General features: G+C 39.1%; 2 protein-coding genes across 6 annotated transcripts; both read right to left on the minus strand.

Moving 5' to 3' along the window:
- Nucleotides 1–29,946: 29,946 nt before the first annotated feature.
- On the minus strand, nt 29,947–98,064 carry svild (supervillin d). Of its 3 annotated transcripts, XM_041815391.1 has the most exons (30): nt 97,675–98,064; nt 91,240–91,269; nt 76,526–77,003; nt 68,361–68,395; nt 61,842–61,897; nt 57,706–57,800; nt 54,218–54,308; nt 51,437–51,936; nt 49,981–50,113; nt 43,718–43,865; nt 41,283–41,366; nt 40,986–41,072; nt 40,344–40,527; nt 40,069–40,241; nt 38,775–38,936; nt 38,418–38,554; nt 38,175–38,322; nt 37,827–37,972; nt 37,377–37,552; nt 37,024–37,159; nt 36,582–36,882; nt 36,269–36,423; nt 35,706–35,808; nt 35,392–35,599; nt 33,497–33,630; nt 33,256–33,411; nt 32,910–33,053; nt 32,350–32,462; nt 31,313–31,468; nt 29,947–31,192 (listed from the first exon to the last, which is right to left on the minus strand). In XM_041815391.1, the coding sequence occupies exons 3-30, from the start codon at nt 76,891–76,893 to the stop codon at nt 31,106–31,108; spliced, it is 4,416 nt and encodes a 1,471-aa protein (XP_041671325.1). In that variant the 5' UTR covers nt 76,894–77,003; nt 91,240–91,269; nt 97,675–98,064; the 3' UTR covers nt 29,947–31,105. The 3 variants fall into 3 exon arrangements, with proteins under 3 accessions (XP_041671325.1, XP_041671326.1, XP_041671324.1); XM_041815392.1 differs by lacking the exon at nt 91,240–91,269 and having other exon boundaries at nt 54,218–54,305; XM_041815390.1 differs by lacking the exon at nt 91,240–91,269.
- Nucleotides 98,065–100,882: 2,818 nt separating this feature from the next.
- LOC121527987 (glycylpeptide N-tetradecanoyltransferase 1-like) lies at nt 100,883–115,210 on the minus strand. Of its 3 annotated transcripts, none has more exons than XM_041815049.1 (12): nt 115,126–115,210; nt 114,914–115,022; nt 111,775–111,919; nt 111,311–111,429; nt 111,091–111,182; nt 106,806–106,922; nt 106,492–106,662; nt 104,669–104,750; nt 104,362–104,532; nt 104,086–104,253; nt 101,554–101,691; nt 100,883–101,177 (listed from the first exon to the last, which is right to left on the minus strand). In XM_041815049.1, the coding sequence occupies exons 1-12, from the start codon at nt 115,143–115,145 to the stop codon at nt 101,154–101,156; spliced, it is 1,356 nt and encodes a 451-aa protein (XP_041670983.1). In that variant the 5' UTR covers nt 115,146–115,210; the 3' UTR covers nt 100,883–101,153. The 3 variants fall into 3 exon arrangements, 2 of the variants coding, with proteins under 2 accessions (XP_041670983.1, XP_041670982.1); XM_041815048.1 differs by having other exon boundaries at nt 104,669–104,777; XR_005993463.1 differs by lacking the exon at nt 100,883–101,177 and having other exon boundaries at nt 102,054–104,253; nt 104,669–104,777.
- Between the last annotated feature and the right edge of the window lie 28,969 nt (nt 115,211–144,179).

Genomic DNA, 144,179 nt, shown 5'->3' on the forward strand with positions numbered 1-144,179 from the left:
ATTATATTGTGCTATTACAAAACTAAAAAACATAATGCTACTAGTGAAACAAGCCTGCGATGCTATACTCAACTTATCTCTGAGCATAGACTTGCAGAGAAATTCTTTTTATAAGTCTCTCTTTGTAACCACACCTTTAGTTTTAAGTTTCATTTCTCTCCTGCTGAGGTGTGTCAAGCTACTACTGACAATACCACATTTGGCGATGTGGACCATCACAAAAACAAAACCCACCCAAGCCAAGCCAAAAAACAACTCTGGACTTTTATTGTGAAGGACTTTTTGGAACTAGTATGTTTATCGTTGTTTTAACTTAGCTGCTTCTCTGATCTCGCCTAATGCCATAGCCTGCTTCTTTAAATCATCATGGGCTTAAAACAAGTGAATTATGACTTAAAACACACCTCTGAAGAGCTGTTTAAACCGTAATACAAATTTCTGTAGTGCTGGGCTCAAGATGAATCATGACAAAAGCCCAGTTCAGACCAAAGATTCACAAAACTCGCAACTGCTTATCAGCATTCTGAAAGCCAGCCAATTCACACCACTGGAACTGGAGGAGATGATGCATCGTTTTATATTGAAATACTCAAAAAAAAAAATCTATCTGTTCAATCTTGACCAGTCCCTACTGATAAAAAACATCCCCACAGCATGATGCTGCCACCCCCATGCTTCACTGTTGGGATGATATTGGAACATTTAGAATTAAGGCCAGATATTTCAATCTTGGTTCCATCAGACCAGAGAGTCTTGTTTCTCACAGTCTGAGAGTTCTTCAGGTTCTTTTTTGCAGACTCCTAGTGGGCTTTAATATGCTTTACACTGAGTAAAGGCTTCTGTCTAGCCACTCTGCCATAAAGACCACAACGTTGGCTGGTTGCTCCACTGGAACTGTCCCATCTCCACAGAGGATCTCTGGAGGTCAGTCAGAGTGACCACCAAGTTCTTGTTCATCTCTCTTACTAAGGCCGTTCTCCCTCAGTTGCTCAGTTTGGCTGGGTGGCCGGCTCTTGGAAGGGTCCTGGTTGTACCAAACTTCTTCTATTTGAGAATTATGGAAGCCTCTGTGCTCTTGGGAACCTTCAGTGCAGCAGAAACTTTTTCTGTAGCCTTCCCCAGGTTGTTGCCTTGCTTCCTGTCTCTGAACTCTGCAGGCAGGTCCCTAGACTTGTGGCTTGGTTTTTTCCCTGATATGCATTGTCAACTGTGTGGCCTTCTCCAGGGGCGTATGTGGCTTTCCAAATTAAGTCCACTCAGTTTAGTTTATCACAGGTGGACTCGAATCATCTCAGCAACGAACAAGTAAAAAGGGAGGAACCTGAGCTAAATTTTAAGTGGTTTTGCAAAGGGTCTGAATACTTATATAAAAAGGTTTCTCAGTTTTTTCTTTTTAATAAATTTGCAAAACATCTCTAAATTCTGTTTTCACTTTGTCATTATGGGGCACTGAGTGTAGGTTAATGAGAGAAAAGTTTAATATAAACAAAAATAACATTAGGCTGCAACATTACAAAACAGAAAAAAGTGAAGGGATCTTACTATCTGAATGCAGTGTATGATGGCACTGAAAATCTAGAAAATCAGTGATGGGTGTGAAATTATCAAGATGAGATATACATTATCAAAAGTAGGACATGTTTCATGTGCATGCAGTGCAGTGATCATCTGACAGATGTAGTTTGAGTTAACCACCTGTGAGTCCATCTGTGCTCTGTGTAAACCAGTGTTGTTTTGTAGAGATAGAAATGTCTGGTGCTGCAGCTCCACATAGTGGTCAATGCTAGCCTAAATTAGGGCTGAACCACGTTGAAAAAAAATTGTAATTGTTTTGAGTCATACTGCAAATTCAGTATGAATTGTTGTATTGACTGGAATGATCATTGTTTATTTAATTCTCATTTCTAAAAAGAAAAACATACAAAAATAAGGAAAGTTGGAATTTATGCAAACTATTCTAGAAATCCATGAAAACACTCAAACAGAGCTAACGGAGCTAAGGCTGAAGGTAACCTTGGCTACGTAAGTTACATAGAAAACATAGCTACATAGCTTAATATAAACCTATCAAAGCTACCTTAGCTATGTAAGCTACATAGATAACATAGCTACATAGCTAGCATGGAAAACATGCTAATATGACATATTAAATTAAATAAATATTAAATTAAATAAATATAAGGCTAACAAAGCTATGTAAGCTATGTAAGCTTTAAAGCTATGTAAGCTTTATAAGTAAAGTAGCAAAAGCTAAAACAAACAAAGCTATGTCAGCTATGTCAGATTATGCTATGTTTGCTACAGTTGGTCCATTTTAAAGGTTGCAATGGGAACAGTGGCTCGCTTTAACTTTCTTTGCTTTAGCTACAGGTAGCATAACTGCATTGGCCTACGTAGTAACTTACTATGTAGCTGGCAAAGCTATGTTAGCTTTAGCTGAAACTAATGAGGCTCATAAAAAGGGTCTATACATAATTTCATTTCAGATGAGACGTCTGACCTTTTTCAGTTCAGTGTATGAAATGTTGTTGGTCTGTAATAGTTTGCAGTGTTGTTACATCATGACTGTAACTACCAGACTTTGCTTATGAATAAAATAATAATAAAAAACAACTTCTTGAGCGTTGTACTGGCAAATTATGGCCCTTCCATTCCGACAAAGGCAGCGTCTCTCAGTAGTGGTCTGAGATCTGTGGTCTGCAGCCAGAACCACACTTGAAAAAGTACACATTTGAGTGTTTGCATGATATGTGGAGCATAAAATCTTACATAAAAACATAAAAGTAGTATACTGGTATTTTAAACACACATTGCACAAAATATTGCACTTTCTGTGATTTGAAAATTGCAGTATATGGCATATTTCAGTTTAATCTATATTTCAATTAATTGCTCAGCCTAAGCCTAAACTATTTTTGCCCTCCAGGCCTTTGGGCTAGTCCTGTGAAAACAATGGCAGAGAATACTAAACAACTCTGACTCCAAATGGCATCCCCAGTGAAATATATCAGCATCCATTGCAGGGGTGTTTTGGCTTCACTTTTTATACAAAGTAGGAGTTGCAGACACATAGTCCATAATAATATACACTCAGTAGTTCCATCCCTTTAGAGCCTAAACTTTTTTTTTTTTTTTTTTTTTTTTTACACAATTTCACTATGATCCATTTGGTGCTTGTTCAGGAGTATGATTCTGAGTCTCTGCCCACTCCCTCACTGTAAGCTGAAAAATCTGGGCCAATCACTAAAAAACTTGGTATATTTCTTTAAAACTCCAAACATCCCCTGTACTGTAGTGTACCTGATCCCTGAAGTGTAGAGTGAACGTGCATGAATTTTTAAACAGCTTACAGTGCGTGTGCTGTGTGATGTGGGAGATTTTCTCTTTTCAAGGGCAGTAACTGATGTGTGAGTGTGTTGTAGGTACAGTGTGTGTCCAGTAAAGCATGCTTTCCTGCCTGTGTGTGTTTTTGTGTTTGGAGCCCAGCATGGAGAGGATAGAAGGCGCCTGAGTGGAGAGCCACGCAGGAGGTGAAATGTTCAGTCATGGGTGACATGTATGCGTTTGGGTGTGCTGTGGGGGAACTGAATCTCCCATGGCTGGATCAGTGGCTAACCACGAGGGATGAGGTGTCCATGAGAGCTGTCAGTTAAATCCAGCATGAGTGACCACATTTCACGCATGAGCTGAACATTTAGTGGATCGGCTCCGTATACAGTATACAGATGGAAAATAAGACCTATCTGAAAGAGTAACACTGTATAAAGGAAGAAAATCAGGAGATTAAAAAAAAACAAACAAATGGATGGGTTTTTCTTACACTTGAAAGTGGACTACAACAAAGTGGAATTAAAAAAAGATTAAGTCAAGCAGGTCCTTGAAGTCTAAGGAATGTTTCACAGTGAAAGAAGGCAGTGACAGGTGTTTCCTTTTATGTTTCACCTAAATGGAGAAGAAAGTCAGGTTGTGAACTGTTAAGTTTAAGATTTAAACCCCACTGGGTAAAAGAGACTTTACTCGAAGGTCTGTTTTTTGAAGGATTTCAGAGATTTAAAAAAATCTAAAAAATCTAAAAAATCTAAAGCTTATTTCCAAGTAGAAAAAACAGTTTTCACATGCCCTGGAAGTTTTCAAAGAAAATTCAGGACAGCCAGTGCTGGAAAGCTCCATGAGTTGCTTATGGACACACGCCACTTACATTGGGGGATTTAAATGTTGAACAGAGGTTGGGGTAGGGCTGATCAATGTCTTCTTTCTCCGAAGAAAACTCAATTCAGCTGCTTGTATCTGATCTTATTCTTTCAGTCATCACCCAGAGGTCATGACCATAGGTGAGGGTTAGAACATACATTGACTAGTGAACTGAAAGCTTTGACTTTTGGCTCAGCTCCCTCTTTGCCACAACAGTCCTGCACAATGCCCACAGTACTGCTGACGCTGCACAAACCCACCAGTCAATCTCACGCTCCCTTTTACCCTCACTTTTGAACAAGACCCCGAGATACTTGAACTCCTTCACCTGGGGCAGAGGCTCATGCCCCACCTGGAGGGAAAAATCCACCATGTCCTGGCAGAGAACTATAGCCTCAGACTTAAAGGTGCTGATCCTCATCCAAACTGCTCAGTTGCAAACCACCCCAAAGCCTGCTGGAGATCCCCAGCTGTAGAAGTCAACAGAGCCACATCTTCAGCAGAAAGCAGAGATGGAATTCTGAGGTCCCTGAACTGGAAACCCTCTCCTCCCGTCCATGACAATCACAAACAGAATCTGTGATAATGGACAGCCCTGGTGGAGGCCAATACATACCGGGGACGTGTTTGACTTTGTGCTGAGGATGTGGACACAACTCTCACTTCTGCTGTACAGGGACCTGATGACTTGGTGCAACTGCCCTAGGGCCCCATTTTCCCACAGTACCCCCCCACATGACCCCTCAGGGACATGATTATAAGCCTTCTCCAAGTCCACAAAACACATGCTGACTGGGTAGGCAAACTCCCATCCTCCCTCAAGAAGTTCTGCTGGAGTAAAGACCTGGTCCACTGTCCCATGGCCAGATAGATAGAGAGACAGATACTTTAGATAACCTGAGGGATATTCAAGGCCAGGACTGAAACCACATTGCTCCTACTGTATCCGAGGTTTGACAGTTTGACAGAGCCTCCTTTCCAGCACCCTAGAGTAAACTTTCTGCGAAAGACCAAGTAGTGTGATACCCCAATACTTCAAGCGCACCTTATGGTTCCCTTTTTTTAAAAATGGGAAGCATCATCCTGGTCTGCCTATATCCTGTGGCCCTAACTCTAAGTTAATAATTCCACAGCTGTTGCTGCCTATCACACAAACATACTGATTTATTCCATGATTTGAAATTCACACACAAATGCAAATGTAAAATCACTTCATCATCGTGTTGAATAATCATGATCTCAATATCAATCAAAATAATCATGACTTTGATTTTTACCATTATGGACAGCTCACTTGATAGGTACAATTTGGTTTGGCAGTTGGAAAGCTGAAGCTCACCTTTGAGTTTCAGGTTTGTTATTCCATATGCAATGTCATGCAAATTAAGGTATAACAGAGCATATGAATTTCAGTCGGACTAGTTTGCAGTTTAACCTGAGAGACAGGTCTTTGTGTTTTTGTATAATGTAAGATTTTACACCCTGGACAGCCTTTATATGGATATAAAATGTGCATATAAAGGCAATATCTTGTGATAGTGTAAAATCACACACTATGGTTTTCCCTCTTCACAAAACTGACAGCTTATTTTTCAACCTTGAATCCCATCCATCAAGATTACAAGTGATCTCAACAAACACACTCTTCCAGCTTCTTTTTGTAGCGTGAAAACGCTGCTGCGCCGTAAAAAGCAGACCGTGGGGTCACACTAAGACTGAGTTGGGGGGAGGGGGTACAGCAAATACGCTCAGCCAGCAGGATCAGAAACCATGAGGGAGGCTGTAGAACAGCAGGAAAATGGTTTTATTCACAACCCCTTGTCAGTAGGGGTCACAGTGCAGATTGTTTTACAAACATGTCAAATTGGATGGAAGCCATTATGGGAAACGCACACTAGCTGCTAGAAATGGAGGATCACTATGCTGTTTTTTTGCCTATAATAAACTCCCTTGACAGTGAAAGCATGTAATGGACTGCACTGAGGTGAGACATGAAAAAAATAAAATAAATAAATAATGCAGCTATAGTGTGCACCACAGAGAATCCCTTCTCCTGCAGCTGAAATTGAGTTTCTCTCTGAGAATCACTGATATTGTTTCACATTTATTACATCACAGCAATATATAAAACAACAGAGGCTTCTGTCAGAACTCATCCCCCTCTGCATTTGTAGATATTAAATATAAAAGCAAATAATGAAAAATCTAACTCATCTTTTGGATGTTTCACCTTCACATTTGTGGCTCACAAACGCACATACTGGCTTTACAAACAACATTAGTGCAGACATGAAAGGCGAGGCATCAGAAAACTAGCGTCTCGAGGAAAATTGGAGTTCAGCAGAGGAAATAAACAGAAGGTTTGGGACTAAGAGGATGAGACAACTCTTTGATGTTGGGAAATTAAAGTTGTGTGGCCAAGAAAACACTTGACTGTTTCTCTGTTCTGCAGAAATGTGAAATGCCTGGTCCTCATATTTTTCCTTGAGAAGAGTTTATCAGGGTCTCTGCACATATCAGGGGAGACAGCGTGAGCTCATACATGTTGTCAGGCTGCACATCGATGCATCCACATGTATGTACTATACATTAATCCTTTGTGGCATGGCTTCCTATGTGTGTGCGCACTGACACATGCTGGGGGAATCGAGTCAACTGTTCGAGCTCATTACCTCCTCAGGGTGCTGGGCGAGTGGGGGTCGCGGGTGGGGGTCTAGCCGGACTGATAGCACCGATAGGGGCCAGTGTTTCCATCAGGGCTGACACTCAACATTCATCACAATTACACAACCACCATCATTTTTAATAGACCCGCACTTCTTGTGTTCTGCAAAGCAATTGAATAAGGTCTGCAATTGAATTGTGATGCCTTTTCATTTCATAGCCTATGACACTGCGAATACATTTTACAAAAGCGGGGAAAGCCTGTTAGGGGAAAACATCTGAGACAATTAGAGAGCAATTTTAACTCTCAATGAGATAAATCAAGCTTGGCAACAAAGAACAACAAATGCTGCAAGCAGCTACAGTCCAGCATTGTCCAGGAATCAGGAAAAAATGTGTCAACAGGGAAATAACAATACATCACTGTACAATTCAAATCAATACAAATATGGACAATATACATCATTTGACAAAATATGTATGCAGTGTTCTTTTTGAACCAGCAGAGGGTGCTCTTGTTGCCACTTGTTTGAAGAGAGTAGTCAAGGAAGAGTTGCATTGTTTCTCAAAGCCGAGGAAGGATCCTCGAATGGCCATTTTTGAAGGACACATCATTGACTGCCGTTGGAAGACTGTTCTAATGTCAAGGATCTTCGAATTTTTTCAAGGACTGAGACCTTCAAACTGAGAATTTCTAAGGATTCACATGTATTTGACTTTGCAAAAAACCATCTCAAAGACTCCAAGACTGTGAGAAATAAGCTGGTCTGATGAAACCAAGATTAAGCTATTTGGCCTCAGTTCTGAACATTATGTCTAGAGCCCGACACTCATGCCAGAACTGACATTTTGTGTATAAGAGACTGCTTCTTTGACTATACTGCAAAAGAAGTGTGCACGCAGAGTTTGCATCTTTCCTGAGGGAGATTATCCGGAGAATGGGGCGCTATGAGACTGAAAGGAAGCGGGGCAAATGAGCTGGGCTGCAGGCTAGGCTGAGAGCAGCCCACATAAACCTGCCGTACCGAGCATCTTTCTCACAAATGCCCACTCCCTCGCCAACAAGATGGCTGTGGATTTCTATCCACCACTATGACGACTATCTTGATAATAACAAAGACCTGACTGTATGGAACAGTCCGGGCCTAGCTGTGGACCTAGTAGGTTGCACCATATACAGAGCGGACCGGACACCTGACTCCAGTAATGCTAGAGGGGGTTGTTGGCTCTCCCTTTAAAGACAACTACCAGAGTTGTCTACACAAGCAGGCTTCCAGGATTCTGATGGACCCATTGCACCCTGGACACTGTCTGGTCAGCATCACCCACACAAACCTGCTGTACTGAACATCTCCCTTGCATGCAACGAGATGGACAACATGGGGCTGCAGATTTCTAACCACCGATTTGACGACTGTGTTTGCTGCTACAGAGGAGACTGCCAAACGAAATTTTGTTGTATTGTACTATGCAGTGACAATAAACTGTCTATCTATCTAGAGGAAACCATGCCCTGTTCATCACCTGCCCAGTACCATCCCAACAATGAAGCATGGTGGTGGCAGCATCATCCCGTGGGGGTGTTGTAAGCAGCAGGATTGAGGGAAAGCTGAATGGAGCAAAGAATAGAGGTATCCTCAATGAAAACCTGTTCCTCAGTGCTCAGGACCTCAAACTGGGCTGAAGGTTCCCCTTACATGACAAGACCCTAAGCCAACAGCCAAGAAAACACAGCAGTGGCTTAGGGACTTCTCTGAATGTCCTAGAGTGGCCCAGCCAGAACTCTGACTTGAACCCTGTCAAATATCTCTGTAGAGACCTGAAAATGGCTGTCCATCTACGGTCTCCATCATATCTGACTGAATTTGAGAGGATCTGCAAAGTAGAATGGCAGAAAATCCCCCGATCCAGGTGTCCAATATCATGCATTCCCATAACTTGATCATTTACCAGACAATGTAAGGTAAAAAAGACTGTATCTTGAGAGCAAAGGTTGTTTTTAGCATGTCTGCAGTCTTTAACACTGCAGCTATGTCACTGGACAGTTCCGTCCCCATCCCTATCATGACCCATTTTGTGTTGAGTTGAGTATCATTACACCATTGTGACTGAGAAGCTTTCACCTATAGCCTCCTCCTTGTATTTTAGAAAATAAATAAATCCTACAGTCAATTTTAAGGCAAAAATCCCCTGAAGCTGCATTACTCACACTTATTTGATCAGCTTGTTGACTGAAGAATTGTAAATCATCATATTGGAGGCCAGGCTGCAGACATGTACTTTCACAGGAAAAACAGCCTTTTCAGTGCTGCAAAGTGCTGAAAGCAAAAGGTAAAGAAGTGAGCGCAGGATTGTTGCAAAGGGAGGGAGAGACATATTGAGAGATAACTGATGAAAAACAGTTTACATGGAGAGAAAATGAGAAAGAGGGAGAAGGGACAGTGAAAAACAATTTTATAATGATACATATCCAGAGCTGCTGGCGTGACAAACACCTGCAGTGACACTGAACCCCAGCTGAGACTATAGTGATTGATAAATATTCAGAATATTTTACCGTAATATGTTCAGGTGCTTGTACAACATGTATGTAAAAGTGTGTGCATGTAGGTGTGTATGCAGCAAATGTTACAGGCAAAGGTAAACACACCTCGGAAAGCAATTTCACAGCATCTGCGTAGGAGAATGAGTTTGTATGAAACCACAGGAGGCATGTATATGGTGGAATAAATGATTTTCAAAACTGTGGTAGCAATGATAAAAAATAAAAACTCGTCAGATACTCCTGGGGAAATAACTTATGTAGCAGAAAAATATCAAAGCTTTGGGGCTATAAAACACATGACTGCAGCCTCAACCCCCTGCACTGACCTCACAAACACATACATATATAACTTGATACCCTCCTGTGTCACGCATGAACTGACCTTACAGTGCCCTTGATGAAATCTTGGTTGGGAATCACGTCCACTCATAAACCCTTGGCTGATGATTGCTTTTTCGAGAGGTTTACAGAGGTTATATCCAGGAGGAATCAAATTAAATATGATTTGCAATATGTACTGTATGTATTCTTATTCTGTGCATCAAAATGTATCGAAAATGTGGTTGAGATGAACACGACCTCTTGTTGCTTAGCTGCTTCCTCACCTGGTTCGAATCCTGTTTGAAGTTGGCCCTTTTTGTGTGGAGTTTTCATCTTCACATGCATGCTAGGATTCTCTGAGTACTTCATCCCAAAGACCAAAAGCATGCTTGTTAGGTTTATTGATAACTCTACATTGCCTGTAAAGGTGAGCATGCCTGGTTGTCTGTGTTTGTCTGCCCTGTTATGGACTGATGGCCAGGCAACCCCGAATGGGATAAGCAGTGTAGATAATGGATGGATTCTTCTGAAGGGAATGTAGTTTTTCTTGAGACAAATTAGAAAAAATACTGTCACAACATGTTTAATTTTTTGTACAACTGACTTCCAGCTGTTAACATTTGTTATGATTTAGTTAGCTTGTGTTTGCCGGTGATGCTTTGTGTACATTTGAAAAAGCACTTTTTATCTAAGTTGTGCATATGAGACAACTAAAATACATGTCTTTATTTAAAACAAACACCCTGCGCACATAATCTGTGCAGTTGTATGGTGGGCTTTAGTCGCACTTGGCAAACCTGCAGAGTGCAAAGTGCTGCACATTTCATTAACATTAAAGTAGCTCTTAGTTTTGTTATTGAAGCATGTGATAACAAGTTTTCAATAGGAAGGCCCAAATGCAGCCTGTTTAGCATTTAGCAATGTTAAAAAAAAAGCTAAGTTGGACAGTTTTCAGAGAAGTCAGTAACAGGCTGAATCCATTGCTCTATGGAGAGGGAAATTAGTTGCTTAGGAACATCCTCTTTTAGCTATGTAACTTACAGAATGTAGGTTAAGAAGTAAAGAAAACAACTACTCATATTCATCTAGAGCCACAAGCATGTTAGCTTAGCTTAGCATAACAACAGGGAAATGTCTAGTCTGGCTTTTCTTTCTTATTGCATCATTCTCTGAAAATAATTAAGTCTCAATGGATCAAATTCACCCAAGGCTTCTTCTTAACCTAATTAAACTCTCTCTCTCTCTCTCTCTATATATATATATCCAAAAGCAAGAAATCAACAAGACTTAACACTCCTGCAACAGTGAAGTAAGAAAACAGAGAAAAGGCATGGGAGGAAAGGCAATAAGGATAACAGTCCAACTTGAAAAGGATATAATTTTTCCAAAATTGCTGCCATCTAGTCATTTTTAGACAATAACTTCTTCCCTTCTGCTCAGTTTTCTCAGATTCTTTCTGTCAGGGAGGACTGGGTCACACTGACAACGGAGGAGCAATTTTGGAGCAAATGTGTCTCATGAAAGCAGGAGGGGAGATATTACAAAAAGACCGAAGGTGAGAGGGAGTCAATGATGGCAGGATAGAGAGCCTGCCCTAGCAGAAATAATTCAGTTTGTTCTGTCACAGAGAAGGTCGCTTCATATCAAACACCATTTAGCTGTGCCAAAGACCCTGATGGGCTTAGCATGGATTAAACAGCAAGCACAAAAAAACCTTACTGTCTGAAATAAGAAGACAGAACGAGGTTAGCTGAGTCCAATCACCAGAAATTATGGGTCAATTACAAAGCCTTCTCCTCCAACTTAAATCCCTGAGACATATATAGCAAAAAGCCTGCTTTAAGAGATCTGCACCGCTCGTAGACTCAGGGTGTGACTAATTTGTTTCTAATGACAAAAAGCAGACCCACAATACTGCAAGAGAAGCTCCTTTTTCTCATCCTAAAATTTACTTTTGTAGTATTAAAAATGAGAAGGCTGTCTGCCAAGAAAGTGAGCCATCATTCAATAAAGGTCCATCACTGACCTTCATTATTTCATCTCTTTCTGAAGATAGAAATACATTTTGTGTTGTTAATAAAGTGGGAAAAGGCTCAATACGATTGTGTGTCCATTAACCATGGCCAGTTTCACCGGCGGAAGTTACCAAAATTACCAAATAATGGTGAATAATGACAGCTGTGTTGCCTAGAAAGGACAAGAATCCTTTAATATAATCTAATATTCATATAGACTGCAGGGAAAGCTCACAGTTTCCATTATACAATGCTGTGAAAAAGTATTTGCCCCCTTTGTGATTCCTGAGTTTTTTGCATATTTATCACACTTAAATGTTTCTGATCATCAAAACAATTTCAATATTTCACAAAGACAACCCAAGTAAATAGAAAATGCAGTGTGTGAATGATTACTGGGGGGAAAAAAAACCCAAACCTTTCTGGCCCTGTGAAAAAGTAATTGTTCCCTGGACCTAATAACTGGTTGTTCCACCCTTGGCAGCAATAACTGAAATCAAGCGTTTGTGATAACTGGTGAGGAGTCTTTCTCATTACTGTGGAGGAAATTTGGCCCACTCTTCTTAAAAGAATTGTTTTACCTCAGCCATATTGGAGGTTTTTCCAGCATTAACTGCCCGTTTAAGATCACACCAAAGCATCTCAATTTCATTTAAGTCTGGACATTGACTTGGCCACTCTAAAACCTTAATTTTGTTTTTTCTTGCTTGTATATTTCTGGTTGTTGTCCTGCTGCATATCCCAAGAGCACTTGAGCTTGAGGGCATGAACTGAAATGTCGTTCGCCTTCAGGATTTTCTAGTAGACAGCAGAATTCATTGTTCCATCAATCACAGCAAGTGGTCCAGGTCCTGAAGCAGCAAAGCAGCCTCAGACCATCACACTGCCATCACCATGTTTGACTGTTGGCATGATGTTCTTTTTATCTAATACTATGTTATTTTCACGCCAGATGTAACGGGCCACACACCTTCCAAAAAGTTTAACTTGAGGATCATCAGGATGTTTGTTGGCAAATGTGAGATGAGCCTTTGTATTCTTTTTGTCAGCAGTGGTTTTGGCCTTGGACCTCTCCCATGATGCCATTTTTGCCCAGTGTCTTTCTTATGGTTAAGTCATGAACTCTGACCTTAACTGAGGCCAGTGAGGCCTGCAGTTATGTGGATGTTGTTCTGGGTTCTTTTGTGACCTCCTGGATGAGTCGTCGTTGCACTTTTGGAGTCATTTTGGTTGGCTGACCACTTCTGGGACAGTTCACGACTGTTCCCAGTTTTCTCCATTTGTGGATAATGGCTCTGACTGTGGTTCGCTGGAGTCCCAAATCCTTGAAAGTGGCTTTGTAACCTTTTCCAGACTGATAGATTTCAATCACTTTGTTTCTCATTTGTTCTTGAATTTTTTTTGGATCGTGGCATGATGCGTTTCCTTTTTGAGATCTTGTAGCCTACTTCACTTTGTCTGACAGCTTCTATTTAAGTGATTTCGAAAAAGAAAAGTCTGATAGATCAGTGGAAAGGTGCTGGAGAGTTTTTTTTCCCAAATAAATGCAATTATATTTTTATTTGTCTGCCTGCACTGCAGATTTGGATTTTCTATTCATAATGAAAAATACTTGTGAACTATGAGTACTCACAACAGCTTGCTGACATGCTCTCAAGGCCAACGTTAGGATGAAGTTGTTGAGTATAGTCGACTTTTTCGGTGGTGTGTCTTTTGGTTTATTGTGTCAGCATGCTGACAGTTTGTGTTAAACATGAAGCACAACAGACACTAAAGTAAGGTTAAGGTAATGGACCTCTGCAGAAGTTCAAGCTAGAAGACTGTTTCTTACTCTCTCGTCACCACTCTACTCATCTCTCCCTTCGTCCATTCTTTCTCTCTCCCTGCTCTGGTGACCACCTGATTATGGGCGTTCACTCTCTCAGATGCTGCCACAACCTTGTTTGACCAATCATCATATTTCAAATTTGTCATCCTCTGTTCCACAGTCAGCCTAACGTTTCAGCGTGCTATAGCCCTCCTCCACCCCAGCTACCTCTATTCTACTCCTCATCTGATCCTGCACCACTACCATGGTCTAGACTCTATAGGGGGTATCTTATTCCTCCCGCCAGCATCACTACCCCTTCAAGTACATGAAGTCATCACAATGGAGTCTAACTGCTAAAGGCACTGGGGCAAAGCACCAAAAGCAAAGAGGGCAATCAAATGGCAAAAATGTGATTGGTTGCTGAGCCTTGGAGATAGGAGCTCAGATACCTGGAGGGAGGTTTGAATAGAGCGACTATTTCTTCACATCAGAAGGAGCCAGGTGTGGTGGTTTAGGCACCTGATGCATTCTGGGAGTCTCCCTTTGGAGATTTTCCTGCTGAGTGGATACCCTGGGGTAGACCCACAGCTTACTGGAAGGGTTATAATCCCATATGGCCTGGGAACGCCTCAGAATCCCTGAAGAGGAACTGGAAAATATTGCAGAGAAAAAGGATGTCTGGGATAACTTACTTTAGTCTGCTTTTACTGCGGTAAGAAGAGGAAAATGGATGGGCACCACTTACATTTAAAACTATTTTTGAGATACTTTATCTTAAGTTGTCAGAACAGTTACACTTCTAAAAGTGTACGAAAAATGTGAGTTCATTTTAGAAAAGATTTATTACTCACTGTTTTTGAGATGAAGTCTCATCTGTTCTCTCTACTTAATCCTCTGTTAAGAAAAATTGTAGCTCTGCAGAGACAGAAGGTAATTAAGAGCTGCCCACACAGGAGTCAGAAACAATTCGCATCTTTCACTGACTTTATATAACTCAAGGTACCTCATCTCCACTTTTGTCTGCAAGTAAACAACAAAGAACCCTGAACAAAGTTTTTATAAGCGAACAAACAGAACAAAGCAAAGCTTTTAAGAGGACAAAAGTGGAAAAGGCAGTAAGATGTGAGTCATCTGAAGTACAATGGGAAAACTGTGGCAATCAAAACAGCCATTGATTAGACCATACAGTCTGAAGGTTACTTTGGCAAGGCCTGATTTGATCCCTGTTAGGGTAAAATTTTGTTTTTACCAGGTAGTTTCATCAAACAGTTGTAAATATCAGAGTTTTAACTTGTCAGTAAGGTGGGTATAACAAACAAAGGATGCTGAAATGAGTAATTCTTTGCTTTTGTTCCACCGTTTCTCGACAATATAGCTATGAAGAAGCCTTTCTTTTTAGTAATATTTTGGACCAGAAAGACTGGGATGAAGACATGTAGCAAAGGGCCAAAGTCTGGAGTCAAACTGTGATACGGACTGTAGTCTCTGTATGGGGTACACACTTGAACAGCTCAGGTGCCCCATGATGATGAATCTTAAAATAAGGCTCCGGTTTTTAAACCTTTTTTAAACCTCAAAGTATGAAGCATTAGCCTCTTTAATCTTATCAAACACTACTGAGGCAATCTGCAGTTTATCTGAGTCAAGGCTTTGTAATCATCAAGTGCTTCATTTCTTTAGAAATCTACATGAAAAGCTTTATTGTGTTACTTTTGTGAATTTCTCACCAGCACGTGTGTAGTGAAGGTTGAGATGTTTACATCTGTTGGCGGCTTTGACCCTGGTGTTCCTCTCTAATTGGTGACTGGGTTGTTGTCCTTGCACTGTAGTGCTTGAAGATAGTCTCTGAGTAAGTGCCATTCACATCTGAAAATGTTCAGCCCACTGTGCAGACATTCAGGGACTCAGACTGGCCTTATTCAAACACTTTAAAACTCATCTAAGTTTGTCAAGGATGGCAACGAATTAGAGACAACAGCGATGATTGTGACTGTAACAAAGCGACAAAATGCATTTCGCTGCTACAGTTTCACTGATATCTGTCATTTATCATGATATTATTACACAAAACAAAACAAAACAGTCCCTCCAGGAAGTTGCAATAGCACAGTTGCAACTATCATATAAGCATTCATTAATTTAATTCTGATTTTGGGCTTCCATGCAAACACAGTAGGACAGTACTTAGAGTCAGAAACCTGGGAACCTGAACCCAGGCTGCCTGCACCGAGAACGACAGCCCTGCATATGGGCACGTGTACACAACAACCAGGACACTGGTACTCCTGATTGCAGCTATTAAAGCAAATTCCTTATAATTACAGCTAATTTCCTTCAAATGTGACCAATCACTGCCTTTTTTGGTGAGGCTTATGAGCACAAGAAACAGTTGCATCATTTTTTACTAATTCACTTAATCCTGCAATGTTGATAAAATGATAAAACATCAAAATATTGCAACTTTTGCTACCTGCTATGCCTATAAAAATATTCACCCCTTAGATTTTTTACCATTTTATTAATTTCATAAATTAATCTGGGTCAGTATAATTTGGCAAAGACAAACACAAAAGCAAACTTTTTAATGTTAAAGTGAAAACATTCCTACAAGGTAGTGCCAGTTTAATGAAATATGTAATGCGAAATGAGTGATTGCATAAATATCCCCCCTGTAAAGTGACTGACCTATTCCTGTATTGCTGTAGTACACCATGGAGACAAAAGAACACTCCAAGCAACTCAGAGAAATGGTTGGTGAAAAGTGTAAGTCAGGGGGAAAAAAATCCAAGGCACAAAACATCCCCCAGACTTCAGGTAAATCCATCATCAAGAAATGGAAGGAATATGGCACATGTGTAAATCTGCCTAGATCAGGCTGTCCTCACAAACTGAGTGACCGTGCAAGAAGGAGACTAGTGAGAGGCCACCAAGGCACCTATGACTTCTCTGAAGGAGCTACAAGCTTTAGCAGCTGAGATTGGAGAGACTCTGCATACAACAGCTGTTTCCTGTATTCTTCGCCAGTCAAAGCTTTATTGGAGAGTAGTTTCCAAAAGGCAGTTGGCCAAGTGGAAGAAAGTTGAAAAAAAAAAAAAAAAAAAGCCCGGTGGTAGCAGCATCATGCTGTGGGGGTGCTTCTTGGCTGCCAGCCCTGGAAGGCTTGTAAAAATTGAGGGTGAAATGAATACGGCATATATAGGAAAATCAACAGAGGACAATGTATTTCAGTCTGCAAGAGAACCACGGCTTTGAAGAAGATTTGTTTTTCAGGAAGACAATGACCTGAAGCACGGAGCGAAAGCTACACAGAAATGGTTTAAAGACAACACAGTCAATTTTCTGGAGTGGCCGAGTCAAAGCCCAGACTTCTATCCAATCGAACATTTTTGCATAAAATCGCCTGATATCGATCCTGGGCCCCATATTGAACCGAATCGAAATCATATTGTGGCAGATTTTGTGATGTCAGAAAATACCGTATTGTTTTCCAAAATATCGATATTGTATCATATTGGGATGACGCTGGTGATTTACACCCCTAGTTCACGCCTGATCCATGTACAACATGACAGAACTTTAGCAGTTTTGCAAAGAATGGAATAAAATTGCAGTGTCCAGATGTGCAACTCTGATTGATACCTATCCACATAGACTCAGTGCTGTGATTGCAGCCAAAGGTGACTCTACTAAATGCTGAATTGACAGGGCTGAATATTTATACAGTAAATTATTTTAGATTACATTTTTTATGTAACTGACATGTTTTCACTTTGACATTAAAGAGGTTTTTGTGATTTTCTTTGTCAAAAAAAGGGCAATTATTTTGACCATGATTGATTTATAAATTCAATTAAAGGGTGAAACATCCAAGGGAGTGAATTCTTTACTTTTTTAAAGTGACCTTGGGTGTCACGAAAGAGGATATAAATTCTAAAGCTATTTTAAAAAATGCCATAATTGTTAATTGGCTCATTCATATTGCTCATCCAGTGTTTGTGCCCTTAGCTTCTTTTGTTTTGATAAATAGAGAGCTGCTTTCACTGGCTATGACAAATAGAATCTGTTAAAAACACAGAACAAGGTCATACTCCAGCCAAAATAATAGCAACAGTTATAAACTTTTAACACCTCAGTCACTTCTCAGGTCCAAGGTCAAACTTAGATCTTTAAGGTCTGCAGCAGATATTAGTATGCCAAACTCAAGTCTTGATTGATGCCATCACAGATGCTGCATGCATTTAGATGCAGCTCAGATCTACTTTAGTGGAGCTAAAAGACATCCCTCCTTGTTTTTTTTCTGATGTCACTCAAGTAGAGAACTTCTTTCATTAGATTATAAAGCAGCCCAGCTGCCACAATGACAAATGACAGTGAGGTGTACCTGGAAAACGTCTCTTTGTTTTAATTGAGGCCAAATAATAGTTTGTCCTCTTGCTTTCAGTGAGGGCACTCAGAGCCGAGCCCCAGCTGTTTGCCGCCTCAAACCCCTGTGGGTGACTCGATGGTCAGGGCTGACTTAAATGGTTTTCTCCTTCTTTCTCCGGCAGATGGATACAACAAAACGAAGATGATGAACAGGCTGAAATGATGGATGAGAGAGGGAGGAAGATCCTTCAATCAATCTGTCATCCGCAGTTCCTCTCATCTGCAGGAAAGAGGACTGATGTCGTGGTCGATGCAGGCAGGCTTTTATCACGGGGAGCTGTGTGTTTATAAAGAGGCGTTTCTGTATGCAAAAAGTGTACAGCTTCTGCTTTTGTTAAAAAAGGAAACTGGAAGGGTTTGAATATGTTTGTTTTCTCCCTGTGTGGGAAAGTTTTTATTGTGTGATTGTGAGTGTGCGTTCCAGTGTGTTGTGCTCAAGTTAAGTAGGCAAACTGTCACCATCTGCTGCCTAGAATTACCCGCTGACATTACACATCAGACAATATAAATGCTCACTTCGGCAGCTGGCTCAGAGGGAGCAGCTCTCCTAATCCGAAACATGTGTGCTGTGGAAGTGCTTCATATCCACTGTGTTCATTTAAATTCCCATACAAGAAGATCAACTCTCCAAGACTATCAAACAAGTCTTTTACTAATAAGCTGTTGTTATGGAGGATTTGGGTTTCAAGGTATGAAAAGCTCAGGTGTTAGTGATAAAATGGTTTCATTTTGTTCAGCTGTTTCAGCCTCAGAGCCCATGTAGTTTACATGCTCGCTCTAACATTTTTTTTGGGACTAATTTGGTTATTGCATATGACAGGCCAAAACACCTATTTAAGAGGCACTTAATTACATCTTTGATTATGAGGAAATTAAATGTAAACAGTTATGTATGCTCTAAAATTGCTTTTAAAAATTTAATCATATCTGTACAGTTCTGACATTTATCTTATTTAAATCACTTAACAGATCCATTTCTTAACCTTTGTCTTTACTGGACTCACATATCTATTCATATTTGTTAATTTCAGCCAGGACTGAACAATAATTAAAATTGTATTGCAATCTTAAAAGTGCTAGCTGCAATTTTCAAATTGCAGTAAGTGATATATGTCTTTAAAGATCCTGTAAATGAAAAAATAAATCTGTATTTAGGTTTTTTGTATGACAGGTTACTGTGTTATGAACCCTTAAATCAAATTTCAGTCAGATAAAACATCTCTAAGGTTATAAAATTAAGCTTTAAAATCATGACAAATGAGGCAGTAAAATCTGCTCCAGGATGGTGTGGGCTTGTCTCTTGAATGAGCTGAAGCCACGCCCACTCTGGAGAAATCAGATCCTCTCAGATTAAAAAAATGTTGAATCTGTGCCAGAGGAGAGAAAAAAGTCCTTTTTCTGGCTCAAATCTCTGTTATGGTGCTTTGAATCATTTATAGGCCACTGTGGCTGATAGATTTGGCAAAATTACCTCACAATTAACAACAAAAAATCCCACATATTAGCCCCACCCAAATTAAACCAAGCCAGGAAAGAGGTGAAAAACTTTCTAACAGCCTAAATCCAGACTTCAGTCACATGTAGATCTCAGTGTTTTCACATGTTTACAGCAACCACATTCCGACATGTCTAGTGTGTTAAGACAAAAACTTTGGATTTCACTTTACAGGGTCTTTAAGGTGAAATGTGAGAAGTGGCATTTTACTCCATCTTTCCTTTTTTTCATCCTTAATTTTAACTGGAAAAGAAAAATTTCCCTGCTAAATTTGAAAAGTGAGACTCAAAAGACAGATCCTGATCTAACTATTGAACATGTTCAGCGTTACCATAACATGGTCAACACAGCATTAGTGCACTCAATGCTCTGTCCAGATATAGTGGATAAAGTTGAAATCAGTCTGTAGCTGTGAAAGGGCTTGACTGTTGGAGGATGCAGAGTATAAAATTGCATTGTCTGCATAGAGATAAATCTTACAATTCCATATTTGTCCTGAGATGTCATTTTTACAGAGTCAAGAGAAGTGGCCTAGGAATGGAACTATGAGAAGAAGGGGCAACGTAACATTATCCATAACTATTACTTGTATTTTGTTTGATAAATAGTTGTGGCACCAGTTGCATGCAGTCTCATCAAAATAAAGAGAAAATGGTGTAATTAATAGGATGAAGTTTATGATGTTATTCAATACCGGAGTTGCTGAGGATGTTGTGCTATGGCCTGGTCTGAATCCAGCTGAAATATTTTGAAGCAGAAACACCATGAACCGATATAAGAATGAATTCTCTTTGTTTTGTGCAGGCATTGCAAAAAAAAAAAAAAAAAAAAAAAAAAAAAAATTGTACTCCTCAGTCAATTTGATAACCTTTTGATGATCATTTTAGCATATAGTTTTCAGATAAGAATTCAATTTACCTTAATGGAATAAATCATATTGCAACTGCAATTTAAGACAAATTGCAGCTTGATATCTCTTAAAATCATTCAGCACGACTCAAAGCTAGATTTCTTATCTACAATTTTAACAGAACCGGACTACATTTCTTTATTAAAACAAGAGTAAAGAGCTGGACTGAAGCCTTTAATGATGGAAAAGATGTTTACGCTCTTCTCCCCACCTGTTTCGGCATGGGTTTGTGATTCTTGGAGTATAAAATAGCTGCTATCACTGAAATGATTTGCTCTGATGAAGCAGTTTACCAGAATTGCACATTGCCTTATTCTTTTTACAAAACACAGAGCCACACTGTAAGCTTCTCTTGGCATTGGCATAAGGTTTTACCACATCATGGTCAACTGTAAATGTACTATAGCAGTGTTTATTCAAAGGAGCTGCATGTGCATACAACTTCATTTTGTCTTGCTGCTCTGATTGGTTTGTAATGAATGTGACAGAACATTTGCCCAGTTATACTGAGAATTTTTGTTTTGAAAAGTCCTGCCCTTCCCATATGTTTTCCCAGATTAATCCTTTTACTCCTAGCGCGTGGTCGACAACGCGCCGTTGAAGCACACTTTACATGACCATAATGGCATGACCGTTTGTGCTATCGGAAAAATTCAAACAGTTTCTGAAAGCTAAGAAACTGTGCTTTACAGCCAGCATGCGATTATTTCTGTAATTTCCCCTTTTCCCACTAAGATTCTAGCACAAAGTTCCCCCCTTTTTTGTGTTTCTTCATTTTAAACTGTTAAAACACTTAACATGCAGTAATATGTAAATAACTGCCATATATTACAAGTTCTAAGTATTGTGGGAAAATGGGCAAAAGCACGTACTCACAGGACATTTTCTGGGCCTTTTATGGTTAAAATAAGAAAAGAGCCCAGAAACTCAGTTATAATTTAAACAGTTAAAACAAAAACACTTTTTAAACATGCAGTACATTGTACACAACTGCCAGATATTAAAGTACTCTTGAATAATGGGCAAAAGCACTCACAAGACACTTTCTGTGCCATTTACAGTTAAAATAAGAACGTGTCCAGAGGCTCAGGAGTTAAAGGGTTAATGTGAAATCTAGCCATGCAATGGCAATATGAAACCACAATTAATTTTGTTATTGAATCAGAATAACTGTTAGAAAATAGAAATTTAACAAGCTATTGTTTTTGGCAGTGTGCTTTAAACTGTCTGCTTAGCCTTAGGCTTGTCGTCTAGTCTGAATCTGAATTTAAGTTTAATCAACAGTGAAATTAAAGTCAGGGTCATTCTTGTTCGCAAGGCCCACCTGTTAGTTTAGTAAGAGCTTTCAACCGCATCCTTAGGTTAATTATCATCATTGTATAGAGCTTTCTGTTATTATGTGACCACATCTGAGTCACCCAAAACCAGGACACCTGAGGTGGTGTGAGCCAGTCATGCTCCTTGTCCTATATCATCAATACATATAAATGCTTTAATACCTATTGCAATAATAAAAAACAATCTTTGAGGATACAGTGGATTTTCACCTGAAAGCCAAAAAATTAGTAATACTTGAAGTAGACTGGATTTTTATGCATGCTCTTTCTCCCACATTGCAATAAACAAATGGGGGAGGTAATAAATTGTGGGAGGCCGGAAACAGCTCCAGAAAATCTTGGAAAGCAGAACATTACATATTTCATCTTAGGACAGACATTAGTTCAGCTGGCAGTGTGGTGTCTGAATCTTATTTTGATTGACATTGAACAATGTGATCAAGAAAATGTCATTTTATTAAAATAGTCTGAAATTTTTTTCAGCATAGACATAATTAATGCGCCGTGTTTTACAGGAGACACACATATGAGGATGTGTTAAATAAGAGAGCTCTAAATAAAGTTTTAAAACCCGTGCGTGGCTTTTCATAAACTCTCAGAGAATAGACCCCGAGAATAAGACCACTTCCTCCTGATGAGAAACTTACCTAATGGATGAGAACATATTGCACAGCGCAGAGTTAATCCTGCTGTAAGCAGTCTGGGAGAACTCAGTCAGTTTATTTCAACAGCAGGGACACAGAGCGCTGCAGAGGGAAGACAAAGAAACCATTGATTAGCAACATTAACACCTTTATTCCTGCTGATTCTCCTCAGCGCACACACAGACACGCACCAGCACACAGGAATCCAAGGTTATTGCATGTTCAATATTGCCTACTGCATTCAGGGGGAGCCATGAAACTTTCAAGGCTGTGGGTTTCCCACAGAAAAAAAGAGTCTTATTTATTTTTTCTTTCCAAGGTAATATTGCTTTGTGAGTTCAGAGAATTTCAAAGAACTCTCTTGTCCTCCTCAAAGAGTTCATTTCTGCTAATAAACATGTTCTCTTACAGTGAGACAAGGCATCTATAAAAGCAGCAGAATTGATTGAGTCCCTCTGAGGCAATCAATTCTCCTACCATGATTCATTTGGAGGTTTATTAAATCTTTTCTCAGTCAGCCTTCTTTTTCTACTCTGCAATTATGACCCCATCACTTGTCAGCATAAATAAACACAGAAACCAAAACAAAGAACAAATTTTGATGCTCCTTTTTTCATCTTTTTTTTAATGTTTTGAAATGGGCACTAAAACCTTCTGCTTAAATATGTTTATTGAAGACATTTAATGCAATTTGCAACAAAAAACTCTGGCTAAGTGCTGCCTGGGTCTACATAAAATAAACACATACTACAACTTTGTAATAGTTGTTTCCAGTATATCACTCTAGCAACAATTAAACATCCTTTTCACCATTATTTTTTATTTGTTTTAACGAAAATCTTAACGGAATAGCTCTTCTCTTTAAAGAGTAAAGTTACATGTTTTTCCAGTGTTAGACAGATAGATTGATACCACACAAGCCTATGTTTGTAAGGTAAAAATATAGCTACACCTAGCAGTCAGCTAGCTTAGCTTAGCATAGTCTCCAAGCTGAGAATCCATTGTCACTGCAAAAGATGGTGTGTCAAGTAAACTTTTAAATGTCTGGATTAAATAGATTGAACATCAATGAAAAATTGGTTTGGAATATGTAGTTTCTTCTTGTTTTTTTTTTTGTTGTGTTAAGATAGCTGTTTCAAGACTACAGGCTAAAGTTAAGTGTACGTCATGTGGAAGTGACACTATTCTTTTTTATCTAAAGCAGACTTTTTGCATTGGGGGCCACATACAGAAATACATAAGAAGGGTGGGGCCACTTTTATATATCTCACCCTGATATTAAAATTACTAAAACCAATCTAATGTTGGTTAAGATATGCTCAGTGATTGGATTAAAGGGCTAGTTGATGGCTGACAAGGTGAATGGTCAATCAGTTTAAGGATTTTGGGGAGGCCAATCAAATTTCAGGGGGCCGTAGTCAGCTCTGACTACCACTGGCCCCGCCCCCGGAACATCATTGGTGTGGCTTTTTTGCTGCTGTAGTCCTTTAGGGTGTTGTAAATCAAGATATATTCAATATTTTGGTTGCCAATATTTGTACTATTTATCATGTCGTCTCATTTTAGTCCTGAAAAAAACAGCTATAAACCCTTGTCAAAATGTTTGTTTACAGTATTAGCATGGTAGCACTGCCCTGTGCTGAAACTAAGAAGATTACTAGTAGTACAAGCTTCATGCTCTATTGAGGGCCTCATTTAATAAAAAAATTTTTTGGGGGGGGGGCAATCAAAAATGGACCGTGGGCCACATTTGGCCTCAGGGCCATAGTTTGGACACCCCTGAGCTGACGTTAGAAAGTAAAGATATCTCCAGACAATGCTTTGAGCCATCTATTAGTAAAAGTAGTAGCTGAAGTTAAACTAGCAAAGCCTTTACTCTGTCCCATAATCTGTTGGATTTAGACTTGGAGTGTCAGTGCTGTAAACCAATTCCTCATGAAAACAGTTTTACATGTTGTGAGCCTTTTGACATAGTGACTCAAGGGCCGAGCCAGAAGTGTTAGAAAGCCTGGTAAATTTTGAATTCACATTTAGATATAAAAAGGAAAACAAATGTTTAATCAACTGGGCTAAAAAAATGCAGTTCCACCTATCTAAAGGATCCTTTAGAACCAGCCAAAATCCTTTTTTTAATGATTTATTTCTCAAAGTACCTTCATCGCTCTGATATCATAACACAGGTTAAAAATCAAAAGTTGTCCCTTCTGCCTCCTTAAAAAGGGCAGAAACTGTCTGATGTTTAATATTCGTGGAGCATTTATGAATTGAGTCTAAAACTTTAAACTTGGAGCTATTCATACAAGAATAATAATTAAAAGAAAAATGTGGCTTTCCAGAAATAGAGTTATTTATGGAATTCAGCATTTTTTTTGTTCAGTTAAGCTTTTATTTGCATCAACTGATATCTTTAGCCAACCTGCTTGTCCTCAGATTGTCATTAAGACTATCATCTATTTTTTTTCACATTAAGCAATAATTATACTCAACATTAATAACTTTTCACCAACCAGAAAGATCTGGGGTTTTAGGGGAAAGCATAGCCAATGGAAGGCAAACATGCGCATTATCTTCCACATTAAAACAAAGGCTAAGATAATTGAACCAAGCAACATCTTGAACTCATACCCACTTAAGCCTTAGTTTCTTTTTATTAGCTGACAGGAGTGAAACCTTTAGTTGTCTTTGTCCTCTGTGAATCTGTGAATGTATTTAATGTGTTAAAGTGTTTTGCATTAACAGGAAGCTCATCTGCATTTTTGGTTGAGCTGAGTCTTTATGTACAGAGGTTTCTGTAGGCTTTCAGTCAGCTAGGGGTAAAAAGTCAGGGTCAGGTGGTTTTGTCTTGACCAAACCTGCCCTCTGAAAGCATGTCTAGAGCGCTGTGCAATGTAGCACAGCCCTGAGCAGCATGAGACGAGAGGACAGAGATCACAGAGGGACTGTTCGCTCATGAATAGCATGTCAATGGTGGATTATTTGGCCTTTTCTGGGATGATTTGCCATTACTTTCAAAATGATTCCATGATTTTATTGCCTTTGCCATGGTAAATTATGACGTTAAAGGGTCAATGTTTGATACAAAAAAATCTGTGGTTTCATGTAGAAAGTTAACTTTTCCTTATCAGTGGGGCCATTGTAGATGTATGACCCACTGACCTCCCCATGACCTTTTGCTCATGCTGCAGGATGAGACTTAATGTTGATATAAAGATGATTTATGATTAGGATTCTGTACATTGTGTTGTATCTTGAAGTTGATGAGATACTTTGCACATTTTTCTGTTTGGATCGATCTGCTCCATGTGGACTGATGCAGTTTGACAGTGGCTGTCGCCAAAAATAGACCTGCAGCATATATCCAATGAAGCTGAGTGGCACTTCAGTGCTGGAGCCAGACCGGAGCACACAGTGGAACTGCTTCGATTGACTATTGAGGGAGCGATCTGCTCTGCAGCTGTTGTATGTGGAAATAGGAGCTAAAGAAGACAGACTGTGCACCCACTGAAGCCAACGGGAGCTAGAAACTTTGTACAAGGACATCAGAGATCAGTCCTTTCCATTTTTCACCAATAAACAAAAAATAACAGTATGAACAATGAACAAAAATGTCCATATCTGCTGGGTGAAAACAGCGTTTGTGAGCTATTGTGACCAAAAAGAGGACCTCAAACACCACACCACCACCATGAACAGGACTGTCTGCGCATACACTATATTGCCAAAAGTATTCACTCACTGATCCAGATAATCGAAATCAGGTGTTCCAATCACTTTCATGGCCACAGGTGTATAAAATCAAGCACCTAGGCATGCAGACTGTTTCTACAAACATTTGTGAAAGAATGGGTCACTCTCAGGAGCTCAGTGAATTCCAGCGTGGAACTGTGTTAGGATGCCACCTGTGCAACAAGTCCAGTCGTGAAATTTCCTTGCTCCTAAATATTCCACAGTCAACTGTCAGTGGTATTATAACAAAGTGGAAGCGATTGGAACCGACAGAACCCCAGCCATGAAATGGTAAGCCACATAAAATGACAGAGTGGGGTCAGCGGATGCTGAGGATGCATAGTGTGCAGAGGTCGCCAACTACAGACCTCCAAACTTCATGTGGCCTTCAGATTAGCTCAAGAACAGTGCGCAGAGAGCTTCATGGAATGGGTGTCCATGGCTGAGCAGCTGCATCCAAGCCATACATCACCAAGTGCAATGCAAAGTGTTGTAAAGCACGCCACCACTGGACTCTAGAGCAGTGGAGACGCGTTCTCTGGAGTGACGAATTGTGCCTCTCCATCTGGCAATCTGATGGAGGAGTCTGGGTTTGGTGGTTGCCAGGAGAACGGTACTTGTCTGACTGCATTGTGCCAAGTGTAAAGTTTGGTGGAGGGGGGGTTATGGTATGGGCTTGTTTTTCAGGAGCTGGGCTTGGCCCTTTAGTTCCAGTGAAAGGAACCCTGAATGCTTCAGCATACCACAGAGATTTTGGACAATTTCATGCTCCCAACTTTGTGGAAACAGTTTGGGGATGGCTCCTTCCTGTTCCAACATGACTGTGCACCAGTGCACAAAGCAAGGCCCATAAAGACATGGATGAAAGAGTTTGGTGTGGATGAACTTGACTGACCTGCACAGAGTCCTGACCTGTACCTGATAACACCTTTAGGATGAATTAGAGCGGAGACTGAGAGCCAGGCCTTCTCGTCCAACATCAGTGTGTGACCTCACAAATGTGCTTCAGGAAGAATGGTCAAGAATTCCCATAAACATGCTCCTAAACCCTGTGGAAAGCCTTCCCAGAAGAGTTGAAGCTGTTATAGCTGCAAAGGGTGGACCGACATCATATTAAACCCTATAGATTAAGAAAGGGACGTCACTTAAGTTCATATGCGAGTCAAGGCAGGTGAATGAATACTTTTAGCAATATAGTGTATTTGAATGATGATAATTGAAAAATAATTTCTACATGTTTTAACCAATATTTTAAAGTTAAACCCAGATTTGTTTTATCAATTATTACACCTCTTCTGTTATTATCAAATATTATTATATTCGTACACTGCTTTGGCAATAACAAATTAAGTTTAAGTTTTCTATGCCCAATAAAGCTTATTGAACTGATCTCTTTGTTTCAAAGAGACCGTTGCCAATTTATTTGTACAAATCAAAAAGTGTCTGCTGGAGTTTGTGTGCAATTTTTGTTAATAATAACCAAAAAGTTTTCCAATCAGGGGCCTTTCACTCCTGTATTTTTGAGGTTTAGATACTGTTTGACTTTCACAAGAATTGTAACAAAATTTTAAACCTTGTCATTGTGACAATCCTAGCTGGATGAAGTCTTTTCATGAGTGCCACTGAAAAGGTACTTTATCAAGAAAACTGCTGTTTTTTCACTCTGCATGAAAATGCAGTCTTATTTCTTCTAATTAATTAGTGTTGACAGTAGAGAGAGAAAAAGAGTCTACAGCTCTCTGCATACAGCTTAAACACTTCTGAATCACTTTTATAGATTGACAAATAAGATGTCTTTTACTGGGCTCACTTCATCAAATATTGCTTAAGAACAAGTTCACACTGAGTTTAGGACGCCCCCAGGCTCATGATCTGAGAATTTGGAGCCTGATCAAACATCTAGGCTGCTCTCCACTCCAGAGCTGTCCAACCTGCTCCATCATCTCATATCCAGCCTGATATTACTCAGGCTAATCTTGTATTAGCAGCCTCATTGTTTGTCTGCATGTCAGACGCATTGTGGGATGCTGGGGCACCTGAGCCGGGAGGCAGAGAGATGCAGGTGATTAATGCTCGCAGGACAGAGATGATCATAAATAAACAGACCAGCCGCTCTTTTGCTGTTGGAGGACGCAGCGGCTGCCTCCTGCCATCTGTTGTGGAAATAACGCTGCTGCTGTGTGTTTGACTGGAGGATCTATAGAAATGGGACATGCAGCTGGGCTATGATTTAATAGGTACGGCCTTTAAGCGATGCACACCAATCTTTGTATTTTTGCACATTTACAGTTTGTCATTGACTCTGGGTGTGTCGACAGATGTGTTCCCTTCCCGTAAAGCAGGTGTTGTTTAAAACCCACACAGTACTGCATGAGTCAGACTGAACAAAATGGATATTCATGAACCATTTTGACACATTGTTCTACAAAATGCTCAAGACCTGCTGCCCACAAACAAAAACAAACTCAATCCAAGTTTGTTTTTGTTTGCTTTAAATGTTTTATTCTCTTCCCATCACTTATTGATTGCGTATGGCCTAAAAAGCTGCACATACTTAACAGGAATGCTTTGCAGCATGCTAGGCTGGACAGATAGCACCACCTGGTGGTTGAATATTAACACAAGCATCTATTTGGCAGTTCTGGCATTTCCATAAGTAGACACAGGACACTAAAGGGAAAAAAAAGTCTTCTCTTATCACACTGTAGTTCAGAAATACAAAAACTGCATATGTAGCTATTAAATTCTCTGAGGTCATTTTTATTATGATAAATATTTTTGTTTTGAGCTCAGGCCATCATGACTGCTTTGTAGGTGCACTGAATAAAGATAAACCTATCCCTGTAATGAGTTTCCATGTCAAATGTTCAATACTAAGAATATTAAAACGTAACATGTTATTTGCTTTAGATTTTAAGAGGATAAAAAATTAAAATGAGCAACAATACCATACTTATTTTTGACTGAAAAATGCAATAAAATGCAAAATTTTCAAACACAATACCATTGTTTTGAATCTTTATGAAAAACAGACATAAAAAAGAATGAAAACTAACCGATCCTTGGAAAGTAACAGTCCTATGCCCCCAGAAAATTATTTTTTGTAAGCATTTCCCAAGTTTTGTTAAAAAGGGCAATAAACTTTTTAAACACAGCTTTCCCAAACATCCCAGTTTTATTCTGGATGCTCACATTGTTATAATTTGCACACAGAAACAAAATTATTTCATAAAAACCAAAACCTACCAGGGTCAAAATTATTTACACTTAACACTTATTATTACTTTAGAACTGACTTGTTTTTTGATTGAGCCATAGCACAAACCACTGTTGGCAATGGTGTGCTGCTTTAAATTTGTAAAGCTCCAAGCTTGTAAAATCAAATTAAGACTGAGGGTTATCTTCCAATTCACACACTTCAGGAAGGGTTTGAGCTGGGACTTGAGAAAGCAACATGGCAATAACAAAAGAAATCAGTTTAGACTCAAGAAAAAAACTAGGGTGTTGGGAAAAACTGTGATGAAAATTCATTTCTCTGTTTAACAGCACTTGGGAAGAACTGAAATTTTCACAGGGGGGCAAATAATTTTATACTTAACTGTACATTTGTAGAGTTTCCTTCGTGGTTACAAAAGTTTTATCTTTGAAGATTCTCTGCTGAAAGTTTAAACACTGCCATGAACGTGTTGAGCCAAAAAGCAGTTGTAGTTGTTCTGAGGCTTTAGAGACTTTCCTAGGCTAAATATTTTATTGTGCAGTTATGTGACATGCCACATTAAGTTAAAAGAAAGTAGCTCTTTATGTGTATAGTTGTGACAATACAACATATTTGAATAAAGGTCGGAAGCAAACATTCTTAGAAATACTTTATTCAAAGGGAAATCTGGAGCATTAATATCTCAGTTCCCTAACACCAATGTTTACCAAAGGTATGTGCCATGAAATAAGACTGACTGGGAAGCAGTCTCCACATGTAACACAGTCTCAATGTATCACAAAAAAATGCAGATGTTGAAAAGAACTAATGCAAAATTGTTGGCGAATGACTTGTAGTGAAATCATGCAGAGAACTTTCTAATTCAGACATCACAGGCAGTCATTTTAACAGTTTGTTTCACACGTCATATATGATGACAAGTTTACATTTCTGGTGCCAGCTACAGAGGCAGTTTATACAGCACAGTTACTCTCTCGCTGTCTCTCACACACACATGCTTAATACTTTTAAAGGTGAACAAACACACACACTCACACAGAAAACATTTATAAGAAGACGTCGCATTTGGTCCCAGCAACCAATTATTTATAGTGCTGCAATCAAAGGCGCACAGGCAGCTTTACATATAAACCAGGAAGTATTCAGTACCATTTAAAAATTAAAATAAAATAAAATGAGTCAGTCCAGGGAAGATGGTGAAGTCTGAAAAGTCAGAGTTTCCTCAATCACACGTCTGTTACATTGAAATATGAAACGCAAAAATTATTTTCTCCCCATAAAAACAAGTCAGAGGACCAGAACACAATCATGATGGTTTAGAACAAACTGTGTCTTTAAATCAATCACAAAGTAGAGGCAGATTTTTTCAGCTTAGAATTGTTCTGCTTCTTTTCTTTGTAAACTTCTGAGTGAAGACGTTTTTCTGAACAACCTACTCTCATTCCATGTTTTCATGAAAAAAGAAAAATCAATAAAACTCCCACAGTTTGCAAACCAAAAACACATGAAAACAGTTGACACTGTAATACACATAGACATTCATTAATAGTATTTTACATATTTATAATGGAAGGTTATTTTTTTACCTTACAAGTAAAAGAAATTGTCATTCATAATGTTAAAGTTACTTAAAAGATTAAAATTGCACATAATGGTTGGCTAAAATACCTAAGTGACACATTAAAAAAGGGGTTCTTTTCAACATAGACCAAAATATGAACAAAATAGTACATTTGCTTTTTTTCTCCTTTAAAAATAAGGAAAGAGAAGCTGCTTCTGACATAAAAAAACAGGCAGATACGTGTTTAAAACAGGCCTTTGCTTTTCTTCAGATTCTTTTGTTTCCAGTTTGGCAGAGCGTTGAACTCGACTCGACTCATCTCCAGAAGTGTCTGAAATGAAAAGAAAACATAAACATATGTGGCAGCTGTTTGGACAGGCAAGAATAAAGACACAATGTTGATTTTGTGAGTTTTAAAGGAATCTTTTTGTCCATTTGAGTGCAGCCCTACCTTGAAGTCCTGATCGGACAGGTAGTCCTCCAGGCGTAAGGGGTCCACTCCCTCTGGTAGAGGTTTCCTGGTCAGCTCCTCGATGGAGTACTGCTGTTTACTGAGCTTAGACAGAGCTTCTTTCACCAGGGTCACCTTGTTCTTGGAGCTCTGAGTCTATACATAGAGCATTTAAATATATAAGCATACAAGCAAACAAACACTGGGAGCATTCTCTGTTTTTGTGTTTAAGCATACAGTAAGATGCAAAAGACTAAAACTTCAGGCTGAGCTAATGCAAGCTGTAACTTACGATGGTGATAATTTTTCCTAGATGCCTTTCTTTAATTCAATTAATCACTGATGAGCTGTTCTCTGTATAATAAGTTTGAATTCCCACCTGTGACTTTGAGTGTCCCTGAAGGACACACAGTGCGTAATCTTCATCAGTATGCTTTGCCTTATGATGAGGTGGACTCTCTGCTTTGTTCTTGACAGGGGAGACCCAGCTAGCCACATATCTTCAAAAGTTACTGCAGCTCAGTCATGCTGCATAATATCTAACACTTTCAAAAGTGCAGTTTCACTATATGTATTGTGGGGCAATATAGAAACTTTTCAAGTGTTAAATCTAACTCTAGAAAGTCAGTAAATTTTGCTGTATGTTTTTCTTTATTTTAGAGGTGTGACCTTACCTGAACAACCTGGCTGGAGATCTATTCTCTTGTGTTCTTGCCAAAAAAGAAAGATAATATTTGTCTGTACAACTCCTCAGTAGCTTCTCAGTACTTAAAGTAAACTTTAAGTTAAATAGTTTTTACTTTTACTTGAGTATGATAGTGATGTACTTTTTCCAACCCTGGCTTAAACACAAATGTATTTGGGCAGCTTTATCTAACATAGTCTTGTAGAGTGAGACAATTTGGATTCCTACTACCAACAACACTGGGACCTTGTTTCTCTTTACCTCTAACACACATTTATTTAGAAACCTCAAAGACATCACATTTTATATATTTGTTTTTATTAAGACCAATCAGAAAAAAACAGTATCCCACCTTTGAAGCGACACTGGCATCTTTCTCCCAGTATGGGAAGATGTTGGTGAAGGTTAGAGGTTCACAGCCTGCAAGAACCAGATAGGCCAGAGGGGGGCGCCGAGGGTTCTTCTCTGCAGGTCACAACAGTGGAGACAGGGTGAGAATTTTTATAAGAAGTTGAGGCTTAAAAGAGATTTACAAATTTTCTCGGAGCAATGCCAAGTGTCAACGATTATCTTAGTGTTGAGGCAAAGTTGACTACCTTTTATTAGGTGTGGGACTATTCTTCAGAAGCTGTGTTTGGTTGATAAAAAAAAGGACTTAAAAAACCTCTTAGTGAGTGAAGGAATAGGACAGTTAAATCCATCATCTTAATCATATAATCTAGTCAGAAGTTGTGCAATTATGAAAAATGTTTTACAAAATTAAAATCTGCATTAAATAAGTTGTAAGCAATATTTAGTACCATACAAAGCCTTCTTGATAAATAACTCCTAATGTTTTAATCTGTATGTGGCCATCTCTTTGCCACCATAGATGGTCACTTCTGATCAGTTTTTGTCTTCGTTGCCTCTGACCTTTGCAGTACTGCAGCACAGTCTCCATGGCACACTTCCTCTCGTTGTTCCAGCGGATCTTTGCAGAGCCTGCGAACTGTGTGTCGTCAGGCTGCTTGCCCTGCCACAGGTACACCTCCATACGGTTATCCAGCATGAACAGGGCTGAAAACACAACAGCATATCAGCAGCATAGGCAGTTAGTGGTCATACAGTCCGGTTAATATTGTCGTTTGCACTTACAAAGCCCTTAAAGAGTGCATTAACAGGCAGAGTCCTTTATATCCCCTCACTGCATGGCATACATCATCTTTACTATGTGAAATATATTCTGTAGAAATAAAGGAGAACATTTGGCTTCACAAACCAGGCTGTTGTGCCGAGTAGAGGTTCTCCTGCAAGAAGGGCATCGCCATAACTCCCTCAGTCACTCTGGCTGCATACAGCCTCTCCTCTCCTTCAAAAAGCCCAGAGCTTGCACTCACTTGGAACAGCCGGGGCGTGAAGTTGTACTTCCCTGGATCTGGAGACCACAAACACATTTATCATGTTGTGTACTTAGAAAAAGTAGCAGTAATTTGTGATATTTCTCTCTCTTGAGGACGCACCTTGCAGCATACAGTCATAGGCCTTCTTGTCCTGCGAGCCCAGAGCCTTAGTGAACTCTGCTGGTTCTGATCCTTCCTCCACCTCCTCCACCTTTATGCTGCTCCCTCTGCTCAGACCTAACTCTGGCGGACACCTTGATAACAAACAAAAAACTGTCACTCCTTAGATCTGAACTTACAGGACATCATGCAGGGATTTTCCCCCAATATTTAAACAAGGAGTTATAACATCGATATTTAAATCTGGTGAAACTGACAAAACCTGAAACTACAGGCTGATATCAATCCTTCCTGTGATCTCAAAAACTCTTGAAAAGTTAGTGGCAGAGCAACCGATCAGTTTTCTTGGAAGTAACCAGCTTCTTCACCCAAAATAATTTGGCTTTGATCTGGTTATTCAACAGAAATGGCAATCTGCTATCTCACCCACACTATTAAAACATCTTTAGATGACGGTAAATTTGTAGAAGCAGAATTCTTGGACCTGAAAATAGGATTTGACACTGTGAACCACAACTTACTTTTGATAAACTTATAAAGCTAAATTTCTCAAAACAAGCTCTCAGCTGGTTCTGGAAACCGGAATGCAGTGTGTTAAGATAAATAATTCAATATCATCCTTTCAGAACTGTAGTGTGGGCGTCCCACAAGGTTCTATTCTGGGACCTCTGCTCTTTTGCCTGACAGCTGTGAAGATGTACATTGCCAAATGTATGCCAATGATTCTGTCGTCCATGTTTCATCCTCAAAGCAAGCTGAAGAGTTGCTGAATAGATAGTCGTTAAGTATGTCACAGTGGCTAAGAAACATTTTCTTTTTTAACTTTGAACTGTGCAAAAAACTGTTTCCATGTGCTTCTCTTTGAGACAAAAGAAATGTAATGATTTTTTTGGTAAATGCTGATCAGAAGAAAATACAGAAGGTAAATGAATTTAAACATCTAGGAGTTGTCCTGGACTCACAACTAAAATTTGAGGAATATATCAGAAAAGTGTCAAAAACCATCAGGACTAACTTGAACTGCTTTCAACTTTTAAGATCTTGTTTCCCAATAAAGACTGCCCAGCTTTACATGCATGCAATGAGTTCATCACATTTTCCATACTGTGTTACTGTCTGGGGTCAGGCCACCCAATCAGCAATAAAACAGATGTTATCTTTGTACAAACAGACCCTAAAAATACTGGATCAGAAGTAGATGAACTTTACCATTGTAAAGTTCAACAAAAGTATAATTCATTGAGCTTTGAAAACTTTGAAAATATACATTTCTCATTCATTAAACTGACATTTAAGTGTCTGAACGATCTTGTCCCACAACTGGTCAGTGAAACGATTGAAAAATACTCCAGTAAAGGAGCCACCATGAGAGGAGACTGTAAACCAACGAAATGCAAAACAACATCCGGCCAGTGCTCTCTCTCAGTTAAAGGCCCACAGATCTGGAATACCATAAATAGTAAAATCACTGACTGACTTTGATAACACAGTAAAACAATGGCTCAAACAAAGGCAAATCTGTGAAAACTAAGCTACATGTTTTATGTTTTTTTTTTAATTCAATATTTATGTCAACCCTTACTGTTAGCTTTTATGTATGTGGCTGCATGTCTATGTCTGCCTTGCTGTTGCTATTTTCATGCATCTGTGTGGTTTCCCATTTATATCTGCTGCAACTGTTAGTCTTTTATGTCCATTTTATTCTGTTGTATCACGTTTCATTCTTTAAAAGCCTAACCAGGGACAAGGACTGCAAATTAGCCATGGCTAGAAGTCTTTCATACATTGTATTGGTTAAACTGTAATTAAATGCAACAATGCCTTTGTATTGCCCCTGACAAATAAACTGATAAATAAATAAACAAATCTATGAAAACACGTTCCTAAAGCCTCACCTTTGGGTCACTTTGTCAGCTGCTCTTTTAGCCACCTGCCGGGCACCTACATGAGCTTTACAACCGTGCCACAAGTAGAGGCAGCTTTTCTGAGCATTAAGAAGCACCAGGCTGCCACGAGAGCGCAGACTGGCACGCTGACAGTCTACCTCCACTAGAGAAGCCTCCATCTCCGCCTCACCACGGACACAGAACAACCTCCAGCCATCTGGATAAGTGTGACAGATACGGGTAGAAGTGTTAAAGCTACGATGATTCAGGGAGTTTTCGTGACATGAAATACAACTGAATCAGAGTCTTTTTTTTGTTTTTACCTCTGTTGTTGGTACTGTCCTCTCTGCTGTCCCTGTGGATAACCAAACCTCCCTGGAAGAGCTGGAGGAAGCATGGAGGCTCTTCTCCTTGAGTCACCAACATCTAAACACACACGCAAAGAAACAAGCGAAGAATAACAACATAACACTTTAATCTCTGCACTCATCCAACAGTGCCTACAAATATTTTCCAGATTTCATATGTGATTTCTTTGCACTAAAAAGACAAGCAAGTTAAAAGAAAAAGGTTTCTTGTGATGACAAATCAATTTTGGTCTTTTTCTCAAAATTTCAACTAATTTATCTCTTTTTCCACAGATGACAAAGCTGGTTTCCCAAGATAATATGGAAATTACCAAGTTTCCATCCAGTCTTGATGAAGCCGAGTAAAATAAAATTTATGCATGCATGTCCTGTAAAATTAATCTTAGAAATTCTGTAGTTGATTGAGATGAATCTTTCCATTGTGAAAAACCACTGATGACTGGCTGATAACAAGCATAAGGTAATTCAGATTTTTAAAACAATAATTTCAATCGTTTCTGTGATGAATGATCACTTACTTGTGCTCCCCTGTGGCTGCCCAGCTCCACTGTCATCAGGGCTGAGGTCCCTTTCTCGCTGACGCTGGAGTGACGACCCTGCCAGAAGAAACAGGCTGTCCTCTCTCTCCCAGGAGCCCCAGCACTCAGCTCGCCAGGTTTCTGCCGCTTCCCCACTGACAAATTAATCCCACACAGAGACAGAAATCTGTACTTAATCTCAGAGGAACCCCAAAATATTCCTCTACTATTAATTTTAAATACTGTGGTTTTTAAATCTTCATCTCCACTTGTTTACTCTCCAGGTCTTCCCTGTGCCGAACACTCAACTCACCAAGTGTGGTGATGGAGTACTTCCATCGGATGATGTAGGCGTCTCCCTGGTGCAGTTGTCCAAGGCTCTCCTCTGGCAGCTCCTCCTCGCCATGCTCCTTGATGTGCCAGGCGTCTACGGACACCGTTGCCAGCTCTGCCTGTCTGCCATCATCTGCCCTCACGATTCCATGGCCTCGCTGGACATTCACGCCCTCTAAGACCGTCTTCACTGGCTCTGGCTCATTGTCTAGCAAAGCTTTGGCATCACATGGCTGCAGGTCCAAGTCAAAGGAGGCACGATCAGTGGAGTGGATGGGGCTCTGGAGACAGAGAAAAATAAAAAAATCTCTTAATTTTCTAAAACAGATACAATGAAACAAAAAGAACTTCCATTAACCCTGCATGCCAAACAAGAGGGCAAAAAAGGCAAATTAAAACACACTTAGCCTAAACCTGTTTACCTTGACTTCCTCTACTTGTGCTGCCTCCTCCTTCTTCCTCTCGGCCCAGTCCAGGAACTTCTCTCTGAACAGTGACGTCTCATTGTGCTCTGACAGACGGCCAAAAAGAGTCCAGCTCGGACGACCCTCTCCCTTACTGGAAATGATACAAACACAGGAGAGGGAGTTACTAAAAAATGTCAACTTTAACCAGCTGTACTAGCATGATTTAACCACTAGGAGCTGCAATAACACAAGCAATAATCTCACCATCTTTGCAGCCAATGTTTTTCCTTGTAAAACTTCATGTATTAAGTGTAAAATGCCTCAAACTCATTCCATAAAATACCACATAGGATGTAGAGTTAACTTACAGAGGGATGTCTTTATCTGTGCAGGAGGCAGCTAAAGGGTTCACTCTGCAGTTGCTGTAGTCGTAGCTGCCACTATACAGCTGTTTACCCAATTTAACAGCCACTTTTCTGTCACTCAAAGGCACGTCTTTTCCATGCCAGACATACACTTCACTGCCAAAATCAAACACCAACACCTAAAGGGAAGAATTATTGAGAGGGAAAAGAAGAAACAGACAGTTTAGTGTGCAAAAGCAATGCAAAACTTTTGGGGAATGTATCTTAAAATGTCAGTCTGGATAATGTACGTCTCTAACTTTTACACCACTCTCTCTCAGACGTGCTCTACCTCCTGTACTTTTCGTTCCCAGGCTTTTCCAGCCAGGTGTAAAAAGGATCAAATTTGTTTTCCACACTTGTCAAAGCCTCACAGAAACATGAGGTCATTCCTCTGGTGCGCAGCAGTGTTACCTCTTTAGAGTTGAGCAAGGAGACACTGGGGATGGAAGCCCAGGCATCCTCATGAGGCACCAGTTTATCTCCCAGGAGTCTGTACACCCCATTGGAGTCACACACTCCACTCTCATACAGCTCATCCTCCTCTGGTTCCCCGGCCCCTGGCACGCACAAAACACACACGAGGCACAAAAATATGTTAGCATATGTGCAGTGTTACACAGAAACCCATTCAAATCTTTGTATCATGAGTGTATGTTAAAGGAAACCTGTCTGTGATGATGTTTACAGTAAACAGAGTTGCATTTAAGGCAGATGATAATATTGGGTTGTGAATCTAAGATGTTAAATATGTGTATGAACCTCTGTATTTGGCTTTTCCCCCCAGCAGGCTCCAGAACTCTTTGGCCCATCTGCTCTCAGAGTTGATCCCCTCCTCCAGCACAGTCACCTGAGGGGCCTTACACCCCAGATCCCGCTTAGCTTGAACAAATGATGCCATCTCTGATGCCTAGCCACACAAAGCACACATTGTGTGTTAAAATGTTGTCTGAACACCTCTTCTAAACATTCCAGAAACTTTTCCTTCTATGGTTCCTTTTCTACCTTTGCTTTCTCAATGACGTTAGCAAACTCTCCACTCCACATAAAGCAGTTTTTTGGCGTTATGAGAAGAAAGCAGTCACCACTGTTTAGCGAATGGGCTGTGGGCTCCATCAGACGCACTTGGACGTGCCGCCGACCTGCCAAACACGGTAAACAGAACAAGTCTAATTTTGTACTTTGAGATATTTATAGCACCATCATCTTGTACCTCACTGCACAACTCTGCAGTGCTTTTAAAAGACCCAAAGCACAATTTTTCTAATTTGATTTTCATTTTTATATTCTTTCCTTCTTTCTTCATCAATTCACAAAAAAGTTTAGGAAACAAACAGAATACATCCTTATTAAGTCTCTGACCTTTGATGCGAATGAGCATGAGCTTGTTGAATGGCAGAGTGCTGTTGTTTGTCACAACATCGGTAGACTTCACGCTGCGCAGGCTGACCTTGCGAAAGTTCTCCTTGCTGGCCAGACCTGCCAAGGCCACATCAGCCAGGTTTGATCTGGCATGTTTAGCCACTTTAAAAAAGAGGAAATAAAAGAAACAGTGAGTGTGAATCAAATGAAGAGATACGCTGTGTTTTAATCATGATATAAACTTCAGTCTAGATAACAGAAACTCGTCTATGAGATGGACCACAAGTGACAATAGATGATCTTATCATTTCTTATTTCATATCAGCTTCAGTAGACAGCCTGCACGTAGCTGTGCTGCTCACTTCCTCTTGTGTAACAGTGACAGTGTGATTGAGGTCAGACTTGTCTGTGAAGAGTATCTACAAAGAGGGCCCAAATATAGGAAACATGCTGCAGAAGACTGATCTGAAACTGAAAACGTAATACATGAATATCAAGGACTGAACCATTTATACCGTTGCATCCTCTTCAGTCACCAGCTTCAATGAACTTGATTCAGCTTTAACTTTAAATTTGCATACAGGAAACCTTTTATGACTTTATAAAAGGTTAATTTATCTGTTATGTCTTAGAAATATCCACATATGAAAGCTGAATCTGGGGATGACAGCAAAAGAGAGTTCCAGCAAGAAATACAAACCATTTTCATTTGAGCATGCTTTGGTTGTATTGCAACCTATCTACAATCCTCTGAGAAGACTGAGCTTTTTATTTATCTCTACAAACAGAATGTGGTTGTTGATGTTGTAACTCTAATCCAACTGCATTAGAAGCCTTGATTTATTTTTCATCACCTCACAAAGCTAAAAGACCTTGGGAATGTTTTGCAGAATGTAGATAAGCATTCTTTTTGTTATCTCCTAAAAGCACATGATGTTGCTTGTATGGGCTAGCAACAATCAATGAATAATATTGACAGCTTCTTGTTTCCTGAAGCCTACTTGTGCATGCTTCTTCCTCAATCTTTGATATTTAACTATTTAGATTCATTTTCCTAAAGTAGGATCCTTTCAAGTGTTATAGTGGTACCAAGTGTATTGAGTGTAATCTCATACTTTTGCTATTTTCTGAACATTACTATTACTAAACTTTTAGGCACAGCAAGCCACAGAACCATCTTAAACCAACAAATTAGGCAGCAAATTGTGGGTGTACTTTTTGCTTAAGTGCTCTTAGCCCAAGCTAAGATGAGAACCATAAATGCTTAACAATTACTGAGTTTGAAAAGTCTTACTCCTCTCTACTTGGATCCTCTTGGTCTCCACTGTGGCTACATTCAGCCTCTGCTCGGTGTAGACCTGTCGGAGGTCGTTGCGGGCAGCCAGAGCTCGCAGAGGGTTCCTGGAGCCCTGATTCCTCCTCACTGGTCGCACCGCTCGTTTGTGTTCTGCTACAGCTGAATCCAGTCTGAGCACATAAATACACAGACGGCAGACATTTTTAGTTTGTTCAAGGCAAATACTTCTTTAAGAAATAAAAGGGCAAGGGTTCTGATGATTAAAGACTGACTTTGGTGTGTTGGCCTGGATCTGGCTCAGGTCCTCCTCAGTCAGAACCACACTAGAGTCCTGGAGCGAGGACGGCGACACCGATTTGTAGAAATTGCCGAATGTCTCGTCATCGTCCAGGGTCATAACTTCCTTTTCAACCTGTGCTGTCACCTCAATGGTGGATGCCTTGCCTTGACTTATACCTGACCAGAACAGAACAGGATACAGGACTCAGGGTAAAGGCAGTGCTAGAAAATAACCTTGTCTCCTGCCTTCGTTGCTTGATTATTACTTCGGTGGACAGGATATCAACAAAGCTAAGGTAGGTGATTCAGAAATACAATAGATGTAGCACATAAGACATCATAGGATTGAAGTTAAATGTAGAATGAGCACTAAGAAGCATCAGGCTGTCACAAAGGCAGAGAATGGCATGCAAACGTCTACTTTCACCAGAGAGGCCTCCAACTCCAGCTCACCCCAGGCATTGAACAACCAACATTAATGAAGCTTAGTGTTAGTTCATGCAGTATATGGAAGTCATACGGCCAGCCAAGAGTGTTGACTGACAGAGAGATAGATGCCTTATTAATCCTGAGGGAAATTCAGGTAACATGTTTACTTCTTAAGCGAAAAATCATATTAAAAAAGCAAACTTTACCTTTATTGTGAAGCTTGTCAAGGAAAGATTCCAGCTTGTCGAGCCTTTTATCTCCCTCCACCTTCACATCACTTCTGCTGGATATTTCTGCAAAACACAGAAAAAACAGAAACCTGGTCTAGCATAGAACAACGAGTTAAAAAAAACATAACACTTTCGAAAAAATGTTCCAGGTACCATAAGAAATGTTCTTCAAAGTATATTTTGTGTAATCAAAATATATTTTTCATTTCCAACTTCATTTATCTGAGTCTTGACATGCAAGTTGACAACAAGGTAACAGAAAATGTCTCTTACCTTCATGTGGTTTTATCGGTGTGGCATTACACTTTTTGAGAGCGATCAGAGGGGACTCTTCTTTCCCAGTGTCTGACACAAGACCTGGTGAAAAACAAGGGTAACTCAGGGCTGCAGGTAATGACCATTTTCTCAGTTTACTTTGAATCTTATTATGTTAGAAAATAGTGAAAATAGCTGGACAGCTATTTTCAAACACCTCTCTAAGGCATTAAACATAGTACTGGCACCGTGTGCAGACATAGCAATCTTTGGAATATGTCCAGGCAGTCAAATTATAAGTAGGACAACAAAAGACAGCATTGTCTTTGCATCTTTATTAACACGTAGGAGAATAATATTGGAGTGGAAGTTACCATATTCTCCAAGAGTATCTCTATGGCGTAATGACCTCATGCTTTTCTTAAATTTGGAAAAAAATTAAGTACACCCTAAGGAGGTCACCAGGACAATTTGAGACTGCTTGGAGTCCAATGATTGACTATCTGGCAGAATTGAAGACATTACAGGATAGATGAAATACTTATCAATGATGCACACTCTGTCAATACATATCAATATATTTTTTCAAAGTAGAGGTTGTACTATATAACTGTCAAACCGGCATGTTATTTTGAAACACAACTGACCAAAACACTAGGCAAAGAAAGAAGAGTGAGTAACTTATTTTTTTTTTTCCTGATAAATGTTATTGCTACTGTAGATTTATGTGATTTTAGGTTAGGTATGACTATATGACTGTTTTTTGTTGTTGTTGCTGTTGTAGTTTTTATTGTTTTGTCTGTTTGCTTTTGTTTTGTTTTGGGTTTTTTTGTGGGAGGGGGTGCTTTTGTGGGGAAAAAAATGAGACATCACTGATGTTCACTCCACTTGTCTGTATTGCACTTGAAAAACAAATTAAAAAAAAAAAAAAAAAAAAAAAAAAAAAAAAAGTGAAAATGTCCTGCACTGTTCATTTAGATGTCATGTTTGCCTTATAGTGGTCAATAAGTGAAGAAGTACACAGTTCAACATTTCATTATGACAGGAAAAAAGAGATGTAATCATACATTAAGAGAAAAAAGTTTTCAATAAAGCATTTAGGTAGGAGACGAACGACCTGCTTCTCTTATGATTTCTGTTAATTAACTACCCAGTTTATTGACTCATCCATGCAGCTTTTAAACCACTTAGACCGGATGCAATGTTTGCCTGTAAACACCTTAAAGGCTTAAAGAAACTCTGGTGTGTGTCAACTTTAAAGACAGGATGCAACATCTGAGCATTTTGGATGATCTTGTTGTTTTTTTTTATTTTTTACAACATATGACCAATAAACTGCAATGTGACTTGCTAAAATACACATGTGGAAGGCAAATGGAATAAAAAGATGGCCTTAGTTTAAGCCTCTTTAGCTTCCACACGGAAAAGTTGTTAATGAAAGTTTTTTTTTTTTTTTTTTTTTTTTTGTTTAGCGGTGACACAGCCGAAGGCTGATGATCTGAGCAAGAAGAATGACAAACAGGCTGACTAAAGCAGTAATCTAGACCAGTGGTTCTCAACTGGTCTAGCATCAGGAGTGTGGACCCACCTCCAACTCCCCAACAACAAATTGTGACCCAAATTTATTACATTTTTCTATCATAACCAAATGTTTTTAATGAGAAACAGGGCAGTTTGTACTTGATGTGGATCTTAAGATGTGACGAAATAAAGACATGGAGATGTATCCTTCAAAATAAGAGCAAACCACAGACTTTATGTCGCGTGTTTTTTTCCCATGCACACATTTTCGACTCACTGGAAATGTCTTTTGACCCACTTTTGGGTCCCCACCCACCAGTTGAAAACCAAGGCTCTAGACGACAACAACAGTATTTACTGAGACAAGAACATCACGAGAACAAGATTCATCAAATCTTGTGGGTTCTGTGATATAAAGTAATCTTTTTTGTTATTTGTTAATGATTAGAAAAAAATAATTAAAGTTTTTTAGGGTTAATTCAGTGATTTACAGTTAAAGCCAAGGTGTTTAAGCTTCAAACCTGGCAAAAAAAGAATCAGCAGTCTTCATCTTTAGTTGCCCTGCACATTATGCCCAACAACCACAGTATGGAGTGCTTTTTACTGTGTCCTATATGCATTATTGTCCTGATTTTCTTGTTGTTTTATCATAATTTAATGTTATTACTGCCAGTGCCACTATTACAGTTATCCCCCAATGAATCAAGAGAATAACCTGTTTTTATGTATTCAAGGATCAGTTATGCGACAAAAATTGTATATATTTGTCATTAAAAAGGCTGAAAATTCTCTCAGTTTTTAAAATACCGTCTACTTAAGAAAAGTCATAAAGAAGCCCTGGGTTTTCAGGACATTCTCAGTCTATTCAAGAAAAAACAATAAGCATGCTCAACCAAGCCATGCTGAAACACATACATTTTTGTTTATTTTACCTCTCTTGGCCATGCGTCCAGCCACAGTGAACTGGACAGAGTCATTGGCTGCTCCTTTGCCTTTGTTCTTCCACTGCTCTTCCTTGTCTTTTAGGATCTTCATCCTCTCTGCCAGTGACATCTTTGGCTCCACATCTACACCAGATTTCTGTAGGGACAGTACAGTTTAACTAGTTAAAGAAATGTAGGTCAAACACTCTAGTGTCCAATTATTTCATGAGGATGCAGTGAAGCAAGAAGAAAGCAACAGGCATGCATAAAACATAAAATGCAGGAATAAAAAAGAACAGGATAACCAGGGATCCCATTACTTTGTAGCTGTGTTTATATTTCTCAAGGAGCATGACTTCTCCAAAAGTTTTCACAACCTAATTCAAACTTTATTTTTCGCAAAGAAAAAACATTAGGCCTGAAAATTGAAAACCCAATTCCCTGTTTTTATACACAAAGGCAATCTATCTACCACTCCTCAGTAGAGCTTTCTTTATGTGATTTACTCCTGCTGTCTTTTCTGCACCTGAACTCCACCATTAAAAATGAATTAGCAAAGGTTTACTGGCCTCATGTTCCCACTGGACCACAGGAGCTGTTACAGTAATTAATGATTTTCTACCTCTAAATATCTGAAGCGTTTTATGACCATGCCTGGGTTTTTTACAGGCTGCTGCCCCTAAATTTCTCAGCAAATAATGAGCAATTCACTGGGTGTAATGTAGCATGAGTGGTGAGTTCCTTTCCATGTATCACAGTCTAACAACACCAGAACTAAGTCAACAGTGTGACTGAAAAAATATACAGAAAAAAGAAAAATTAAACCATCATCCACATGCATCTGGTCATTTTGTTATATATATAATTTAAGGTTTTTGTTTCAATTTGATACTTAAAATATTTGCAATAAAAAGGCGGTACCATTCTGTAACATGTAATAAGAAAAGTAAAGAAGTACTGAAAATTTTGACAACCTCAGTTGGAGCGTGCATATGTATCATGCATTCTAAGTGGAGCTTAGCCTTTTTGAATTCATAAAAAAGAAAACAGTAGTGCAGTGCATGCTGCAGAGTAAGGCGCTTAATTTCAAACAAATGTGAGGGATTCCCAAAATCCGCCTACTAGCATCACAGGCAAATTCTCTGTGGATGAAAATGATCGGCTGACATTCAACACTGTAACTCATGGCATTGTCTCCACTGTAAGCCAAGTAGAGACAACTTAAACCCTTACAGATGTCAGCAAGAAGAGGAAAAAAAGCTGAGGTTGGAGTGGTGAACGGGGTGAACTTGGCGGGACCGATTTCAGTGAATCACTAGTGAGGTTTGGGATAACTTGCATAATAAGCAGTAAATTTCTAGCATTTCTAGCTATTTCATAGCTTTAATATTTATTAAATCCCACGAACAGATGAAAAGGGTGACCAAAAGCACTGATTTATGAAAAATAACTAAATAAATAAAATCAGGAAAAATGGAGATACAAGGTTTTGGTCCAATGCCAGCGATGTATGACATTGAATAGATTTTGATCAGTTTCTGTGACAGCGTAACAGACATGCCCTTACCCCGTCCTCTTTTCATTTTTTATTTAATAAACATTTTTTCTCACTTCTTTGTTTAAAATGTTGCATGCTGTGCTCCAATATTAGTGGGACATGAGCGAAAAGTTCAAAGAATTGCATTGAATCATGCTGTCAACACACAGAGACATCGTACTAGTGCTGAACTTCAAAGTGCTGACTGTATTACATGAATGTACATGAAAAACGTTTGGACATATGGAACTGTTTCTGCAAATATTTTGAAGCCAACATGAGCAAAACTGTGAGTTTTTTAAAAACTCAGGACTGAGTGAAATCCATCAAATCATCCATGAATAAGACAAACATTTATATTATGGGAGAAAATCCTGGTTCTTGTACAATTAAACTACATTGAATCTAGTTGCTAAACTACCTGTCATCTCATGGCCCCTCCATCCAGCTGCCTATCTCTGGAGTTGATCAGAGAGAGGAAATACCTTGGCCTGAGAGGACCCCAGAGAGATGGGAGGGAAGGAAAGGGCTGAGGCCTCAAACCCCCCACAGGAAACCATTTTTCTCAGCCCTGCCTTACTGTACAGTGTTTTTAGTACTATAGCCAAAACCACTGACACAGATATCGGCCAGCTGACGGCCGGCAAACCACATTCATGTAGCAACAGGAAGGGTGTTGACAGTGCTGTTTTCTCAGTGGTGAGCATGTAAAGTTGTCCAGAACACAGGTAGAAAAATAAAAGGGACAAAGTAAAATTGATAAAGTCCATGCAGAGAGGTACATACAGTACCTTCATACGTGCACTAACTCACCTGAAGGGGCAAGGAAAGGTTGACAGGCAGGTTTCAAAGAAAGGGGTAGAGTCCACAGGCAGGGACAGAGGAAGCTGGAAGGAGGAGAAAAGAAGGATATATAGAAGGAAGAGAAGAGGAAAGGCAAGCTATAGAGAAGAAGAAGAGAAGCAGGGTAACATAAGACCACAACAGCTGGAGTGAGAAGGATTTAGCACGGATGACTAAAGAAAAGAGACATGGGTCATTTCAAGGATGGGATAAAGTTTGCGAGGATGGGAGAGGAAGGAAACGGGAATAGACTGTTTATGACAGAGCATGTGGAGGGTGAAAGAGAAGGAACTAAAAGCATAGCATGGAAAATGTCTCACTCTCTGGTGAGAAAGTTTGATATTCTATTGAGTGTAATCATAAGAGGTTGGAATCTCGGAGGACAGCAATTCAGGATTTAATATGGTACGATACAATACAATATGATATGAAGCTATGCAATCCTTTGTGCCATGAAATGATACAAGATATGATAGGAAGCAATGCAGCACAAGAAGTTAGGTTACTTTACCTTACCAAATGTTAAAACATGTTGCATTACACTGCAATACAATGTAATATGATTGTGATTGTCCAACCAATGAGATTTTGGTCGGCCAATAGCTCACTGATCAATCAAACTGAAGGTGTCAGCCCTAAAAAGGTACAAGATTATTTATTTACTGAACTCTAGGGTCTGTTTGACCTCTTCTCAAATGTTATCCTTTAAGAACTTCTTTTCACCGCTGTCCAACATGATCTCATTCTCCTTCTCTTCTCATTCTGCGACATTGTCAACAATTTCTTTGACCAACTAACTTCTGTTAACATTATCCTTGTTTGTGTCTTAAGTACTAGTGTGAGAAGTCCTGGAGAAGTGCCATGACTAGTCAAACTTGCAGTGAAATCTGAACAGGGCATTGTTTTGAGAAAAAATATTGATGTAAGTGTGAATGTGAGCGTGCCTGGTTGTCTGTCTCTATATGTCAGCCCTGCGATTGACTGGCGACCAGTCCAGGGTGTACCCCGCCTCTCGCCCGATGACAGCTGGGAAAGGCTCCAGCCCCCCTGCGACCCGGAACGGAATAAGCAGTATAGAAAATGGATGGATGGATATTGATGTTTTTTGCACTGATAATTGTTTAGGTCAAAAGTTCAGTTATTTCTGGGAAAACTATGCAGAGATGATTAAGGAATGACTGTAAATTATTTTGAGCACAATGACAAAAAAAGTACTTAGAATGATCAACTGAACAACCCTTTACTTAAAACTAAAAATGTGTTCTATCAACTCAGAAAAATAGAGCTAAACTAGCTATTTGGGATTTTTAAGTTGAGTCTGACCCATTTTATTTGCCTTCACTGCGAAAATTTGTACAATGTGGCAAATTATTCCATACATCGAGCCTGCGGCTGTGTCACTCCTTTGAAATCCAACTGGATCCATCCAGACAGGGAGCTTCATCATCAATGAATCATCAATCACCCATCTAAATGACTTGGACTGATGCGATATTTCACATAAAATCGAATCTGTTCTGGAAAAAATAATGACAGCTGAAAATTCGGCATCAGTGTGCAATGATTAGAACAACATGGGTAAAAAAAAAAGTGTAAAAATAGAGGACAAAAACGAACTCAGGATTCAGGGAGATGATAAGTTGCTGTATATTCTGTCACACCCCTAGAACTTACAATCAACAAATACTACTTTTACTACTTAATCTTTTTATTCATCCTAATGTCTTAGCTGACATTGTGCTATACTGACTTCCTTCATTGCTTTCATTTGTCAATTTTTTATTGTGTATTATTTTTATTTTTGTTTTAATCTCCTGTGATGTGATGTCCTAGGATTAGAATCATTAATTTTTTGTGCTTTTATAATATTTTTCTTCCATGGTATTGCTTTATCTTAACAGCTTTAGAAGACCTTTTGTTTTGATTCTATTTTATATGCATTTATTCCTGCCAATCTTTTGCCTTTCTTTGAATTCTTTAGACTTCCCTCTGTTTGGCCACACTACAGAATGCCTATGTTATTATTATTATAATGCCTATGCCTATTATGTTACCTTCCTGAGATCCTGCCTTTGCTTTGTCAGTCAAAACACTTTATAAACATCTGTTTTAAAGGTGCTCTATAAATAAATGTGTTATCATTATTCAGATTTTCCATTTAAAGAGAATGTTCATGGCGTAATGGAGATAATACACTCATCTGTAGTTGATCTCTGATATATTTCTTGGGAAAAATGTTACCAAATGATCTTTAGACTTTAATGGACTGGGTCAGACCAGTTTTCAATGAGTCATAACTGGAAAACAAAACCTAGACATTAAATTTATCCCGAGGGATTTGTAAGCAAACTCAAGTTTCCAAATATTCTTGTCATGTCCTTGTGGACAGCAAAACTTAAAAATCTGTTGTTGAATCTGCTGTCATAAATGAATTAGATTAAAACTACAACAAGGGCTCATTTTACAACTGTGGTGTGCAGAATAGCTTAGCAGGTTTAACAGGAAACATCTGGAGCCGGCTGAAGGTGAGCCTTGTGTGTAGCATGCATGTTACATTCCCCTGATCGATCTACCATATATCAGCCAAAAAGCAACAACATCTGCCCAGGCTTGGCAGCCTGTGAGATAAAAACTTCATGTTTAAATGTTAAACCAGCATCCTTACCTCCACAGAAACAGAAATGTAACAGAATAGTTCCATCATGTGAGTAAATGCACCATAGCTAATAGCATCAATGCCAATCATTTAGCCAAAGCTTATATTAACTGTCATGTGAGTTAAATCCACAAAGTACTAGCCACAGTGCTCAGCGGGTTCCAGACAAATTTACAGGCAGTAACCACAGATAAAGAAATCCGTAGATGTCTTGGACTCCTGTTTGGCTGCCCCTCATGCATGAGAGTGTTGAAGATACAGTTTTTTGCATCACACAGAAACTTTTATGGACTTTGTGTTGATATATTGTTATGTAGAAAGACCACAAGTAATGTAAAATGACTTCAGTTTTCAGTTGACCAGGGATTTGTTCCACTTTTTTGTCCATCTGTTTTTACTTATGAAGTGTTTTTTAGACTAAGACTGGATTTTCTTTAAGGTTAGTTCATCTTTGGATGGAGGACAAACCCAAACCAGAAATCCATCACGCCAAGAGATGGTCTGGATGACTTAAAATGAAGTCACTGCATTTGGGGATATCCGGGTTTCCACGAGTGTAGTAAGATTTTTCTTCTTGGACTCCATGCAATGGTTATCACAGAGAGTAGGTATGGTTTTCTACTTCAAAGTGAGGGTGGTCGTGTTTGCTAAGGAGAGCTTGTTGAAACATGCATACACTTTGAAATATGTCAGTAATCTTAAGTATTTTACAGGGTGGCCGGTAAAGTGTATGAACTAAGCATAGTTATGTACATATGTGAGACAGCAAAGCCTATAAAGGACAGAGAAACCTACGGATTGTTTTTTCAACTTTGGGGAGAGAAGTGTGCAAATGAACAACAGAGGAAACAGACTTTAGCCTGGGAGGTTTGCAGGTGTTTGGTCATGGTGTTAGATTTTATTTTTACAAGAGGAATGGGTGTGTCCCTCTTCTCTGTGGGAGGCTATTAAAGCCCTGGATCTGTGGATCCCAAATCTGCTGCCCACTAACCTCACTCCCTCTTGGCAGCAACTCTGGGAAATAAGCTGATTCAGCAGGGAAAGAAAATGTGCCCACGACCAAATCTTCTTTGAACAAAAAGCTGAGGGAAAGCCTGAACATATGGCAGAATCTGCTCATAATGCAGCAATCACCACAAAAATAGCTTTTGTTCTCAAGGATTCTTGACCTGTAGTTAAGACCTAACTATACAAACACAGAGAGAAGAGTTTTGTAAAAAAATAAATCAAATGAACCTTTTTCCTCCAGGCATTTTCAGCATCTTGGAGCTGACCGAAGCGATCAGCCAGTGGTGTGTGAATGAGATCAGATGGTTTGGGTTTCTTCCGTCTGTCCCTTTTCTCTCCTTCAGAATTAAGTTCTGACAGTCTGAAAAAGAAAATAAATAAGTTATCTTTCCTCCTACTTTGAGAGAATAATTAAACTGCTTTTGCCATTCATCTTGGAGACATTTACAAGAAATATAGTTACACTTGATCTTCACTTGGTGCTACTAGGTCACAGGTTGACATTTTTTTAAACTTATAACTACTGAATTTTAAATCTGTAAAACTCATAGCTTACTGCTTTCATTTTTATGGTGCTTGACATGGATTTTTGCTGAGATCAGTATGCCAATATTTACAATTTCACTCTAGCCAATATTGATATTTATACTGATGGACCATGTAGTTTGTGACCTAACACTTCAGTCCCATAGCATACTTTAAGTTTAAGGAAAAGGATGATTAAAGACCCAAAACTCTACAGATGTATTTGTACATATGGCCAATTTATGGCTGATAATAAGAGCCGATATATTGGTTGCAAATATTGGCTGAAATCTTCATGTTTGGTGATACAGATAATTTCCTTTTAAGCTAATATCTGATGATACCACAATCATATATATTATCATGCTTCCCTACTGTTTTAAATAGTTATCCATATTTTTTGGGTATTGATTCGAAACCAATACAATAGATACTTCCACAAGATTTTCCCAGAGGGTAAAAACATTTAAAGTGTCCTTCTGTGATGATTTCCATTGCAAGCAGCAAACTCAGTCTACAATATGCAATTTAGGCAAATGTAGTTTCGATTTTTCCTTATTACCACTATGGTAGCTGAGCTCTTGGAACATTGGCAGTAATAAAGGACACACCCACAGCCCACGGCCTTTATGACTTAATGAAAGAGAAAAGCTGTTAAAAAGCAGCACAATTAGCCTGGCCCCTTTCACTATGTATCCCAGACCTGTTATTGCAGCAAGACGGCTGCTTGCAGGTTTTCAAAAGTGTCTAGTCTGCACTTGGAGAGAATGTGGATACCTACAAAAAGGATCAAAGGCCTGCTGTGCTTGGACTACTAACGCCAGATTCAGCATCCAAGGTTGATACTTTATGCTGTGATGTTTTACTGTTGCAGTATGTAGTTGGTTTACAGAATGTAATTATTTTACTTTAGATATGTTGTCTAAACACAATTTTGTTTTGTGTTTAATTAGATGGGAAACTGTATGCCCAGGATCGCCACTAACATGTATATAACAATGTTGACAACTTTTTAAAGGAAAAATGGTTTAAAAAGTGTCTTACACACTGGGTTTTACAATATTTTTTCATTGCCGTATTGTTTTAATTCAGTGGAAGTTTAGCGCCTACACTGAGACCTCTACAATACTGTGTGCTTTGTTTGTGTACATTTAATGACCTCTGTTTGATTGAGGAGCCCAGGCTTCCATCCAAACTGCTCTCCAGCTCCTCCACATCCTCTGACACAGATGAAGTCTGCTCCAGGCTCTCGTCAGGCGAGGGGCTGCGCATCTCCTCAAAGCTCCCTCCGCTGCTGCTCCCCTCCCTGTGCCGTGCATCGATGCTGAAGCTCCCTCCATCTGTGAGATCCTCCATGAATGACTCATCCTCTCTGTCACTCTCCCCATTCACCTCTTCTTCTAACTCCTCTTCCATTTCCTCCATTTCCTCCTCCTCCTCACTCTCCTGGTGGCTGAGGGTGATGCTGCTCTGGCGGGCTGGCAGCATGGTCTCAGGCGACGAGCCCTCGCTGTGGTCTGACTCCAGGCTAGTGGAGCGGCTTTTTTTAAGGATTCCCTTGATGCCCTGAGCCCCTGAGTCTTGGCGCTGCAGGGAGGAGGGCTGGCAGGAAGGAGAGGGAGGGGGGGAGATGTCTTGGGTCTTGCTGGGGGATGGAGGCTGGTGTAGAAGAGAAAAAAAGTTTTTTACTACCAGCCATTATATTTAGAATTCCTGGAAAAGACAGGACAAACATTTTCACATTTATACTCCACATAAACAAAGAAAAGCCTGTGCTTATTGCATTTTAGAGGGAACAAAGACTTTATAGTACTAAATCATACACACAAACACATTCTCCTGCTCTGGATACTACTGTTTCAGCCTTTCTAATCGATTGCCATGATGAAACGAGTCAGGGAAGAGGATTAACAGAGGTAATGGCTTCAAGGGAAAAAAAGTGATTAGGGCATCACTTGTTTTGATTCCAAAAACCAATTTTTACTAACCTGACACACCAGATGGATGTGTTTCACACATCCATCTGTAAAAGCTTCAATAGGAAATGTTTGAGAAAAGGCAGAGGATTTGAAAAAAACTCAGAGTTTGATTGGGTGAGCGTTCTGTCTGTCACATCTCCACTGGCCAATCAGAGCAACAAAACACATGACATAGTCGCTATCAAGCTGTGCGTGCGCAGCTACTCAGGAATAACGTGAAACAAGGTGACTATAGACATGTAAGTACTCGACTTTTGACGTTTTTGAAAAGAAAACAACTCACTGCTGTTCTTTTAACAAAGAAATGTCGTCAAGTTCTGATAAAACTGGCACTTTAGCAGCATCCACCCTAATCTCTTCCTCCATAACTGCACTCTTGCTTCAGCTTGTTTATGTCACAACTCTGCTGCGCCTGAAAGTACTGCCCCTCGTCACTTTCTAACCGGGCCCAAATGGTTCAGATGGGAGCTTTGCAAGATGGATTTGCCAGTGAAAAACAAGGAAACGGGTGTATCCATCTGCTTTACAAGGTTAGGTTTTTACTGTTACAGTGTAATTTTTGGGTGTTTTCTTGTACTGTAGTGCCTATACTAGTGCAGTATGGTGTTTCAGATGAATGGTCTATGAATGTTGTAAATATTGGCAGAAAATGTATATCTGCCAATACCCATAAATAACTTTCTTGGCTGAAATGCTCTGATAACAATATCTGGATGACAATAATAGAACAACAAAAGACTAAAGCCTGAGATAAATACATTACAATTCAAGTTAACAATAACATATTCCTCAGCAATGTTAGGGAGGTAGATATGCTCTATAGAGACAGAAAAATAAGTTGGTAAACTCTACTTACACCACTGTGTGTAATGTCAGTTCTTTCCACTGGCTAACAACCATCAGACTTGTGGCAAACACTGTATTGTATTCTTAACTTTAGGTTTCTGTCAATAGTAGTAGATAAACTACTTTTTTACAACAATGATGTTATAGATCTTAATTTTATCTAAAGAGAAAAATCTATGAGTCACAAAGTGCAGAAAAAAGGGTGTGTCAGAAAAAAACCTTAGGACATTTTATCCTTGGTTAATTAATCTGAGAGGCTTGTTTGAACATCAGACGTTTGCCTGTTTTTTTTTTTTTTTTCAGAAACATATAGAGAGAGCAGTTAACAGAAAGCACATGCTCCACTCAATGTAATCACATTACTGTCAAACAAAAGCTTTGTGGCCAAAATGTAAAACTTTAACCCTTTTGAGAATGTGATCATGCTTCAAGAGTACTACTGCAGTAAATTAAATTAAAGCATACTAGAACCACATGATCATGCCCTTTTGTTTGTATTCTATATACTGTGTCTTAGGTGAAACAACAGCAGAGCAGACATCCTGCTGACAGGTAAAAAGGTCACAGGAGAGCGCTGATTTAGGAGGAGATAAATAGAGAACCAGACTGTGAGGCCGGCTGGGTGTGAGAGTTCAACGCTAACCAGGTGGTCGATCTAATAACAAACAGAAGGGTGTATAATGTGTGAGGGGTGTATACAGTATGTATGCATACTCTGATTCCATGCGAGGATCAGTTTAGGAACAAGCTGACGTAATCACATTTTATCCACATGAGATTTGAATGTGAGTGTTTGTGTTATAACTGTACATCAGTGACTGACATGGATACAATCTACACGTCAGCTTCAAAACACAAACCTAAGCAAAACCAGATCCAGAAGGTGAATGGAGCCAAAGTTAAGGTGAGTAAGACTTCTGGAATCGGCTCGCATGTGTTGCTAACAGTTTTTACAGAACTGCAGAGGTGGTCAAAAATATCGCCTTTCCATACACAGTTTTACATTTTACCCTAAAGAGCTATGAAAACCATGTGACATTACATAACATACTAAATAGCCATACTATACACTGTTTCATGAGATCTTTAGTATATATAATAGGAAAAATACTCACTTTATCTTCCTTTACAGTCGCAGCAATTTCCCACTGATCCTTCCATGACTGTTCATCTGTGGCCTCTTTCTCCTCCATTACTTTTCTTCTGCTGATAATGGGGGAAAAATTAGGAGGAAGACAGAAAAAATAAGTTAAGCATGTTGGCATCAACATGATGGAATAGCAGTAAAGAGCATGGAGAAAGGGGAATTTAAAAGAGAATTAAAAAACAATTAGGGTGCTAAGCACCACGATTACACCATCAATGATACATATATTACCTGAAGTCAGGTACAGTCAGCATTTTTGGTGTTTATTATGTGAAATAAATGCAAAAAGTGTGCAAAAAGAAAAAAAAAGGACCAGAAACACAACCTGAGTGACTTTTTGGCTGCTTCTGAGCATAACTGAAGTGTAAGAGACTTCTAAAGAGTGGGCACCACAAATTGAAAAGCACAATCTCCTTCAATTTTTAAACAAACTTACAGGACAGGACAAAGAGCCTGGACAGCAGACCTGAGAAGTCTGCTGAGGATGTACTGTAGACATGGAGCAGGTCAGTGATACAATATATGGACAAAAGTATTTACCCACTTGCCCATTACACCAAAAGGGATTGTGTTGACACTGTATTTAAATACATGTACTTTTGTATACAATTTGCCCCCTTTTGCAGCTATAACAAATTCCACTCTTCTTGAAAGGCTTTCCACAAGATTTTGGAGTGTTTCTGTAGTAACTCTGCCCATTCATTCTGTTGAGAATTTAGGAGGTCAGGCACTGATGTGAGAAGGCCTGGCTTGCAATCTCTGTTCCAGTTCATCCCAAAGGTGCTCGATGGGGTTGACGGATGGATGGATGGATGACTGAAGAAAGATTTATTCAAGCGGGTGAAAAGGGATTACAGTAGAGAAGCCATATATAAAAGCATGAATAAGCATTTGAGACACAACAGGTTTCAGTCTGGCATGTTCGTTAAATGGCAGAAACAAAAATGTGCCAGGTCTTAGGTCTGCTTGAGCGCCCCCATATGATATGACATAACGCATTGAAAAACTGAATTAAGAACACATGCCTGTGTGTCCCCTAGGTTTATAGCTCTGGGGGGGCAGGACACCAACAACAAGAATCATGGTGTTCACGTGATTACTTTAAATTCCAGCTGTCAATATGAAATTCTATCCATCTATCTATCTGTCTGTCTGTCTATCTGTCTATCATTATTTATTTATGCATGTATGTATGACAGGGTTGGAAATTAACTTTTTTGCCTTCCTATCACATCAGGAGTAACTTTAGAACTGTATCATACCAATATTAAGTGTAAAGTTTATCTATGCTGTGAAAAAGGCCTCCCCACATGCAAATGAGTCTGACATCTAAAAGATTCTACTAATAAACAACCAATACAAATTATTTAGGCAACTGTTTATTGTAACATATAACATATTTATAATAGGTTAGATTATGTATTTTGGTAAATGTTCTTTATAATTGATTGTTCTCCACTGACTTTATCTACTCATGTTCTCTCTCTTCTATATTATTATTCACACACATGCATGTCTCCGTCTCCTCCTGTTGTCTCTATGCCTGTGTGAGCTTTTGTCAACACTCCTTTATTTATAAAAGGTGAAGAGTTTCTGCCTTAATCTGCACGTGGACAAGGTTTATATAGGAGCGTAAATAACGAACATAAATATTGCTAATAGTGCCAGGCACTATGAGAATAAAAGGACAAAAGGGGCCGTCCATCAGTTTATTGATCCCAGAAGAACGACCCGCGGAGGGGCCATTCAGTCATAGTTTGTATAGGAACTGATCCCCTCCGGTATTCACAGCTCACCTGCCCCCACACACCTATGAGGGACCGTGCGGATTTCTGACTGCCGTGGTAAGAAGACCAGGAAGGAGCTGGTGCGGACATGAACCCACTGTCGCTGATTCTGACCACGTTTCCCAGTGGTTTGCAGCGTTGTATACAGGGTATGCAGTATTTTCCTGCATTACAAGTGTCAGACTAGTAGCGAGAATTTAATAAATTGTGCGCAATTGCTGCAATCTCGCGCCGAAATCCGGCACTCGTTTAACTATCTCAGACATAAAACAAGCGGGACATCGGTTCATACACAACTTTAGAGGATAAATCAGTTGCATTGGAGAACTCTCTCTTATGATACTGAGCCAAAGCATTCCCTCACACATGTCGCTCTGACACAGGGGCTCTCTGCTCAATGAGCAGTTTACTCAGCTCTGCTCATGTAGTCAGAGGGAATAAGCAGAGAACCAGGACTTAGAAATTAAACACATTAATATAAACAAGATAAATAACTTTAGGCTATTTAGTTTGCTTAATAAAAGGACCAAGTAAAAACCTGCTCTATAGGAAAGTTATTCTTCAATGACTTCTGTTGTGATCTGGCGCTATATAGAAAAAAACAATTAAATAAAATTGACTCGATGTTCAAGGGGGACGGTGGGTGATGTTATAGAATGTAGGGGAAACACTGCATGCATATTAATAAATCCCAAAGGGTGGGAAAAGAAGATTGTCAGATTAGAGGGCTTGTTTTCTCAGGACAAGTCGAACGCTATTAATGCCAGGATGGGAGTACTTTTAAGTTGGATGTATTTACAGGAAAGGCAAAAGAGCGCTGGTTCACCCTGACTTGACACAGAAATCTGACAAGAGGGCTGGTGGGAAAAATTTTACATAAAGTAGGAAACATACCCAAGGTTTCAGGGTATGTAAGCTATATTTCCAAAAACTGCAGAAGACACTGAAAGGGTTTTTGGTCCTGCTTGCAGGGGGCGTTACTGAAATCAATAAACTGTGATTTGTAATCAGTGGTCTGAGACAGCAAGATGATAAAGAAGATGAATTAGCCAATGCACCAAAGCAAACCCTGATAAGCTCAGTAGGTCCAGATCTCAATATTATCATGTCTAATGCAATGTTTTTTGACCTTTGGAGCTCAGCAACACCCTGACATATTCATTTTTCTTTGTGTTTACTTCTAAGCTTTATGTTTTTAAGTGATCCTTTTGTTTTTCCACACACTCTTTCACCCCCCCCTCACACACACATGCAGTCCAGTTTGGTTCAGCCTTTTTACTCTAGCATTTACAGTGCTAAGTACAGTGTGGCTCACAATGATGCAGCTATTAAATGTAGTATGGTTTGCATCAGCATGGCTGAGTGTTTGTGTGTTAATGTGTGTGCATGTGAAAGTGCATGTGAGAGAGTGTTTGGTATTATAGGAGCTCTGCAGGTTTATCTGGTTTATCTCTGCAGCTGTTTACATCATTACAGAGCCCTTTGAAATGCTCTGTAATTACCTCTGTGCTATGTTCGCTCATATGTGTACATGTCATTTTGTTTGTTTTTTCTGCTAGTGTTGAAGCATGATATGATACTTGTCAGTAGAAGCTTTTCAGTTTCTCAGCTTTCATGACTAATTCTAAGAAACTCTGATGTGATCTACAATTAATTCAAAACTCTCTACCTGGTGAAGAACTCTTCCTCACTGCTCATCAGCTGATGCTTCACTCCATCGTTGGCACATCGACCACTGCCTCCATCCTCTGTCCCCTCCAGGTCCTACAGACGGACAAAAAAGGTGACTGTTATCTTTAAAGGTTCAGATTACGTCTGACAGATACCCTGCTGAAGTCCTACACGGCTGTTAAAAACAAAACCCTGATAAGGGAAGTGAATGAATGAATGAGGCTCCGCCCACACCTTTAAGTACAGCAGTTAACCCTTGCTTGAGCTCCAAAGAGTTCAGGAGTGATTGTGCTAAAGCAAAGATGAGACCACCTTGAGCACATACTGTAAAATCTGAAACACAGAGGACGACTGCTGGAACTGAATTTTCCACATTCAAATAAACTGCCCTCAAGGGAGTCATTGTGGTTTGTTTTTGAAAACTTTTTCTGACATCTTCTAGTTTTAAAATATCCTCCAGACATAAAAGATGACATAAAACTTACCGTGCTCAGAGTAAAAGTTTGTTTCTGTTACACTTTTTCCACTAAATAATCAAATTACCTGAAGCACCTGAGCTGGTAAACAAAGGTTGCAGGTGAAAAGATGAGTGTGGATGTAGCGCTATAAGTGGACTGTCATTATCCAGGTTTTGATTTGTTATATTTCTGAGTTTCTCTAATTTTTTCCTGTGTTTATTCTGTGTACTTCATGTTTCTAGTGTGTTTAGTCAATCACCTTTTGTGTTTCATTATTTCTTGTGTAGTTCTAGTATGTTTTGTAAATCCTTTTCCCTCCCTGTGTTTGAGTTTCCCTCCTTATGGCTGCCCACCAGAAGTCTTGTGCCCCTGTGGGCAGCCCCAGGGCAGCCCACCTGAACTCTCTTGCTCCTCTGGGCTGCTGCGGGGCAGCACACTTGAACTCTCCTTCCTTCTGGGCTCCTGTTAATTAACCCAATTAAAAAAGAAAATTTAAATGCAATGTCTTGTTATGTACTTGTTTGAGACTTTATAAAAGTACACACAGGGTGAACTACACAGCTGTGTGAGACTTCTTGTTCGTAAACACTTCAGTGGGACCCTGAGGTGACCCACTGACGATAAGTGGATCTCCAGCTCTGAGCTGAGAAATAGTAATCAAATGTTTCTTTTTTCCCGCACAAAATTACATACCAACACTTACACAATTAGAGAGCTCTTCCACACAGGCTGATCATAAAGAGGGGACTTATTTTCCTCCCAGCGTGAATGCATCAAAACAACTCTTTATATACTCTGGGAATTCAATTAAGGAATTCAAAATATAAATGAGCTCTCTGCAGAGGTCTGTACATTTTATTGCCTCCATCCGTGCAGCAGAGCAGTCATGCCGTAAGCTCCTCTCTCCAGCTGGAGACAGTGACTCACCAGCTCTCTCAGTGTGGACTGTGGAGGAGAAATGAGTGATAAGGGAAAAGTGATGACAGCAGAGGGGGGGATCTGTCACTGTGGATGACTTTCAAGTGAGACATCTTAAAATAACAAAGATCTGGGTCAGAACAAAGGACAGACAGAGAAGAGAAAAGATGTGTGATTGTGAGATGGCCTTTAATGTTTTCCCAGCAGGTTTCTGGTTGGAAAAACTTGCTGCCATCTGGGTTCACTTGGCCAACCTTGGCACTGCTCCTGCTCTGTTAAGACCAGAGCAGCTATTTACATCCAATATCATGAAACCTAACCACTTGTGATACTTAAGCAGCCTGGGAAAGAGCGATAATCTCTGCATTTTTAAGCACACATGTGTATATCTCCCAAAAGATTCAGGACATTATCAAGTTTTTGTGCCTGGATGGATCTTACAGCTCTCTGGATTTCTTTTTTCCCACCGCTGCTTGAAGACCTCTGTGAATTGTGTGTGAAGTCATGGCTTTGGCCAAATGTGCATCCAGGTGCAGGACGGCTCAGTGTTGTGTAAAACAGCTCAATTTGTTATTAATGGTGCAAACTTCCCAAAGGGGTTGAAGTGCAGACCAGCTGCACTGGAATGGACAAGCAAGTAAATAACTGTAGAAAAAATTAAGATAGAGCATCTGTGGCATCATTCATCGGTTTAATGTATGTTTTGAATCTTTCGCTTGGTTAGGAGTGAGCTGTAGGCCTTGGAATTTAAAGTTAGAGCCAAGAGAGGTGGGATTGGATTGAGCAGAAGTGAATAGAGCTAGACAACTGTCGTCAGGCAAAAACATCATCACCATGACATCATCGTCATGGTTCGGAATGGTAATTAAACTAAAACACAACACAGAATTTCCTTTTCTTAATTGGGATCTTAAAAACTTCCCTTGAACACATAGTGTAAAGTTCAGTATCTGCTGGCCGTCAGGTCTAATAAGTTTTATTTTTACATTAAAAACACCCCAAAATATATTAAAATAAAAAAGCTAAATAAGTGACATCTAAATTAAAAATAATGCTGCAACTGCCAACTAAAAGGTCTTCAAAAAATAAAGATACTCAAATAAATTTTGCAAATAAAACATTATTTATTTTTAACTATATACTGACATATTGATACCTTGTCCTCTAATTTTCCAATTTCCCAGCTGACAAAGAACACATCATCATATAACACCTATCCTGCCAATTTCAACACAGACATCAGCAATGCATTACTTTTTTAGCTGATGGGACCTACTTCAAAGTTTGGGAGCCATCTGAGGGGATGAATAGGTTGGATTCAGACTGGAATCCAAGGACAACTGTTACCAATGCTGACACAGCTGCAGACATGACCTAGTCCCTCTCCCTCCACCCCTTTCCCAAGGCCGACATTTGTAGGTACCGCATTTAGGTTTAATCGGATTCACAAAACCAAATCATCAGTTTTATTAACACAGAAACCTTAAATTAAGTTCATTTAGGGCTGGTGAGACTTTCGGTTGAAAGGTAAAGGATTGCATTTCTTTATTTTGGCTCAGTTAACTTTAACAGAGTTTAAATCCCGTGTTCTCAACAACTTGTGTTTTTGCAGATAAGCTGCTTCAAAACGAAATTGCCAGAAAGAGGCTGTTAAACTTCCAAAGGGATCTGTGTTTGCTCTCTTTTTTTCTCCTAGTCACTGTGACATTCATGTGGTGCCATTTCAAATGCTTTAATTGAGCTGATGGACATGCGGTCTTGTCCTCGTCTTTGTCCACTGTTGTATTTGACACAAAGTGAAACAAAGTGTTCCCAAACAGAAAACCTTCAGCTGGGGAAATTCAGACTTTTGCTGTACTTGTGTGGTTGCTAGGACAGTGTGGGTTGTGCTCCTGGTTTCCTGTCTGTGTGTGAGCTTTGCTCCACATGTATTCATTCGGTACATGTCTGTACCTTACAAGAGGCCCATAACAAATAAGTACGGTATGAATACATGTACCTTTACACCCTTAATAAAATATATTTTTTGAAATAAACACAAGATACTTGTGGCCTACAGAAATGAAAAGCTCTCAGAGAAGAAGTCCATCATCCAGGGCTGTCAAGTGTGATCCCCCCTTCTCCCGTGTTTCATTCACTTAGTCCACCAACACCTCCAGAGAGCTAAACAATAACAAAAACAACATCTCCAGACATTGAGGCAAATAAGACATTGTGTCTTTCCAGGGGGGAAGCGCTACACTTACAAGGGTTTAGTTTAGCATGTAGGAGCAGCTGTCAGTTTAGCCTCGGCGAGTGCACACAGCACTAGAGAGGAGCATCTATACTTTCTTCAAAGTATGTTGGGGATGTTGGCAAAAGAGCAACATGAATGAGAAAACTTTGGTATTTATTTTTTTCTTCCTTCAGTCAGGGCCCTACCTTCATCTTAGCAAGCTAGCTCCTCCTAGACCAGTCAGTTCACTAAGAGGACTAATATCAAAATTACATTGAATCACCTTTAAGTCATGGTTATAGAGCAAATAAGCCTCTCAACATGATGGGACACCATTGTAATTTAATCTGCTTTTAATTTTAATTTGTATTGAACAACTGGTAAGAGAAAAAGACATCACGTAAGTGTTGACTATTACAAAGAAATGCATGACAGAAAACTCTGTTTAAACTAGAAATTGTTTGCACTATCTCGAAAAAAGTTTGAACTGTTAATTGAGTTTCCAGCAGTTGATGTCAAATGAGCTACTTTGCAGTAATGTACCTTAAAAAGAGATGTCTTGGCAGTCCTCCTAGCTTGTTCGTCAGGCTTCTTTTCACCTGGAAGGAAAACAAGAACACAAAGAGCATCTGTAAAGACAACGGTGAAAGAAAACATGCTCAAACTATGCAATTAATATCATCATTGTGGTACTAAATGATCAGTTAGGGTGTAAATTGGCAGAGTGGGTTTTGTATCAACTTAATGTATTTTTGACAGTTTAAGGGAGAACATACATACACACATTGGCATCTTTCCAGGTCAAGTGGAAGTTTTTCATGCCTGGATGACTGTTTAAAAATGTGGACATGAGCTCTGACAGGATATACCCTCATTGGCTTCACTTTTACTTCTATTAAATCTATGTCAGTGAAAGAAATTAATTTCCTTTTGCCTCAGGTTAAATTTGAAATACATCTGGGCTCTTTTTGGATCCACACAAACCATGTCAAGTTAAGAGGTAATACTGAGATAATGGACAAGTGTGTGTTTGTGGGAGAGAAAGACTTGTATTCATGGGAGTTGATAATCAAAAACAGCCCTGGGAATATAATCCTCTAATCCAAAACAAAAGGAAACCATTAAATTTAATGATACTCCACAATAACATCAGCAAACTTAAAATCCCTCTGAATGCCTTTTATTGCCTTCACAATGTAATGTTTTAAGCCAAAGTTTTCCCCTCCTAAGAAAACAAAGAAGCAAATCCATTACAAATAATGGCCTGTCTCTGAAGAACTCCCCTTCTCTAGTGGAAACAAAAACACTCGGGGAATACTCAAGTTTTGATTTATGTGTCCAAGCTCCCCTGCTGTCCAGAACTGAGCTTGATTTAGATGTGACGATGAAACATCTCAGACGGTGATTCCACTCAGACTGCACTCGTTTAGCTTTGACTCAGCTCCAGTTTTCTTACATCATCGTCCATCCAGCATCCAAGCGTGAGACGGAGAGAGGGAAAAAAAAAGAAAAACTCAAGAGATGGAAAAACCTCCACTTCAGTTTAGTGATTTTTCCAGAAGTGTTTTCATCCATCTCTTCTTAGTGAAAACTGCTGAGAGCTTATTGGATTGACCTTTGAGCTTTAAATGGTCAAAAATAAGCCCAAATACTCTAAATGAGAAGTGAAGAGTTAATCAGATCTGCATGATTCTGTTGTAAAGCAGAATTAACTCAATTATTACTGCTTTGTTGGTAGCTGAAGGGGAAACCCCTTATGTGACCATGAAGAGGAGTTCTGGCTCAGGGCCTTCTGTCAGCCTGGACAGGAGAGGACATCAGCTGTGTATAATGGACTCACACGCACAACTTATTTAAAAAAACATTAAATGAACTGAATAAATAAAATTTAATTTTTATTTTTTTTTATAAAACTGTATTAAAATAGATAGGGTGAATAAATTACATTTAAATTATTAATAATGCAGCAACCTCATTCCATAGGTTCTTCAATGAACTGAAATTTCCCAGCCAACTTGAACGCATCATTATACAACCATGCTAGCTTGTTAAGTATGCTAATTAATGTCTATCCCGCTGATTTCAACACAGACTTCAGCACTGGATTACTTTTTTAACCAATGGGACATTTCACAGGCCATCTTGGCGGATAAAGAGGTTAGAGCCGAGGATCTGAGGATAACTTTACCTATGATGCAGCTGCAGACATGATGGAGTCCCTTCTCCCCCTCCTCAGAGGCTGACGGTTGAAGGTAGAATTAATTTGGTTCACAGAGCCAGAGCATCACTGTTCTAATAAAAACAATCTTAAATAATAGGAATTTCATAATCGGCTGGTGAGACTTTTTGTTGTTCCTCCTCGTTACAGTGATGTTCTTGTTTGAGTGGTGCTTTTTAAAATACTTTGATAGGTCCGCTAGATGACGTGCTGTCAGTGACACAGCTGCTGAATAATGTCAGCGCTACTGTTTTTGTCTTTGTCCTCTGTTTTATTTTACTGGGCAACAAAGTTTTCCTAAACAGGATGCTTTTATCTGGGAATATTCAGGCTGTTGCTGTCGTTTGCTGTGTTTGTGTGGTTGCCCAGGACAGAGTGACAGTGAGTTGTTCACTGGTTTTCTGTCTGTGTATGAGCTTCGTTCCACATGTATCAACTTGGTACACGTCTGTACTAGGGGTGCACCAATTGCAATTTTCTGGCTGATCACCGATCTTTAAAAAGCCTGACCTGCCGATTCCGATATTGGCTGATACTGATTTGTTTTTCTTTTTTATAACTGACAGCATACACCTTCAATGTTCCAATCTTATTTTATTGAAAAACACTGAACAATACCCATGAAACAATTCAAACTTGTTGTTTTAACTGCACATAAGGTTGTTTTTTTAAATATAAATGAAAAGTTTAGAGCATTGCTGTCCAAACTATTAAATTATATCAGTTCCTTTAGTTTTTCTTTTTTTCACATTTTAGTAGGTAGTGGTAGATAAGATCGGTTTTATATGTAAGTATCGGCCGATTGCCGATCCCCCAAAATTAAGGAAATTGGCGCTGATTCTGATTTTGCCTGATCGATCGGTGCACCCCTAGTCCGTACTGTACCAAGAGGCCCGTGCTGAATCGGTACTGTACAAATACACATACCTTTACACCCCTAAATAAAAGTAATCATACTGTAATAAATGTACTAAATGATATATGGATATGAGCTTGTATCATGCTCTTCTATTCATCTCTCTGCTCAAAGCGCTTTTAATACAGATCACACGTACACATTCACACTCATTTATCCCACATTCTCAAACTGATGGTGAAGGTTGATATGTAGAGCAGCTATCAGAATCCCATTCACACCCATTTACACGCAACTCATGAAGTAGTGGGAGCAAATTGGGGTTAAATGTCTTACCAAAGGACACAAAGACATCTGACTGTGGAAGCTGGTGATCAGACCCATAAACTTCAGACTGCAAGACAACTGACTCTATAGTAATGAGAAAAAGCTTCCATCCATCCATCCAACCATCCTCTTCCATTTATCCAGAGCCAGTTCACGGTGGCAGCAGGCTGAGCAAGTCAACTCAGACATCCCTCTCCCCAGCAACACTTTCCAACTACTTCTGGAGGATCCCGAGGCATTCCCAGACCAGACAGGACATATAATCCCTCCAGTGCTGCAAGGAGCTGCGGCTCTACTCTTAGTTCCCTCTGGATGTCTGAACTCCTCACATATCTCTAGGGCTGAACTCTGCCACCCTCCCGAGAAGACTCATTTTGGTCACTTCTAAGTGGCGTTCTCAGCACTCAGCACCTTGAGCAGAAAAAAATGCCTTCATTATCAGCTGTCACCATTCACAGCGCTCTCAGCTGAGAGCAACTCAGAACAGGACTCACTTGTCAACGTCACTTCTAGCTCATCAAAATCATCAAAAGGGGCAGGATTTCTGAGGAGAAACAAATCTGACTTGTCTTTTTAAGCGTAAAGTTTCCTGTTTGCTGCTGCTGCTTCTGTCAGGACAGGATTTCCTTTCCACTGTCCTCAAGTTTTCTTGATGATAATTCCTTGAAATATGGGAATATGAAGCACATGGAGCTATTTTATAATTACGCTATGGATGCTATCAAGAAAAGGAGTCAACTTTTGCAATCTAGCAACAACGAGTGCTGGTGAGAAGAGCTCTGAAAATTAGGTTGTGAGCTTTGCCAACACTAAAAACACTGGCAGTGGACACAGGCCCTTATTCAGTGTAGCCTGAACTGGAAATACATGTCGGAAGTGATGAAGTGAGGATGTGCATCAGTATTAACCTGACACGCCAAATGGATTTGTTTCACACATCCATCTAGAAAAGCTTCAGTAGGAAATGTATGAGAAAAGGCAGAGGATTTGAAAAAACTCGGAGTATGACTGGATGAACTGTCTGTCTGTCACATCTCTACGGGCCAATCAGAGCAACAAAACACGTGACGTAGCTGCTATTGAGTTGCGCGTGTGCAGCTAGTGAGGAATAACGAGAAACATGGCTACCATAGACATGTAAGTACTCGACTTTTGTTGTTTTTGAATAGAAAAAAACTCACTGCTGTTCTTTGTTCTTCTTTTAATGAAGAAATGTCGTCAAGTTCTGATAAAACTGGCACTTTAGCAGCATCCACCCTAATCTCTTCCTCCATAACTGCACTCTTGCTGCAGCTTGTTTACGTCACAACTACGCTGCGCCTGAAAGTACTGCCCCTCATTGCTGATTGGTCCTGTCACTTTCTAACCTAACCCAAACGGTTCAGATGGGAGCTTTGCAAGATGGATTCGCCAGTGAGAAACAAGGAAACGGGCATATCCATCTGCTTTGCAAGGTAACATCAGTATGTTGCTAACTGCAAAATAACTAGTGGTTGACCGTTTTCAGGGCCGATACAAATATTCATGAGACCAATAACCGATATATGGAATAGACAGGCATTTATCATTATGTACAAAATATACTCGATGTGGCAAAGATTAAATTGCATGATCCCAAAATCAAGAAAAAAAAATCAACAGTTTAACTCAAAATCTGCATGAGAAACAGCACAGAGCAACACAGTAGCAGCAGGAAAACAGGAAGCAATACCATACGCTCGATGTGTCAGTGGCGCCCAGGCTTGAGTGCTGATTGGCTAGTACTCATATTACATATAGCCAATGAAATTGTGTTTTATACAGGACATTTGGTGAGACTGTGGAGAGTGAAAATAAAGCCAGGGGGAAGTTACACTCTGCAGTAATATAATTGGAGTTTTCTGTGTGCATTTCCTAGAATGTTTTGGTAATATTCATTGTGAATTTTTCTGTAAATCTAAAAGCTAAAGGCATTTTACAAGGATGTTTTTAGGAATTTTCAACAGCAATAATTAGGACTTTTCACAGAACCTTTCAGCACTCTTTCCCAGGAGGTTTCCAGAAATATTAGGGAATTTTCAGGAAACTTGGAGGATTTTTTTCAGGTTTTTCTTCCCACCTGTTTCCTGGAAACATTGGGGTATTTTCTTTGGTGATTTTATTCTGCCAGGTCCTGGACTATTTGAGGTCCAAACAGCACCATGTTTGATTAAATAAATCTGATGAAAACATTTCCTAAATGTGGGCCTTGATTTCTCACAAAGGAGTTGGTTGGAGAAACCAGTTGAGACCCCCTGCACTGGAGTATTAACCAAATTGGATCCCCAAAGGTGATTGGTGCAAGAAGCAAAAAATAAATAAATAAATACCCTCCCAATCACTCATTTTTAATGAAGATATGATTGGTGGCTGATCAATCTGAGCATCTAGTTGCTGTTAACTAATACATTCTTTTTTAAGTTGTGATTTTATGACAAAAAAAAGAGAGGAAGTTCATTGTAGATCAAACCAAGAGGTGGAGACTGTGCTGTGCAATCAAGAGATCTACCCAAACAGTTGGTAAGTAAGTACACAAGTCAAACACACTAAGAAGTGTTTGGATTGAACCTGTGATTTATTTGAACACAGATTTCCTGTCTCTCTCAAACAAAACTTACTTTTGTCATGCACATATGCATGGAAAAAGCCTTGCTTAATTTAAATAAGTGACTGTATTGAACAGACAATCCTGTAGTAGGGCCTCAACAGAAGAATAGAGCTAGGATAGAATTAAACATTAACATTTTGACTCACTTTGGTAATCATTTAAACTTTTTATTTTCTTGCCCTCTATTTTACTTTGAAGGTAGGAAAGTCAGTTTACACTGTTGGGTAAGCATAAATGCTTCACAGCTCCATAAATACAGAAAAAACACCTGCTGTTTTGCTCTGGGGTCTTTTCATCACCTCTCTCTGCTGGTGTCTGTACAGTCTGACACTTTAACACACAAAGCACACAAACACAGACATCATGTAAGAGCAAAAAGCAAACAGAAACATAGCCGTATCCCATACATAAGCAAAGAAAAACAAACAGAAAAGCGGGCCAACCAATAGAAAAAAGGCAGGAGGAAACTAATGTAGACAGACAGGAGGTGCACAAACAGAGGCTCTAGGCTCAGGTGGCTGAATGTGAATTTTTAAAAAGCAACCAGCATACTGTTAGTAAGTTCAGCTATTTTTTCACTTCTCTGGCTCTAAAATTAGCCCATAATGGTAGCTTGCTGAAACAAGCTTTCAGTTTGATTTGAAATGATCAAAGTTTTGCACAGAAATACACACACCCTGAAGTGTGAGCACCTCGCACACCAACTGAGGAGCCACACTCTTTGAACAAAACTCTGCAGACACGTGCCAAAAATTATCTCCCTTAGCTTTCTGAAAAGAAAACCAATGCCTGAGGCAAAACATTCAGTTTCAATTATACTCTGCACAAAAAGGAGGCAAACACATCTGTAGGTCTGTTTTTCTTTAACTCCTTCTCAGTGGCAGAGAGCTAAAACAGCCTGCATCTATAAACCAGGTAGGTGATCTGATCAGAAATGAGCTCAGTGTGCAGAGACCTTGAATGAGTTCAGAGATAAAGCAGTGTGTGAAACAAAAGAGGACATGAGTGCAGGGAAAGTGGAGGGTTTCGTCTTACCCTTTGGCTCCTCTGCGTCATCAGTTTCCAGCAGCCTAGGAGAGAAAGACAGAGACAAATTAGGTCACAATCTTAAATTCAGGAGCGACGACAGAAATGACAAGTGTCTCGGCCAAGCTAGTCAGAAAAATGAATCCAAATTAGTAAAAGAAAGACACATTAAAAGATACAAACATCCTGAATGACAACTGTGACAGAAGTGACTTACTGTGCCTCCTTTCATATGAGTGCACTAATATTTACTCATGCTGCTCCTCCAGTCGGATGCTAGCAATGATATAACAGCACAGCACTGCCTGTACAGCATCTAAAGATGTCCATTCAGCTCTAAGTAATGGGCGTTAAATATGGATGGAGACAGCAGCTGCCTGTGGGGTAGCAGCAATGATGTAACAGGAGGAGGGGGGGAGCGTTACACACAAAGAGGAGCCGTGGTGGACATCTGGGAGAGGACATAGGTCACTGAGGGAGGGGAGATGGCCCCAGGCTGATCTGATCTGTGGGTTTGGGATTGTTTGGTAATGGATAAATAAAGCCAGACTCTTTTCTGACTCTCTTTGTACTCTACTGCACACTGTGTTTAGGTCCATTCAAACAGCAGCACTGTGAGGGAATGGGTCTATTTCTGTTCCTTATGACTAATTTCTCTGAGAATTAAATGGAAACTTAAATTAAGAGCAGTCGACTCATCTACAGGGAATTAAAAAAAAAAAAAAAACAGTGAAAACTGAGTGCAATTTAACTGTGCTGAATACTGTCTAAAAACATACTGTATGTAGCCTTTATAACTGATATCTGAAAGAGTTAATTACATTTTTCAATGATGAAATTAGTGACTGCTTTGAACAAGGGATGTGGTCAGGCAACTAATTTCAAAGTTGAAAATTTAAATTCCAGACGAGACAACTAGTGTTAAGTTAAGAAAACACTCTGAAAACACTCAGGTTTGAGCTCATGTTGTTTAACGTGGCATCATTTCAATTGTCCTGCTGAATGGCACAATACAAAATACACAACTTAATGTTTTTTTCTGTAAATATGTAACAAAAACAAAGACATTTTAAATCGAATCCACATAGGCTTTTCGTTAACAGACAACCATTGGCGGACAGATTGGTACAGCATCAGCAGTGACAAAGGTGTTGTGTAAGACTGTCGCTGTCAAGAGGGAACTAAGCCTAAAAGGCAAAGCTTTCAAATAACCAGCTGATCTTTGTTTAAAACCCTCATGAGTTTTGAGTAATGACCAAACGAATGACATTGTGGATACAAGCGGCTAAAATAAGTTTCCTCTGAAGGGTAACCAAGCTCAGTCTCAGAGACAGAGTGAGGAGCCGATACCTAAAGGGATCTGGGAGTGTAGCTGCTACTCCTTTGCAGCAAGAAGAGTCCATTAAGGTGGTTCAAGCCTCTGATCTCTTCTGGCCTGGCAATTCCTCTGGATCCTCCAGGAGGAGTTGGGGAGCTTGGCCAGGGAGAGGTATGTTTGGGTGAACTTGCTTTGACTGCTGTCATTGGTCCCAATAAAGTGAAAAAATGGTAGATGACTGGATGGATGGATAACACAGTGTGCAAACATTAGTAAATGCAAACAAACTAAACCTATTTATGTGAAATACTACAGAAAATAAAATACAAAGTCAAATATGAATGAAAGCTTGATTGTGGTTTGAATTCCTTATGCAGATGTAATGTAAAGGAGTGATGGCCATGTTACAGAAAAAACTGTATCTATGGTCTGTTTACAGTGTTGTCTATTCCAAACCAATAACTGCACAGAAAGCTCAGACATAAAGCTGGGACTACTTTTCCAAATATCAAAGGGGGGGAAACATGACATTGATACATACAGTACTATACAAAACTTTCAGGCATGTTTGGGCCAAAAATTTAGACTGGTACATGTGATGAGGGCTCTACATGCTTGGATTTACATCAACTTTTACATTGGGCCTAGCAATATATCATATTTCTATCTCAATAGCTATATGCACATGAGGAAAAGTCACATCATGCAGACGTGATATTCAGGTGACCTGTGCACATCACGCTGCCCCTTCTGTGCTTTGAAATTTTAGCCAGAACTGCATGTTTTCTCATTTCTGTGACAAACCTGCATTTAAGTTAGCATGTAATCCTCATCAGATGCCTGAGAAGTGAGCTCTGTGCAGAGGAGTCTGGTAGTCTCCTCTAATGTCAGGCAACAGGTGATGCTGCTGTCGCAAGGCAGTTACCTGAGACCTATCCTAGGTGAGTTGATTTCCGCTATAAAAAGGCACTTTGTTGCGGTCCTTGCTAATAAACAGATCGTTCATGGCACAGATGTGCCATTTGTTAATTTTAGAGTTTCAATGTGTGTGCTGCGACTTGAAAGTCATGTCAGATCGACCCTGTATTGTAAGCATTAATTTTACTGTCAGTTGTATTCGTCATGTTGGTCAAACTTAACTTTGAATGTCTTTAGAAATGGTTGATGACATTTCAGGCACATACTGGCAAGTTTATTAGTAAAGCTAATGAGGAAACAAGTGTACATAAAGGTACATCATTTATCTGGGTTTATTCTTTTTTTTTTTTTTTTGAAAAAATAACATATCAAGAAGAGAAAAACTATCGTAACTAAACTTGACAGGTTTACAAAGAAACCCTGCAGAAACGCCTTTAAGTTTACAACAGTGCCACTATTGCACTTTGTAGAAGTAGCTTTATTTTCAAATAAAGGAAAAAAAGTTGATTCTGGAAATTATTAAGTTAGTTTAAAAGAAAAACTGTAAAAACGTATGATTTTGTATTTTTTATGCAAAGTAATGTTTGTATGTAAACGCACACTTGAAGGCTGTCATCATTCTCTGCTTTTTCCTTGTTAACCAAGCACATAGACTCCATTTATGAACTATATTGAAATTGCAATATTGTTCAGTATTGTTAATTGCAATCACACATTATTTCCAAATCATGCAGCACTAGTTCTGTGCACTTTAAATGTAAAACATACAACACTGCTGTAATGATGAGCCCTTTTCAGGTGAAGAATATTAGAAAATTTTAAAAGACCCTGCAGAAATTAGCAGCTATATGGCATGTTCACTTTTGTAATTTAGGCGGGAAATTCTTATTGAAAAGCTGTAGCAAAATCAGCCACTTAGGCTGTAAAGGTCACAGAAAAAAAGCCCCTGAAATCCTGGAGGGACTGTTTACAAGAAAATTGGAGAAAATGATTCAATTAAGGCGTCATTATTATGTTGAAAGGGTTTTGTAGCTTTACGGCAATCATAAAGGCACTTTTATATAGTCCACATGATGTGTCAGCTTTAAAGGTGGAAAAAATCTAAGAAAATGATTAAATCTTGGATCTGACTCTGTATATTTAAACCTGTCCTTAGATGAGTGTCACTTTGTATGAAAGAACATTTAAAAAGCAATTTTTACAGCAGTATATGATTATGACTGATTGTGGGCTTCGGTTTGGTGACCACGGAAAGATTTGTCAGTTTTGGTTTGGCTTGCCTCTGTGAAACTTTGGGAAATTGAGGGGAATCTTAAAATGCCAGGATAAAATATTTATGGTGTGAATGGGTGGCAGGTTAAGATGTGAAACAGTAATCACAAAGATCACAAATTGATGAAGGTAAAACAATAATTTTAGTGATGTAAGACAGAAAACTTTCGTGATACTCGAAAATGATGAAAATGTGTTGTAGATTTTATATAACGATGGAAGTTGGGACTGAAAAGTTTAACACAAATTCGTGTAAAAGCAAAAGAGTCAATTATCAAACACTTACAGTTAACCTCCACACTCTTGCTCTTTGTAATTATGTCGCACTGAGAGGATCAAGTTACAGTACAGAGAGGATATAATTATAACCATGGTGTAGTTACAAGATTTAATCTCTATGTCTCTAATTTGTGTGCTTCACTTCTGGATATCTCCGTTCTTCATATGTCGTGTACTTAAACATGAAACTTCAGTTAGGTAAACAATAATTAGCTCAATCCTGAGCAGTCTATTCTTTACTTCTTTCCTTTTATAATCCACTAGCATACAACAATGTACAGTTAGCAAAAAATGCTAGCTCTATACATGGTCAATAATGTGCAGAACATCAAACCCAAATACAAAGAAGAATTCTATAAGATTTTTAGGGTGCAAGTCTTATTCATGAACAGTTTTAGGGGGTGGTGGCTCAGTGGTAAACTGTTTTCTAGTTGGAAAATTGGCTTGTTATTAACCATTTTATACTAGCTCCCACAGCCTGTTTTTCAAAGTATATCTAAACATGACACTGAACCCTTAGTTGCTGTGTTTTAGTGTGTAAAACTGTGCAAAATATTGTTGAACAGGCACTTTAAAAAGGTGAATAAATTAAACATGAAATGTAAAGTCCAGGTGTAAGGATATCTGATTTTTAAATAATCTAAACAAAAAAAAAAAAAAAAGAAAGAAAATTTAAATCCCTGTTTCAATACCAAAGCAACAGACACTGAAGTCATAGGGCAAACAACATTGAGTGATTTTGTTTCTTCTGACACAGGTGTGTCACAGTTCATTTTAATGTTGTGTCCTGGCCACCCCTGGACGGGGCAAACAATTGGTGTGTCACAGTTAAAAAATACTTTGCACATGATGTAGGTGTAATCCAAAGAATCTCTCAGTTTGTATTTGAAAAAGAAAAGTTCATCATTTATGGTAGAATCAAATGTTTGTTTTTAAGACAGACAATTGCAAAAAGAGTAACAGGTAAATTAGCACAGGAGATAATTTCTGTCTTTTTAGTGAAGGAAAAACAGTTATATAAATGTTGGTATTGGCTAGAATAAGCATTATAAAGATATCAATTAAGTGCAGCCCAAAAAATGACCAGAATTCAGAGATTGCACATCATGAATGTTGTCACCTGATGATCCACTGATTGGTCTGTATGTTGAAAGCTACTGCTGTGGTGCACGTACGCTCCCTTTAGGTTCAGGATCACATTTTGTACAAACAGTGATAGCAAAGTAGCATGATGTAACGGTGTTCTCTTTGAAATGAGATAAGGGTTCCTTTGAGGTTTTCATAGAACAATAACATTGCATTTTTACTGACAGTTAATTGTAAAAGTCAAAATGAAGCGTCTGAAGAATGTCACCCTTCAGCTGTGACATTTAGAGGGCAGGATTCTTGTCAGTCACAGATAAACCTGTTGACAGACAGTTTTCATTATCTTTGGAACAGCTGAGTTCCAGTTTCCTTGTTGCTATTTCTGTGGCAGACACAAAAACATGCAGGATAGAAAGGTTCAGTGAAGACATATCAAGTAAACCAGGAGTTGTGGACATTTCAATAAACATACATCCCAGATAAAATGACCTCTGTGGATTTTTTAGATGAGAGAAGGAAGCATGAATGACAATGTTAGAGCAGGGAACTCACTGCAGAGTGAATAAAAGATAGAATACACAACTAATATTTGGAGATTAGCAGCCATAGCCATACCTTCTGCTGTATCTATTCAGCATGCTCTGTTTACTTCACAAAAAATCATGACTCATCACAAACTTCACAGAACTGCCAAGATTACAGCTAACGTGAAAGACAGGCATGTGGACAAACACATCAACATGTCAGCCTGTGTTTAAGCTCTCTTTAATTAAAAAAGTAAGCCCTGACTGTTCTGTGACTTTACTCTGGGATTTCTGAAATATTCATCCTGCTTGTGATAAGCTGAGTCTGTAAGAAAACAGCTCCTTTCACATTAAAATTAAATCTAGAGATTATCACTAAAACACTTGATGCACTAAGATTTACTGAAACATGCAACACTGCCCATACTGTCTTTCTTATTAAAGAATATTACAACATAACACATGGCCTTTCCCATCTTATTTGGCCATCTTGCAGCTATCTAGATGTCTTGCTTCATTAAGCGCACGGCATGAAAACTTGGCAGAGGGCAATAATCCTACCTCCCCCTGCAAGCCAAAATTTCTCTCTATCTCAACACTGTCCATCTCAGCTCTTCTCTCTCTCCCTCTCATCGTTCCCTCGGGCTGTTTTTCAAGAACAGACAAGTCTGGCTATGTGCACATGGCACAATCCTCTGCTTGATTACAGCTCAAACATCTCCAGGCACACGACTGGTCATGTTTTGCTCCATTTATGTACAATTCTCAGAAGAACACTGCTGACAGCACATGAAAAAAATAAATGCTCTGACAACTGTTTTTTGTTGTCATGATCTGTTAAACAAGCAAGTTCTTACTAACTGCTTGTAACAGAACTGAAAAGATGCTTTCGTGTCATTAGTGTAAAACATAACATGGCAAAATAAATGAGCCAGTGCTCTGCTTTGCACACATGGCCAATTTTGGAAATGTTAGCTGTAGTGTTTACTTCAAACAGGAGATAGCACTCAGTGTTCAGCAAATGTGCCGACTTGTTGCCTCCTCTTCACTCATTAGGAGTCAGTGAAGCCTTTAACAGTAATTTAATAGCTGCCTTTCCAAGCTGAACTGCAAAGGTTCTCTAAATAAATGTTTCTCAAAGAAAGGAGCCATTGTACTGGATAAAATGTAATTAGTGATCTGAACATTTAGCTCTAAGTTTAAGCTGGTTTCCTTGAAGGTCAGGGGAGCACAACAACCCGGCACTCTAGTTAAAAAACAGCCAAACAGAAATACATACAAGAAAATACAGATACGGGTTGTTTTTATCAATTCCTATTATGAGTCACTGTGTCTCAGTAGTTTTGCATTTCATGCCTCTGATCAAGTTCAGGTATCATCTGGAACACTATGACAGGGCTGTGATAAACAGATAACAGATGTATAGAAACTTTTTGCTTTGAAAATTAAAGACATTATTCATGTGCCTTTTCTTTTCCAAATACTGAGACTAAGGGTGGGTGATATGACATTGTCATTATTAGCTTTTCCTTTTGGCTGTGGCAAACTTTCTGCAGTTTCCAATGCCAATCAGCACTCTGCCTGGTGTTAGCCTTTGGCTTGGTCCTAATGCCTATGGCGAAGGCTAGCGCAACTGCTGCTTCGTTTTAACGACATTAGGATGATGACTTTTATGCGACTTATAAGATCCGTTGTGTTAAACTCAAGGGCATTCTCCCTGTAAATTCTGAATAACTCCAACATGTTGTTAGCCTCTTAGCACTGAAGATGCTTCCTCTTATTCTAGTGCTTAACAGCGGGTCACATACTGGCACGCCACCTACTGTTTCGGAATGTGAAGTTTTATGAGAAAGACAACAAACGCCTGTGTTATTGGTGCATTTTATCGGTGGATATTTTATTATCGGGATAGAAAAAATATGTAAAGTATATGCAATATAGGCTGATAATTTATCAGTACCGATAATTATCATGCATCCCTAGCAGTAACCTATATTGTTCCTGCTTGATGCTGGAACAACATGATGATCCACAAAGGCTTGTGGAAAGGCAGGGGGATCCCAGAACAGCCATACCGCAAGATTCCAGTAGGATGTGTCTGGAGGACCTCAAAAAGGAGGCGACCAGGAGGCATCCACATTAGAGGGGCTCCCTCTAATGTGGAGTAATAGCAGCTTTACTCTGAGCTCTCTCTGGATGTTTGGAACATAGATTGACTTATAAATTGAAAATTTTGCCTTTCAGCTCAGCTCCCTCTTCACTACAACAGTCTGGCACAATGCCCTCAATATGCTGAAGCTGGCCCAATCCAACTCTGTTATATACCAAAGTTAAAGGTGGATGTATTAATCTCTGTAGTGTTACTGTTGGTGGGTAATACAAATGCTAGCAAAGATTGTAATTTTGGTATATGGAAGTAAAGTAGTGATCAGAGCTACTTCATGATCATTATTACTAAGGAAACACCCCACCCGTCATTAAAATGAGACATTTCATGAATTCCAATATTACTTTTAGCCTTATTAATATTGTATATCTAAGCAGTGCAGATTTTAATAAACAAATAAGTTGTTCACCATTTTTAATCCAAGTTCTAAACATGTTAATGGTTGCTCTTACAATGTGTGTATTAACATGGATATTTTTTGATCCTCTGGGTCTCAAGTGAACACTCCAGGCACCAAAGCTTTATTTGTCAACACCCGCTTGCTGCTTGACCAACACTGAACAAAGCAGTTTAAGGCTGTATTTGTTTTTTTGTTTTTTGTGAAACTCACCTGTATTGAGAAGACATCTTCAAAGATCTGACTTCTGTGTCTGTTTTGACCTGAATAGTCTCTTCTATTTCCAACTTCAGCTCATCCTTAGTGTTCTCTACAGTTTCTGCCTCTTTATTCCTCAGGCCCCTACTGGTGTACGTTTTCTCTGATCCATTATCATCATATTTATCCTTTTCTTTGGTTTCTGAGGATGCTGTTTCAGATGCGTCGCCGATTTTTCGGTCCCTGCGAACATATTTGGAGGTAAATTCATCTGTGTTGCCATAGCGCTCGGCAAGCTCCCTCCTTCTTTCTGCTTTGTAACGAGCAATCCGCTCCGCTTTGGTCTCTGGGGCAGAGCTCTGCAGAGTGTCTATCCCATCCATTTTGGAGTATGAATGCAGGAAAGAAGACGTGGAGGTGCTAGATTGTCCTAATTCAGGTTTGTAGATCTTCCTTGATGGCAATGTCTCACTCCACCAAAGTCATCCCAGTGCTGCAGACAAAAAAGGAAGTCATCATTAGTGTCTTGGAGTCAAATTTGACAAGACAGGCACTGTTAGGCTGTAAATCTCAAAGGACGTCTTCAGCGTTCAAATCAAACAGGCTCTGCTGTAGAGCTCTGAGCCAAGCCCTGCCCTGCCCCTGCTAACACCATCACCCCCCTGTGAGAATGATGTCAGCCAGATCTGCTCAGAGACCGCCGACCACCGCAGAGAGACTCTCATGTAACCTCAACAGCATCGCCTCACTTGGAGCCAGTTGTAAAGAGGGAGGAGGGAGAAAGAGGGTGAGAGAGTGAGAATCACACATCCAATAACATCTTCATCCAATTTTAGGTCTTACATAACTGAGGCTCGGTGCCTGGAATAATCACCTCTTCAACATTATCCCACCTCGTAATGAGTCACTATTTACTACAGACACAGTGATTGCCCTCAAGTGTGAATGTGTTAGCCCTGTGATGGACTTGGCAATCTTTTTAAGTTTGCACTGAGTCTCCATCAGTACATGTTGGGTTGGACTTTAGCTTCCTGAGAACAAAACTCTTTTTTAACATCTCTTTTCCACATTTAGCATGATATAAAACGGCATATTTACAGCTTTTGGCTTTAAGATATGTTCTAAGTAAAATTTAAGGCTGTTTGGTTGAGCTCATTTGGTTCCATTAAGTACTGACTGAGTGGAAAACCACATACTGCAGAGATGCAGAGGTTTAAAATATATCACCAGCTCACAAAGTAATGTGTGCAACAAAAAAGGGTCATACACAGACAGTTCCCACACTGCAAATGTGCCACTCCAGATGTGTAAGCTGCAGGCTTAAGAAATGCGCGCTGAAAACAAGCTTGATGAGCCCTATCCTCTCTAGTCTGCTAAACACAGCATCCATGGTTTCTAAAGAGAAATTCAAATATAGATTAAAATGACCAAAGAACAGTTTTCCATTTTGTCTCAGTCCATTTTTAATGAGTGACAGCTCAGAGAAGACAGCAGCATTTCTGGACTGTTCTAGGCTTTTTCTTTGTATGATACAGCTTTAAGTTGCATTTGGGAATGGCACAGTGAACTGTGTCGACAGAAAATGATTTCTGGAAGGTTTCCTGAGCCCATGCAGTAATTTCCAGGACAGAATCATGTCTGTTTTTCATGCAGTGCCACCTGAGGGTCTGAAGATTTCTCCAGATTCTCTGAAACTTTTGATATTATGTACTGTAGAAAGTGTGATATTCAAAGTCTTCCCAATTTTATTTTCAGGAATATTTTTTGAAATTGTTCCACAATTTTTGGACAGTTTTTTGAAGATTGGTGAACCTTTGCCCATCTTTACTTCTAACAGACTCTGTCTCTCTAAAATGTCCCTTTTGTACCAAGTTATGTTACTGGCCTGTAGCCAATTAATCTAATTAGTTGCAAAATCCTCCTCCAAATTTTACCATCTGTACCACTTACTTTTTACACTTATTTTTCCAGCCTTTGCCCTGTTTCTACTTTTATGAGATGTGCTACTGCCTTCAAATTCAAAATGAGCTCAAATTTTTCATAAAATGGTAAAATGTCTCTATTTCAACATCTAATATGTTGTTTACGTTCTATTGGGATAAATATGGGTTTATTTTTTATTTGAATTCATTGCATTCTGTTTTTAATTTACATTTCACATAATGCCCCAACTTTTTTTGGAATTGAGTTATACATTTAAAAGGGGGCAGGAGTAAATCTCTCTCCATGGGATCCCTCAAATCACAAGACATGGGTTAATTTAGAACCTAGGTTCTTAGATTTATGACCAGGAGAAGGGGTGTATGGGAAAACATAAGAGACTGTTGCATCTGGACAGTGTAAATGCTGAGAAGAAGAATAAAAAGTAAAGAAAAGGTCAAGACAAAGAAAAAAATGTGGTCATTAGGTGGAATAAATGAGCTGACTCCAAGAGCCTGTTCCTGTAATGATGACAAGCTTGAACAAATCTCTGGTGCAGCCCGTCTGACCCCTGAAAGCCTGCAGGGCTTTACAGCCAGCCCTGAATCAGGAAAAAAATATGGTTCTGAATTCATACACAGGAAATCCATGTGTATGTCAGGGGATATTTGTCTGAGTGTGTGCCTCCCCACCTTGACCCTGCCTTGCCCTCCTCCACCTAACATAACAGCACTTGGCTAAACAGTGCCTCCCATGTGTAGATTTAAATGTATTCTGACCATAAACTGGAACTCTGCTGGATGATTACACGTTGTCTGCTCCTTATTATAAACCTAGGAATGTCAAAGACATGGCCACTCTGGGACATGTATACTTTAAGAAGAATAAAAGCCACCATCTGTTTATTAGATTCACAAATCAGCACCAATTGCTTCCATCTCAGGAAGTCCAGCCACAAGCCTTTGCTCAGCCAGAGCGGAAACCATACAACTGAGAAGTCCAAGATAAGTTTTGTCTATGAAGTCCTTAACAAACAATTTTGTGAAAGGACTGCCAGTAAAACTTGGGGCTGATGATTACTCCAAATATCAAACACACAATAATATTCAGGTTCAAAATTATTTTCTCACCCTCAACATTTTTACCTGCACAGCAGTGGGTAATGATGAGAAAGCACAGAGTTTGGTGTACCTTTACGTTTTAACTTCTGACAGCTTGAAGCTAACTAGGTTAAATGCAACCTTGAGATATTAGATCAAAGTCACTTTAGTAAGCAATATTTAAATGCTACTTAAATCAAGTGGCCCCTTGTACAAACTAGTGAATGTCTTCTTCTGTAAAACACAAGCTTGCACAACAAGCATACAGTACATATAATTGCTGTCTGTGCAAATCCTGTTATGAAGTAACCTAACATGCCAGACAGACTGTTTAACATTTCCGTTGCATGGGACATGTCTTAAATACCTGGGCAACCACCCATAGTCTGTGTTTGGGAATTGCAAAACCTTTAAAAAACAACCACAGTGTCCAGTTGTGATAAAAGCTACAGCTGTAGCTACGTCTGCGCTCATCGCTACACCAGCAGCCACTGTATGCTGGCTTGCAGTGCACTATACCCAAGCCTGTAACTACCTCAAACTCATGCCAGTGCCAGTCAGGAGAATAGCAAAGACCTAAAAATGCTTCCAGTGTGGTTCTTTGCTCTCCCTGTAATGAAGAAATGTTGTCCAGTTATCATAAAAACTGCCACTGAACTACAGCTACATGTGAGCTACACATAGCCAGTTTGTAGCTACCACCTTGTTGTCCTCTAAGACTGGAGACAAGGAATCTGGCCAATCCATCGGCTTTGTGAGGTTAGCACATTTACCAACATGAAACAAGCAAAAAATGACATCACTGAGCTAGCTGAGGGTCATTTTAGTCCAAGCTGTCAAAAAGGCTCATAATTTCAAGATGAGATGACTGTAATTGTTAAAACAATAAAAAACGTGCTGTCAAGTAAAAAAAAAAAAAAAAAAAAAAAATCTTGGTTTTGCTGGTGCTCTATGACAGGTACAGGAAATCAGGAGTTGCTGGTTGGTTAGCTTAGCTTATTTTAAGTTAAGCTATCATCTGAATTCTTATCCAGGCCCTTGCAACAGGGATTAGAAATCACCCACTCTTGTTTTGTCACTAAGCTCCAGCAGAGGTGAGCAGATTACATATGCTCTCTTTATATCACACTGTTGTCGGAGGGTATCCAGAAATTATCATGTCTGGGCATCAGTACTGGCATTGTTTAGGAAAAAATGTTATCCTAACATCTCTGAACCACATGGCTCTCTAACCCTGTGAATTGCCTTATGAAGGCAAAAATCATCCTGAGTTCAGATGTTGATTTCAGGACTGTGCACGCGCTTACATAATTCACCTAGGTCACTACCTATAAAAGGAGTGCTAAACAGCACACTAAAGCTCCAGTCCATGGAGACCCAGAACATCAAGCATGCTTTGTTTGGAAGCTGGTGTGTTGTTTTAAGCAACAAGGGGGACGGACAACACAAAAGTGTGAGTCATGTGTTAAAATTCATCAGTCCTATCAGTAAATACACAAGTTAAGGACCCAAACACTACATTGTGTCTCTACCTATTTATAGTTATAACAAACAATTGGAAAGGGCAGACACATGCAAGACTGAGTCACAGAATGATGGCTCCTAAGTCAGAGTTTATGTGCTAATATGGATTTGGAAGAGGAAAAAAAGGTTGTTTCAGATGGTTGTTGTTTAAAGTTATGGTGCACCAGATTAAAGTAAACAGGTGGAGATGACTGATATGAAGAGAGACAACTAAGCACACACGTGGCTTTTGTTTTTTCTGACAACAGTGCATCTGCCTGCTATGAATGCAGTCATACCTGTCTTACCTGCTAATTCATACATGAATATTATTTTCTGCTCCTCTAGGCCATGTAAACAAACACAGCCCTCTTTTTTGCAATCAGTGGACTGTTCTCTGACCTTGTGTTGCCCACTGGAGACTGTTACTGGCAATGAGAGGAAGATTCGTCTCAACACAGGACAAGTGTGTCACTTCCTCTCCCTGCCCCATATCCTCCTTCATAAAAGCTTGATTAAGCAGGAAATGGTACTCATAAGCCTGGAATAAGGCCAAAGCTTCTCTCTTGAGGGACAGGATGTGTAAGGGCATTCAGAAAACTCCGAATGGGTTCAACAGCCAGACATCCCCTTTGCACTCCAAACCGTATCAGATTTAGTGTTATCATGTCCTGGTAGAAGTCCTCCATAGAAGTCCCATCTTTAAATATTTACTTCTCTGCAAAGACCCTTAGTGTTAGAGACAGTTACTTTAGATTACATAACAGCTGCTGTTACCAAATGAGGAATGCAATATACCACAAATGCAGAAGTTACATGAGTCAGAAAAATAGTAACCGTTTTTAACCGTAATAACAATGAATACTGTAATGTTACCAGATGCACAACATGTGGATATTTTTTCTAGGTATTTTTACATCCATAATACAGACGAAAATTTCCATGTACCTTCTTAGAAAAATGTACCCCGATTAGAATTTGCATGTCATGATTGTATGGATGATTTGCAAATGAATCAATGCTGTTGAACTTGTTTAAGAACATCTTGTTTTGGGAGTTATTAGTGAAGATTTTTTCGTAAGTAGGATGATAAACTAGAAATAAGTATACTATATAATCCCCCCTTTTGATCAATTACTGGTGTTTTCAGTGGTGTTTTCCTTCTCTTTATTGTAACTAAATTCTCTTTCTGGACCTTGAGTCCCCTTATTTAAAGTTATGAATAGTAGATTGAATTGTCATGATGACAAGTTTGTTGCAAGTGTGTAGCCACTTCCTATCCAATACGGCCTGCCTGTTTACCAAGCTGTTTGCCTGATAAAAGTCTAGTATTAAAACTCTGCAAATATTTTTTTTTCCAGGTTAGACAGCGTAAGAGAGTATTCTTGAAATTTTTGTTGAACAAATTGCCCTCTATATGCACTTTTTCCATTACATATGATATCCTAACATAATGATTGCTGTGTGGTGTCTTACCTCAGTGAACATGACCTACTGTTACTACAGCATCTAAATGAAATGCTGTCCAGTCAATTTATCTCTGCTATTGTTACTCACAGCTGACTGATGTTATCCAAGTGGGTGCTGAAACAAGAAGCAGTCTTTTAAATGGAAGAAGGCAGAAGAACAGCATACATACAAAAGCTTTCACCTACCAATTCTAAGACAAAAGCCAGACAGAAAGCTTGAGACTAACACTGACCTGTAGCCCACCACTCCACACAGGAGGACAGAGCAGGAATGCAGGCTACACCCAACTCATAAACAGTAGATTTACATGGGAAAAAGATGTGGTTCACGGGTGAATAAAAACTCAGGAGCTTTGAATAAATGAGAAATCACCGAAGTAAAACTTGAGTTGGCAATGGTTTAACCTGGTCTCTTTATTGGCACATCTTTCGTTGAGCAGGCTCTTTCTAGGCTCTGTTTGTAATGTCCTGGTAGATGGCTGCGTTGACTGTAGACTTCAGAAAACACAGTGGACCAACACCAGCAGATGCCACGGCAGCCCAAATCATCACTGACTGTGGAAACTCCACACTGGACTTCAAGCAATTTGGATTCTGTGCGTCTCCACTCTTCCTCCAGACTCTGGGACCTTGAAGAGTGGAGAGGCACAGAATCCACATTTTAGAGCACTCCATGATTCCCTCTGCTGACAAGCTTTATGGAAATGCTGATTTCATTTTCCAGCAGGACTTGGCACCCGCCCACACTGCCAAAGGTACCAAAAGCTGGTTCAATGACCATGGTGTTACTGTGCTTGATTGGCCAACAAACTGGCCTGACCTGAACTCCATAGAGAATCTATGGGGTATTGTCAAGAGGAAGATGAGAGACACCAGACCCAACAATGCAGATGACCTGAAGGCCACTATCAAAGCAACCTGGGCTTCCATTACACCTGAGCAGTGCCACAGGCTGATCGCCTCCATGCCACGCCACATTGATGCAGTAATTCATGCAAAAGGAGGCCAAACCATGTATTGAGTGCAGAGAACTGAACATACTTTTCAGAAGCCTGACATTTCTGTTTAAATCATCCTTTTTATATTGATCTTATGTAATATTCTAATTTTTTGAGACACTGAATTTTGGGTTTTCTTATCTGTAAGCCATAATCATCAACATTTCAAGAAATAAAGGCTTGAAATATTTCACTCTATGTGTAACAAGTCTATATTATATATTAGGGGTGGGTAAAAATATTGATTAATCGATGCATCACAATACTTCCTCCCCAAATCAATATCGATTCAGCAAATCCTCTAAATCGATTCACCTCCTGGCCAGTGGGGGTCGCTGTGCATGTGAATCGTGTTTTTGAATGGACAAAGAACGCACTCGGCCAAACAACAACTGACCATAACCATGTTATGTGGGGTTTATCACAATTTCCAAGAGGACAGAAATATTAATTCAGTTTACATGCACTTTACTTTTTCAGTGTTTATACAGAACTGTCATGTTTTTTACTGTTGTACTCCTTATGCACAAATAAGTTATTATTGTTCAAATTTTTATTTTCAGATGTTTTATTGCTAAAAAATGTGAGGTGACCTACCACATATGTTCACATGGGAATGAAAATAGTTATAAAAAAATTGTCAACAGGTTATTTGTGTATTTCTACTTCTTGCTGAATCGATATTGAAGCATTTAAATCACCATCGAATTGAATCGATATTGAATCGAATCGCAACCTAAAGAATCGAAATCGAATTGAATCGTGAGGTTCTTAACAATATCCAGCCCTATAATATATGGGTTTCACTTTCAGAAAAGAGTGACAAAAAATATTGAACTTTTTCATGATATTCTAATTTTAGGAGATGTACCTGTATATCCTCGCCCACATAATTGGCTGGGACCCTCAAAAACCTAGAGAATGGACCCTCCCCAGCTGGATTTATTAACGATATGCATGTGTGTTTGATCAGTAGCAATAGTGACAAAATTTGACAATTTTTCCATTTTCAACCCATTTTCTACACTTTATGCCAATTTTTGCCACTTAAACCAATGTTTTGCCCTTTTCTCCCATTTATAAATTTCATTGCCTATTTTGCCATTTTTGACACAATGGTGCCACCTCTTTTTGCCACAATTTTTGCTGCTTTTCTCCTTTTTTGGCTCACTTTCAACCTTTCTTTTTGCCAATTTCCGACCTTTAATGCCAGATTTCTGCCACTTTAAACTTATTTTTGCAACTTCTTTTGCCAAGTGTAACAATTTTCCTTTTTTTTGCCCATTTTGCCATATAAGCAACCTTTTTTGCCATTTTCAACCCATTTTGCACCAATTTTTATTAGCCTTTTTGACATTTTTTGCCACTCTAACCCATCTTTGCCACTTCTTAACCATTTTTGCTTCTTTTCATTATTATTTCAATTATATATAATTATTTTTCCTTTACAGTTTTCTTTTTTTCTGTCTCTTCTGCCTTACTTTTAGCATCCTGACGTCCGTGCACATTGTGGCTTAGCTTTTAAGCCCATCAACATTCTTAACATTACAAAAAAGGTTATCTGGTTTCAAAAAGGGCTATATTGAACTACAGCATAAATAAAAGAAAAACAATTTTTTGTTGCTTTGAGAAGAGAGATTATCATTCAATGTTTCAATTTACTTATCAAAGCTTAACTTAACAATAAACTGTGGTTTTGCTGACCTCTGGGCCCCAGACACCCCCTCTATCCATCCTTATGGGCGGCCCTAGAAGCAAAATACACCTTTACAGAGAGAGCACAGAAACGCTATCTGTTCAGCACCAACACTTTATACCATGACAACTCTATGCCACCGTGAGCCTCCAGGAATCCACACGAAAGTAACCACAAGCATCACAACCAGGTTAAAGGCTTTGTGAATTCTCTCAGTTGTACCAAAAGAGAGAAAGCTGTTAAAGATGCAGCTAGCTCCTGACACACATTTCTTCCTGAAAGAAGAGGGTGGGGAGTGGAAACTCTGCTTCACTAAAAAAATGCAGGTGCCAAACATGGTTAGTGAGACAGCTGGCATATAAGAGACTTCCAGCAAATTTTAAAATAAATTTAGGTGAATACGGCCAATTTTGGTAACTATCATCAAGCAAAGTATTGTCTCCCTGCTTTGAGGTTTGGTCCTGTGATTGCTTAAGCTACCCTTTGTCTGTGCAAAGAAAGCCATAATTAAACCCTCATTCAAGGCTGAATTAGATCGATATCCTATAATTTCTGATCGATATGCATCAGTAAAGTGTGGAATCAAGACAGCTGCTGACAATCAAAACACCTGCAGGATTGAACAGCTGCATGTTTGAGTGCATGTCTGCATTATTGCAACTAGGCCATGAAATTGACCATTGAAAGCAGATAGGACTTAGTACAGGTCACCAGTCCCTAATCCAATAACTCCATGCTGTACATGAGGCTGCTAACTGATCCATCCAACCCAACACATGCATCAGAAAACATCCCAGGAAGGGGGCGTGTCACATTTTATTTAAAGCCACGTTAATACAACAATCAACCACATACTGAGTACCAAATGTGTTTCTCATTAAAAAGCAATCTCCCAGCTTTTATGGTGGTTTAAGCACCCTGCCTCCATCCAACCACTGGGAGAAGTTTTAATTGCGATTGTTGAGAGCACAACACTTAACCGTTTTCAAATGGGCTGCTGCTAATAGAGAGCTTCAAACACTGAATCTAACAGTCAAGGGGCATTTGTTTAACATGGCAAAAAAATCTTAAAACAACTCCTCCAAAAACAATAGGAACATGCATGAGAAAGAGATGGAGGGAAAAAGCAGAGGAAGGACTGGAGGAAGAAGAGGGCTGTGTAGGATCAAAAGAGCAGAAGAGGGGAGGGTACGACAAGAGAATGAGGAGAGCTGCAGAGGTCAAGAGAGCAGAGGGAAAGAGGAAAGAGATGGAAAGGGCTGAAGGAGAGAATGGGCTGTTTGTGGGGGTGGATGTGTTGGCTTTGTGGGGCATGTGTCTCCAGGGTGCCAAGGGGCCCCAGTCTGGTGGTACAGAGGGGGGCTGAAGGGAAGACAAGATCTGCAGAAGAGGAGGAGGATGGGGAGCAAAAAAAAACCTAATCCATCCCTCCCCTCTTTCTCACACAGACACAAACCCCCTTCAAATCCCTTTTACCAGAAGTCCCGCTGACGGCGGCCGGTCACCCGAGAGCCAGTTGACATAACAGCCCCCTGGGTGCTCATGCCTGAACTCTGCTCTGAGTAACTGACACTGTAAAAACTGTACAGACCTGCTCCAGGCGGGGCAGCTATTGTTACCAGGCAGAGAGAGTGTGCTGCTTAGTCTCCTAGAAATCTGCTACAAAGAAGGGAAACAGCATGTGTCATTCAGATTCCATAAGGCTACACACAGGAGGATCTGTGTGTTTTCCCCCTTTTTTTAACAGGCAAGCTCTTTGTGCCTTACTTCCTGCTTTCAAAGGAGTCATTAAATGTGACGTATGGGAAAGCAAACAATCAAATTCACACTGACACACAATGACAAGCAATCATGACAGAAACACTCTGACTCCTCCAAATAGAAAGCTGTAGACTAAAGCAGGAAGGGTGGGATTTATGGGGCTTTATCTAGAAGGTGGATCATATGCATGCACACACACTGTGCTGCACTGTATTCCTTTAATGGTGTTTATGTGGGCCAGAAACAAACACCCACACAGTTTTCACTGGACAGATGTACAGTAGTAGCTACAGTCAAAGCTCTTATCTTCACACCATCTCCTACCCTTGCTGCACCGTGGCCTTCCACTCCAGCATCACTTAAACTATGCTTACTTTGACAATTTAATGCGAGAAGTAAAAAAAAAATTAAACAGTCAAGCAGGGCATTCATTGGTACCTGTATCCAAGCGTTTTAAACTACATTCTACACGGCCAGTATTAGCTCATTTTTTCATGTGAACTTGGAAGCCATAAAAATTTCTTTTACCAGTTCCTGTTAACACTTGTGCACCAAAGTCCAATATTCCCTTAGGAAATGGTTAACATCACAGATTTCTCAGTGAAATTAAATATATATATTTCTGAATATTTATACCATTAATGATAAACCCATACATTTTGATCATAATAATTCCTTTCATCTCATTTTCCTCAACAGTAACTAAAGTCCGAGTTCTCTCTCTCTCTCTAATGTGATTTTCCGCCTGTCAACAGCTTCTCAACATGGACTTCATCCCCAGAGTAGTCGCCTGTACAATACACACAAGACTGAGCAGAGAAAGAGGGCGACATGAGGAGGCGGGAGGGAGCAGTCAGTGGGAGGAATGTCTCATCCGGAGAATCCTGCTCATGGGGTCTCTCTGTCTCTCTCTCTCTCCCTCTCTCTCTTTCTGGCGTCCGCAGTGCAGAGAAGAGCAGACACCATCTGGCCAGCTGGAATGCTACGGAGCAGGGGGTGGAGAGGGTTAAGGGGGTGTCCTGTCTTGCAGGGGGATGGGTTATGGCTAAGAGATGGAGAATTAACAGTAGTGGTATTAACCATTTAATGCCATTTAAACTACTGAGATTAAAAAAAAACCAGGAGGAAGAACTGCATGGTGAATAGGACTGACTTAGGCGGTTGATGCTGTTCTCCTTTCTTTGTATTATAAATGCAAATATAAAATGACTCAAATGCTGTGTAATAATAAATAAATCTGTTGCTTATTGGGCTAGCCAACAGTAGTAGTATTAAGCTATAAACTAATGCTTTAAAGTTTTGTTAAATTTACAAACGCCCTTTACTGACAAGAGTTGGGAATGAAAACTGATGCCTGTGTTAATGTCTGTGTGATAAAAAAAGAAGACAGCAGCTGCTTAGCTTTTTACAGTGATTCTCAGTGTCATCTCTAAATAAAAACAATATTATTTGCAATGCTATAAAAGCAGCAAATTTTGTGAGGTTACTTCAGAATGATTGCAGGGTGAATGTTGACTCTACAGCAGACATCGGGACTACCATAACAACACCGAGATATATGACAAGTCATAGCCATGCTTCCTCTTTTTACTACATACACCTGCATGATTTTTTTTTTAAATTAGGCTATTTTGACACAAGTTTATTTGTTGATGTGCATTATGAGGGACGGTGGCCTTGTAAATATTTTCCTCTACCACATGGGGGTCTAGTTTGGATACCACCGGCTTGCATAAGCTGGTGGTATCCACCACAGACTGTATAAGAAGTAATTAACAGCCTATGGTATCTTCCTCAACATAAAATGGGATTTATTTTATAAATATGCCTATAATTCTAGTGGGAATTGCAGGGTAACTCATGGTACTATACAATACATGGTCTACCATGAAATCAAAATAAAGTAATACTGTGATATTTGACAAGACAACCACATAATCATACATCACAATATCTGATTAACTGAAAACCTAACTGTAAAATGCCGCTAAAAGTATTAACTACAGAACTAGTTTATTTAGTCATTGAAATCTAGTGTCAGTTACACTTCTTATTGTGCTTTATATTGTAAAATCTGTCTGATATTATCCCTATTTGTTTCTTTTTATTAGTCTCACTGTTCTTTGATCAATCCATTTTTGTTCCAAATTTGCTTAATGCAAAGCTAAACAGCTGTAAGCTCGTACAATGGAGATGTATCAATACTGTCATTTAACCCCCGCAAAGAATGTCAACAAGTGAGGAGTTGCAGGATACTATTAACAACATGATATCTGTATTTGTAGATAATAGCTGAAAAAGCAAAATATTAGTATTGACTCATATAAAAAAATGAAAGCTACAGCTGATAAATAAGAAAACTACTACTGGATAGTCACTTGCAAGTAAATTCAAAGATTCTATGAGATGGACCTGGATTGTACATTTGTTAGCTTGAGGCTAGTACTTAAAGCTCAAGTACGTAACATTTGATGAGAACCGTGTAGAATCAATTCTACTCCCCTCCCTTCCTGTTCTTCTCCGTGTTTGAGCTCTGTAGCTCCGCCCCTCTTCTCAAATACCTTCTTGTGGATGAGCATGTCCGCTGAATTGAATACTGACGTGGCAAAGCTCTCATGGAGTGGTTTTGCTTCGCATTTCCACTGAAATCAATGACCGGCTTGCAGGCAAGAAAACACTTCATCTCAGCATAATCAAATTCTACATAGCACCGAACACTGCTGGTAACTCCGCCATTGTATCGACTTCTCACTGAGCTGAGAGGCAGAAGAGCACCTACTACAGCGACCAATAGAAACGCTCCCTCTGGCCTGAGCCGTGAATGGCTGCGAGTGCTAGCCTCCTCATTGGCTGGAGCATCGGCTCTTGCTGGTTTTCCTCAAGTGAGAGTGCAACGCGAGGAGGCGTGGTAGAACTGTGTTATTCTGTTAGATGGTTTGGGGCTGTTTTGTTTTTTGGGCATACGATACTAAAAATAAATCACTTACTGCAGCTTTAATTGAAATTGCCTTTAACAGGCTAACAGGCATTGATGGTGCACATTTTTAACTTGACAATTATAGGAAAATACATTGGGCTGACATATAGAGACAGACCACCAGGCTCACATTCAGGCCTACAGTCAATTTAGACTGATCAATTAACCTAATGAGCATGTTTTTAGTGGTGGGAGGAAGCCCGAGTTCCCAGAGAGAACCCATGCATGCACGAGGAGAGCATGCAAACTCCGCACAGAAAGGTCCTGGCCAGGAAGCGTACTAGGGACCTTCTTGCTATAAGGCAACAGCATTAACCCGTGTGCTGCCGGGCAGCTCAAAATGAAATGTAAGGAAATAAAATATGGTTGGTAATGTTGTGTGGTTGATGGTACAGCTGGCAGATGCATTGTTTTTTTTTGTCATAGGATTTTTTTTTTAAATTTTATCTTTGACAGATATTTATACTGTTTAAACCTCAAAATTGGGCAGTTTCCTCAATCCCAGGAAAGCTCAGGTTCATGGCAATGTAGCTTAAACACATTCAAAACCTGTAAAGAGTAAGTGAAACAAGCATGACATTGTTTTAGTACTCTAACATAAACTTTTCCTTTCATGATTAAATCAAACCAGCATTTTAATTTCTCTTTCAGTGTACATTAATATTTCTACTACGGTAAAGCAAAAGCTTTGACTAAATCTCTATAGGGTACAAATATCCATCTGTTTGTGCTTGTTTTTATTAATGGATGTTTAATGGCAACATCTGTCACTCACATGGATGCTCAGGCTAAGCTGACATGCAAGAAAGGCTTCCCTATAATCACTCCTTTTGAACTTTAATTCAAAACACTCTTACATTTTATTTTAGGAATTTATTTCGGGTTGAAGAGGGTGTCAGATGAAATCCAGCTCTGGAACTGAGTTTAAAAAAATCAAAATGTAGGATGGGAGAGGCGTAGTGCTCCCCCTGTGCATGGAAACTATTATGTGCACAAATCAAATAAAAGTCTAAAAGTACAACCATATGTTTATGTGCAATGCAAATAATACAGCGGTATGAGACGTCACTGAGGGGAGGTTCTTCTGAGCAAATACAGTTATACTCTTGGTGATGAAGCATGAAGTTGTCCCCTCTAACTGCTAGCTAGGTTTATAAATATGTCTTAGGGGAGATTAGCATGTGGGTTAACCATAGCACACTTCCCTGTGGATTTCCTATCATTTACATTGTTACATCACTTTTGCTTTATGTAAATATTTGTACTGCAGAACTCCCTGGCTTTACAGCCCACATCAGTACTTACTGTGAGCTGAGTGGAGAGGGTAGGTCTGACCTATGAAGAGAGGACAGATTGGGCTGAGGTGGGTGTATTTTACAATTGAATTATGTGAGCCAAATTTTTTACCACTATATCATGTTACATAATTATTCTAATCATTTAAAGTTCAGAACTAAAACTGTAAAAATAAAACTATTTAGCAGAATATATACTAAAAATATTAATGACATATTTTAATATTAATATCAAAATATTCCTCATTAAATCCCCTTCCCCTTGTGTAGGTCTTTACAGGAGGCTTATGTTAAACCTTTTGGAAAGCTAATAGGTAGGTGTTTTAATCAAAACCACTCAAAAGAGATTTTTCCTCCCCAAACTGTTTCCAGGAAATCATTTAAAGTCATCTAGGCATCAAACTGCCAATCCAAATTGAATGTAAATGTCAATCTTTGCTGCTGTAATCAGTCTACCTGCTCCACAAATGTCTTTATTTGGACACTTAAAGAGCCTTGTTAAATCCCAAATCACCCAATTAAATCTGAAGAACAATCCTAATTTAACAGCTTTTTATTAAACATTGCTTCAATTATCTCACATTTAGGCTTCACTTGGTAGGAGGTGCATTAATGCAGTGTACTTAAAAAAAATATCAAAGTTACACGTTCATTTTTCAGGGCTGGCAGAGCAGCAGCAGAACATCCTAGCCTGTTTTCCCCATGTACTCCAGAAGATTTCAGGACAGTCTGCCCCTGAAATTCACTTCTCTCTCTGTGTAGGAGGCATGACATTAACTCATTGAGTGCCAGCCCTTTTATAAAATGGGAAGTGCCTTGTGCCAGCGTTTTTGGCCATTTTGAGTCATCTTTCAATCCACAGAATATTTTGTATTATGATTCTGAAAACACCAAATAGCTCAAATGAAAGAAGAAACTCTCCATTTCATCATGGAAAAAAAACGCTTGTTTGTAGCTTGTTCCGTTCTTGATTTATCTGAAGTTGAATAGAGGCTACTTTCACCAAAAAGACCACTTTTTTTCTAGAAAGCTGAGAAAAATGCATTTTTGTGAAAGAGAGTCTGTCAAGCAGAACAGTGATTTGAATGTTATAATTTTGCCTTCAGTGACATAAAAGACATCTGAAAATTGTATTACAAATGTTATTTTATTGTAAAATAAATAAAAATGCTTCCAGTCACCGCTATGCCATTCACACTCTGGAGCTGGGCAGCCTCCACATGACCTCCCTATACACCCATGTCCTCTCCTGCATCCAGCAGGTGAGAGGCTGCCTTATTTCTCCGACGCACGGGGGGGAACCTTGCGGCATTCTTTAGCCTCTTTGCCGGCCGAAGCAGATCAATAAAAAGCACCGATCCCTGGATTCGCTGTCATTAAGTTCAGTGTCGGTTTCAGTGAGTAAGCGATTTCTCAGGCAAAAGTTTAAAGTTTCTTCCAGCACCTAAGTTAGAACTTTTAGCTTAGATTACCTCCGTAACAATGGCTCTGCTCTTTGACCCCAGGGTGTCCACCTCTGACGTTTGATCTACCCTCACTTCCAACTGCAGTGTTCCGACTACGTAACCCAGAAGCCCCAAAATTACTCACAGGGAGCGTGAGAGCGCCCCCTTGTGCCAGCTGCCGAAAAAACACTTTGACGTATATATACGCCAATGGCACTCAATGAGTTAAAAGTGCAACAGACATGGCGACAGAATGTGAAACTGTATGGACACTGTTTTGGATAGATTTGGAGTTTCAAAGAATATGTGGTAAAGAACATGCAGAAAAACAGTACAAAGATTTTACTTGTCATGTGAAACAAACATCCTTATCCCTTGCCTTACATTTGGGAAAACTTTCCATAAAAGTTAAAAGTTCCTGTTCAGTTCACCCATTTGCCTGTTTTTACTTCACTTGTAAATTTTACTGAGAAAAAGGCTTAAAAGTAAAGGTACAGCTAGTCACAAATGCAGAACATACTGAAAATTTTCAAAAAACTTAAGAGTTTTATGTGAGAACACAACTGCACTTAGCAGAAGGTTTGTCCAATCACCCTCTGGGATTTTTTTTTTTCCAAAGGTTCTGCCCTTCCCTCATACAGATGGGCAGTTGCCCAAATGGATGTGAGGCATATCCAGTGCAAAGAATATAAAATAGGGGTCGAATGATTTTGTTTTCTTCTGAGCCAACATGGATAATTAGTGGTTCACGATAACAGATATATTTGGAAACGACATGCATTTGTTATGATTTTTAATGTGCTGAATGTGGCAAAAGCAAAAATATTATTATTCTGCATTTTTCTGCACTGTATTCACTTTGGATCGTTACGCATCCACAACAACCTGTCTCGCCGAGATCAGCTGTTCCAGCTTAACCACTGAACGTAAGCAACACATTTCAAATTGTAACTTGTGTTGTGCATGAAATGTATGGCCAAGATCGGGCACTTGTTAGAGGAAGAGCAGAGGAGCCATGCACAGGAAGAGAGCAGCAGTGTGCACATGCACATTTGGACACTACAGTTTAAATAATGTAAAATAAAGCCATTTTTACAAATATGCTGAAATCAACTGAAAGTGAAGCACTATTTATAACCTAGATGTGTCAAAACTTTGCAAACAATGTCCTTCAAAGCCTTTATTAATTTTTCAATCAGTAAATGGAGCAGAAAAAGTCGCACAGACTGTAACAAAATCACATTCACCACCCTAAATTATAGGGGTGGGAGAAAAAAATCGATACAGCATGGTATCGCAATATTTAGTCTGGTGAGATATTGTGTTGTCTTGTCCACCAAGTATCGATTTTTTTCAAAGTAATTGCTAATATGAACTGAACTCAATGATAATGGCAAAATAAAATCAATTATTTGGACAATTGTTTTTCCAGTGAGGTCAGCAGAGGTGACAGTCATAGAGCAGGAGAAAGTTAGTACAACAAACATGGCAGCACCAGGGGAAGGACATTAGGAATGCAAGCAGGGCATGAATGAGATGGACATGACACGTGAGGTTTGCAAGACGTGCAACATGAAAATAAAATACTGTTAAAATATGCCAAACATGAAGGCAAGACTAAAGCCCTTTTCACACCGCTGCGCACTAACTACCCTGAAAATCGCCTCCCTGCCAGAGGAGTCCCCCGAAATGCCGAGCGTTTTTTAAAGCGGCTGCTGCCACCACGGTACGAGGCAGCAATGACATAGAGGTGCTTTGGTGAACGTCACAGCAGAGCCCACCCACAAGTCCATCACAGCCCCACCCCAAAAAACATGTAGAGTACCTCACAATCTCTGTATATTAACATGTATAACGTACTATAAAACGAAGGGAAAAATACAGTTCCGTCATCAAAATAATTCCCTCTAGAAAATACATTTCAATAGTTGGTTCCACAATTTTTCTTCTGGTTGTCTTTGTACGATGGTAGAGCCGTGTTGTAGAGCTCAGGATATTCAGGATACACAAACATTATGAGCTCCTCCATTGTTTGCTTGGACCCACAAAGCCTGTTATTTCTGGGTTCTCATCCTCCTTTGAAGTGATTGGCTGCTGCCAGGTGGATGCCGCCAGAAAGTTCAACATGGTGAACTCCGAGCAGCAGGGCAAAATCTGTGCGCGTTCATGTGGGCGGCAACCGCTTCTGGGTCCTACCGCCGTGGTTAAAACCACTTCCCGTGTGCCGCCTGTCCCTCATTAAAAGGACTGGAGGTGGCCAGTTGCCGCGGGGCGGTGTGAAAAGGGCTTAATGCTAAATTTGCCAAACAGTTGAAAAAAAATGGTATATCGCAATATATAGTATTGCAATACTTACTGTATTGCAAAATGTTTAAAATCGTAATAATATCGAGTCATGACCCAAGTATTGTGATAATATCATATCGTGGGGCCACTGGTGATTCCCACCCCTACTAAATTACAGAGATGCCGATTCACACAGGATTAGAATGAACTGTGGACCTCTGTGTGTGCTGAAATATGGTAGGTAATTTGCCCTGGAATTTTTACACCTCAAATTACAGACACAGGATTAAAAACACAGCCCTCCTGTGAGATTATTACAAATTACCAGCGGTCCCTAAGTATTACTCATCCCATGCAAATAGGGCATTAGTCTCCATTCTCTAGATAAAAATAGTGCAAAATTGCACTATTCTCATGAGATGCTAACAGTTCTACAAGTTCATTGTTATTTTCATTTGAGTTAAAGAGTGTTGTGGCACCATGGAGAGGAGGAGGAAGAAAGCCCTAAGCAACAAACTGTACTTGACAATATACTTTTATATTTTCACAACATTTTAAACTGGTATATAACATAAATTGCCAATATGTGTGGCTAATATATTGGTTTTTAATACTGGCAGAAACTTTCCATCTGCTATGACATTTAATTTCAAGCTTATTTCTGGTAATACCAATAACATGCGAATAATATCAAGCATCCCTAGTTCATGTGAAACATCTGAATGGGATTGTGGAATAAAAAAACGCTAATTACTTTAACCAACTAGTAGTTCTGATGCTGACTGATGAAGGATTCATGGTTTAGTTGGCTAATCAAGCAAATCCCTAATTTTAAGAGTAATTTAAAGCTTTTTTCTCTTCCTCAAAAACTGCTCCTAAGAGTAAACTTAATCTTGAGACCATGCCAAGGGGAAGTTTTTATCCATTAGTCATGCCAACTTGCTCTGAAGAACAAAGAGGCTAACATGGTGATGTTTAAGTGTCGATCAAGACAAGTCTCTGCAGCAGGATACCCTCATTTCCAGTGAACTTCTCTTCTATTCTGTGTTGAGTAACAAGATCCCAACAGGGGCAACGTGATGGCACAAGGCGTTCAGGTAAATGATAACACTTAACGCTCACTTCTGTTCCACAACAATGGAGCGTCTGTCTCTTTGTTTGGGGTCTTTACATGGTCCAAAGAAGGGGCAGGTAAAGAGCAGCAGAATTATGTGGGTGGAAGAATGAAAAAAAAAAAAAAAAAAACAGCCACTCCCTGCTTGGACTCGCTCTGCTTCAGCTGCTCTGCACAAGCTGGGTATGGATCATTGGTGCCTGTGTTTTACCTTTGTGCTATTAAACAACAGTAACAGAAAGTAGCATGCTCTGTCATTAATGAGTCTAAACATGTGCTGTCCTGCTCAGAGCCTTGGAGAATGTCTTATCAAGGAGTCTATCAGCTCTTTTCCTGACTTGCACAACAGCAGCTGGCTGGGGAAATTCTGTGGAAAACCTGCTGTGACACAGCTCATGGAGTCAGTGGGAAAATTACAGCCTGGCAAACCTCAAACATCATAGCCCTTGGATATAAAACTTCAATGAGTTTTATTATATTCACAAAAAATAGTATCAGCGGGAAAAGTATGAAGGAGAAGGAGTAAGAGAAATCTTTCAGGGACAGAGTTTCCCCACTTTTTCTCACTACTTTTGGATAAAGAGTAAAACTGCACATTCTCACTAAAATCATATTATTTGGCATAAAAACCAGAACTGACACATGCAAGGGAGCAAGCCAGGATGAGTTAAAATTATAGGAGCATGACTGCTCAGGGGGGGAAAAAAGAGTAAACAAAGGCAACACCTTTCAAAGAGTGCAGTCACCATTTTCAAAGGAAATCAAACAGGCCTCTTCAATCTCCAATGTACACATAACCCAAGTACTTTGCAAGCATTTGCATAGCTGTGGCAGTGTGACACAGGCAAACAAGACTTTGATTCTACACTACTTACATAATCCAGTCTGTAGTGGCATAATTTCAATCATTAAAGTGGGAAAATATGTTTCACGAGGCCATTTCAGCCTTCTCTTATCGCTCTGTTTTCCCAGGTGGTTTTGGAGTATAACAACTCCAAATGCTCTTGCCTCTCTGTCACTGTTTGCAGAGGGGCTGGAGAGCTGTCTTAGGGCTCAATCTTGCTTGTGGAAAGAGGGCAGACAAGCTTGACTCAACTGGTTTCTGTTGAGTATATGCTGGTGAAAAGTAGGACAGCGGGGGAAAGGATAAAACCAGCAGGCTTAGGGGATCTGCCACTTGATATGCCACACAGGAGCTACTGTAGCTCTAAAAATTACACACATAAATGAAATAGCTGCTGTGCAGCATTAAGTTGAGGGTGAATTTGTGCAAACGTACAAGCCTTCACAAACAGTACAAACAGTGTAAGGCTAAACAGCAGGAGGGCTGAGTCTACTGTCAACGTGAGAACTGGGTTAATGAATAAGGAAGGAAACTAAACTGACTAATGCGATGACAGCTGATGAGTGTGTGTTTCGACACAACACTATGCAATTTATCTAGATACCTGACTTTAAAATTAAAATGCCCCTAAATGCACATGAGAGCGCGAAAGTTAGCTAACAGTTTACCTGGGTAATAGCATAAAAATATGCACGGCAACAGCATAGGTATTAAAACGTTACAACATAAATAGTGCATTCTAAGAGCGGAACTTACCAGCAACTCTTTATGGAGGTCTGAACAGACGTCTGGAAACACAAAATCCACGGAAGTACGTTTACTACAGCTGTTCAAACAAAACACACGAAAAAAAACGCAGAGGTTTAAACAGTTAGGTAGCATACGTGATGTTTTGTAAAGTTCCTGCTAACATTAACCGCAGCACGTCAGCGACTAACGTTCAGCCGGCACGAGCGCGTCCTCGAGGACAATGAAAAAGAAAAAGACGACAGAGAAGTGACACCTTGTCCTTTCGGAATAAAAGTACGGCTCTCTTTTCTCACGCTCCACTGAAACTGATACAACAACACGACACGACTCTCTCCTGCCCGCGAAGCAGTGCTGAGCCAGCGGCAGTCACAGAGAGCTGCTGCTGGCAGACCCAGGTCCAACAACTTCAAACTTAAAATGCCTTCTCGCTTCTGATTGGTCGAAACTCAGCGGGATGCTGCGTTCACGTGCTCTCTGTGAATGTCTACGTTTTTGATTGTGGCGCTTTCAGGAGGAGTGGTAGACATGGAAAGGGACCAATTACACTACGAATTTTTTAATATATATATATAACTGCTCATTAAAATGTCTAAAATTACAGTTTCCCTTACATCTTGATAGGATACTTTGTTAGTCTGGTAACGTAGCCGTCTTTGGACTTTTCTAGATTTAACTGAAGATATCTGTTTAAGACTACATGGGCTCCACTCCGCCATCCTAATCTTTTTCATTTTTTCTTAAACAATGCCCTATTTGATTTCTTTGAATATATATACACAGTAATGTGAAGAACTTTTAGGATTATTTTAGCCAAAAACTGAGGCTGAAGTAAGGCATGTGATGGCAAGTAAGCCTGCCAGAGGGTATCATCAGGCATCAAGAGGATTGACACATCTAAAGCTGTGCTCTGGATGTCCTTGCATTTTACCAGGGGGTGGGAAAATAATATGTAGAGGAAAAAACAATGACCCACACCCTTAGGGCGGAGTAAGGGGTGGGTATGGCGGGTAAGCACGGCTAAGGTTACAGCACAGGTGGGTCGTAGGGTTGCAACAAGCTCCTGGTTGTGCTGTGGATGTCCTAAGGGCTTGAAAAACACCAGCAGTCTCTGGGTGTATCACCACCAGGTGTGGAAAGACCAGGACAAAAGAGATGCCTGATCTTGACCTTGACTGCCAAGAGACAATTGTGCCACTTTTCATCTATTGTTGCCTATTCTTAAGGCTTTTTTTTTTTGTTGCCATTTTTTATTTTTATTTTTTGCCTCCTTTTACCCGTTTAAGACACTTTTACCTGCCAATTTTGCCTCTTAAAGCCTTTTCACATTTTTTGCCACTTTTTGACCCATTTTGCCAACTTTATGGACCTACTTTGGCCCTTCAACCCACTTTGACACTTTTTCCACTCATTTTTGACACTTGCAACCAATTTTGTACCCTTTTAGACACAATTTAACAACTTTCAGCCTTGTTTCACCAATTTTCCTGTCATTTCCTGTGCCTATTTTAACCCATTTTGACAGCATTTGGCCACTTGTTAACCCCTTTCACAACTTTTCATGTCAATTATGGTCTCTTTTAACCCATTTTTGATGCTTTCAACTAATTTTTGGAACCGATTTTCACTCCTTCCACCACTTTTTTCTGCCCAATGTTGTCTCTTTAAACCAGCGGTGTCCAGACTTTTTCCATTGAGGGCCAGATACAGAAATATATAAGGATGGTGGGGCCACTTTTATAGATCTCATTTTGATATTAAAATTAGCTAAACCAATCTAGTGTTGGTTAAGATATGCTCAGTGATTGGGTGTACATAAATGGCTAGTTGATGGCTGACAAGGCAAAAGGCCAATCATTTTAAGGAATCTGGGAAGGCCAATCAGATTTAGGGGGGCCCTGGTCAGCTCTGGCTATTACTGGCTATTTGCTGCTGTAACCCATTACAACATTATAAATTAAGATATCTTTGTTATTTTGGTTACCAATATGTTACTATTTATTGTGTGGTCTCAATTTCGTCCTGAAAAACAGCTTAAAATCCTTGTCAAAATGTTTGTTTACAGGATTTGCATGGTAGCACTGCCTTGTTTGGAAACAAAGAAGAATAATACAGTGTAGCACAAGCTTCATGCTCTGTTGAGGGCCATATTTAATTTAAATTAGAGAAATTTAGGGGCCGAACAAAAATGGGCTGTGGCCCATAGTTTGGACACCCCTGCTTTAAACCACTTTAAAGTTAGGTTAAAAAGTCTGACCTTTTCAAATAATGTCGTTCAATGTGGTGATTCAAATTGTTAACATGACCAACAAAAGGTACTTCTGCTTTACGAAAAGTATTACATTTTAAAAAAAAGGATGAACCATAATTTTATTGACCACGAGGCCCCCATTTGGCTGGGCCCCAGAAAGCTTTGCCCTTTACCCTACTTATGGGCAGCCTTGGTACACAACAATAATAAACTATACTGCAGTAGTGCTCATGTGGTTGTCCTCAATGAGAAGGCACGGCTTAATTTTATGGTTAGAGTGCCCCCTGCTGCTCATGAACTTAAAATATTTGTACCCTCCGGTTTCAAACTGAATTCCATTTCAGTAATACTGCACCTTCAAGTTTTAATAAATGGCTGTTTGTAGTTTTGACAAAAAGAAAGGTAATTAAATGGTGCAGGAAATTTTCAACAAAGCGAAAGTATGTAGTTAATTATAAGCAGATGAGTGTGAAATGATATGCTCATGAGCAGCGAGTATCCATTCCTTCAGGATAAATGTTCTTTTGAACTTTAAGGTATGGATTTTGTTCATGTGTGGTCATGAATTATTGTAAAAAATATGATTTATCTCAATTCAGCTGTTTGTCAACCATCAAAATATGTAATTCTAGTAGAAACACTCCCTATTGACTCATATTTATGGATTTATATCATGTCTAAATGAGATTTATCCTGATTTCATTAAGCCTAACATAATGCATATGCAGCATCTGCACTGACAGGCATTGTGTTGCCTCACATTTGAGTGTGTGTTTAGTGTGTCTGTATGTGCGTGTGTTTGCTCTGAAATGTGTGTGGAAGTGAATGATTAATGATCTTGTCCTTTAATCCCATTTGTGTTTTGTTGGCTCTAATATTAAGTGTCGTGTCACCAGAGGTTATATGAAGTGAACGGGCTGTCTAGAGAGTAACAACACATACACACACACACACACACACACATCCTGAACTGCTCGACTTTATTTGCTCAACTCTCCATCATGTCAGAAACTATCTTTCTGTGGCTCAGTGACTATTTGACATCCTGGTGATGAATGTATTTACAGACAGAATTTTGTCTTTGTTTCTCTTATTGGCTTGTGAGTGTGTTTGTGTGTTCTCTACAGTTTGCTGGCTTTCATTTAAAGCCCACATGCATGCTGATGCTGCAGTTTGTTTTTCTGCCAGTCACCGGTGTTTTTTACTTGACTCTTCTTCGTCTTCTTTCACTGCAACATTAGTTTGGTAACAGGAATCCCATCTGTAAAACATGCACCAAATACATTAATTGACTTGAATATAGCAAAATGTTATTGTTGCTAAAGTCTGAGTGAGTGTTCAGGTATATTGAAGTGTGATGTAACTACCCATATTGTGAGAGAATACAGGGATAAGTACATTGTAATGAAGCATTAAATTTTAGCTTAATTGTGTCATTTACCTCCTAAATTTCCAACTAAAAAGAAATCTTTGAGCTGTTCGGAAGATAAACATGTAATGATATTGATTCTAAGGGCATTTGTACAGTTGAATTGAAATGATTTAATGTTTACAGCCAAAGTAGGAGGACTTTGAGCTCTGAACGCTCACTATAACGGTGATGTGTTTTACAAGTGAAGCACTACAGGTCTTTGTACCTTGTCTGCGCTCATAGTAGGACACTTCCAGTTGTACAGGTAGTAATGAAGGCTTGAGTCATTGACGCTGAACTTCAGATTCTCCAGGAAACTCTGGTTATCCATCACGTCAAATGCAGAGAAGACGTCGTAACCTTTCTGTTAAAGGGGGAGAAGGGAATGCATTTGTTATTTTCTATATGAAAGGGAATCACACTCGTTGTTTGCAATTCAAGTCAAGTCTTTGCTTTTGTGTTTGCTACATGTAAGTCAGTTAAAGCTCCTATGATAATGTTGCCACTGAGTGACTGGGTCTATAAAGTTTTCTCAACATATGACCTGCAGCACAGGTTAGCTGTCAAATGAAGTGATTAACTGAGTTTTTTGCATTTTCAAAGTAAAACTGCATTTCAAACACAAAGTGCATCTACACAGAACAAAAACAGCAAAGAGATGAGGCGTAACAAATTGCCCCTATGGGATGCCAAAAGTGATAATGGCAGTTTTTGAAGGATACTAACTCAACAACTGCTGTCAGAGGACTGTTCCAACCTCGAGGATCCTTGAAATTTTTTCCAAGGACTGAGTCCTTCAAACAGAGAATTTCCAAGGATGCACATGTGTATCCTCCACTTGCAGGAATTTACCCACAAACCAACGTGCATTGTTTTCCTCCTCTTTAAAAACAAAAAAACAAAAAAAAAAACAAGAAAAAAAAACCGTAATATCTAGAGAAAGCTAGGTCCTATTTTGCTCAATACACTTTTAAATGTCCTGTTTCCACCTTGAATATGCTGTCATCATTACCGGTATTTCATATCATCAAAGTAAAGCTGGACAGGTATAAGTAGAGTCATATAATATGTATATAATATATAATTATATTATATATTAAATGGTCAATATGATCATATTATCATATATATTATGATTATATGATGATGTGATAGCTTATTAGACAGCACAGGGTATAACTGTGAAAGTTGTTGTTAGTACCCCCCATTTTGATTTCTGCTGCCGCCGTGCATATGGGCGTGACCCCTCCTATAACGTAATCATGCACACTCACTTGCCTGTTCCAAATGTGTGTTCAAGAGTTGCCAGGGAGGACTCTGGCCTCACCTCCAAGGGTCCTGACTCGGAAGGATCCTTCCCACGGAGGAAGGATCCTGGACTTTGAGAAACAGCTAAGGTCTCTAACTGTATGAACTCTAAAAGGGTTAGGAATATGCAGTCAGTTGCTTAAAGTCATTTTTTTGAAAAAGGGACTTAAATCACACAAAAGATGGCCAAACCTGTGAAAACAATGAAACTCTGGCAGACCGATTTGCCATTTGTTTGAAAATGACATACTGTATAAAAGTGGCTGTATCTATGCTCAGAAAGCCTTAAGTGTTTAAACTACATATTTCTAAATAAAGATGAGAACATTTGTCTGATACATAGAAAAGATGTATGGAAATGAGTTTGATTTAGCATGCAATTTTTTCCTGAAATTTCATCCAAAAGAGTTTAAAGGTTTAAATGTCTTTAAATTCATAAGATGCAATTAGATATCAAACTTTACCGTGGTAAAGAACTTTACCACGAAAACACGAGCCCCACTATCCCCCACACTTCCCCATCCTCTGTGATTTAACCAAAAGCAGCTAGGACTGACCTCCATTCAGATATACAGCCCAGAGGTGATTCAGTTGTTACCTCTTTTACCATGTTGACTGTCAGAATTATTGTATGAATGTCCTTAAAAGTTAATATTGACTGCTATTTTCAATCTAAGTCTTAGTTTTAGTCTTAAAGGGATACTTCAACATTTTGGCAAATTTGCCCATTGCCATAATCCCTATAGTCTTAGGAGTAGGTTCGTTACCTTTAGCTGTCAGTGCAAGCTGTTTTTAGATCGGCGGGGATGAGATGCAAGCTGCTCAGCTAATGCTACGGAGACATATGGTATTTCCGGCTTTCCCTCATCGAACTCATCAAATACACAATCCAACAACTCCAAAACGCTCTTGTGGACAAGTTGTGACCTGCACATTCACCACGCTATGAAATAATCATGGAACATTTTAAGACGGAGTTGTTTTAGAGGCAAATGCAAAACCGGAACTACACTTCAGACATGGCTGCTGGGCGGAGTGATTTCAAAAGCGCACGTTTAGTGCAGGTACTTCCATCAACAAAACTTGAACAACTTGTTGATTGTATGTCACATACAAATGATGGTTCCGTCAACAAAACATATTGTTTGCTGCCCATCCGCCTGCAAAGTTGACTTGTGGGGGCAAAAAGTAAGGGCATTACTGGGTATTGGGATATCTTGGCTGAGCCTTCATCCCCTCTCTAGCTATCATTAGCACACCTGAGAGGGTGGGCTCTCTTTCTTGAGGAAGCACTTTCCAGTCAATGTAAACACAGAGCTTAAAAAAACAAAACCAGATGAAGTTTGGATTCACTCTTAATATAAATCAAGTCAGGATATATTGTATATCTGCTATGTAAATTTCACACATTATGCCTCTATGTGACAGGAATTAATTCTAAATCACTTACAGATTTAGCCAGCACCAGAATGTCCTCCATAAGGATGACCGGGTCAGTTGCAGTCGAGGCAACACAAAGTAGAACTGCTGCTCTCAGGCCAGTGTGGAGCGGATGATTTAAGACCTTGTAGGAGGTGCAGTGGAAACTCACCACATCTGTCAGTGTGCCATCATCACTCTGTGTGTGCAGAGAAGTGTGATTAAATTTTTCAGAATATGGTGAGGAAAGCTAAAAAATAATCCACACAGAAAGGGCAAGTGAGGCTGAAAACATGTAAGGTCAGACCTCAACCACATAGGTGTCAATCACATTCTCCCTCGGCAATAGCCAGTGCTCTACTTCCTCTGAAGACAGCACGGAGCTGAGTTGAAACTTTCGGAGATGCGACTGAAGAACTGATTGTAACCCCACAACATCTGCTTTAGTCATTGGGCGCAGGCCAGGTGTCTTTGTCACCTTAGAGGAACCAGAGGAAAAACATATCAGGACAAGAGTATCTTTTGTTAACATATATGTCAAGGCTTTACATCTTCTAATGCCAGACTGTCAATGCACTCCTGGTTTTCACCTTTAGGTGGCAGCAGAAACTAACCTCAGGCAGACGGTTGAATTTGAGCGCTGTCTGCAGGTTCATGTTCTGTCTCAAACCTTGGAAGCCCACATCAACCAGCTTTCTGGGATTCAGAGGACGACACCAGTACCTAGAAATTGTATTTTTGTGTAGATATTACAGGAGCATTGTCCTTCAAAAACCTTGAGTCACAGCTGTAAAAAAGAATAAAAACATCTGTTCCATAAAAACAAGTTTAAATCTATAACAGTTAAAGAAACTTTATGTTTTATTAATGCGTTTATTGTGTGAACATCCGGTTTCAAAACTAACGTAACTTTAAATATTCATGAATGAATGCACAACTATCAAAGTCAAAGAGTCAGGGAGAAAACAGTCTTATAAATTAAATATGTTGAACATAAAAGTATTATCATGAGGTTTTTGAGTCTGTTAGAAGAGGAAGGAGAACAAAAGGAAGAAGACAATCTCAGTCCTCTAAGGGATATTCAGCTTTGTTGATCTGTCATTGAAGATGCTGCATTGAAATGCCTATAAAAAGTAATGGATGTTTTACTCTTGTATTGGTTTTGTAAACCAATCATGGTTAATATAATTAGGCTTTTTTGACAAAAGAAAATTACAGATAAAACTCTTTACTGTTTAAATGAAAAACAGATTTCTACAAAGTAATGTCAATTAAATAAGAATTCTGTAAGGTAAAATAAGTGATTGCATAAATAATCAGCCGCGTTAAGTGACTGACCTTGGATGACTGACGTTCATCCAATCAGTTTTTTTTTCAACAGCTCTGCCCTTTTCCAAACACTGGAAGGTTTTCCAGATGGATGTGTGAAACATAAGTTTGAAGCATAACTTTTATCAGAACTTGACCACATTTCTTTGTGAAAAGAAGAACAAAGAACAGCATTGACTTGTTATCTTTTCAAAAATGACAAAAGTCATGTACTGACATGTCTACAGTCGCCATGATTTGCGTTATGCAGCTCTCTATGGAGTTTAGCCTACTTGTCGGTGGGGTCGTACCACGGTTTGGGGCTGCGACATCACGTGTTTTGTTGCTGTGATTGGCTGATGATGGGACAGGCAGAACGTTCATCCAATCATCCTCTGATTTTTTTTTCAAAGGCTCTACCCTTTCCCAAATGCCGTCTGTGGAAGGTTTTCCAGGTGGATGTGTGTAACAAATCCATGTGGCATGTCAGGTTAGGAAAGCCCAGTTCTGATAAACCTACTGCTATAGCTGCATCTTTAAACTGTTGAACAGCTACAGTATAACTAAACCACACAACACAGATGCTAATTAGTCAAGTCTTTCTCTGACCAGTAACACGAGTTTCACTTTGAAACTTTGCTAAATGGATCCACCTAATCCACAGACATTGAATCTGGCCAATCCTTTGGCTTTGCATGGTAATCCCACACCTTGTAAATATCATGAACACGAGCCTCTCCAGCACTCACATCCATTTCTCACATTGTCAGTATGCATGTACTGGATCTTGAAGTGGCATCCTTCCAGTCATTGGTTCAAGTTTATACAAACAGAGCCAGGTCCACTTCAGAGTCTCTGTCTCTGATTCGTTCAACAGAATGCTTTTAAGGGTTAGACAAGTACAGGTGCTCAGAACTATATGATATATAAGATAGAAGAGCTGCCTTGAAAAATATGCATGCATTTTGACGAAGATTGATATTGTTTTTGTTCGGTTTGAAACCTACCCATCAGCTTTAAAGGTGTACTGAAAAACTTTTTTAACACTCTTTCAAAATTAAACTTTTTTTTTTTGCCTTTTTACACTTTCTACTTCAAGAGAGAATCAATACTGTGTAGCAGCCACTACCTGCAGGAGCTCAGCGGTGTGGGCAGCACTATACCAGCTGCGTAGAACGCCTGGTAGATTCCCTGCTGCTTGACCCGTCTGGTGAGCTCTCGGATCAAAACTGGAGTCATCCGCTTTAGGCGCAGCTTCTTGTGAACACACAGAAATTTGACCTGCACCATCCGCTTCTCCCTGCAGAGCACATATTTTAGCATTTTCTTTGAGACATTTACAGAGAAATTGCTACAGTTTTGTTGGAAAGCGCTCAGAATGCTGACATTACCCATCAGATGTCACATAAATTCATTATTTGCATATATTTATGAGATACTCACGTCTCATAAATGCACACGTCTGCAGGAACAGCAGCAATGAAGCCCACCAACTTGTTATTGGTGTCTACTCGCACAGCACAGTGCCACTCTGACAGCCAGTTAGGAGGCTGTAAAGCCCTTAAGAGGAAAAGAGGGACATAGATTGCAGTGCAACTCTGTGAATAAATGAATAGGGGTAGTTCAATAAACTCTGATTAAGGACAATTTCCTAGAAACAGATCGAGCATGAGGTGACTAGACTGGATGAATAGCTACAGCAATTTGCATTGGCCTCAGTGCTAAAGGTCTGTACCAATTCTAAGAATGCTGATCTTAGAATGTCTTACTTTTTTCCTGGTGTCTTTTATGAGAATGAATGTTGAAAAAGAATTATGAATGTTTTTGAAGGTTGGGGCTGAAATAATTAATGGAGACCACCAGAAACACCTTCAGCAGAAAAATCTTATAAACAACTATACAACTTATAACTGTGGCAAGGGTAGGGGGGGGGGGCATCAAAAAATCTCTTCCAGAGGCTTAACCAAACATTTTAAAATGGAATTTGATAATTTCATGATGAGAATTTGTAAAAGGGAAGTAGTAAAATTAAGGAATAGTTTGTTATGATGGGAAAAATGTCTGATGATACAATATGTATCAAAATGCAGGGGTGCCGATATCGATATATTGCGATATTCAGTGCTAAACATATTCATTAGACCACCCTAACCCTAACCAAAGTAAGGTTTATGCCACAGCTGCCCTAAATTAACAGCATTGGTAATTACCAAAATATTTTTATATATATTTTTTTTATGTTTCTGCAATGGTTAATGCACCAATATGTAGAAGCATTTTAACCCAAATGATATTTTTAATGCGAAAATATAATTATGTTATCCATGAATTTTCATATTTACTGATTTACAAAAAAACTGAAAAAATAGTAAAGCACATTATTATTTCTTGATTAATATGTCAAATTATAGTTATTTACTTGCATTCCTGAACAGAAAAATGAGAGCTGGAGAGCTCACTGAAAATGAAAGAGTCTGCATTAAAGCACTTCATGATGCTGGATGGTCTTCGAGACAAATATGACAGGTGGTCTAATAAATGTGTTAAGCACTGTATATATAAATACACATATTCTGTGTGTAGTCCTGCATCATCCCGCAATTAAACTGTCTTTGTGCAACCTGGAAATGAGGATTTTCCTGTTTGCTGTAATTAATTAAAATGTTTTCAGGATTTTTTACAAGAAAAGGGGAAAAATAAATTAATATAGAGTAAATGTACTCCTATCTTTTATATTTCATGTTATGGGGAGGGCATGATGTGACAGGCCACTGTTTTATTTTGTATTACGGAAGGATTAATTCTTAATGACACTAAGACGGCACAGGTCCTTACAAATAAAACGAAGTATTGACTGTGATTATGGTTGCACGAGTAAGACCAGTGGCAGCTTCAACAGGCTTGTTTCATGCTAGCCATTAGCTGTGATGCTATCGCTATGATGTCTAACTTGCAGATTTGTTGTGTTGTCTGAGTATTTCACTATGGCGTGGCATATCTTGCAAACGACTTGACTCCTGTCTAAGTTTGTACCGTCTTTAATGTTTTGGAAGCCAAAATAAGTCCATATATCTGCCACTTAAATCAATGTAAATACAGAAAAAAAGGGTAGTGCACCAGCATTGTTTGAAAGTTTGGTAACATCTGGAAGAATATACTCTACATAGTGTATGCCCTACACACACCATCTTCAAAACCAATCAAAAAACTGTCTCAACACAAATCAAGGTTGCACTCACTGTCAGATTTGCTGCAGCATGTGTTTACAAACTGCATGCATGTTCAACTTCTAGCAATCCACCTGGTAATGCACTTGACTTATATCTCTTTGTTTTGGTGCAATGCATGCTTACATAATCATATGCATGCATTGCCCCAGTCTGCTTTGTGCACTATAACTGCTAAATGTATTTGTGACTATTTGTTTTGTCTGTATGCATGATTTTATTGTTGTATGCATGTGCAGGGCATACACATGTAAATGTCCTTTTTTTCTATATTGCTCTGGGTTGCAGGAGTGCACGGGGTCAATTTGAATATGTGTGTAGTGTTTTTATGTTTAAGGTTTCTGTTTGCTACTCTGTTAAAATCTCTGTAAAATGATTAAAAAATGTTATTTAGGTTTGTTATTTGACAAGTCACTGTGTTATGAACCATCAGGCCACATTTCAGTAATGAAAAACATCTCTAAGTTTAAAAAATTAAGCTTCAAAATCATGAAAAATTATGCAGTAAAATCTGCTCCAGGATGGTGTGGGCGAGTGAATGAACTGAGGCCACACCCACTCAGGAGAAATACGATGTTCTAAAAAATGCTTCTGATCAGAGCGCAGCCTGGCTCTGTGTCAGAGCAGTGAGACAGAAGTTGGGGATTAAATTTACCTGTTTCCTGGTACAAACCTCTCTGTTATGATGCGTTTAAAGACCCGTAGGTCACCGTGGATGCAGGATTTGGGAAATTTACCTCACAACGAACAAAAAACACCTTGTAGCTGGCTGTTAACTAAGCAAATGCAGTGCCATCAGTAAAAATCTGACTGTACTGAGATGAACTGATTGGTGAATTTATATCATTGTAGTGGGAGTGAGGTAATTCCCCATCAAGACTGATGATGTCATGGCTCATTAGTTTGCCCTGCTCATATTAAATCAAGCCAGGAAGGAAGTGAAAAACTTTTTAATGATCTGAATCAAAAACTCAGTCACACATAGATCTCAGTGTTTTTAAAGCAACATTACTCCTAGTGTGTTAAGACACAAAGTTTGGATTTCACTTTACAGGGACTTTTGTGCTGCCTGTCTTTGGCCAGGACACTTTTGGAGATGATATTCTTAATATCAGTAAGGTTGTCCTTGTTAAAGAAATTTGGATAAATGTATTAATTTTATTCTGCATTCAATATTAACTTGTTTTTTTTTACATGCAAAACAACAATTTGATGTTGATCTAATGCCAGAGTATCTTCACAGAGCCTGCAATGGTTGCCACACAAATGGTATTCTGGCAGGCAAATGTATCAGTTTGATAAAGTTAGAATTTATATATTTCACTAAAATATATTTTTTGGGTAATGTTTAAAATTTTAGGTTTTTGTTTTATCCTCCTACCTGCATTTTAGGTGTTTGTGTGCTCCATTATAATAAATGTTGGTACGTGCGTGCGCATTACGTATGTGCACACACGCTCTGGCAAAAGCTTTTCCAGCATGGTAAAGGTAAGTCAATATTAAGAAACAGACCACTGATAAATGTCTCTAAAATTTGTTAATTACGATTCACATGCAGTCAAATTGGTGTGTTCTGTTTTATATAATGTCTAACATATTCTGCATCACTTTTGGGAAGTTCTGAGTGCACAAGTTAAGTAATTAATGACTTTGTTCTGTATAAACAGCTAATGTTGCTCCTCATTTGTCAAGCACTTCTTATTTTTTTATCAGGAGGAATTCTTGTTGGAGACCCACGACATTCATTTCTGTTTGTTACTGCAGGTATGGAGGTGATCCTATGTGTTTTATTAATAATATTAAGCTGTCTGCTGTTCCAGTGCAGGTATTTTATAAATGTTTAAACTCGTTGATGTGAATTTAGATGCATGTGTAAGACTTATTTTTTAGCAAAGAAAATGTAATATAAACAGGGTTTAGGTTAAAATTATAATTAATTTGCTGTGTTTATGCCTTCTTTCATTTGTTATTTATGCTAGAAATATTGTCTATGTTGTATTATTCATTATATTTAATTCATTCATTTATTTGTTTACTAAATTTTTTATAAACTTAAATGAGCTTGAAGCTTGAAGAGATACTTGTTGCAGACCCACGTCCCACACATCTAATGGGTTACTGTATTTCTGCCTGTTACTGCAGTGGCTGAAAGTAAAGAACCAGAACCTAGCAGTGGCTCCTGATTCACCATTCACTACCAGCCAGATCACAACCCAGACGACAGGTTTGCTAGCCTGGGGCATATTAAAACAGCGATATAACTGAACAACTGATAATACTTTCTGGCTTACAGTTTCCTAATATATTTGTGCTGCTTGATAAGATTATTAACAGTATGTCAGATGTGATAAATACTGAGCCACTGCATGGGCAGAGCATGCAGGCTCACAGTCTACATTGAGTTAAGATATAAAACAAGGGGTTAAAAAAGCCATTTTTGCAAATTCACACTCAAAACTCTAGAAACAGGGAGTGATGAAATGGTATTGCTTGTCACTTACCATTGCAGATACTCTGGAGAGAAGTCAAATCTGACAGTGTTGTCATCCTCCTCCATGTAATTGTCGTTTAGTAGATTACAAAGCTCTCTCATCTGAAAGGATGCATTGGAAAGCGGTGATTTAGCTGTGAATTTGTTTTTCTGAACTTCTCCATAAGAATTTGCAAATTTCACTCCAAGTTTCTGTTTTTATGTCACAAGCCAGGTATGTTTTTTTTTACCACTGTGAGATTGCTGAGGTCTAGGGTGTCCCAGGAGAACCCCTGAGGAAGGGAAAAGGGCTCCTTACGGACGCTGGCTTCACCCTCCAGTATAGGACCATGAGTCTCTGTCCTTTCACCTGAGGGCACAAACAGGCACTTTTTTTTGTCAGTGAGCTGAGAAAATTGTTCCCCCTGTAATTCTGTCCCTTCAGACTGAAACATTAAGTAAAAAGCTACTTTACTGTAAGCATAAAGAAGAGAAACATGAAAGGGGCAAGCTCTGTCCAAAAATAACCAAAAAAACTCTTAAGCTCACTCATTTACATGTTATGTCTTGATTGGGTGAGAACTAATCCATTACAACAACTCAACTTATTTCAAGATGAAAGTATAAAATAATTAATGTCAAACTCTTTCATTAAGTTTGAGCCACTGTTTCAGCTGGGGCATTTTCTGGCAGTACAAGAAATTACACTGCTTACCCAGTCTAGGGACAGGCTGTGTGTCCCAAAAGCGGTATGTTCGTTTCTTGGCCTGCTGCATGGTTTTTGGCAGGCTCGGGCCCAGTGAGAAGAGGTGGAGAGCTCTCTGGATCTCCTGCTGCTTCTTCTCTGGAAGAGCATCCAGCTTTAGGATGCAAGGCCAAGTAAGAAGAACAAACAAACAGACAAACAAACAAAAGAGAGAAAGACATGAAAAACACAAAATCACAAAAGAAAAAACATGTCAGCAGAAACTGCAAGTATGTGATAAAAATACTTTTTATACTAAGTTATTTTTCTGTGTGTACAAAGGAACCAGTGAGTTTTGATTTGATGTATATTAAGCAAACAAAGTTACTAGGTATGTATGAAATAATTTATCAGTGTGTATAAGGCTGTCACACTGTATACATAAATTTATGTTTGAATGACCTAATATTAGTTTTGGACAATTTATACGCTACCCTCTCAGGGATGGGTGTTTTATTCTAATCTATTTTCCATTTGTATTCCTCCCTTCTCCCTTTTTCTCTCTTCTTCCACTATCCCAGCCTGGGCTTTCATCCCTGAATGTATGCTCTGCAAGGTGGCAGTATTACGCCACTGTGCTACCTACAAGTGCTTGTTTTCCAGAGGTATAGGTCCACTATTAGTTCTGAATCATAATTTTTGCTCTTCTTGGAGAAGGCCAGATCACTTTATCTCCAACCTGGAATGCCACAGCCAGGACTCAAACCCTGAACCAGCACTTTAAGGCAGCAGACATCACTGTGCAGCCTGCCAGCACTTGTCTTCTGGGGTTTAAACCCGTTCCATGAATTGAGAGCAGTGGTTTTCAACCTTTTTTTGCACAAGACACACCTAAGATACAATGAAAATCTCAAGGCACACCTTATCTATTTCCCTTTCAAAATAGTCTCCACAAACATATTACAGTAACTTGATTTGTTATAGTAATAATGTATAGTTGTACAATTTTACATAGCACACCAAAAACTTGCCTCAAGGCACACCAGTTAGCCTTGCCACACCATTTGAGAAACACTGCCAGAGAAGCACAAAATCAGTGTTTGTTTCATGTCACAAAGGCCAGATCAATTAATCTCAAACAAGAACATTCACACTGCAAGGCAGCAGGATCAGCCACTACACCACTGTGTTGCCTGCCTGCCAGTGCTTGCTTTCTGTGGCTTTATACTCTTTCCATTAACTTTGGGAAGTTCAAATTCACAGCTTTTGCTACTTCCTGAGAAGATCAGATCACTTGATCTCCAACCAGGAGGGCCCCAGCTGAGGTTAACACGCTGGACCTTCACACCGTAAGGCAGCTGTCTTAACGATTACAACACTGTGCTGTCTGCCACTATCTGCAATTTTATGGTTTATGTCCATTCTGTTACCTTTGATTATTTCAAAATCGTGGCTTTTCGTGGGGACTCAAACCCTTGAACATCTGCACTGTAAGGCGGCAGTCTTGACCCTTACACCACTGTGTTGCTTGTCACAACCAACAATTTGTTGGTTGTAACAAGGAGGCCAAATTACTGCAGCTCGAACTGGGAAAACCTCAAGTGGGTCTCAATCCTGAATGTTTACATACTAAAGCAACAGCATAAACCATTACAGCACTGTGCTGCCTGTCACTACCAGCGGATGTGGGGTAATTGTCCTTTCTATTACCCTAGATTAGCTCAAAATCATGGCTTTTGCTTCTTCTTGGTGATGGGCAGATCACTGCCTCACCAACCAGGAAATCCCCCACTGGCATCAGGACCATTAATCTTTGCACTGTGAGGCAGCAGTCTTTACCATTACAGTACTGTGCTACCCATCACTTCTTGCAATTTGGGGGTTTATGTCCTTTCTATTACCCTTGATAAGCTCATTCGAGAGAAGGCCAGATCACTGTGGACCCAACAAGCAAAGCCCCAGGTGGGACTCAAACCCTGAGAGTTCACATTGTAAAATGACAGTTTAAACCGTTACACCACTGTGCTGCCTATCACTACTTACGATTTTATGTCCTTTCTATTACCCTAGATTACTTAAAAAAATGTAAAAAATATAATTGCTTTTGCTCTTCTTTGCAAACGCCAGATGGGTGCGACTCCAACCAGAAAAGCCACAGCTGGTGACAAACCTTGATGATTAGCACTGTAGTGCATCACTCTTAACCATTTAACCACTGCATTGCCTGTCAGTGCTTGCTTTCTAGGGGTTTATATCCTTCAAAAATCATAATCCACACCACACAGGAAGACTATGATGGGGTTTTGGACCCTCCCACCAATGCATACAAGTCTTAACCACTGTTCTGCCTTTCAGTGCTTGCCTGTATTTTTTTTTTATTTGTACTTTCTGTTGCATTCAGGCAGCTAAAAATTAAGATCCACTTCCCAGTGGGAGACAGCCGGCACACTGACTCCACATGGAAAGCTTCCATCCATAGTTCAAACCTAGGACCACCTCTGGGAGTTTGCACCACCAACTCCCTTGTCAATGGAATGGCTTGAAGTGTTTTTTTTTTTCTATTGAGGTTATCTTAACCTCTTCAGTATGGTAATTCAAAGCATGATCCAGCCATCAGAGGAAACCAGTCTTGCCAACTGTGTGGGCTGAGGCCCTAAAATTTCATTTTCCCAAGACAACCCCCACCAGGATTCAAACCTGATTAGTGAGTCAGTCATTGTTTAATGTATTCACCCCTTTGGCATTTGAATAATTTTATCAGGTTTTTGCAGTATTTTTTCAGAGATAAAATTTCCACCATTACAGATTTCATAATCTATTTAGAGCAAAAAAACATTTAACTTTAAACTTGCAATTCATAGTCTCTAGCAATGTCACTGACACATCCAGGCATACACTGGACCACAACGTAAAAGATAAGACTTATCACCCATTCTTATGGCCATCTGTTACGGTCTAAATACATCTTTTACATTCTTGGACAGGAGAAACTACACAGAAGAATGAATAAGTAGCACTGATGCTCCTCTGTGAGCATAGAGGACACAGTACTAAAGTCCTCTTAAAATGTACGGTGAAAACTGCTTACTCAAACATAAATACATTGATTTGTGCACATGAATACTAAAGTCAAATATATTCAGTTTCCTTTGTTGGAAACAACACAAACCACTGCAAAAGGGTCCCTGGGTCCCTCTGGTCTCCACGTATCCGCCTTCTTCTCCTTTTTTCTACTCTTTTTACAACCACTGTCCCCATCTTCTGCTCGCTTCTTATCCCTGTAAGACATTTTCATGCATTGATCTTGCTGCTATCATACTGAATCATTTTTTTTTTCACCAACCCAAAATAACAGAAAATGTTATATTCTTTCATACTCACAGTGAGTTTGAATCAGTCATTGTTAACAAGTGTGCGTCCTTGAAGCTGAGGCTGAATTGGGGTGTTTTTCTGACACATTTGTGGTTTTCTGCCCTTATCTCCATGAGCAGTAAGGGGAGGAGGGTGACCGCCTCTATAACCCAAACCAACTCCCATCAAGCCGTTAGATAACTTGGAGCAATTCTAACAATTAAGTGTAACTTCTCACAGCCTCCATGTGTCAGACAGCTGCTGAATAGAGAGCTCTGCGGCTGATTAAAGCTTAGAACAGCTTGATCCATGAAGTCAGTTTAATTGGTTGAAGTTTTCTAATTGTAGAGTTCGAATACTGGCCTCGATTTAAAATTCTGAACTTTAACCAAACTTCTTGTGTCTCTTGCGGGCTAATTGCTGTCTTTTTCAGGGTTGAGAATTTGATCATAGAATAGATGTGAAGCTCTTTCACTCAAAAACAATAGTTTAGCTTTTAAATTCACCTTTTTAAACAGTCATGCTGCAATATGGCTAACAATATTCTCCATCTGAAATGGCTTCATACAAAAATACATGACTCAGCAGGTAGAAATGGAAAAACCCACTGTTGATATCCTAGTAGGACATGCTATAAAATTATACAAGCAAAATGAAGTTTAAGGAAATTTTTGTGATGGATTTAATTTTTATTTACAACACAAGGAGAACACAAAATAGCAGGATCAGGGCACAAACTTGGTTACAGTCATGCTTGGGAAGCATTTTTTCTTTTCAGGGACAGAGAGAGTTCTTTATCAAGTGAAAAGTTCTTTGCAAAAATAAAACACTTTCCCTGAAGTAAACACATTCTCAGATCCTTTCTCAGATTTCATCCATCATCCGATTAACCATTCTTCATCTCAGGAAAGACACAGGCCGGAGATCAAAACCATATCTGGCGTATGTGGGAAGTGCTGAGTCACTGTTCAGAGGCTGGAGGAGTCACAGTTTTATGTCTGCAAATACATACATACTGTTTATAATTTTAAAACATCTACTTAAGTTATAGCTTTCAAAGTAGGACAGAAGGTTTCAGAAATAGTGATATTTTCATAATGTCCCTCTGACCCAACCTTTTACTTTTAGTGAAGTCCCTTACTGAGAGCAGCAGTGGGCATCAACTTCAAGAAACAGTCATATTAATATACTGTATGTACAAATTCTGGTTGGTTTCCAACTGCTTGTGTTTTTCTGGCTTTGAGCAAAGTCCCAAATAAGGCATCAGCAGACTATTTTATAAAAAATGTTACATAAAAACAACACAAATTATAATTTTGTCTACCGTTATAATAACTGTGACTAGTAGGCTTTCCTTCTGGAACAAAATCAAATCTTCTTTACATGATCCATTATGAATAAATCTAACCTAAAGGTGATTTATAACACCCCTTTTCCCTCTTTTAACACAGGTCCTTGTGATTTAAATGGAATGTAAACACAATATGGATCAAGCACCACAGGAAGTTTTTGACCCTGTATCAACTACGATGTACACTTCCCCCCAAAAGTATTGGAACAATAGTTTTGCTGTAGACTTAAAACGTTTGGTTTTGACCTCAACATTTCAGCTTTAATTTCCAGGTATTTACATCTGGATCTGATATACAACTTAAAGATAGCATTATTTGCAACAGAACACCAAATTTTTAGGTGAGCAAAAGTATTGGAACAGATAGACTTAAAACAGATTTATATGAGTAAGAATTTATATTTAGGTCCAGATCTTTTACTTGCAGTTACTGCATCAAGCCTGTGACCCACTGACATCACCAAACTTTTACATTCTTCTTTTGAGATGCTTTTCCAGGCTTTCACTGAAGCCTCTTTCAGTTGTTGTTAGTTATGGGGGGTTAGTCCCTTCAGTCTTCTCTTTAGCAGGTAAAATGTGTGCTCTATAGTGTTTCAGTCTGCAGATTGACTTGGCAAGTCTAAAACCTTCTATTTTTTATTTTTTTTTGCCCTGGATGAACTCCTTTGTTGTTTTGAGAGTGTGGTTTGGGTCATTATCTTGCTGCATGATCATCTCCTAATCAGTTTGGTTAAATTGGCAGACCAAATGTTTCTGTAGACTTCTGATTTCACTTTGCTGCTGCCATCATGTGTTACATCATCAGTGAAGATTAATGATCCCGTCCTGAAAGAAGCCATGCAAGCCCAAGCCATGACATCACCTCCGCTGTTTTCCTTGGTCTACCTGTTCAATGTCTGTTACTTATTACAGCAGGGGTTTCTTTCTTCTTTAGAACATTACACGTGGTTGTACTGGCTATGGCCAATGTTTGTGCAATGGCTCTGACTGGTTTTCCATCTTCTCTCAGCTTCACATTTAATGCACAAAAGTTGCCCAGACCCCAGGTTGGGAACTACTGCCATGGAGAACCTTTGGAATAAAATTGCAATGACGATTACAAGTCATGCCTTCTTGTCCTTGTCAAACACCTATTTTTTTTTTTTAAGATTTATTTTTGGCCTTTTCTTGATAGAGGAGGGACAGTGGATAGATTTGGAAACAGGGAAGAGAGTGGGGAGAGACATGAAAGGGCCACAGGCCGGATTCGAACCCACGTAAACGCTACCCACGTACATGGGTAGCGTTTTAAACCACTCGACCATCTGCGCTCCTGTCAAACACTTTTTAAGAAGAGTGGAGGCTGTCATAGCTGCAAAAGGGGAGCGACTTCATATTAAAGTACATGCATTTGCATGTCATTACAGCCCCTGCTCTTGTAATGGTCAGGCGGTCATTTCTGACTTCTGTTGTGACCACTAGAATATTTTTTCTGTCCTTTTCTAAAACTTTTATCAAAGTGTTCTTTAAAACTTTGGAAGCAGATATAAAAAGGAGTTTTAAAAACTGATTCATATTCATTCATTATGCAATGGCAGTTTTTTCTTTCTCATGGTAATTAGCGTCCCAAAGGAATAAAGTATTTCACTAGTAACTTTGTCATTAGCCTGTATCTTTGTTGACATTGCTAGAGTGCCTGAAGGTGACATGGTTTGAACATGTTTCAGATGACATTATATTTGCAAATAATGTCTGGGACATAATCCCTAAGACTCTTAGAATAAAAATCTGTTTCATTTATTCACATCCAGTCCTGTAGATGGAGCAATAAAACCTGCATTAATATTAATAATACACACGTCAACAGAAAACTGTAGAGTGGTAATTTGTTTTTCATTTTTGCTGAGGGGAAATAAGGATAAACAGGAAAATGGTATATTTACTGTGTGAGTGTATGTGTGGCTGGGTGAGCGTGACTGTGCTCTGCTGGTTCCTGCAGTACACACGCCCAGGCGCACAGTCAGAACCATTACTAATCTGTAAATAGATCTGTATTGCTGTGATCTATCTGCCGAACAAGATCCTCCTTGCTTTGCAGCGCTTTCTCTTTCTCTTTTTCTTCTCCTGTCTCCCGTCGTCTGCCTTGGTGTCAGTGTGACTCCGTTGTTTGTGAGATTAGATGAATGAGGAGAAATCTCAGCATCTTTTCCTCCCTGCTACCTTTAGTCTTTCATTTTCTCTGACTTACTGTTGCTGAGATTTCTCTTTTAGCTGGTTGTTCTGTCCTTGCCCTTTCCTTTCTCACTTACACATTAAATAAGTCATCTGAGAATATATAGACAGTATTTGTTGTGAGTGTATAGCTTCCGCAGCGCTTTTATTTATTAATACAGTGGAGTAAGGGTGTAATGGTGTCTGTAGTCATCCTGAACAAAAATAAAAATGTTGAAAGGAATCTTATAAAACTGCAGAACAATTAAATATTACAATAATCCTATGGTAAGTCTTTCTTATGAGACAATTTTCTTTCTTGCCTTTTGTGTCAGTAGCTATACCAGGAGCCAGCAGCATGCCCAGTGCAATTATTTCTGTCAGTGACAGCAATCTTAACCTTTTGGCTTGATGCCTCACAGACTACTCCATTTTTGTTCATTCGCATCTCCCATTATCAACAGTCTTCTCCTTAGCCTTTGTTGCCCTATGTAGGTGAAACTAAAGGCATCAATTTGCAATGGGATAACATTCAATACACCTTAGTCAAAGGCATATAATGAGAAATCTGTTGGAATATAAAACAATTTTTAGTCTTTGGACCACCCAGAATCTGGGGTTAGATCAGCACGTAGTCTTTATGTGCCCGTGGAATCAGTGCATCCTGTCTTTCTCAGTCCTAATCAACATCTTTTCATCACAGAGCAGGACTTTGATGCTGCCAGACTCAGAAAATGAAAACAGTTCTGTTCTGATTAAGAATCCTCCCTCTTAAATCATTTAATTGCTCTACCTTGTCTGTTGATTTTATTTGGCTGTGTTGTCCGCCCTGTTGAGTTCACCTTGGCTCTCTCTCCAAGCCAGATTTTTGCGGCAGAATAGGACCTGTGCTCATTATAGAAGCTTGCCAGCTGTGTTATGGGTGATTTGTCTTCTCCTGTCTGCCTTTGTCCATCTTACATTTGGGGCCATAGCTGGCATTATGGGTAAAAGTGACAGTAGCAGTCATCGGGCAGGATTCACTGTCTTGTTCAAGGACGCCGTAGATCGCTCTCAGAGAAAATTACTGCTCTGGGAGATCGAAGCATTGACTTTACAATAATGACCGTTACATCTACAACTATGGACAACCTCCATCTCACCTTTCCTTCATGTCTGCCTTTCTCTCTTCATTCTCTTTCTTGTTTTATATTTATGAAAAAGAACAAGACAGAAAAAGCAACAGACACATTTAACTGGCCCTGGCAAATGTTTACCGGGTCAAGAGCAAAAAGACAAATTCTTAAGGACAAACAAGACAATCTCTCAAATGAATAAAGTCCCAGCTCCTTCATCCTTAACAGCTCTTAAAAATGTTGGCGGGACTTGAGTCTGATTCATGCACGAAAGTGTGTCCAAAACCTGCAGCTGGTTTGCAGAGTGAACTTGAATAAAGCTGCTGCACTCCCAAAACACTTAAAAAAACACCCAGGATTTTCTACAGCACCATTTCCTTTCTGCTGAACAGTCTTTGTATCAAATTATTTCAGAGGGGTACCAGTAGATTAGTAACATTGTTAGTTTTTAATATTTCTGTGTTTTGATATTTTGTCTTTAAGGGTCAAATGGGTATTTAGTTTCTCGTGAATTCTTACAGATTTTGTTTTGTTTTGTGTGGGTTCATACAGTTTTCTTCTGAAATATTTGATTTTTTTGTGAACTGTTGCAGATTTTCTTCTTCAATAATTAAACAATTATTAACCCTAGAATCAGCAGAGATCTATATACACCTAAACCAGTCGGAGGGTAAAATTTACCCATTATTTGAATGCACTGATTCTTATTTATAGCACTGATCAAGAGTAATCATTTAACCACAGACGATGAACAGCTCATTAACCACAGAAAGAGACCTCAACCACTGCTGGATGATGATGTGTCACATATCAAACTGCCTTTGGACTGATCACTCAGTCCTTGAAATTATTCTTCACTCAAAGTGTTGAGCAGATCTACTGACATTTCACAATAAAGAATCTTTTGTTCGCCAGTGGTACCCATGCTGAATGTTGATCTGTGACCTCTGATTAGGCAGTGCAGCAATAAAGAGAAGACTGCAACATCTGTTGCTTATCTGCTGATGTAAAAATGAAACAGATAGAATATTAGTGGTTTGTTATGGGTTAAATTTGACCCATATGGCATTTCTAGGATATTTATTGTCATTATTAGGTATTTATTATTTCTCTTTTAGCTCATAAAGAGTGTATGAGATCCACTGTTTATGAAAGTAAGTTTTGACTTTATTCTCGACAGTTCAACTTTAATTTGAAGCTGTATTTCAACTTTATTCTTGAAATGTCAACTTTCTGGCTTTGATGTTGAAGTGCGAAGCATTATTTTTTTCATCACCTCTGGCCCTAATCCTCTTCCATATCAAAATGTATTTTTCACGACACTTTCCATTATGTATACTCATTTTCTAAAACATAGCTTTTAGGGCCGTCAGCATGATGCATTATTTGTGATGAAATGTCTATAATTAGGGCCTGAGCACCAACCTTGAAGGAGGACTCTATTGTATCTGTAGGTGTTATTGTTTTTCTTCTTGCTATTGTGGGGCCCTAAACTTGCTCAGAAACACACAAAATGTTGCTGACATATCAGTCCCAGAGGGAAATTAAAAATTTTACTGGTTTCATTTATGTTCGTAAAATGGCCTCACAGGAGCCAAAATTTCCGTTTTGGGGGCCGCTCCACAAAGTTTGAACTACATGCATGTCAGATCGGTACACATTTGTATCATGCCCACCTGAATGAAAAACAAATATACTGCCTTTTAAAAATATGTACAGGAAGTGAGATCTTAACAGGTAAAGGCAGTCAACTCGGTGAGTATGGATGACCTCTGAAGGAATCTGGATCTGCACGGATCCCACATGAAGCGCAGTGACTTCGTTTCAGACTTCTTTCTAGTTGACTCCGGGGTGAGGCAGGGGTGCGTCTTACCCCTTGTGGACCGGATAATGGGGCAGGTCAGCAGGACCCATAAGATTGCAGGCACCTGTGAGGTGTGAGTGGATGAAGAAAGACAAAGGGACTTTCTAGGGAAGCTGCTGAAGAGGTCAGAGTGACTGTTTAGGCCGAATTAAAGTGCAAAGTTTTGTGTGAAATGATCCGGACCACCAATATCAGAAAAGAGAGTTTAGGAGAAGTCTAGAGAAGGTGATTTCTGTTTTTGCCTTTTTACTCTGGTGATGCTGAGCTGTGGCCTTCATGAAACATGGAGCAGTTGTGAGATCCTCACAGTGTTTAGTGACACTTTTTGCTTCTGATGGTAAAACTGCCCTTGAACACTTTTGGAACATTATCCCCTCCTGATTCAGAGTTGCTCAACTCTCCTGAACTGAAGGTTATTTAAATTATCCTCTCGCTTGCACTTTCTCTCTCACACAATTTATATATTATAATTTTGTTTGGGAATCCTTGAACTAATTGAACTTTGGGGAGTATTTGATTTTTGATTGAACTTCAGTGGACATTTGATTTGAGGACTTATTGATCTGTGTGTGTGTGTGTGTAGGTGTGTGGGGGGGTGTGTGTACGTGTGTGTGGGGAGGGGGTCATTTATTACCAAATTGAACTTTGGGGCTATTTGATTTGTGGAATCATTGAACTTTGGGGATATTTAATCTATAACTGGATCAAACTTTTGGGATGGGATGTTTGATTTGTGGACTCATTGAGCTTAGATTTTTTTTTTTTTCAATTATGTTATTTTAGCCTAGATACATTGGAGAAAACAAGGCATTATTTTTTCATATTTGTATATGTCTGCCCATTAAAGGGTTTAATAGATGGAGCTGGTGGGCATCAACTGAACGGTGTTTTTATGTTGTTGTATCATAAATAATTTTCCTTAGGGATGATAGTTTTAAATTTTGCTGAGAAAAGGGAACATAAATTAGTTTTGCCTTCATTCCTTTTGTTTCATGAATTAATGTTAACCTTAGGCCTTTCTCTGCCTCGAGATTTTAAATGAAAGATTTAGTTATCTGTCTGTCGTCCTTCATCCAGCTTGCAATAGTAACAGTATTGATCTCAGCAACTTGGCCTTAAATTGTTATTCTTTAGTTTCAGACAGATTTTATTCATTTTCACATTAAAGTTTTTGTCTGTTTCAGTATTAAAAATACTTATTTTTCAGTGTGTACTTTTGGTCACAATATTTATTCTCTTTGAACTAATTTAATCAGCCAAACTGTAAAATTAATGTAAGACACTCATGTAATGCAGTTTAACAGTTTTAATTGTATTAAAAAATAGTGATAAAAATACTGACATACTTTTAACACATAGCGGTGGAATTATAATGGATTTGGCATTTCCAACAGTCCACAACTAACATTTTAGCGTGATTTTAGTTTCCTTAATGACAGCTACTCACTCTTCACCAGAGTTTTTAATCACCAAGGATCTATTTTTGGCTAGTCTGGTCCTCCTCATGGAAAAAAGGGTAGTTGACTTCTATTTCATTATTTTTTTTGCTTCATAGAACTGACATTGCAAAGTAGCATAATTTCTCGAAGTATTCTCTGTAGTGTGTAAACTTTTATTGAGTGTTTTACCCTAAGGTGGCTCTTGTGGAAGTAGCTTGCTAACTTTTCCATCGGAGGTACCTTCTCATTCAAGCTCTTATTGTGGCATACAGATACATCTCAAAAAAATCAGAATAACATGAAAAAGTTCAATTTTTTTTGTCACTCATTTCAGAAAGTGAAACTTTATATTATATAGACTCATTACACATAGAGTGAAATATTTCAAGCCTTTATTTCTTGAAATGTTGATGATTATGGCTTACAGATAATGAAAAAATTCAGTGTCTCAGAGGATTAGAATATTGTGAAAAAATTAAATATTGGAAAGTCATGGTGTCACACCCTAATCAGCTAATTAACTCAAAACAACTGCAAAGGTTTCCTGAGCCTAATTACCAGACCTCCTAATTACCAAACAGTTGCCACAATATTATGAGGAATCCTCGATAATTATTATTACTAGGTAAATAATTCCTTAATTTTACTTGAGTTATTAGCTACTTGCAACTGGCAACTTATTACAAGGTAATTACCACCTTATACTTGAGAAATTACTAGATAATTACCCCCTTATTACTGTAAAATCACTTAGTAACTAGGGACGAATAAATTAAAGTGCTACCTTTTGTTTTCATACATTGCATTAAGAAAGATCACATAACCAACCACTAAAAATCACTCAAACTTTACCATCTGCAACAAAAAATACCCCTCTGATATTTTCATTGTAAAAAAGGTTTATCACCTATGACAACTGAACGTAATCTCGCAGCATGTGTATTCATGCAAGCTCCCCATCCTCCATGATGGTATCCCGAGCAGAAAAACAAATGTTCTTCTTGGATTACATCCATGATGGAGCCCAAACTTCATCCGTCACTTTCATTATTGAGGTAGCCAAATCGTTCTGAGCTTTAAGCGAGCGTCCATATGCTGACGTGGATACCTGCCAAGTAGTAGACCAATCTACAGACTCACATTTACTTTGCTTTATTGGCCGTCTGCTCATATTACTTTCCTGCACTGACTGTTTACAATACACGTTATGTGGAAAACGAACACAAAAGGACACAACATCTCAATTCTAACTAAAACTGTCAACAACCTCCTGCCGTCTCTTCTAATGTGTGTTTTGTTCTATTTCTTGTCCTTGTGCCATCATCTTAGCCGCATTTATAACTTTGTTCTCTGTAAATAACTTTATAAGGACTTTATAAATACAATATTCTGACCCAAATATTTCCAAAATAATTTAGTAACCTATTTAAATCAGCTGGTGGCCCAACATTGAGTACGCTGGCTGCACAAGTTTTCTGTAGGAAAATGAAAGGGTGTTGACAGCAGCAGCCAGAGGGCCAGAGAAATAACTGGTTCAGGATGCAGTGTGGCTCCAATAGGGACACTATTTCAGCCAAATTTCATCATAAAGCATCACCATAGGAGATGCAATATTTACACACAGTGTATTTCTTATCCCTATGTTCTCTGTTTTAGATTCGGGATTCATTTTATCCAAATGTATCTTTTGATTTTAGTTTTGCCAGTAGTTCTCTGCGTCCGTTACTTCTTTTCTTACATCGATTGTAAAATTAAGCTTATGAACTGAACATGCATGAACAAAATCTGTGTAAATATTCACCCCCTTTAGAGTGACTGACTTAATTCAACAGAGGTCCATCCAGTTGGTGCCATTAGTCTCACAATTAGTGAAATCAGGATCACCTGAGCCCAGTGAATGTGTCAAGTGATTGTGGTATAAAGACATCTGTGTTTTGAAGGTCCAGTCACTGGTTAATCAGTTTTCCTGGCTACCATTACACCATGAAGAGAAAAAAAAAAAAAAACACTCCAAGAATTTTGGAGAAAAAGTTATTAAAAAGTAAAATGGATACAAGGGTTAGGGTCAGTCAAATCCATCATCAAGAAATAGAAGGATATGGCACATGTGTAAATCTGCCTGGATCAGGCCGTCCACACAAATTAAGTGACTATACAAGAAGGAGACTAGTGAGAGAGGCAACCAAGACACCTATGGATAATCTGAAGGAGTTACAAGCTTCAGCAGCTGAGATGGGAGAGACTGTTGAAGAAAAGTCGTATTAAATGTAGACTAGAGTTCACCAAAAGGCATGTGAGAGACTCCATGGTCAAGTGAAGGAAAGTCCTTTGGTCTGATGAGACTAAAATGGGGCTTTTTGGCCATCTTGGCAGACGCCAAACACAGCATATGACCATAAACACACCATCACCACAATAAAGGACAATCCTGGAGGACAATCTTATTCAGGCTGTAAGTGAACCGCGGCTTTGGAGAAGATTTATTTTCCAGAAAGACAATGACTTTGAGCATATAGAGCTATGCAGAAATAGTTCAAAGGCAACAAGGTGAATGTTGAGCCCAGACCTTAATCCAGTAAAGTATTTGTGGCTGGGCTTGAAAATTATTGTTCATTCCTGATCCCCATGCAACCTGACGGAGCTTGAGCAGTTTTTCAAAGAATGAAGTAAAACTGTAGTGTCTGCATGTGCAGGCCTGATTGAGATGTATCCACACAGACTCACACAGGCCAAATGTGCATCTACTAAATACTGACTTGAAGAGGGTGCATATTTATGCACTTGTTTTAAATCACATGGTATTTAATTGACATAACTTTGTAGAATTCTGTTTTCACTTTGACATTTAAATGGATTTTTTTGGTCAAAAAGGGCTTACACATTGACCACATTTTTAAAATAAAATCAATAAAAGGGTAAAACATCCAAGGAGGTGAATACTTTTTATAGGCACTGTATGCCACGATGTCACCTGATATGACTTGGTTGGAATGGTTTGTTTTGACAAAATCGTAAACAATTAGTAAATAAATGGTGAAAATGAAAAGGCATTCTCTGTTGAATGACAGCTGTTGAATGTTCTGCAGTATGAATGACTTACTAATTTATAAATTTTGGGAAATTTGTCAAGCACTGCAGATATGAAACGACACAGCATTTAAGTTTCCCTCATTTATTTGTGTATCAATCTATATCTACATATTTATTCATTTAGCAAGGACAGTGCATATTAATCAACATTTATGTAAATGCGAGAGTTACCCAAAAGGCTATTTTCTGTCTCCAGTCCCTGGCCAGATGTTAAATTTGGCTGCCTAGAAAGAATAAAGTATTTTAAGAAAGGGCGAGGAAAGAAAACAAACAAAACAGTGCAAGCAATGCCCTGCAATGAAAACTAGAAACGACGCATTGATCTAACATGTCATCATTAGAGTGGGCTTGTAGGTAGCCACAGTCACAAAATACATAAATTAGACATGAAAACATGAAGCAGCATAAGGAAAAAAGAAACTAGGGCTGTCAAAAGTTAACATTTTTAATCATGATTAATCTCATCTCAATATGATGTGATGTTAAGTAATACAATATAATATGGTGCGAAATGACATGATGGGATGTTAAGCAATACGATACAATAATATCTGATACAATATGATACTGCACTATATGATACGATACAATACGATACTGTCAGGTTGGGGAAATTTGCCTTTGACTGCAGTGTTGCACACATTTAGCTGCCTCTGTGGTAAAATGAACAAATAAAAACTATGAAAAGAAACAACAACACATATGTAAACTTGAACATGCTTATGTAATCAACAAACATGCAAAGTCCGTTACCCATAAAGCACAAGTTCCACATAAAAGACCTTCCTTATCTACTATGTCAATGTGACAATTTAGCAAATTAAATATAAAGATGTTTTAAAATTGCATACATACTACTTTTACAAGACAGGTGACTTCAATGCAATGTGTCACAAAACTAAAAACTGCATGATCCAACCAGGTTTTTAATCCTTTCTTACTTTAAATAAAATAGATTAGCATATTCCTTTAACTTGAAAATCTCAGCACTTTAAAACTTTGAGATGAGCTGCACAGATCTTGTTTAATGTGACAACTTGTGTTTGGTTTAGTTTTAGATTGCTCCATTCCTCAGAGTGTCTCACACACTAAATCAACATGACAGAAGGCAGAATAGACGGATGAACTGGATAAATAAAAGCAGGAGTGAAAAAGAGAGGGAGAATTAATAAAAGAGGGGCGGTTTTATTGGGACGTGGATGAGAGGAGAAGCCTCCAAAATCCTTTTGACTGAAAATGATGAGATTGTTCACCTGTTTGTCCTGCTTTTCTGGTGTGTAATGCATGGCTGACTGTGCTCACAACACTGCAAACCTCTTTTCCCACATGTATTTGTGTGTGCATGTAGAAGTGATATGCAAGTGCTTTTAAAAAACTATTTCTCTGCCTTTGCAGTGAGCAGTAAAAACACTTAAAGTTGTGTTAAAATAAGTGGTGAAGAGGTTATTTATTAATAACATAAAACAAACCAATTTTTATCAGTCTACTGGAGTTGAATAAGTTGAAAACAAGCATTTTTCACCTGTTTGATCACTTTAAATTATCTTAGCATTTAGTTTTCACTGTATAGAGGATGGATAACACAACACTTGTATTGAAAAAATGAAGCCAAAATAGCCTGTGACAGGTTATGTTGAACTTGTGACGTATTTGGGCACAGACTGCACAGGGTAGACACAGCTGACACCCTTAAAAACTCCATATCCTATTTGGTCTGGGAGGTAAAACAATCCATTAACCCCAATGCCTATAAACTGCTATGTGACCTTCTGCACTTCAAAACTCTAAAATCCCAGTCTTTTAAATTTTAGTTTTCTCAAGCACAGAGCTGTGTGGGAGAAAACTGTGGCTACAAGCCATCTGGCAGGAGGATGTGTTTTGTCCAGGATCCAAATCCCAAAGTGTGTTTGTCTGTAGTCAGCACCTCATTACAAGTAACTGTAACCTGATGTTTACCTTACCCATAAAGTGTTAGATTATTTCAGTGTTACCATTAATGTTGGATTAATTGGTATCATATTAGCTTTAATTCATCATAGCTGCAGCCTGTTTCGACCACTTGAACCTACCAATCTCAGTTTTTCTGTCATTACCCAGAGTTCATGACTGCAGCTGAGGGTTGGAATAAAGATCAGCCAATAAACTGAGAGTTTGGCCTTCAGACTCAGCTCCCTCTTCACCATGACAGTACAGTACAACAATACCACTGATACTGTGCCATCTGCCTGTCAATCTTGCACCATTCTACTTCTTGAACTCCTTCACTAAGGCTACAGACACCCTCCCCACTTGGAGGGAGCAATCCACCATTTTCCTGACGCCAATTTTCAGTTATGACTTAATGTAGGATATTACATCTTGTTAATATTAGTATTTGAGTCAAATATCTGCACATTTGCAGCAACAAAACCAAGATAACAGGACTGCTACAGGAGATTCAGCGACTTCAGGTCTTTGGTGAACTTACGATTGAATTGGAAGTTGTCTGCACATTGTTCACTGTTTAAACCTCTCTACTGCCAACAGACATTCAGCATGAGATAACAGACTTGCAGGGCGATTCCAGTTTGAAGGACATGTTTTACTAGTGTCTTTGACCTGGATATCCCAACCTGGCAGCTTCTGCTGCAAAATGTTTGTGAATGTTTGGAACTGAATATCTTTGTGAACAGGAATTTTCTATAATGAACATCAAAAAGTCAAAACCGCCATCCAGGCTCCCACACAAACACGTAAACTACATTAGGAAACTGGCTGCTGCTCAGGTTTTTACACAAAATATTGATGCACTTGTGAAAGCTAAATGGTACCAGGTCTAGGAGGAACTTAAACTGTAAGTAGCCTTCTGAATGTAAAATCCTGCTTCAGAGACCTTTACCCTTGTTTATTAAGTGTGATATTTGTTGCCATGTTGTTATTTGTGAGCATTATACAAAATACAGTTAATCAGCAGTTTTGCTTCAGAAGTGTGTGTCAGTCTTGTAGCTTGAAACATTAATTGTGGAACCCTGTTTGTCTATGCGTTTCAATCTGGCTGCAGACCTCTGTGGTGGGGTTTCTGCTGTAGACCTCTACAATGGGGTTGACTCAACTGTGAGGTGGAAATTAAGATACATTACCCAAGTCAGAACCAGGAGGATGCAATGAATGACTTGTATTTTACGTTCACTATCAAAGATTTCGATAAGTAGCTATTTCTCACAACAGCAGAATTTTGTGATTAAAAATCAAAATTTACCGAGGAGGATAAATTCAAATCTAACAGACCACAAACTGAGGAAAACCCAAATAGGGTTAGGGGTTAGCACCCAAACCCTAAAGGTTAGGGTTAGGAGTAGGGGGATAAAATTCAAAAATAACCAGATACTCCTCATGTTTTAATGATTTTCTTGCTGATTTGTAAGGAGAGGGATATTTTTTTAAAATTTTCTTTTCAGAAACTTTTGCTTTAGTTTTGTGGTACAGTGATGCAACACTGATGGAAAAAGGAATATATTTTAATGAGACTTTTTGAGTTTCCTGTCAAGTTGAGTTTGCAAGTGGTCAAATCCTGTTGTCCTGTTCCAAAATACTGCATGAAAACATTTTGTGCACTTTGTAGATGCGCTTTGGACTGTGAATTGTTTTACAAATATGACAGCATACTGACTGAATGTGGAGATATTTTGTTAAAATAGGAAGGCATTGATGCAATTGTGAAGGCCCGTTCTTATGATAAATCAGGTAGATTATTGTATATTTTGCACATGGATGACTCATTAAAGGCGATTTTTTAAAGAATTTACTTCTTCTATTTTTGCTGCCTGAAAAGGAAAAATAAATAGGTGCCGTTGTATCAGTTGTAATAAAATAGCATTACTAGTGTGGCCCATTTAAGATCCTTTTTGTTCAAATGCAGCCCGCACACCAGAGGGAGTTTGACACCCCTACTACAGGCAGAAACAATGTTTGAATAAAGGGTATTTTATATGTGTCTTCATTTTATAGTTTGACCCATGTCCCATCTTCTAACATGGAGGAGGTTACCGTCCATTAATCACTATAGTACCAATGTTATGTATTTATTTTTTACTTTAAGGACCAGTGGAGCAGATACAATAATTCATATATTTCCCGGGTTCAACAAATTAACTGTATGTGTAAAACATAAATAAAGTTAAAACAGTTATAGAAGATGAAAGATATAAGTCAGAACAAATATACATCACTCACTCTGGACTAATTTTCTTTAGTTTGCAGTTCTCACCTCTGTTTTGACCTATAGTGAACTCTGCCATTGTGTGTGTGTGTGTGTGTGTGTGTGTGTGTTTGTTCTTTACACAAATAACATACTTACTGTAATGTTTGGAAAACACTTGGCATGTCTCTGTCTGTTGAGTATCTGCTTTGCTGTGTGTGCGCGTCATACAGATTAGCCTCTGATCCTTTCGTAAACCAGAAATCAATAGGTCTCAGCTTGCATTCAGACGGTGAGACAGACAGTTCTGCTTCAAAACATCCAAACATCTTTTCTGCTCCACATTCGGAGCACACAAATGTCTCTTTGACACCCGAGAAAGGAGTGAGAGAGAGAGAGAGAAAGAGAGAGAGGAAGGAAGGGAGAAGGAAGACAAGAGGGGGAAAAGGGAACAGGTCTATTTTTGACATTGATAAAAGATTTGCACAAGACAGACAGGCAGATGACGAGTGATGGAGCTGAAGACATCGACTCTATTTGGTTTAAAGAATAATAGCTGGGGTGGGCCTAGGTATTTTTGGGCCCATTTCAGGGGCTTGTGTGGGTGTGTCTAGAATGATCAAGGTTTCAGCCCTTGCATGTTGGAGGAAGTGGGCTGTTTTACACTGAAGCTAGTAAAATATGGCCCAAATATATATATTTAACTTCTGATGTTAGTTTAGTCTGTATTCATTTTACTTCCCCTTATTGCATCCTGAAGTTAGTTGATTTTCATAATAACAACAAAATAAGACTTTATGCATGCTTTCTATTGTGAAAGGTTCAGACTATAGGCAGCACCCAGAATATTCTACTGTGAAGCCATGCTGTTGAGATGGATGCAGTATGTTGTTAAGCATTATCTTGCTGAAATATGAAAGAGACATTGTCTGGATGGGAGCTTACTTTGCTCTAAAATCTCTATATACTTTTCAGCATTGAAAGTGCCTTTCAGGCTGTGTTAGCTCCCCAAGCCATAGGCACTAATGCAACCCCATATCATCAGAGAATGGCCCACAGGACACAAAAGACACAAAAAGAATTTTAACTTTTGATTAATCTGACCATAGAACAGTATGCCATTTTGCCTTAGCCCATTTAAAGGAGCTTTGGCCCAGGATGGATGGCATGGTAAACTGTGTTGACAGTGATTTCTGGAAGTGATCCTGAGCCCGTGCATTGATTTCCATTACAGAATCATACTTTTTGGCCTGGCCTGGCCTTGTCCCAGGAACACAGATTTCTCCAGATGCTCTCAGTTTTTTGATATTATGTACTGTAGATGATGGGATATTCAAAGTCTTTGCAAATTACATTGAGGGATATTTTTCTGAAATTCTTCCACAATTTTAGAACCTCTACCCATCTTTACTTCTGAGACTCTGCCTCTCTGGAGTGCTCCTTTTTATACTCAGTCATGTTTCTGACCTGTTGCCAATCAACCCAACAAGTTGCAAAATGCTCATCCAGCTGTTTTCCATTTGTAACACTTTTGTACTTTTCCAACCTTTTGTTGCCCCATCCCTACTTTTTTGAGTTGTGTTCTTACCATCAAATGCAAACTGAGCTAGCTTTTTCATTAAATAGTAAAATGTCTCAGTTTCAACATCTGATATGTTGTTTAGGTTCTGTTGTGGATAAAATATGGGTTTCTGTTTATTTATCCAATTTTAAACATCCATCCATTTTCTTCCGCTTATCCAGGGCCAGGTCGTGGTGGCAGCAGGCTAAGCTTACTGACGGATTCCCATGTCAGATGAGATATATCATCCCTCCAGGGAGCACTGGGTAGACCCCGGGGTCTCCTTGATCAGGGCCAGAAGGCACCCTGATCAGGTCCCTGGACCATCTCAACTGGCTCCTTTTGAGATGAAGGAGCAGTGGCTCTACTTCGAGATCTCTCCTGATTTCAGCTCCTCATCCTATATCTGAGGCTGAGCCCAGCCACCCTGCTAAGGAATCTCATTTTAACCACTCCGACCTATGATCTTATTCTTTTGGTCATTACCCAGAGTTCATGACCACTGGTGAAAAATGGCAAAAGACGTTTAGACCTTGTCATTGTGCTTTTTCTATCCTGTGAAACAAGGCCAGGCTTGAAGATTTTTTTGGTGGGAACCTTGGCTATGGGTAGCCCCAGGGCTACAGAACTGAGCAGAACTGAGGAACAGGTTCTTACAAATGGATTTGGGGGTCCTCCTCCAGGATATCTTCACGTAATTCCCAAACACAAGTCAGTTCTGCAGGAAAAAGTTCTGGGATGTGGACATACAGGTTGGCTGAATGATTATCAATTGTGCCATCTCAAAATATTGGGATATGATATTAAAAAAATACCCATAAGGCATCCCCTTGCCTTTTTTTTCCATAAATGGAGGAAAAGTGTATTGTCACCCTTAAAAATGAAAACCAAACACAAACATCAGCACAGCTGATGATGTGAAAAAGCTCTGGAAAAGCTGGGGATAACCAGCTTATGGTTTACATTCACACTGTAGACATTAAGACATGCATGTGTGTGCATATGGAGGATGTAAGCTGGCAAAGAACATCTGCACACATACTGTCTCACACAAACACAGACTGCATGAATGGATGGTGCATTCTGAGCCAGTTCTGGCTCAGAGGGACTGGCAGTGACTGATGTTGGACTGTCTGACAGAGGCAGCGAGGTTGGCATAAACAGACTGAATGAATCCTTTGGAGTTAACAATGAGAGAGTGGATTTCAGTTATTATTTTAGATGGAAAAAGGAAAATCGCATCACACTGTGAATCAGGTTTAACTGTTTCAACTCTGGATGAACTAGACTCGCTTTGCAAAACCTTCCCAGACAAGCTTTCTGTATGGAAAGCCACCCATCGTGATTTAAATGAAATGAGTATAACCAGCATTACAACCAATTAACTTTCACTCTGTAGGTTTTATTCCCCTACTTCAAGAAAAAAAAATCCTTAAAGGGGCATTTATTTATTTCATTTTTGAAGTTGGGTATAGTTAAATGCCATTGTCACTCCTGTCAAAACTGCTCATTTTTGGTTTGGTTTGATTTTGTTACATCTTTTGAAGACTGCAACAGACCCAAACATGATCAGTGGATGAAGAGCAAGTAGCCTACCTGTTGCATTGTAAAACAGTGCCAAGCACAGATGAAAAATTAAACACTTAAATAATTTTTCCTGTATAGCGAACATGAAACTAAACATTGATTTTTGTCCAATTTTTGCTGTAAAAAAATAAATGAATGTGATTTCAGTTTTGGACCTCCTGATTTTCTTACTGTTGATGAGCTAAATTGGCATTACAGGGATTATTTGATGCAAAACTGTAACAGATATGGCTGATGTAGTTGTTAAAAGTTAAAATTGAAAAGTTAAAAGTGTTATTACATGTTAAGCTATAAAAAAAGTTAGAGGCTAATATCAATCCTGTATGCTTCAAGATGGGGACATAAGAAAACAGGGATAGAGAACAGGATGAGGACGGAAAAGATGAAAGCCGAGACAGAAAGCAAGATGAGGATGATGTAGGAGGACAAAGCAGGGACAGAGAAAAACATGTGGATGATGGAAGAGTAAAAGCAGAGACAGAGAACAAGATGAGGATGATGTGGGGGAGGAAAGTAGGAACAGAGAGTGAGATGTAAATGATGCAGGAGTAAAAGCAGAGACAGAGAGTGAGATGAGGATGATGGAGGAGGAGAAAGCAGAGACAGAGAGCAAGATGTGGATGATGGAGGAGGAGAAAGCAGAGACAGAGAGTGAGATGAGGATGATGTAGGAGAAGAAAGCAGAGACAGAGAGTGAGATGTAACTGATGGAGGAGCAAAAGCAGGGACAGAGGGCAAGATGAGGGTGATGGAAAAGAAGAAAGCAGGTACAGAGATCAAGACGAGAATGATGGAGGAGTAGAGATCAGGGGCAGAGAACAAGATTAGGATGGAGGGCTGGCTAATTTTCTTTCCGTGGGCCCAAAATCCCTAGTTACATCTTTGTGACCAAGTACCTAATACAACCAAACTTCAAAACTATGGACGTATTCCTTTAAAAAAAATCCATCCTTACAAATCACCCTGAAAATTTTTGCACTCAGTTGCAAGTGGACACTGAAATAACTGCAGTTTTATTTTGAACTTCTACACTTGCTGCATTTTTCAACACCAAAGGGCAAGTCTTAGATTATTTTCCATGTCCATAAAACACAGTCAGGACCATCCTCGCTAATCTGCTGGTGAATAAATGTCACTTGTTGAAACAAATCTATCAGTTTGCTTTTTGTTTCCTGGCCCAATTTTTCTCCTTTGGTCTGGAGGGAGTGGTTGAAAATCAAACATAAAATAAAGCATTTAGGGAGCAGTTTTATGTAAGTGTGCAACAGGATTTGATAGTTTTATGCTTCCTAAGGACACAGATAACATGGAGCTTGTAAAGTTTGAACTAAGGCAATAACCAGAGCTTCAGGAGGTTTTTGTGGTGACGGCTCAGATATTCTGCTGCAATAAGAGTGTCTTCTCACAGAGAGAAAAGAGAGAATCTATGAGTTTCTACAAGATTTGCTCATTCTCCCTCTTGCTCCTGGCTGATTTATTCAGCACAGACATTACAAGGATGAGAAGGACAACAGTATGGTGCAGCATGCAAATGGGCCACACACAAACACAGAAACACTAAAACATTCACATCAGCAAAAGCAGAGTACATCTCATTTAAGGCTTGCATAAAAGTACAGTATGATTTGTCACCTTGTAAACAAAACATGCTTTATGAGGGGACTGATGACATCACAATTTGCTGAGCCAGTTCACTTTCAGTCCAGATAGCTAAATGGTGAGCAAGGGAGCAAATAGGAACACTCAAATATTTAAAACATAATAAGGGCACAAAGAGAAAGATGAAATTAGGAAAAAGTTACATTATCATTTTACTAGTGGTGCACGGCATACTGAAATTCTGGTACTTTTTTATTCAAAACAGTATAGTATGAGAGTTTCCAGACATTCAGTTGTATATGTAGGTCAAATGTGGCTCTAGTTGAAGTGACCAACAGGACATCAATACAGCTGGGAGTAAAAGAAAATGTCATGGCAACAGTATTAGCAAGGCAAGCACAGTGTCAACGGTGAAGTAGACATCTGCAGTCATTTGTTCCCTCTTTTACAGTGAGAGTCTCAGACACGACCCTACCAATGAAAACGTCCCCCACAGGAAGCTAAAGTTATTTGGTGTCTTGTTTGTGTTCTTTTTAAAACAGCTAAATAACCAAATAGCATATAATAGGAATACCAAATTATGTTACATGCTGTGATGGGCTCACTAAAGTGTGAAAATGAAAGGCACACTCACCCCATAAATTAAGCAAGTACTAAGCAAATATATCAGTGCTCAGAGTGAACAGAATGCCCTGCCTGGAGAAAAACAACAAAAGAAATGTTAATTGGTTGCTGGAGTATTGTTGGACGTCTAGTTTATTAAATATAGGCTGTTGGCATTGATGCATTATTGGGACTAACCGTCTGAGACTGGACTAGTTCAATATGACAAGGAGGGACACAGGTTATAAAAAGTAGCTTTAGTTCCTTAGATCCTCATCTCTTACTTTTTTTCCTCTTGAAGTTAGCCGTTGTGCCATTCCAATGACGCTATCCATGCCTTTGAATTCCTAATGGAAGCTTTTCTAGCAAGCCTGGAACTTGGGTGACATTTCAGGGTCTTTGAAGAATAAAAATGACTTAGTGGGATTCACTGTGGTATATACAAAAAATTTACCCATGTGGCACATTGCACCTAAAAATGTAAAATTTGTCACCTGTGTATCTGAATAAGATCATACAGAAATCCTCTTGGACCCATAATGTAAACTTAACCAGACATTCTTAAGTTTTAATTTATGTAAAAAAATAAATAAATAAATAAAAAGCTCTAATTTGTCACTTTGAGGGTTCCTTCTAGTATTCTCTCTCAGGTCAACTGAGTTACATTAGGGCACAGGATCAAATGAAATTTTGGTTATTTTTTCCTCTCATTACACCCATGAAGGTAACTGCTTGGGCTGCAACCTGCTTGTTTATTTTATGATACTCACAATTTACAGTCTTAATTGTACTCTTGATGCCATTAAAAGTGAGATAATGAAAACATATAGAACAGCTACACCCAGGGAAAGCAGAAGTGCCATAGGACAACTTTGTGACCTAGCAACAATAAGTGTGAACAAGAAGTATTCTAGAATTGAGGTCTGCATCACCCAAAACACCTCTGGGGGACACAGACCCTTATTAAAGGTGCAGTGTGTAATATTTAGCCTATTAGCATTTAGCAAAACAAGCTTGGTTAAAATGAAACATAACATTTATAAGTAGATTGATCTAAATTAGTGTTGACATCTGATGACACATTTTTTAAATTTATGTTTTAAATTAACTCAGAATAAGCCTTTTATTTATACATAGGGAGGGTCCCCTCCAAGGAAGCTTCCATCTTGGATTTTTGCATTTTGCCTGTTTCTATGGCACCATAGAAGGAACCAAATAACAGTTAAGCATGTATTGATTTTTAAACTTCACTGGTTCCCACAGTTATCACCAGAGAAATGAGTATCACACTCCAGAATTGACTGTTAGATGTTGATAGTCCCAATTTTACACACTGTACCTTTAAGTTACAACGGTGAGAAGAAAGCGCTTCCAGAGAGCCAGGGGGCTATGATCAGGCTCCAACAAGCCTGTCCTCCCAAGAAAGTCAGAATCAGACTTTTCAGAAAGCGTCTTTTTTTTCATTCATTCAAAAGAAAAAGAAAACAGCCACAGCTTTTCAGAAACTTCTAGTTGATGCAAAAAGGTTATTTTTTCACTGAATGACAAATTTACCAAACTTTTACCACTGTATTGTCACATCATAAGAGATTTTTGAAACAGTATTTGCAGCTATTCTGGAAGACATGAAACATAGGGCAGCAAAAAAGAGGCAAAGCATGCTCATAAGTTGAGCATGCTATGCCTTTCATACTCAACTTCACTGTGAAAGAACATTCCTTCTGTACAATACCCAATGCCTAAAAGGTTGGGATGGTGTACAATGCAATAAAGTGATTTGCAACACTGCACAATAACAAGATATTTAATGTCATATTCATAAATTCTGTTGCTTTATTTTTTTTAAATCTACATACATTTTGACTTTCATGCCTGCCACATGTCTGCCTTGATCCTGTCCCAATAAAGCTGGGACAGGATCAAGAAATACTGGGAAAATACCTGGGACATTCCAAAGGTAAGTAGGTTAATTGGTAGCAGGTGATAACACCACAAATAGGTGTAAAAGAATAATTCCTGAAAGGCTAAGTCGTTCACCTTCAGCAATGGTGCAAAGTTCTCCACTTTGTGAAAGACCGCACGGGTTATGCAAGGAATTTGGAGATTTTACTTTCTACAGTCCATAATAAACATTCAGATAATCTGGAAAAATCTCTGTCATAAGAGACAAGGCCCTGTGGCAGCACTGCATTAAAAACATTGTCAGTTAACACAGTATGCCGCTGTCTACAAGCGTAACTAAGACTCTGCCATGCAAAGTGAAAGCCAGACGTGTCAAACTCCAGGCCTCGGGGCCAAATCCGGCTGCAGACTCCCTCCACAATGAAAATGTAAATTTAACCCCAATGATTTAAAATATCCTTGTTAAGTCACAAAAAATTGAAAAAGGAAAGAATAAAAATGATCAGATAAGTCAAGAATGTGGAGAAAAAATTATTCGTGTTTTCATTTCATATTTTCAATTTTGCATCTCAGAATTATGACTTAAACCTATGATTTGGACTTTTTATGTCATATCTTAACCTTTTCAATTCATAATTTTGACCTTTATCATATATTTCAACAATTTGGATTCAAAATGTTAAATTTTGAATCTTATTTTTACCTTTTTAACTAAATATTTCAAATTTCATCTCATGTTTTTACCTTCCAACTCCTTACTTGACTTTTGATCTCATATTTTACCAAAATGTATAACTTGAACTGATATTTTGACATTTTAAACTCACGATTTTGACTTTCTATCTCATGTATTTGCTTTTTAAAAACATATTTTGTACTAATAATAATATATCTTGACCTTTTGAACACATACATTTATTTTTTTTAATCTCAGACTTTGAGCTTATCATTTTGACCTTTTTAATCTCAAAAGTTTTTTTTGTTAGTTTTTTTCTTTTTGCCCTGAATTTATCACAGGTCAAAATGAGGTTGACTGTTTATGATTGAATGTTGACCCTGTTAGGCCCTCAGTTTAGACCTAAATTCAGAATCCGGCCCCTGCTGTGATTGAGTTTGACACCCCTGCACTAAAGAATTAAGTCGTCTGACCATTACACCAATGAGGATTGTTATGACATTGCATTCAAATACATATACCTTAATATAGAGTTGTCCCCTCTTTTGCAGTTATAACAGCCTCCACTCTTCTTGGAAGGATTTCAACAAGATTTTTGAGTGTTTCTGTGGGAATTTGTGCCCATAATGTGTGCCTGACCTGATAGCGTATCTATCAGGTCAGTCACTGATGTTGGACGGGAAGGCCTGGCAAACTCAATTCCAGCTCATCCCAAAGGTACTCAGTCAAGTTCTTCCACAATGAACTCATCAAGCCATGTCCTTGCTTTGTGCACTGGGGCCAGTCATGTTAGAAGCATAGCATTGTCCAAAATGTCTTGGTATTAAAAATGGCCTTCACTGGAGAAAAGGGGTCTAGTCAACACCCTGAAAAACAGACTCACACCATTATCCCTCCTCCTCCACCAAATTTCATTGAGGGCACAATGCAGTCAGGCAGGTAATGCTTGGCATCCACCAAACCCAGACTTGTCCATGTGACTGCCAAACAGAGAGGCTTGATTTGCCACTCAACAGAACATGTCTCCGCATCTCCACAGTCCATTTCTGGAGTGCTTTACACCACTCCATCTGATGCTTGGCATTGGACTTGGTGATGCGAGGCTTGCATGCAGCTTGTCAGCCTTTGGAACCCATACGTGAAGCTCCTGCTGCACAGTTTTTGAGCTTACATTAATGCAAGTGGAAGTTCAGAACTGCACCATGAGCCTTGGCAATGGCTGACCATGCTCTGTGATTTTACGTGGTCTTCGGCTTCTGTGCTGAGTTGCTGTTGTTCCTTAACACTTCCACTTTCTAATAATATCACAGTTGGCTGTGGAATATCAAGCAGGGATGAAATTTCACAAACTGTCCTATTGCAAAGGTGGCATCCATCACAGTACCGCACTTGACATCACTGGGCTCTTTAGAATGATTCATCTTGTATAAAATATGTCTGCAAATTGGAGACTGCACAGCTAAGTGCTCTATTTTATCCACTGATTGAAACACTTGAATTTAGGTTTTGGAGCAACATTATGCTTCCATCCTGACAAAATCTGTTCTTTGAAGTATATTACAGGTAGTAAACTTTCCTGCATGCAGCCCAAATTTACCTCTTGTTGAAAATGTATTGCACATTTTGGAACTTACAATATGGCAACACAAAATCCAGCACTGTTCAACAACATAAGATATGCATAAAGCGAGCATGATGAAGAATTAGTACTTCAGAAATTTGTGTCTTCAGACCCAAAACGCTCAGAGTGTTGTTAAAAGAAAAGATGATGTAACACAGCGATTAACATGCTCCTGTCCCAATTTTTTGGAGTAGGCATCAAAATCAGAATAAGTATTTCTCCAAAAGAGCAGCCGATTTAAAACTAAATATCTTGTTTTTGTGTGATTTGCAAATCAGTGTTTCTGCTTCCATTAACACCATATACCATGTCCCAACTTTTTTGGATTTGAGGTTTTTGGTATCTAATACATGCATTTAGCTAGAGAGGGAATTGCAGTGTACAGGTTGGTGAAAGGAAGTAACATATTTGGTACCAGAGCATCAGAATTATGTAAACTCCTCATGATGGACTGAGTTTTTTACTAAAGCCCTTTAGAAGTGAGTTTGTAATTTCTTTGGAATCCAATAGAGGATGATGGTGCAGGGCGGTGACTCTGGGACCTCCAACAGATGGCAGAACATATGAGATGTGCAGGGCCACGTTTGCTGTATTCTAGCAAAGGGCAACTTTTGAATAGTTGTGTGTCATGATTGCTTTTGCCACCACTGGGTAAAATAGGTTTGGGATGCTATGTGTGAAAGCTTTCACTGCTGTGGGGGAAGTATCAGTAGAATATTTGAAACACTCTTCCCAACTTTCTTGTCATGAATTCCAAATATGTAACATCCTCTGTGTGTGTGTGTGTGTGTGTGTGTGTGTGTGTATGTGGTTGTTGATGCAGAAAAGGGGGTCAGGCAGTGCTTGTTCTTTCTCTGTTTTCCTTCTTGGTTCTCTTTCAGCTCCTCCTCTGGTCTCTTTCTCCTGAGATCTCACTCATGGAGCTATCAAAACACACAAAACACATATTTAAAAGTATTATTGAAAGATTTTGCAGGCTTCACACTTTCCACCCACTTCTCCAACCCATCCGTCTAAAGCCGAACTAAAATTAACCAGAGCCTTATTTATGCTAATTTCTGCTGGCAGACTATCTGAATCCATTTCAGTCAGAACACCTGTTCACAAGAGCTATTTTGCTCAACCAGCATCTTGACACCTTAGCGCTTCACCAGTTATCCAATCCAAACTCCATAGATGACAGCTTTATAAGCACAATATGTCAGATTTAGATTTACAGTATGGAGATGCTGGCTTGAAAAAAAAGGGACAATTAAATAGCATGAAAAATGGCTATGGACTTTAAAAAAAATCTGAATTACAAAGAAACAGAGAAATAAAGTTAGATGCAGATCCTAAGAGCAGAACAAAAGGGCCCTGAGTATTTTATCTGAAGTATAACCGATGTGTTTATCATAAAACAAATGGATATAGCAACCATGAATGACAGTGAAAGTAAATTTAGAGGCCTTAATACCAACATTTATTTCTTTCTTTAGAAATTCTCCCCTTATCTCTTCCAATTTTTTTTTATCATTCCAACAATCCAACAAAACTGAACTAGCTTGCACAGTCGCCACAACCAATGGAGTACAAAATGCACTTTAACGCAAGACAGAAGTACTTGCTAAAACTTTGAAAATAAAATTGGATCAGACGTCCGGTTAGCGTTAGGATAAGGGTTAAGGCAAAGGTTGTGATACCAAAAGTTAAAGTCAAAAACCTGACCTGGATTACAAAATGTTTAATAAAGCCAAGGAAACAGTGTGCTTACAGGAAAAATGCTTGAATTCCATGAAAACACTACTGCAGCTAACGTAGCCGTGGCTAAAGCTAACCAATCTAAGCTACGTAAGCTACTTAGGTAACGTACCTGAAGACTGTACACCTTTTATCGTTTTAAAATCTCATACACTCATATTCACGTAAAATAGTTACGTAACTAACATAGCTAAAGCTTACAAACCTGTGTTAGCTACGCAGCTCAGCAATGTTTGCTAATGCTCCCTTAGCTATGTACACTATGTAGCTACATAACCTCGTAGCTTACTTACCCCCAGTTTCCACATTTCCATGCTTTGTTGGAGATACGCTGCAGGTCTATTTTTGGCGCTGGCTCCTGCCAAACCACTTTAAACTGCACATAGCAGATTAATCCAAACAGAAAGACATGTAGAGCGTCTGGTCAAACTCAAAATCAAACACAATGCACAGACTCCCGATGGTAAATCCTCACTAAATCAACATTACGTTTCATCCTGCAGCACAAGCAAAACACCATTTGATCATCAGTGGGTCACAGAGCTACAATGGTGCCATTGAAGAGGAAGCATTCATTTTTGAGGTTAGAAAAAGACAGAACTTTACTTAAAACCACAGATTCTTTGTAGCAAACATCAAACGTTTAACTTCATAATGTATTCACCTATAGTAAGCAATGAAATCATTGAATAATGCTGAAATAAACAGCAACAGCCCCCAAAAAGGCAAAATAATGTGCTGACATAAGGTTGAGATACTTTTCCTGCTTGAACTCTTTCCTCTTGTCTCATGCTGATCAGGGCTCAGGACTGCACTGCACTGCGCTATAGACAGACTTCCAGTGTTAGAAGTTGCTCACCTTCGGTCAGAGTAAAACTGTGGTGCTGCAGAAGGCGGTAATGCCAGTGTATGTGGAAATTACAGGTTAGCTAAATTAGCATTAGCTACATTTGCTAAAACTCACTTTATCACATTACTAAAGCTAAAGTAGCTACATTGACCTATGTAGTACCATAAACTATGTAGCTAGCATAGCTACTAAAGTGAGTCACGGGCCTACACATAATTTAATTAGATCTTTATTCTTGTTTTTTTATTAAATGTTGCTTAGTCTCTCTTGTTTACTATGTGGTTATTTTTGTGAATGTAACTGTGTTAAGAGGGCTAGATTTCTGATTTGTTCAAACTTCTAAATGTCAAAAAATAAACTAGAAATTAAAAGAAAAAAAATGAAAAATAAAACTGACATTTTGTTGTATTCTCCCCCCAAGAAATAATATTTTTTTGTGTATCCACATCTGCATTTTTCTTTCTTTCTTTCTTTGTTATCCTGGCTTAGTGATCAAAAGTACATTTTAAGGCCTGTAAGCAATGTCAGTCAGTGTTTGTTCTGATGTGACTTTAAAGGAAATAATCACCAACCAAGCAGCAGCATGAAATTTATAGGAATTTGAGTTTGGCTTAGTTGCAACATGCTGTGAGCCATCCATTCAAACGAGAGTTATTGCATTTCAAGTTTGAATACCCTTAGCCATAACGGTAATGATCTATTAGCCTGAAGATTTTATTCTCCTTTATTATATTTGTATTGCAAAATAAAATGAATCTAATTATTGGTAAAGGTTGAGTGTCTAGCTCTTGCTGGCCTAAGCTTGCAGTGCTAGTGGCACAAACCAGTGATTATACAGCTTTGTGATCCATAAATGGTGTTTTTTGAGCCAAGTTCGGCCAGTGGGTGCCAATTATCTGGCCTGTATGGACCCAAGATCAAATCCTTCCCAAGTCAACAGAAAGAGTAAAATAATGTGATTATGTTGAAATTTGCCTGCTCTGTTTTGATCACCTTTTGCACCTGCTCCCAATGAGTTCTGAGAGTTTTGAATGACAAAACTACATCTACTTCTTATGATAATAATAAAATAATGGTAAATGAAGCAACAATAACAGCTGTAATAACTTATTTGTGCAGCTGGAGAAAACAGGGTTTTTGGCCCTTGGCTTGATATTGTTGGTGCAATTTGGCCCCCAGGATGAACTAGAGCCATGATGCCTCCAGCCACAGACAGACACAAAGAACATCAACAACAGATTGAGGCATTTTAAGATTTTTTTCTAATAGCATACATCGAATAAGAGAAGATTAGTAAATCTAATCTATGCATAATTTAATCACGGATTAGACCTCTGACCTTTCTCCCTGTTTCCTTTATGAAGCTTTTCTTAATCTGTAATGTTTGCAATGTGGTTATTTCATGCATGTAACTGCCAGACTTAGTTTATGAATACAGTGTTATTAATTTTTTAAAATCTAGTCCTGCATATTACGGCATTTCCTTTTTGAGGTATATGGTGTCTCAATTGAACGGTCTGTGAGAGCAGCTGTCAGAAACGAGAATCTGCTGCCAGGCCCTGCTCAAAAATACTGCATTACACCTTTTAGGGGTTATTTGGGGCTTTAAAGGGGGGATAGTGGTCTCAGAAATAGGGGTGCAACATGAAGAGGGGGAAGAAGCCAGAGGCTGGATTTAAACCCAGTCCACCCACTCTTGGAACAGAAGCCTCTCTGTAT

This window comes from Cheilinus undulatus, linkage group 20 (genome assembly GCF_018320785.1).
Source record: "Cheilinus undulatus linkage group 20, ASM1832078v1, whole genome shotgun sequence".
Classification (NCBI taxonomy): Eukaryota; Metazoa; Chordata; class Actinopteri; order Labriformes; family Labridae; genus Cheilinus; species Cheilinus undulatus.

What these genes read in the sequence shown, in the direction of transcription:
- svild (XM_041815390.1), bottom strand. Translation starts at nt 76,893, where the DNA reads ATGGATGGGATAGACACTCTGCAGAGCTCTGCCCCAGAGACCAAAGCG. An exon ending in CGACTGTAAAGGAAGATAAA is followed by an intron (nt 51,937 to 54,217) that starts GTGAGTATTTTT and finishes CTTCTACACCAG; the next exon opens with CCTCCATCCCCCAGCAAGAC. An exon ending in GTACTCCATCACCACACTTG is followed by an intron (nt 36,424 to 36,581) that starts GTGAGTTGAGTG and finishes TTAATTTGTCAG; the next exon opens with TGGGGAAGCGGCAGAAACCT.
- LOC121527987 (XM_041815048.1), bottom strand. Translation starts at nt 115,145, where the DNA reads ATGACTGATTCAAACTCACT. An exon ending in AATTCAACCGTCTGCCTGAG is followed by an intron (nt 104,533 to 104,668) that starts GTTAGTTTCTGC and finishes GGTTCCTCTAAG; the next exon opens with GTGACAAAGACACCTGGCCT. An exon ending in TTCTGGTGCTGGCTAAATCT is followed by an intron (nt 101,692 to 104,085) that starts GTAAGTGATTTA and finishes CCCCTTTAACAG; the next exon opens with AAAGGTTACGACGTCTTCTC.